This window comes from Cavia porcellus, unplaced genomic scaffold, assembly GCF_034190915.1.
Source record: "Cavia porcellus strain 051 isolate PalLab524CR breed Dunkin Hartley unplaced genomic scaffold, mCavPor4.1 scaffold_9, whole genome shotgun sequence".
NCBI lineage: Eukaryota > Metazoa > Chordata > Mammalia > Rodentia > Caviidae > Cavia > Cavia porcellus.
Genome location: NW_026947492.1, coordinates 10,159,971 through 10,273,949, shown reverse-complemented (window position 1 = coordinate 10,273,949; position 113,979 = coordinate 10,159,971). Strand labels below are relative to the sequence as shown.

General features: G+C 45.3%; 1 protein-coding gene, 1 long non-coding RNA gene and 1 pseudogene across 4 annotated transcripts; 2 read left to right on the top strand and 1 right to left on the bottom strand.

Annotated features, from left to right (window-relative positions):
• Nucleotides 1-14,656: 14,656 nt before the first annotated feature.
• On the bottom strand, nucleotides 14,657-54,948 carry Tmprss4 (transmembrane serine protease 4). 3 transcript variants are annotated; one of them, XM_013155680.3, is made up of 13 exons: nucleotides 54,656-54,947; nucleotides 35,075-35,108; nucleotides 31,141-31,254; nucleotides 27,956-28,108; nucleotides 26,740-26,869; nucleotides 24,549-24,650; nucleotides 23,597-23,637; nucleotides 22,132-22,291; nucleotides 20,904-21,070; nucleotides 19,164-19,262; nucleotides 18,748-18,890; nucleotides 17,479-17,628; nucleotides 14,657-17,046 (listed from the first exon to the last, which is right to left on the bottom strand). In XM_013155680.3, exons 1-13 carry the CDS (start codon nucleotides 54,656-54,658, stop codon nucleotides 17,038-17,040), a joined length of 1,305 nt encoding a protein of 434 aa, XP_013011134.1. In that variant the 5' UTR covers nucleotides 54,659-54,947; the 3' UTR covers nucleotides 14,657-17,037. The 3 variants fall into 3 exon arrangements, with proteins under 3 accessions (XP_013011134.1, XP_023421982.1, XP_013011135.1); XM_023566214.2 differs by lacking the exon at nucleotides 17,479-17,628 and having other exon boundaries at nucleotides 18,734-18,890; nucleotides 54,656-54,948; XM_013155681.3 differs by lacking the exon at nucleotides 17,479-17,628 and having other exon boundaries at nucleotides 16,909-17,046; nucleotides 54,656-54,948.
• A 27,946-nt stretch (nucleotides 54,949-82,894) lies between these two features.
• Nucleotides 82,895-113,485, top strand: LOC134477528 (uncharacterized). The gene is made up of 3 exons (XR_010049552.1): nucleotides 82,895-83,040; nucleotides 108,165-108,307; nucleotides 113,292-113,485. It is a non-coding gene; the product is annotated as an uncharacterized LOC134477528 (long non-coding RNA).
• LOC100729459 (probable global transcription activator SNF2L2) lies at nucleotides 97,405-98,171 on the top strand (annotated as a pseudogene).
• Nucleotides 113,486-113,979: the final 494 nt, after the last annotated feature.

Sequence of the window (113,979 nt, the reverse complement as noted above, 5' to 3'; positions counted from 1 at the left end):
GGTTTTAATTTGCATTTCTCTAATGACCAATGATGATGAGCATTTTTTCATGTATTTATTTGCCATTTGCATTTCTTTATCTGAGAATTGTGTATTCATCTCAGATGCCCATTTTTGGATTGGATCTTTGAATTTTGGAGGTCTGAGTTTCTTTAATTCTTTATATGTTTTAGACAAGAGGCCCTTGTCTGAGAGAGAGTTCACTAAAATCTTTTCCCAGTTTGTGGGTTTTCTTTTCACTATGCTGGAGATTTCTTTGACATGCAGAAACTTTTTAATAAGAAGTGGTCCCAGTTATTGATTCTGGGAAGTATTTCCCGTGCGGTTTGAGTCCTGTTAATGAATTCTCTACCTACTCCTATGTCTCCAAGGTTTCTACCTAATTTGTCTTCCAATAGATTTAGTGTTTCTGTTTTTTGGTTTTTTTTTTTTGTCTTTTTCGTTTTTATCGGTACTAGGGATCGAACTCACGACTGCCTGCTTACAAGGCAGGCGCTTATGCCGCTGAGCTAAATCCCCAGCCCCAGTGTTTCTGTTTTAATATTCAGATCTTTGACCCATTTAGATTTTAATTTAGTACATGGTGATAGACATGGGTCTAGCTTTAGTTTTCGGCAAATGGAGAGCCAGTTTTTCCAGCACCATTTATTAAAGAGACTGTCGTTCTTCCAGTGAACCTGCTTGGCTCCTTTATCAAAGATAAGGTGGTTGAGTGTGTTTGTAGTTGTGGTTGTATCTTCTAATCTATTCCACTGATCTTCGGCTCTGTTTTGATTCCAATACCATGTTGATTTTACTACTGTTGCTTTGTAGTATATTTTCAAGTCAGGGATTGTGATGCCTCCTGCTTTGTCTTTGCTGCTTGGACTTGCCTTTGCGGTTCTAGGTCTCTTCTGGTTCCAGATGAAATTTAGGAGTGATTTCTCTAGATCTATAAGGTATGTTGATGGTATTTCTATTGGGATTGCATTGAATCTGTATAAGAGTTTTGGGAGAATGGCCATTTTCACAATGTTTGTTCTTCCTATCCATGAGCAAGGGATGTCTTTCCATTTTCTGAGATCATCTTCAATTTCCTTTTTCAGTGTATTATAATTTTCACTGTATAAGTCTTTCACTTCTTTCGTAAGAGTAATTCCTAAATATTTCATTTTTTGCTTGCTAATGTGAATAGTCCAGTTTCTCTTATTTCCCTCTCTGTAATTTTGTTGTTCGTGTATAGGAATGCTATTGATTTCTGAGTATTGATTTTGTATCCAGCCACATTACTGAATTTATTTATTGTATCTAAGAGTCTTTCAATGGAGTTTAGGGCGTCTTCTATGTAGAGTATCATGTCATCTGCAAACAATGATAATTTAACTTCTTCTTTTCCTATCTTTACCCCTTTTATTTCTCTTTCTTGCCTAATTGCTCTGGCTAGTACTTCCAGTACTATATTAAATAGGAGTGGTGATAAAGGACATCCTTGTCTTGTGCCCGATTTTAAAGTAAAGGCTTTCAATTTTTGGCCATTTAGTATGATGCTGGCTGTTGGTTTGTCATAAATGGCCTTTATTATATTGAGGTAAAGACCATTTATTCCAATTTTCTGTAAAGTTCTTATCATGAATAAGTGTTGGACCTTATCGAAGGCTTTTTCTGCATCTATAGAAATGATCATGTGATTCTTATTTTTGGCTTTATTGATATGGTGGATTACATTTATTGATTTGCATATGTTGAACCATCCTTGCATTCCTGGGATGAATCCCACTTGGTCATGGTGTATAATCTTCTTGATGATTTGCTGGATCCTATTTGCCAATATTTTATTGAGGATTTTTGCATCTGTGTTCATTAGGGAGATCGGTCTATAGTTCTCTTTTATAGTTGGGTCTTTCTCAGGTTTTGGTACTAGAGTAATATTTGCTTCCAGGAATGACTTAGGAAGGATTGCTTCCTTTTCAATTTCATCGAATAGTTTGAGGAGTGTCGGCATTAGGTCTTCTTTATATTTCTTGTAGAATTCTGCAGTGAATCCATCTGGGCCTGGGCTCTTCTTGGTGGGTAAGGACTTAATTACATTTTCAATTTCATTAGCAGAGATTAGGTTATTCAACAGTTTTACATCCTCTTGATCTAGCTTTGGTACTTCATATGCTTCTAAGAATCTGTCTATTTCTTCTGTGTTATCAAACTTTTGAGAGTAGAGGTTTTCGAAATAGGTGTTGATGATCCTCTGTATTTCTATTGGGTCTGTAGTGATTTCTCCTTTTTCATTTCTTATTGCATGAATTTGAGCTTTTTCTTCCCTTTTAAAAATAAGGTTGGCTAGGGGCTTATTGATTTTATTTATTCTTTCAAAGAACCAACTCTTTGATTCGTTGATTCTTTGGATTGTTTTCTTAGTCTCTATTGCATTGATTTCTGCTCTGATTTTTATAATTTCCTCTCTTCTTTTGGCTTTGGGCTTGACTTGCTCTTCTTTTTCTAGCTGTTTGAGGTGTAGCATCAAGTTATTTATTTGTATTTGTTCTGTTTTCCTGATGTGGGAACTCAGTGCAATAAATTTTCCTCTCAGGACGGCTTTCATTGCATCCCACAGATTCCGGTAAGTTGTATCTGCATTTTCATTTTCTTTTAGGTATTGTTTAATTTCTTCTTTAATTTCTTCTGTGACCCACTGATTACTCAAGAGTGTGTCATTCAGTTTCCATGTGTTTGCAGAATTTTTGTAGTATCTTTTATCATTAATTTCTAATTTCAGAGTGCTATGATCCGATAATATGCAAGGGATGATTTCAACTCTTTTGCATTTGCTTAAATATGTTCTGTGAGCTAATATATGTTCTATTTTAGAAAATGATCCATGTACTGCTGAGAAGAATATGTATTCTGATGTTGTTGGGTGGAACATTCTGTATATGTCTATCAAACCCATTTGTTCACAGGTGTGATTCAGTTCTGTTATTTCTTTGCTCATTTTCTGTCTGGTTGATCTGTCCCTTGGTGTCAGTGGTGTATTAAGGTCTCCTGTTACAATTGTGTTACTGATAATTTGAGTTTTTATTTCTGTTAATAATTGTTTTATATAACTGGGTGCTCTGGAGTTTGGTGCGTATATATTTAAGATAGTTATCTCTTCCTCTTGGAGTTTTCCCCTTACGAGTATGTAGTGACCTTCTTTGTCCTTTATGGTCATTGTTGGTTTAAAGTTCACGTTGTCTGCAAACAGAATGGCTACTTCTGCCTTTTTTTGGATTCCTGCTGCATGAAGAATTGTTTTCCATCCTTTGACTTTCAGTCTGTGAGTATCCTTTTGGGTTAGATGGGTTTCCTGTAAACAGCATATGGTTGGATTTTGTTTCTTGATCCATTCTGCTAGTCTGTTTCTTTTGATTGGTGCATTGAGACCATTTACATTAATGGTTATTACTGTTAAATGCTGGTTAATTGTAGGAATGTTATCTCTCTGCTGTTGCATCTTTATCTTTCTGTTCTGTTTAATTATTTGCTTTGCTTAGTGGTTTTTTCCTTTGTGTATCTAAACTGTCTTTCAATATTTTTTGCAGGGTTGGTTTGGTGTTCATGAAGTTCTTCAGCTGTTCTTTGTCATGGAAGTATCGTATTGCACCATCTATTTTGAATGATAGTTTTGCAGGATATATCAGTCTTGGTTGGAAATCATTTTGCTTTAGGATCTGGAATACTTCACTCCATGCTCTTCTTGACTTTTATCGTTTGTGCTGAGAAGTCTGCTGTGATTTTGATAGGTTTTCCTTTATAAGTGATCTGTCTTTTCTCTCTGACAGCTTTTAATAATCTATTCTTGTGTTGGATTTCTGGGATGGTGATTATTATATGTCTGGGTGTAGTTTTATTTTGGTTATGACTGTTTGGAGTTCTATATGCTTCACTGATCCTGATGTCAGTTTCTGATCTCATGCTTGGGAAATTTTCAGCTATTACTTCTCTAAATATCCTCCTGACATCCTTCATGTTGTCTCCCTCTCTTTCATTAATCCCTATCATTTTTATGTTATTCTTCTTTGCATCGTCTTGCAGTTGTTGAATTGTTGTTTCCTGATTCCTTGTTATTTTCAAAAGATCTTTCCTTTCCTGTTCACTAGCTGCACTCCTGTCTTCAAGGTCTGAAATTCTATCTTCACTTTCATTAAGGCGGTTTTTACAACTTTCAGTGGAGTTTTTTATTTCCTGTATATCTCTGTGCATCTGCATTATGTATTCTGTTTGTTTCTTATATTGCTCGTCTAGGGATTCTATCTTTTTGTTTAGTTCCTCCAATTTTTTATCTGTGTTTTCTTTAGATATACTTAGAATCTCTTTCATTTCTTTTATCATTTCTTCTTTTATCTGGGAGATTATTTCAAGTTTGAATTTCTTTAAAGCTTCCTGGAGTTGCTTGTCAATTTCAGTAGCTATTGTGTCCGATATATGAGGTGGATGGGATATATTTTCTTCTATATACATCGCTCCTAGGGTTTCTTGAGATGGGCTGGAAGTTTGAGGTTGTAATTTGGTCTTTCGTTTTGTCATTTTCCTATATTTCTGTGTTTCAAGTGTTATTTGAAAGCTTCCTCAGGATCTGTTGAAAATCCCCTTCTATGTTTGGAGCTACTGAGACTCTGGCACCGCGCTACCCCAAGCCATTGGGCCTACAGAACCAGTGTCCCTCCTCTGCCTGCTCAGAACTCCGCAGTTCCAGACAAGCTGGGCCTCAGGGACACTGTGCGTCCACCTGCCCCTTGGAAGCTTCACAGTTCTTCAATTGCAGCCGGGTTTGGGTACTCACCACAGGCCGCGGTGCCTCAGGAACCTGTGGACCCTCCCTGCTTGCAGAGATATCCACAGTCCTCCAGACACATGGAGAGGCTGATGCAGGCACCCCAGATCCGCCCAGCTCCTCCTCTGTACACTGATGGCTAGGTGTGGCCACAAAACAGGCTGGGCTTGGCTGATAGTGTGGGCCGGCCCACCCGTCGGGAGCTCAGCAGTTCTCCAAGTGTAACCAGAATGGGGAGGCTGATGTGGAAGCCTCAAACCCACTTCTCCCCTTCACTGCACCTGGAAGCCTGGGGGGACTCCAGCAGTCTGGGCGGAGATATCCAGAGTCCTACAGACATGCAGAGAGGCCAGTGAGGGCACCCCAGATCTGCCCAGCTCCTCCTCTGCACACTGATGGCCAGGCGCGGCAGCTAAACAGGCTGGGCTAGGCTGATAGTGTGGGCCGGCCCACCCGTCGGGAGCTCAGCAGTTCTCCAAGTGTAACCGGAATGGGGAGGCTGATGTGGAATCCAGTTCTTCTTGACTTGATGGTTTGTGTTGAGAAGTCTGCCATTATTCTGATGGGCCTTCCTTTTTAGGTGATCTGTTTCTTGTCTCTAACAGCTTTTAAGATTCCGTTCTTATATTGAATTTCTGGGATCTTGCTTATTGTATGCCTGGGTGTAGCTCTGTTTTGGTTGTAGGTGGCTGGAGCTCTGTATGTCTCATACATTTGAATATCATTTCCTTTTCCTATGTTTGGGAAGTTTTCTTTAATTATTTCTGTAAATAACCTTTGTAGTCCTGTTGTTTGTACCACAGCTTCTTCATTCACATTGTTTATTCTCAAGTTATAGATCCTTTTGTTGTCTCCCAGCCTTTGTATTGTTACTGCTTGTTTCCTTGTTATTTTAAAAAAGTTTTTCCTTTCATAAATCCCACATTGCAAACCTCTCCTCCAGTTTGGATAATCTATCCTTAGTTTCTCTCAAGCTGATTTGCCATCTTTCGATAGAGTTTTTAATTTCCTGGTGATCTCTTTGAATCTGCTTCATGTATTCTATATTTTTTTATATTCTTCACCAAATGGTTCTCTCCTGTGTTTGAGTTCCTCCCTTCTTCCATCTGTGCCTGCTTGAGGGGTGCATAGCATCTCTTTTATTAATCTTATTATATCTTGCTTTATTTGGCTAAATATTTCACTTTTGAACTCATCTATGAGGTCCTGAATATATCTCTTTATGTCCACTGGTGCTGTGTCTGATATTGCATGTTTGCTGTCCTCATTCTCCTTTGTATTTACCTGTCCTGGGTCAATGTTCTCAGGGTTGGGGCCTGGGGACTTTTTGTGGTTGCTTCCTCTTCCCATCTTTTTTGCTTCTTCCAGGAGGCCCCAGTTTCTTTCTTTGTTGGTTACAATTCTTCTGAAGCATGCTGGCTAGGTGACCTTTCCCACAGCAGTGTGCTAGTGAGTTGCAAACAGGGGCAGCATATGCTGACCCCTCCCCTCCGGGTCAGTCAACCTGCTGAGGCCTTCACTGTGCTAGTGGGTGCTGCTGCCACAGGGAATTGATTTTGCATAGCCTATTGGGTCTCAGCCAGGTTGCATGACCCAGGCCAAGCTCACTCCACCAATCCTGTTTGAGAAGGGAGCAACCGACTGAAGTCACTGCTGCCCCTTGTTCCTGCCAGTCCTGCCCGTTTCCAGAATGTCATCTGTTGGAGCCACTTTTTCTGTGGAATGGTTTTATTCTTGCCACTCACCACAGGTCAATGCAGGCTCCCTGCTAGTTCAGCTCTCTGTTCAGCTTGCTGACCCCCAACCTCAGTATGACTGCATTTCCAGTGAGTCAAAGCAGAGGGATTTTGGGCTGCTCAGTAAGTCACCGCCGCACGAATTCAGGTGCTGGAGCAGGAGCTTTGAACCTTTAGCTGTTCCAATAATAGCACAGGGACTGTATATTTGGTTGGTTCTTCTCACCTTAGTTTCTTCTTAGGACAAGAGAATTCATCTCCCCTATGTTCAGGACTCCCCATGCTGTATTATGTTGAATTCTAAGTTGACTATCTCAGGGAGCCTCTGTAGCCTGCTGTTATGTATCTGCCATCTTTGTCTTTTTAAATCAGTCTTGGCTTGAGGTCCATTTTGTCTTCAAATAGAATAGCTACCCTTACTTTTTTCCAAGTTCCAGTCACAAGGAGTACTGTTTTCCATTCTTTGATTTTCAGTCTATGAATTTCTTTTTTTTTTCTCTTTTTATTGGTACCGGGGATCGAACTCACAACTCTCTGCTTGCAAGGCAGGTGCTTATGCCGCTGAGCTAAATCCTCAGATCCTATCAATTTCTTTTTGAATTAAATGTGGCATACGCAGCAAATTAGTGGAGCTTGTTTCTTGATCCACTCTTCCAGTCTGTTTCTTTTGACTGTGCATAGAGACAATTAACATTTTGGTTATAACACTGATGGATATGTATTGCTTTATTCTTGTTGTGTTATTTTTCTGCTGTTGACCCCCTTCCCCAGTTTAATTGCTTTCCTTGCCTGGTGGCTTCATTTTATTGGGATTCTTGGAGTGTTAGTCCTTCTTATCTCTTTCTAGAACGTCCTTCAGAACATTTTGAAGTGCTAGTTTGGTGTTCATGAATTTCTTCAGGTGTTCTTTGTCATGAAAGTGTATTTTTTCATCAATTTTGGAGGATAGTTTTGTAGGGTACATCATGCTGGGTTGGAGATTGTTTTCTTCTATGACATGAAATACTACATTCCAACCTCTCCTTGACTTGTGGCTTTGTGTTGAGAAGTCAGCAGTAATTCTTTTTTTTTTTTTAATTGTTACTGGAGATTGAACTTATGACCACGCACTTGCAAGGCAGAGATGCTTATGCTGCTGAGCTAAATCCCCAGCCCTGGTAGTGATTCTGATGGGCTTTCCTTTATAGGTGATTTGTTTCTTTTCTTTAAACTTTTAATATTCTTTTTTTCTTTTTTGTTTCTTTTTAACTTTGAAAGTATACCACAGAACAAGTCAGAATAAAGCCAACTAAAATCGTACAGTGAAATTGGTACAGAACGTCACAGCAGGTTACTGGGATAACAGTAATAGGTATCACAGTATATTTTGTTATCTTTATAATAGTTGTTCTTTCAGTCATGTATATCAAAATGAGATGAAATATAGAACACTAAAGAACTTATCAAAACAGAATATTGAATAGAGCAGTACCAATAATTAGAAAAGAGAAAAACAGTAATAAAAATATTTGCCTTCAAAGAAATGGTAGAAGGAAGTCCCCCTTATTTTCTACGGTCAACCTGCCAGGAGATGCTCAGATTTCTGGTTCCCATTGGCTAATGGGTGGGGTGGGGGAGGAGAAGGAGGATAGGGGAAGTGGATTATTTGACTCTAGGCTATGTAGCAGTAGGTTCACTATTGCTAAGCAGGGAGGCAGAATGGTCATTTGTTTTCACAGTGTTCTCAGTTCCAACATGGCGTGGATCTCAGGAGACACTGCTGGTTCTCCCCCTGGAAGGGCTGCAGTCAACTTTTAATATTCTGTTCCTATGATGAATTTGTGGAATTATGACTAACATATACCTTGGTGTAGATTTTTTTTTTATCACGGCCAATGGAGTTCTATATTCTTACTTATCTATATGTTCAATTCTTTTCCTTTATGATATCTATGAACAGATTTTTAAAATATATCATTTGTGCCATCTTCTGCTTTTCACTGACTCCATTCAATTTATATTCTTCTTTGTGTCATCTTGCAGCTGCTGGATTGATTTCTTATAGTTCCTTGCTATTTTAAAGAAATCTTTCCTTTCACGATTTTTAGCTCTAAGCCTGTATCCTGTATCTCAGGTTCTGCCCTCACATTTGTCTATTCTGCTGTGGATACTTTCAGTGACATTTTAAATCTCCTAGATATTTGCCTAAATCCATCAGCTGTGAAGATAATGAGACTCATTATAACACCCATTCTCGTTGACTTTTATCTACTTTTGAAGACCTACAATGTTTCCAATGTTTTGGTTTTGTCGGTTTTATTCTTTACTGTTTTGTTCAATTATATTATAACTAACGATATAGGCAATTCTATTAGAGATAGCGGGAGGCATTATGGTAACCATTGTTGATCACCTTGTATTATGTTTTCACATTATCTATTATGTCCACCCTTTTGACTTGACCGATTCTGTTCTGTTATGTCACATTTGGTTTTACTCTCTTCCAAAAAAGTAATAAGAACCGTGGGAGCAATGAAACCCAAATTGTACAAAAGATAGGAAAAGAAAGTGCTCTAAACTATATAACTGCATGTATATTTAAGTGTATAAGATAGAAAATGATATCACAGAGTTTTATTAGATCATTGAACAGAACTGTTTGCAGTATCATTGATGGAATGTCCACTTTACAAGCTTTAATTTTGTGACTTGAACAATTATTTCTAAGATGGCAATATGTAATCCACTAACTAGTGATTTCCTACTGTTCATTTTTTTTTCTGCAAATCTGTATAACTTGTACCCTTTCTCTGCTTTTTTTTCTTTTCTCCTTAAATAAAATAAAAAAAAAGATATTTGCCTAAATCTGTTCTATCATTTCCATTTCTTTCCTATATTGGGAATTCATGACTTCCTTCATTTTCATAAACTCCTTTATTTTTAAAAAATCTGCATTTACTCTAGAGTCACTAAGCATGTTTTGCATTGTGATCAACACCTCTATATTATCTAAGAGATTATTTCTGATTTGAATTTTTCTAGAGCTTTGCTCTATTGATACAACTTCAGAGAGGCCAGGTGGGTGGGTTTCAGATTGTCCCGCCTCAATGTCCCCTGGGTTTGCCTTTGGTGAGCTGGATGTCTGGGATTGCATCTTGTTTAAGTGCCTTCTCACTTTCTGTATTTTTAAAGTTCAGTTCCTGGGTTGATGCTTATAAATTGTCTATGGTGTGTAGCTTTATTGCTAATATTTAGAACCCTTAGGAAATGACTGCTTCTCAGAGGTGTCTTCCAGGTGCAACTGGATTTTGGGTTTTGAGTCTGTTGCAAGATCTTGCCTCTTCAATTTATTGGGGATGAGAGGTAGCTGCCTGCTTGGCCTGGCCTGTGGTTCTTTGGCACTGGCCTATAGTATTTTCTTTGACTCTTAGGCAATCTCAGTGTTATTATACCAGGAAGAACAGCTGGTTAGAACAATTATGTCACTTTGATTAAAGTGGTACAATCAACAAGAACGATAGCATCAAGCACAGGTAGCTAGTGCAGTCCACAGGGTCCATTGCTCTGCTGAACTGCTGCATCTCTCTGTGGAGAAGTCTGGGGTTGTCAATGGTCACTGTGTGTCTGAAGGTTGAACTGCTCACCCCATGCAGTGAGTCCCAATTCAAGGAGAAGGTACTTCCTAGAGTCATCTTGTTACCGGGAAATAGAGTCTTAAGGTGAAATAGAATGCTTATTATTTCTTCTTTTAAACATTGTTTCAGAGTTAGGACTTGGTGTGACATCCAACTCCAGCAGCAACAAAAAGACTGTGTGGTGTACATTCTTTCTCTTCTCTCTGTTTACAAGTTTTACTTACTAGGTCTTCCTGGTGAGTCCACCTTTTATGATTATGTAGGGTTAGGGTTATCCTAAAGTTAGTTTTGTCTTCTTGTACTAAAACCCCATTTAAAAATATTATATAGCTCTCCAAGTTTAAATTTGGTTATTTTCTGCTATCTTTACTTTTCTATATCTTTTTTTGGACTTTTTTGTTTCAATGGTTCTGATGTTTTAGGTATGTTTCACAGATAACGAGGTCTGAGTTTACATTCCTTTGGTACTTAGCTTACCTCCTTAAGGAACTCCCGACCCAGCAATGTGAGCTGGACACAGGCTTTCAACACAGGTGCCTTTTGTGGGTGTTCAAGGCCCAAATTATAGCAAGTTCATCTAATTTTGTTATCTTTCTATATTAATTTGTTAGTTTAACATTTGTTATGGCTTTTGATAATTTTTAAAAAAGCATCTCCTTTTGTAGATGCCATTTGTTTGACTTTTCTAGCTCTCTTTCTTCTTTTTCTTCTTCTTCTTTTGTTTTTGGAGATTGCTTGGCTTATGTTTGTTTTCCTTACTCTAGCTTTTATTTGTATTGTTTTGGAAGTGAAACATTTTATTGTCATTTCTTTGCTAGTTGATCTTTCAACTACTTAGAGTATAATATACACTTTATGTAATGTAACTTTAGTTAACATTTAACTTCTCTCCTGGTCAGCTTAAGGATGTTAGATTATTTTAACTATAACTACATTTTCTGACTTACATGTTATTATTATCCAATATTTAGATAGTTTAAAACATATCTACCTTATAATAGGTGTTATTGTTGCTTTATGTAGACAAGTAACAATATGGTTTATGTGCTTTTTTATTTTATTTTTTTTCAAATCCATTTTATTTTGAGGATAAAGGAAAAAAAGAAGAAGAAAACTACAACAAAATTTCAAAACATTCAATCAGGGTGTCATGGTTTATGTCTGTGTCCCCCAGGCCTCATGCCTTTGCATTATGCATCTGTGATTGGTTCATTGTCTAGTGCTTGGACTGATGGTGTCAGTGCTACACCCACATGGGGATGGAGCCAGGATGTAATGTAATGGCAGGAAGAAGGTGTGTCTTGCTCTTTAGCTGGTTTCTGCCTTGCTGTTTGCAGTCGCCATGAACAGCGGCCCCGCCATGCCACCCTGCCTTGGAGCCAACTGAGTATGGACTGAAACCTCCAAAACCTGCAAGCAATAAATCTTTCCTTTCCCAACTTTGGACTTCAGTTATTTTGTCTCAGTGACAAGTAAAAAGTAACTAAGACACAGGGGCAACAGTGCTACACATTTTGCACACTGTCATCCCCAAATCATTCACCCAGAGCACAAGACATTGTGTCTGAACAATACCAGCACAAATATTTCTCTTTAGTGAACTCAGAGAAATCAGTACTACAACTATCTTAAGTTTCTCATATACATGCATATGTTTTTTCCTTGCAGCTTCTCATACTAATGAAACAATATATTTACACACGTTTGTCTGATTTATTTTACTAATGAGTATGGTCTCAAGTTGCATCCATTTACCTATAAATCTCCAGTTTATCTTTCTTTATGGCTGAGTAGTATTCCATTGTATAAAATACCATATTTTTTTTATCCATTCTTCAGTCGATGGGCATTTAGGTTGTATTCAAGATCTGGCCATTACAAAGTGTGCTGCTATAAACATGGGTGCAGTTTTATGTACGTTTTATAGGTGCCTCTTGCACTGTTCCTTTTTGCTCTTTAGTTCTTTCTTTTAGGAATGATTTTTTTCTTGATTATGTGCTGTAGATATTTCTTTTTGGGAGGCTTATTGGTGGTAAACTCAAGTTTCGGTTTCCTGAACATGCTTTTATTCTTTAAAGACAGTTTTCCAGGGTTCACAACCCTTGAGTGATCATTAGCTATCTTTGGCAGCTTAAGGTATGACTCCATCGTCTGCCAGCGTCTTTTATTACTGGAAGGTGAGTCAGCTGCTAGTCTTTGCTGTGATGCCTTTGTGGTCCTGTGGTGGTCTAAGCTTTCTTTTTGGATGTTTCAAACTGTTTATCTTTGATGCCCTGCAGTTTTACTATAATGTGTTTAGGTATGGATTTTTTCCCTAATTTTCCACCTTAGTGGTATAAATTTACACTACGATGACAAATGCTTGTGTCTGTGGATTCATGCCTTATCAGCCCTGGAGCACTTCTAACCCTTATTCCTTTGGAATCACCTCTTTTTCAGTGTCTCTTTACTGTTCTTTCGGGGCCCCAGCCATGTTAGATTTTACCAGTGTAGACTTTATTGCTCCTTGCCTTGCTTTCATATTTTTCATTTGATCTTTCTTTTATAAATTTATTTTGTTTTATTTTTTTTTTTGGTATCAGGGATTGAACTGATGATCTCACGTTTGCCAGGCAGGCACTTGTGCCTCTGAGATAGATCCTTGGCCCTTTCTCTTATCAGTTTACTAACTTCTTCAATCTACCTCCTAGCTCATTCTTTCACTCTTAATCTTTGTCCTAAATGCTATTTATTTGAACCACTTGTTTGTTCAATATCATTATAGTTTTTATTTCTAAAAGCTCCATTTCATTCTTCTTAAAACCTTCCAGACATTTTCCCTTGGTTGTTAAAATGCACTTTTAATGGAAAATAACAAGTGTTGGTGAGGAGGTGGAGAAATTGGAAACTTGTGAACTGTTAATGTGTGTAAAAATCAATCTAAATGGTGCACACTCTATTGAAAACTATGGTGGTCTTAAAAATTAAAAACATATAATTACTATATGATACAGCTATTTCACTTCTGAGCACATAGAGTGTTAAAGAGATGCCTATAGGCTCAGGTCCATAGCAGCGTTATTCACAGTAGCCCAATGGTAGAAGTAACCCAAATGTTTGTTAGTGGATAAATGTATAAAATGTGACATAAATAATGGAACATTATTAAGTTTTAAAAAGGAAGGCCCTTCAAATATATGCTACAACATGAATGAACCTGAGGACATTATGCTAAATGCAATAAGCAAAGAACAAAAAGACAAATACTATGATTCCACTTATATGAACAGTCAAAGTCATGGACAAAAAGTAGAATGGTGGGCTGCGTATGGTGGCACATGCTTGTAATCCCAGTGGCTCAGGAATCTGAGAGTTTGTGTTTTACATGGGAAACTTAGTGAGACCCTATGTCAAAATAAAGACTGAAAAGACCAGGGGTAAGGCACAGTTTAAAGACCCTGTATTCAATCTCCAGTACTGTGAAAAAGAAAGAAAAAAAAGTAAGAAAGAAGAATTGTTGTTGTCAGGGAGAAATGAGAAGTAACTGCATACTGGATATATAGTTTAAATTTTACATAGGGAAAGCAGTTCTGTGGATGGATGGTGGTTCTGGTAGTACAATGATGTAAATGTATGAATTATTGGACTGTACCCTTAAGATAGTTAAGATGATAAGTTTTGTGGGCTGGGGATTTAGTTCAGTGGCATAAGTGCCTGCCTAGCAAATGCAAGGTCATGAGTTCAATCCCCAGTACTGCAAAAAAAAAAAAAGATAGTAAATTTTGTTATGTATATTTTTAATCACAATTAAAATTATTTATTTATTTAAATGTTTAATAAGTTGTCATGAGTCATGGGCTGGGAAGAGAACCAAGAAGTCAACTGCCCTCCTGGTATGTGGGCTGTGAGACAGGAAGAGGCACCCCCACTCCCAGCAACCAGCTGATTTGGAGGAACACAGGCTGGGATGATAGGAACAGAGGTACAAAATGCTTGTATTGATTGGTTGGCTTCACAGGCCTGAGGCCAAAAAAAAAAATCTATGGCATAAGATTAAGAATAACACCATCTTACAGGTTTGTGTCAATATTGCATGAATCAGTACACTTAGGACAATATCTGGCACGTAAGAATAGTCCAAGCAAATTAGTTGTTATCTGATTATTCTGACATCTGTAGTCTTTGGGATCCCAAACTAGTTGCTATTATGATTCCCAACTTTAAACTTCAATTTCAAGCTCATGTTTAAGGGGTCTGGGAATCCTGAGGCTCTAAAATTCAGGGCTGTTTCTCTCCAGAGAGTCTGCTATTTGGGATCTCTCATGTTTCTCAGATGTCTCTGCCTCATGGGAGCAGTAGGTTCAGCTGTCCCATCTGCAGGGATCCAGGCTTGGTTCTGATGTCAGCCTTCAGAGAGGTTTTCAGCCAATCCAAAATTTTAGTTTATTGCTTTTAGATCACCACTTTAGTTTCAACTCATGATTCTGACTGTCTTAGTTACTTTTTACTCATTGCTGAGACAAAATACCTAAAGCCCAAAGTTGGGAAAGACAAGGTTTATTTCTTACAGTTTTCAGAGGTTTCATTTCATACTCAGTTGGCTCCAAGGCTGGGTGGCATGGTGAGGCCGCAGTTCATGGTGGCTGCAAACAGCAAGGCAGAAACCGGCAAAAGAGCAAGACACACCTTCTTCCTGCCATTACATCACATCCTGGCGCCACCCCTTTGTGGGTGGAGCGCTGACACCATCAATCCAAGCACTAGACAGTGAACCATCACAAATGCACAATGCAAATGCACGAGGCCTGGGGGGGCACAAACATAAACCATGACACTGATGGTTTGTTAATTTTGTTTGTTTATTTATTTATTTTTGGACCTTTGTGGATTTCTGTTACTTAAGACCTTGACAGGTATCTTTTATATAGGCTCTTTATTTTTCTTTAGTACTGTGTATTGAATCAGGGAGCCATGAGCTAAATTCCTAGTCCTTTAAATTTTTAGAAACAGTCTAGCTAAGTTTCCCAGATTGACCTCAAACTGGTGATCTTCTTGCCTTAGTCTCTAAAGTAGATGGAATTAGAGGTGTATTTTTTACGCAGGATGTGACTCAGCTATACTAAGAGGGTCTTCATAAAATCGAAGTCTCCATTTAGCTGCCAGAGAAGACCATGTGGCTTAATTATCCAACCATTTTAAGTGCAGGAATTTATCATGATAATATCCCAGAACTTGGGAGACTGCCTTTTTCTTGGCAAGTAATATTTTGAAAATTCAAAGGAACCACACTGAGGGATTTCTGGGTAGAAGTCAGGACTCAAGAGGTTCAATATCTCTTTCTAGAAACTTGGGTAACCCTGCTGAATGTTACCTTTAAGTTCCTAAATCATTTCCCTGTCCTAGACACACAAGTCACTCCAGCAAATGTCTAATTGGCCACTGTAGGCTTAAAGCATGATCTAGTCCTGGATGATTTTATCCTGTGACCACCCTGCTGACTCTGCCCTATGACCTCAGATGACATTGCTCTAGTAGGCTTGAAGTTTTAACCAATCCTCAAGGTTGGACCTGAATGTGAATCCATCCCAGATGACTCTTTGAAACTTAAAACAATTCCTATATAAGCAGTGCCCCCCTCATACTCTTTGGGTTTGACAAGGAGGGCTCCCTCCAATGTGCTGAATTCTTGTGCTGTAGGTCCAAATAAGGCTTTATATCTGTGACGGCCCTGAGGATTCTTATCCTGTGTAGTATAGACAGAGCAGGTCATATTTAAAAGAGCTGTACACATTCTGAAGAGTTCTAAGACCAGTGGCAGAGACCAGGAGCAAAAGACAAAGTTCAGTGGAGATCCATGGCAGAGACCAGCAGTGACTTCTGGCAATAACTGGCATCAACTGGTGTCCGCTGGTGGCTGTGTAAGGCAGCAGATGACTGGTGTCAACTGGGAGTGGCCACTGGCAGCCACTGCCACTGTTTGGCAGAGATCTGCGGAGATCACCAGGAAGCACCAGAGCCACAGCAGAAGCTGCTGGGAGAGCTCCGGACAGCGGCCAAGGGTTAGCTTGGGCTGCTGAGGAGTGGATAGGAGTGCCAGAGAGCAGCAGAGCCGTAACACTGAAGGTCAAGGGTTGCTGGCACTTAACGCCAGGAGCTGCTAACTCAGCAGCGTTTTTGCCAGTTTGTAGTTTCCATCCAAACTGAGCAAAAGAACCCTCGACAGATTGGCAACAAAGAGAGAAGGCGTGCGTAGGGATGAGATTTGTCCACTCTGGCCTCCCCTGTTTGCAACACAATGTTGCCCTCACTGTGTCTCATTTTTCCTCTGCTTTTACTTTGAGGAATGCTTCCTCAAGACTCTTCATCTCCAGGTCAAAGAATAAAGGTTGGTTCTTATCCAGTCAGCCCCCAAACATTTCAGATAATGGCAGAGATTTCACACACCTGTTTAATGATAGCAGCCATACAAGTATCAATAATGACAGTGATATGTGTCAGTAGTCATTTCCACAGTAGGACGATATATTTTACGTTACATCTGGTTCCTCGTTTCAGTGGGCTTGGGGATGGCGGAGGGGAGGGCTGCTCAGACCCTTCCCTTTCCCCCTCCACGCAGCCTTCAGTTCTCTGAATTCCCATGGAAGATCTCCGCTTGGTAGAGGGAGGTTGCTTCTCTGTTCAGCAATGCCTCTGTCGCCTGGTCCTGTTCAGTGCACCATGTGATTCCTGGGGATGGCTGAGCTAAGGCAGCTGACTTTCTTCTGGTCCCTTTGGAGCATGAGGTCTCTTTCAGGAACGGAGGCCCTTTGTTGATCCAAGAAATCCCAAGACTGCAGGCAGAGAGCTGTGCCCAAGTTCTTGCTCTGAGTTTGATTTCTGGGAGATCTCCAAGTGGGGAGGGAGGGGAAAGCAGCTCAGCACCTCACAGGGACTAGATGGAAGAGAACAGCGAGGAGAAAGTCAAATGATTTAAAGCTGGGCAGAGTAGTGCTAAGTGCAAACTTAGCTTCCCTTGCCAAGGGAAGCCTTTGCACCTCTCTCTCTATTCTCCTGGGTCCAGGAAGCCTCATAAGCTCTTCCATTCTCTGCCTTACCAGAATCTCTCTGGAAAGGATCTGATAGTTGCTTTCTGTTAGAAAATAAAGAATGGGAGAGCTTGATGTGTTCCATACCTTAGATGCATGCACTTAACAGGAATCTCGGACCTAAGGATTTACAGCCTTAATGGGGGAATCTCAGGCTGACAGCTTGTTGGGAGAGAAGCTTGGGATGTAAAGTGTTGTCAGATCCACTGAAGTCAACTCTAAGGATGATCAGGGTGGAAGAAAAGAGGGAGGGCACCATGGGGGGCACAGGGGCTCACCTTCCGCACACTGTAGATCCAGTTGAGATAAGATGTAACCTTGGTGTATACTCCTGGGGTGCTTGGGCCCCCACAGCCATAGCCCCAGCTCACAATGCCTACCACCTGCCACTTCTCAGAGTGGTACATCAGGGGCCCACCGCTGTCACCCTGTGAGAGGTCAGAATTTGGGCTGCTGGGAGGGAAGGGCAGGGGCTGGCTTTCTTTCTCCTCTCCTTAAACTGGCCCCTCTGTTCACTCGTGCTCTGCTCCTCCACCCTCCCCACAATCATGCTTCCACATCTCAAATGCTGTTCTCTCCCGGGGCACAGGGAGCCCGCCTGGGGTCAGGTAAGTTGTGAGTTGGCTGCTGTCATTGCCCAGAAAGTTACAGCTCACCTAGCAAAATGAGGGCCTTTCCTTCTAAGGAAGCTTGGTTATCTCTGTTTTACTGGGTAGTTCCTAAGTTGGTCTAACAACACTTACAGAGTGCATGATATTTGGTATCATGTACGGTTTGGGAAACTGGGGTTCAAGTAATGAAGAAAAGCACCCCAAAGATCTCTTCCCTCAGGAAGCTTGGAGTCAAATGGGATGACAGTGCATGTAAGCAAGCGAATAACAAAAGTAAATGTCAGATAGTGAGAAATGCACTCCTCTGAGACCTGCCTGTCAGCTTCCATCAACACCCACAACCCAGCTGCCTGTGTGTGCATGCCCCCCACCATCGCTGGGCGGGTCCCCGAGGGCAGATGCTGTCCTCTGCATCCCAGATGTTCACAGCACACAGAGATGGCCAAGTGATGTCTCTTGAAGGATTGTAATGACTAGGGTGGGAGTAGGAGTAGAGTTAGAGGTTTTAAAGAAATTGGTCCTGACGATCCTCAGGGAAGTACGGCTGTCAGGATTGCTAAGCTCTCCTGATGGCCAGGAAGGTTGAGGAAAGGGGACATGCATCAGGTTTTCCAGCCCAAGAGGCTTTTTTTCTAGGAAAGTTTAGCATCTTAGGACAGTCACAGAGAAAAGGAACCTGGCATCCCTGTCCTCAAGGGTTCATAATACTGTAGAGGATGAAAACTAAGTGTGGATGGGGAGGGTGATAATGCCATCTTTGTACGAAACAAGACATTGGAAATCTACCTGCTTGTTCGGATCCATTTATTCATCTATCTACTCACTCATTCTTTATCTGAGTAGGAAAGTTTCATGTGAGGTTTTCAGTGTCTGGGTTTTTTGTCTGGGACCTACATCCCCAGCCATGGAGCTCCCCACAAACCTTGGAGGCCCCACCTGGCAGGTGTCCACACCACCACCCGGGACGCCTGCGCACAGCATCTTCTCGGTGACTTCTCCCTGGTACGCATCCTCTGCGTTGCACCGGGTGCTGTCAATGACCTGGACAGAAGCCTGCATCAGGGTGTCAGACATCTCCCCTGGGAGGTTGAAAACACACGTCCTCATTCTGATCTTCTATGTCTAGCCCAGGTTAATTTCTGGGTCACTAACGCTCTTTGCTTTACGTCAAGAGCCTGGGGACTTGGTCTTCTAGAATGGGCTTTTCCGAAAATTAATTCCCTTTCCTATTGTCTGTGGGAACTTCTTCCTCATACAAGGACACCTCCTGCCTTGCAGGATTTTTTTATTTTTTAGTAAAGTTTAGCAACTTAGGGACAGACACAGAGAAAAGAGACCCGGCTAGGACTTACCTCCGTTCTGCTCTGTAAAGCCCCATCCAACAATCCAGAGTCGGGTGGCTGGAGCGAGCTCCTCATCAAAGAAGGGCAGGCAGATGGGTCTGACTGTGCCTACCAGGAGCAGAAGAGGGAGATGCTGTATTAATGATATTTTAAAAATTGTCTGTATTTTGTGTAGCTTTGACATATTGGGGAGCTTACTGGTCTGGAAGAGAGTTGATTAGCTAATTCCTAGAGATAATAAACCACTGGGCTGTGGGCATACTTTTAACATGCAAACCACCCAATCCAAAGCCTATACCCTGGCCACGTCCTTTATCTAACTCACACACAAAGTCAGTATTTTCTTTGTTTTTGTGGTACTGGGGATTGAACTCAGGGCCTTGTGCATGCTAGGCTAACTCTGTACCTCTGAGCTATATCCCCAGCCCAAAGCCAGTATCGTCTTCTTCCATACATCACCCCAGTGCCAGGACCGTGACAACTAAAGACAAGCCTAGAGAATTATTCTCACTGTCCCCTCCCCAGCGTGCTCAGATTCACCTACCTGACCTTGTGGTGCCTTTCCCTGGAAACCGTCAGGGCTCCGGGCTGTGCCCAGCTCCCTGTCCTGACCTGCACTGACCTGGAGCTTCCCCACAGGGCCCCGCACGCCCCTTCTTTCAGGAGCTGTAGGCAATAAGCTCTCCTTTCAAAGGCTGCTGTCTGTGTGTCTGTCACCTTACCAAGGCTGATTAATGCAAACACCAAGTCAAAAAATTTGTAAGAGAGACAGAGTTCAGGATACTGTGGCAGCTAAGCCCTCTGAGAGGAACCCACCACTTGTGTGGGATGCTAAGAGAAATAATATGAAAAAGAAAAAGACTCTGTGGTCAAATAAGTCTAAAAAGTGTGGACTCCAATCAGACATGGTGGCTCATGCCTGTGATTCCAACATTCTGAGAGGCAGAGGCAGAAAGACTGTGACTGAAAGTTGGGGACCAACCTGGGAAATTTAGAGACTTGGCAAAACCCATCTCAGGAACCAACCAATAAACAAAAACCAAACAAGCCAAAAGGAGACATAGCTAAGTGTGAAGACCTTGGGTTTCTCCCTCAGTAACACCCCCCCAAAGTGGATTTCATGCAAGAGAAGAGGTCCTTTAAAACACTTTTCATACCTCTAGTAAGCTAATACACTCCAAGAATGAAATTACGCTAAATGAAGTTATTTGACAAGGAAACTTTCCCCCTGGGTGCCTTTATCCTGTGGTCCCTTCAGGGATGAAAGTACAAATCTAAAAATTACTCTGTACAAGCATGCGGCAGCTAACGGAACTGTTCAAAGTCTGTGTGGGCTGCCTCAGAAGTAACCAGTTCCCCCTCGTGCGGTGGCAAGTGATGCACCACCAGTAGGGAGGCCAGATAAGCTTTTGGGCACTGCCAGGATGTGGGTAACGGGCCAGGCGACCCTTTACAAGGGTCCTTCTAACTCCCAAATTCTGTGACTGTGATTCTCATTTGTGCTCCAAATGGAGAAAAGAGACCTTGGAGGCCCCTGTGGCAGGGGATGGGGGCTGACAACTGGCAGCTTCAGGGGGAGGTGACCATGTGGTGTTGGTGACGCTGGGTTGATGCATTAGTCAGAAACAAATGGGAAAGCTGGGGTCTGGAGACGGGATGAGTGCACCCAAGGGCACTAAGTGGTGTAGAGGCAGAGCGTGTGCAGACCCAGCGGAGGGCTTGGTCTCTGTCCCCAACCGCGCCACTCACCTGAGAATGTAAGAGGGAGCTGTAGCCTTATGAGGGCAATGTCATTCTCTTTGGAGTAGGAGTCATTCTGCTCAGTGATGAAGATACTGGCCACCGGCAGGGATGGGAAGTTGCCCAGTGTGTCGAAGCCAGCCCTCACCCTCCAGTTGTACAGATCTAGATATTTCCTGTGCGAAGAGACAGCTGGCTTTAGGCGTGAGCCAGACCCAAGGAGGTGTGGGTAAGGTCTGGCTTCCTGAGGTCCTGTGGATGATGCTACCTAACATGACGATGGGAATGTGGGGGTCTGGGGGTACATCAGGGCAGTCAGAGGATTTACCAAACAGGCACTATGTTCAAAGGAGATTTGATTCCTTTTTCTTTGGTGAGACTTGCCCAGGGAGACTTTTGCCTGGAGTGTTGGAGACGTGGCTGTCCTGTGGCCTAACCCTGGGGTCCTGATACTCTTTCTTCTTAACCTTGTTCTTTTTTGAGAAAGGTTCTCACCATCCATGCGGTGCAGGCTGGCCCTGAACTTACTGTGTAGGCAAGGTGGCCTCAAACTTGTGATCCTCCTGCCTCAGCTTCCCAAGGGCTAGCCTCCCATTTTTGTTCTGGTCTTTTACTCATGTGGCACTCATATTGAGGTCAGTCATATACGCGATGTCTGTCCCCCCTGCCCCAGACACTGTGTAGTGTGCAGTTCTTCTAGGAGAGGATTTATAGCTCTTGCCAGATTCTCAGAAAGGCTAAGAACCCCTGACCTGGACTGGGAGTGACTTGAAGGCAGTGCTGGGGTTTGTCTGCTGCACCTGGGTTTGGTGAAAGTCCAGAGGGCATGGGTGTGGCCCTCCCCAGAGGTATGGCCAGGTCCATCTCTGCTGGACCCAATGGGAGACTATCCCTGTTTAAATTTCTGTATAAAATGAGGAATAACAGTGATTCTAGTCTTGGAGACACTTCCTGGAAGACTGGCAGGGAGAGAGTTTTCAGGACCCCAGGGAGGATGGATGAGTTTTTGTGGAGTGAAAGGGGATGGGGCTGGGCTGTGGTGCGAAGGATCCTGGGTATCTGATGGTTTTCTACCCAGCAGAGGTCAAGCTTGGTGGGCAGCACCCTCTGCTGTCTGAGCAGTCTCCAGCAGAGGGCATCACAGCTGTCCACCCTAGCAGTGGTCTCCATGGAGAGGGGGTAGGCATAGGAAGTAAGTCAGACGGGCCCTTCGTGGCCTTGATACCCAGGTCCTTACTTGAAGCAGTGGGCTGCCGTGAGGATCCAGTAGGGGTCCAGGATGCTCCCGCCACAGATGTGCTGCTTGTTGTACTGGATGCTCACTTGCCAGGGCCAAGACTCCACAGACGCCTGCTCACCGCCCAGCACGCGAGAGGCCTTAGCACTGCTCCCGCAGGCTGAGCTCAGCATCGAGGAGGCGGAAGAGGAAGTTAGGCCACAGGATGGGGCTGTGGCCTGAGAACGCACACCATTTTCTTTTCAGGACTGGTGCGGGAGGTGGGGAGGACGGACCAGGTTTGAATGGAAGAGGGGAGTTGTGATGCTGGGAGTTTATGTCCTTGCAAGTGAACAAGGATGCAGAATGACAGAAACCCTGTGCAGGCAGCGTCCTGGGCCACTCCTGCTGAGCAACACTAAACAAATGTCCAAAAGCTACTTTGGACTCAGGAAATGAGAAGGGAAGTCCCAGAAACGGGGTCTTTCCATCCCCAAATCATCTTTCTCCAAGGTCCTTCTTCTCGTGTCTGCCCCCCTGCCTTCCCCCTCTCCTGCACGTGTTTTCACATCCAGCCCTTGGCCCCCGTTGCGTCCTCCAATCCCACTTTCCCATTTGTGCTTTGCCCCTCTGGCCCTTCTGGCCGCCCTGCCATGGTGCTCCTTACCAAGGCCGGAGGCTGCCACCCTTTCGCTATGTGCCTAGCACTGTGTCTATTTTTGGAGGTGATGGAATTGAACCTGGGCCTTGTACATGCCCGGCGAATGTTGTACCACTGCCCCTGGCTACATTCCCAGCCTGCCATTGTCCTGATGTAAAGTTTCCTTTGAGCCAGGTCAGTTTTTTTGTAGCCCCCCGCTGTGGTTGGTTATGGTTTAAATATGTTCCCTGAAGCTTCATGTCTGAGCCCTTTGTCTACAGTGGTGGGGTTGAGGTGATGGTATCTTCCATAGTGGGTCCTGGCCACCCTTGGGTCACTGAGGAACTGTCCTTAGAACAGATTGAGTTCTCGTGGGATCTCGGAGTGCTTATGACAGTGAGTGGTGATAAGAACCAGCCTGAGCCCTGCGTCACTCTGTCTTTCTATTCTGTGATGTATTTCTCACTCTTGTATGTACTCCTGCCATGATCCATTCATTGTCTGACGTTAAGCCCTCACTAGAGGGCAAATCAATGGGGCTACTTGATCTTGCCCTTAAGCTTCCAAAACTCTTCTCTTTATGAATTTACCCTGCCTCGGGTATTTCATTACAGTCATGAGAAATTAGTACTGTACAGCACACCGAGGCCGTGGGTTGCGATCAGATGATAGAACTGAGTTCTTAATTCAGCCACTTGAAGGAGAACTAACCCACAAGTCCAAAGGCAGAAGTTGGGCCAAAGTAGAGTGAAACTTGGTTTCTGGGATATTTAGGAATGAGGACAAAGGCCTTCCCCCGCTCATTGTGGGCTCAGCCCCAAATCTGCAGAGACAAGGCATACTCACCAAGGCACTGCAGGGAGACCAGGGAGTCTGAGTCACAGGGTCTGCAAGAGAACACAGGGCCCTGTGGGTGCCACTCTCCCTTGGCTGGGAGGAGGGGACTCGGGCCCGAGCCCCTTCCCAGTACCTGGGAAATCTGAAACCTGCACGATGGGGACTTTATAGAAACCGCATTTACACTCATGCAATTTGATTTGATCCAACACCCCCATTAATGAGCATCAATTATGTGCAGGACTCTGCCCAGTGCAGGCTCCTGGCAGCCTGAACAGGAAAAGAACACTGCGCAGAACAGAGTCTGTTGTGTTGCAGACTTTCCAAATGGAAGAATAGGATTTTAATGGCACTCAAGGCAAACGGTCATTCTACTACTGATCCTGACTGTTCAGGATTCACTCTGATGAATACTCAGCCCTCAGAAACAACTTTGAATGCTGAGGAGCCAGCATCCCCTCCAAAGCACCCTGCCTCAGTGGGACAGAGTTAATTTGGATGCTGGTTCTAACGCAGGGCAGTGAGGAGAGAGTCCAGGGTCTTTTCTCTGGAACACTGGGAATACAGGGAAGTCCTGCTTTGACTTGGGTAAGTGGTGGAGAAGGACAAAGTGACTTTTGCAAAGTGGCTTATTGGGCAATTTATTAGGAAACACAAGGCAGTAGCAAGAGGCTTTTGGTTTTATATTCAGATGGATAGAAAGGCCAGTTTATTCGCCCTTTTGCCTTTGGGTAGGACAGAACACTTTGTCCAACTGTCCATCGTATTAAAAAAAAGTCAACACAGAAAACCTCCCAGAAATGTGATGCCATAGCGGCACTTAGTGATCTGTAGCTCTGGTGAAGAGTTCTTGTTATCTGGCTTATGTTCCCTTTGCTGCTGGTCTCTTTAGGCTCAGCTGGCTACAGCCCTCGAAGCCCCACGCATGGTCTTTGCACGTCAGAAGAGACCCATCACTTACCCACTTGGGTTTTGCACCTGAAGTTCTTGGCCGTTTCCTATGACTTCAACAACATCCAGTTTCTGGTCCCAGCTGATCTTCACAGCTTGGAAAGTGGGTTGGCTGTCGGAGGGGGTAAGAGCTGTGAGCTGGGGGGAGGCGAGAGCAAGATGGTAGGAGCAGCCTGCTCTTGCAGGAGAGGGGGTGGCAGAGAGTGGTGGTGGGGACAATGGGGAAGTGGAGGTGGTCTCGGTCAGTGGACGGGACTTGTTTTGCTGTGCAGTAAGGACTTCCCCTTGGCACCCTGGACTCATCCCTGGGCACAGTGTTCATGCACCCTTGCTTTCTTGGGTGGAGACTCCTACTCTGGAACCCAGAGCTCTGGAGATGTGTCCAGCTCTGTCCCTGGCTCAAATGTCCCAGCATACTTTGTGGTTTGCAGCACGGGGAACAAAGACTCTTGGGGAGCTCGCATTCCTTTTCTGTCTCTCTGAGCCTCAGTTTTCTCCTTGGTAACATTTTGGATGGACTAGATGACCCCTAGGGTCACACCTATGGCTTTGTGGTCCTAGGACAAGAAGTGATTCTGATCCAGGCAGAGGAAAGCAAGAAAAATCTGAGTAGAGAAATCTACCCAAAGAGAGAGAATGTTGGAAATGCACATTCCCGTGAAAGTTACCTTCTGTTCATCAGTTATAGCCTGATGAATAATTCTAAAGAAATTTGATTTCATGAGTCTAAGAGCTAGGTTGTTTGGTGTCTTAGTGATCTCCAGAAGGACAGAAATGCCTGCAGCCTATCATCTTGGGGACCCTAGGAGATACCCAGGTTTTGTAATCCAGCCTCAGTCTGCTGAGCCTACAGCTGACGCTGCAGTTGGCAGGACTGCAGTGGGAGGAGGGGCTGGCTGCAGCCATGCCAGGTCAGGGCAGCTGCAGGAGGAGTGGACCTTAACAGGGGCCAGACATGCCTTCCCGTCGCCTTGAAAATGAAAGTGCATGGTGTCCCTCTCGAGGATACTGGGAGTTGCACCCATAGAGGGTGGAAAGGCACAGAAGCCTGATAGCTAGAGAGCAGAGTACATATAGGCCAGGTCGATTTGTAAAGGCTGTCTGGAGCATTTATTGAAAAGGACCTTGAAGCTGCTTGAGGGATCCATGGAGCAGAGATCTGTGATTGATTGTTGATGTCTGCTTAGTAGTTATCATCTCATCTTTGGGCCCAGTTTCTCAAAATCCTGAAGTTTCGTGCTCATGCCTGCTAGGTAGAGACTGTCCTATCCTACAAATGCTCTTTCTTATCTTCTCCAGGCTGGCTCTCTGAGTGATCAACGGTCTCAGGTTCCCTTCCTTATACATGAAGCCATGCAAGAAGAGAGAATCTCCTGATATGCAAACCCAAGACCTGACCCCTCCACCCCCAACTGGGGCATTTTGGGTATAGATGCTAGTTCTCTACCTCCAACCTCCTACCTAACTAAGTTACTTTCTCTGAGCCTATTTATAATATAGATATATTAATAGCTATGTTTTTGGTTTTCTGCCAAGAGCAAGTGAATATAAATATATATGATGCTAATTACCATTTCTATAATCAAGTTCTTTCCATCCACTCCTGATTTGGAACTGCTTTTGGAATTTGTTGAGAGACTGCCGTGATTGCTGTGATGGGGCCCCCATGAAATCAAGATCATTTCAATTCAATTTTAACCAATGGGACTTTGATAATAAATTAGATGTTGGTTTTATTGGACAGGGAAAAAGAGGACTGCAGAAGACCTGGAACTCTGTGTGTATATGGTGTGTGTCAGAGTATGTACAAGTGTGTGTGTGTACATATATATGCTGTGTGTCGGTGTATGTGGGAGCGTACACACGTGTGGATGTATGCGTGAGTGGATGTAAGTTGGCAGGGGATGCATACATTCTCTTGTTGGCACCCCATACCCATCCTGTGAGGTTGGTAATACTTCCCCTGATTAACTCCTGAGGAGACTGAGGCCAGGAGCTTTCTCTTCATATTTCCCACAAGTGCAAGTGCTGGGAATCAAAAGCAGTTCTAGCTGACGCGATTATTTATATTTTGAAGGCAGAAGGAGGCAGGAACAGGGAAGAGAGGGAGAGGAAGCAAAGAGGAAGGAGGGAAGGAAGGAAGGAAGGAGAGAGGAGACTTCAGGGGCAAAGCCACAGCCTCTGAAGGCACAGGCGGGTACCTGTTGTAGCCCATCTGCCCGCAGGCTGTCTTGGCCAGAGCTTCTGTGAAGTTGTCATAACAGGCAGAGGCCCAGTTCCCCGTGCCTGGGTTCAGCACCTGCAGGGTGGATCGGTCCTTGGAGAGGCGGACTGGGAGGGGAGGAGCCTGGGTCAGCGGGATGGAGGGGCCCTCTGGCCCAGCCCCTCAGGACTCATTCTGAGACCAACTCAGTGTTCCCCAACCCAGAACTGGGGACCTCACGAGCCCTGACTCTTGTAACATCGACTTTGTCTAGGCTTTGTTTTGACAGTAGCTAAAGCACGTGGATGCTCTGGTATCAATTTCCATTTGGCCTCTTGCCTTGGCACAGTGAGTAACATCACTTCCTTTTGCCCCCATAGATACCAGTTTTAATGAACTGTTGTGTGGTCACTCTATGGTCACACAGCTCGCTTAGCCTGGGGAAACTGCTCAGCCGGAGACCTGTGTGCTTCTCCATATAAGGTCAGGGTAGAAGTCCAGTGAGAAGGTCTGTTGGGAGGATGATTGCGGGTGCTCGGAGGCACGTGGATTTAATTAAAAAAGAGCAAATTACACAGGAAGTCCCTGAGCTCGGGCCTATCACCCATCTCTTTGGCTTTTCCTCTTCAGAGTCTAATTGCCAGACAGATCAAGAAGTAACATGGCTGTTATCATCCGTGTTGCTCACGCTCTTCTGAAGGGCCGGTTACACAGCTCGTTACAGTAAACACTAATCAACCTAGGGTCACTAGCTGAGTGGACGGTCTGGCGCTCTCTTTTCTAGTCTTCTTGAAATCAGGGATTTCATGGGAAGGAGAAACTCCCAGGTCAACCAAGTTAGTGCCTTTTCTCAAAACCAAGCAGGTATAGCAGGAGTGATACAGGTTTGGTTACAATTTCCTGTCCCCTCCATCCAACCTTTACTGAGTGCCTGCTTTTTGTTACGTTCTGAGATCTAGAGACAGACATGGCAGGGTCCTGCTCTGGCGAACCCTATTCAACACATCAGTCATAGACATGTCCTTTTTTGGTGTGTGTGGGGGGGGACCTGGGGATCGAACTCACAACCTCACACTTGCCAGGCAGACGCTTGTGCTGCTGAGCTAAATCCCCGGCCTTAGACAAGATAGTCAGCTGACGCTCAGACCCAGGGGGCCTGAGCAGACTTCCTGCTGGCTGCACCCCTCTCATACTCTGTCCCCACGTGGACTCACCTGTCACAGCAGGCTGCTCGGGGAAGCTCTTGACACAGGGCTCCTCATCCTCCCCTGCGGCACAATCACGGTGGCCGTCACACATCTGTCCCTTTGGGATGAAGTGCAGAGGGTTCTGGCAGATGAAGTAGTATTTGTCCAGAATCACCTTGACTGGAAGGCAAGTGCAAAGAGGGCGGAGAGAGCTGAGGGCCATGCAGGCAGCTGGGACAGGGAGAGCTGCGTTTTCCTGAAAGTTAATGCTGGGCTTGGAAACAGTCGAATCTGGCTCCATCCTCTGCTTACTAGATCTACCTGGTCATGAGCCTCAGCTTCCTTGTCGGAAAAGTGGAGATCATAACACAGGCCCATCTATAAGATGGCAGAAGATTCCAGAGTGAGAATGTGTGTGGGGGAAGCTGAGAAATGGGTCTGCTGGTCTTTTACTTAGAGCTCTGGCTCTAAGTAACGATGCAGGAGACAGATGGGAAACTCGCGGTCCTGAGACTTAGTTCTGGCTCTGTTTCTCACTGTGTGCGTTCCCAGCTAGGAAGCCCAGCTAGGAATAAGTTTCTCCCTTTGTACGATGCAATGCTAGTACTCATCTCACAGGCTGGTGAGAAGAACGGTAAGCTGGGAGTTGTGCAAATGTCTTGTAACTCCTAAGGATAGTTCTAGACACAGGTGTTTTTATCTGGAATTGAAAGACTCATGAGGAGAATGATGTTTTGTTTTCTGCCTTCTGTCTTAAGATTCTGCCAGCTGCAGTCAATTCTGTTGCTTTTTCTCTTAGGCAGACAGCAATGCATTTAGTGTAATCAGCCCCTTAGGGAACAGTTATTTCCAGAAGTTTCTTTGGTGATGACACAGTCAGACACACCCTCTCTCCTAAATGAATTCTTTCCAGGTTAGCATCAGTCTCAGCTTGTGCCAAGAGTGGTGGCAGTGGGTCTATGATGGCTCCCCCTGGCCAGTCTGCTGGCAAATTTCCATCCTGTTCCCATGCATCCTGGCCACAGCCTCAGGAGGGAGGTGTCACTCTGATTTATAGAACTGATAAGGAGCCCGAGGAGGGAAGGGTTAGGGCTTATTTCCCAAAGCCTCACAGTGTTCATGTCACAAAGCCAGCATCTGTTTACCTCCCAGAAGGATCTGAGGATGGGATCTACTGGCCCTGATGCTCCTTTCTTGAGTGATGTAAAGAAGGAGCAGGCCAGGATATTCTTAGATCTTTCAAGTTTGGTTGGTTCATGATCAGGAGCCAGAGTAAGCGAGACCATCCCAGCCTTCTGGGACAAAGCCAGGAGACAGGGTCAACAGTTGATAACCCAGGAGCCAAAGTTATTGAGACAGCCTAGCTCAGGGTGAAGGAGTTGTTTGCCACCTCTGATTCCAGGATTGGGAGAAACCAAGTCATGGAAACCATTCAGGGCCTTCTGGGATAGCAAGAGCCCAACTCTAGATTATGATTCTGGGCCTTTATGGCTTCCTTTGGATATATTTGGCCTCTTATCTTTCCATTGTGGCAAAACACAGGCTCAGAGAAAGTAAGCCTGTTTTAATATTAGTCTGAATAAAACAAGGTGGCAGATCTGGGGGATGCTATAGACCACTGCTGTGATTTGGACCTGGGATGTCCCCCAGAGGCCCAAACCCCAGGAAAGTGTTATCGGGAGGTGGTGGCTTTTCAGGATGGGGCCTAGTGAGAGGTCTTTAGGGTGCCAAGCGTATTCCTTCTAAGGGGATTATGGCACTGCAGCCTCTTCCACTGCCTCCCACCTCCTGACTCCTGATGTAAAGAGATTTGCTCTGATTTATCATCCTGCTGTGATGTGCTACCTTGGCATGGGCCCAAAAGCAGTGGGAGCAAACATGAGCAGGAACCTCCAAAACACTGAGCCAAAGCAACTTTTTTCTCTTCATAAGCTGATTATCTCAGGTATTTTGTGATAGTAGTAGAAAGCTGACTAACACAGTCACTGTCATGTCAGGTCAGCCAAGGTCAAGAAGGAGTGATTTGGATTTGTTTGCGTCTCACACACCCATCCATGGCTCTTAGGGATTTAGGTGGTGCGTATGGTGTGGGTCTGCATATCTCCTGCCTTGGGATGGAACTGGACCTGCTTAGTCAAATGCCTGGGACCCTCTTGTAGCTTTATCCTTGTTTCTGCACCTCCTTTTGAGCCTCAGTGGTCCATTAAAAAGTGAGGGGTTAGACTAGGAGATCCCCAAGTATCTTCTGACAAGCTTGGTCCCTGCTGCTGGTGCAGAGGCCACCTTAGTTTCAAAGCAAATGGCTTCCAAAGAGCTAGCCCTTCCCAGGGTGCCCAAATAGTCCTGCCTGATTAGTAAACGCACAGCCTGGGTCACATCTCAGCAGGCAGTACGATGGCACACACTTTTATGCAACTTGGTTTTTTTTTTCACAGTATCTCCAGGGTCCTCGTGACATTGCTCGGTGAAAGACAGGACATTTTACAGGTGAAGAGTTTAGGGTAAGAGAGACGGAGGGCCCATTTATGGTTGCACAGCAGCAAAGGGGCAGAGCCAAGGTTTCTGTCCCCAGTGTCCTGATGCCTAGCCTGGTCTCCTGAGCCTCAGCTCCTGCTGTGCTCAGTAACCTGCTGTGACTGTGAGATGCACTCAGGTGCAGGGTGTGGGAGCTGGACCAGGTGGTGGGAATCACTGCTCACATAGCTGAATCTTATGTGTCACAGAGTGGGCTTCTCAGGGTCACACTAGGGCTCAGACGTTCAAATGATGAAGACAGAGCTGAATTGGGGAGGGGGTGCCACCTTCCCCGATGACTCCTGTGTATCTCACTGGCAGAAATGCTTCCTGTCCTGGCAGTCCCAAGGTCTGCTGAGACCCACACAGCTGTCAATCTGCAGGGAACGGGAAGGAGGAGGCAGGAGTGGTGCCCTGCCATTGCCTGTGTGGGTTTGTGACGCATGTCATGAGTGAAGGAGAAATCTGGGAGAGGTGAGGAGAGACGGATGAGAGCTGAGTTCATCTTCTCCTTTCACTCTTGGAAGAAGGTTCCTTTCAAAGCAGGGGTGGATGCACTTTTCTTTTCTGTTTTCTTAGGGCTTTATGCTGATCACCCACCTCTGGCTGTGGGGGTGCAGGAGGTAGGCAAAGCTGCCACTAACAGCTCTGGGTAAAGGAGGGAGGGTCCTAGCACCTACCCAGGGGCTGTAACTTACTGAGGATGGCCACGACGACGATGATCATCAGGCTCAGAAGCGCCACGATGATGGGGATCCCCACCTTTCTGAAGGTCTCCTTTCGAGTCCGGGGCTTGCGTACAGGGGTGGCATCTGCAGGATGTTTGAGGCAGAGAGAAGGAGCGTGTGGTCAGCGCTTGGAGCCTCCCCGTCTATAGCAGAACTGGAAAATCTTGGCTTATGCTGGGGGATTCTTCCTAAGGACAAGGCCAGCCTGTCTCCTTCCCTTCCTCAGGTTTATCCACCTCTCACAGCCCTCCAAACTGCCATGCTCCTGTCTCCCCAGCCCAGTGATGGTGAACCTTTCAGAGACCCAGTGACCAAGCTGCAACCCCAAACCCACTTATCATAAAGGACCAACACTGTCACTAAACCACAATGTTGAGGTTTTAGTTCAGAAAAAATCAACTCATCCATTAACATCTTTTGTTTTAAAAGAAAACATAATAACATGGGTTTCATAGGTTCTCCATCACAGCCCTCTCCTGTCCTAGGATGTGTCCCCTGGTCAGTCCACACTGAGCCTGCCCTGGGACTGGCCAAGTCCTGCATGAACATGAATGGTATTCATTGTGCTATCCTTTATTCTTTCCTGACATATTTTTAAATATCTTTTAATTTTTAATTGATAGTAATTATACATGTTTGTGAGCTACAGTAGGACATTTCAATGCAGATATACAGTGTGTGACGATCCCGTCAGGTTAATTGGTATAGTATTATCCTGGTCACTTGTGACTTCATTGTGTTGGGAATATTCAGAAACTCCTAAAATATAATTGCTAAATACAGTTCCTCACTGTGCTATTGAACATTAGATGTATTCCTCTTATCTCTGACTTATCTTTTGATTAAACTATAAGCTCAGGAAGGTAGAGCCCTCCAGCCCAGTGAGAGCTGAGAGCAGAGGCTTAATAATACTTATAGATGGTTGCAACTGGATGGCTGCCATCTCTGTCAGTCAACAAACAGTAAGTCCTCGCATTTTTCTTGTCTTTGTGTGTGTGTGTGTGTGTTGTATGTGTTTCTAGTGGTTGAACCTAGGGTGCTTGTGTTGAACTACATTTACAACCCTCTTTATAGTTTTGATTTTGAGATAGGGTCTTTCTAGGTTGCCCCGGCTGGGTTTGAATGTGGAATCCTCCTGTCTCACAATCCCAGAGTGTGGGATTGTACGTACATACTATCACATCTGGCTGCTCTTGTCTTTAAGGAAATTATAATCTGGAGAAGGGCAAACAGGGACACGGATGAAAGTGTGGAAGGTGGCGTGTGTTACCGAGAGGCACCATCAAAGGCAGGCTGAGGACAGCTTGTTGAGTGGGTAGCACTCAGGTATAGGTGGAGTCGTGGGACCAGCCCAGGACAACGTGAAGTGGGAACTTGAGTGCCCGTGACCCACAATCTGAGGTGGGCCAAAGCATGTTAGGAAGCAGCAAAACAAACTCAGCTTGTGGAGACGTTTGAAAGCCATGCTAAACACTGGACTTTGTCCTGAAGACAGTGTGGAGTTGTCAAAAGTTTTTGGGCAGTAGAGTTTTGTCTGTGCATAACATGATCAAATAATATTTAGAAAGAGGAATCATTCATCAGGGAGGAGGTGGACTGGATCAAAAGAGGATTAGGGAGGTGAGGTAGCACCTCATTGTGGCCTAAAATGGGTAATAATTACATGTGCACCTCACTCCGATGGCCGTTCAAGGAGCTGGGTCATGGGAATGGCTGTGAACAGTTAGGTTCTCAATAAGGGGCAGAGGTGGTTCTTTCCAGTCTCCTCTCCTTGCAGACAAATAAGCTGTGGAGGTGCCTGGAGGACCTCTCCTTCAGGAAGAGCTAGGACCTAAGCGAGCAATAGGCTGGTCCTCTGGAGGGTGCATATTTTACCTGTTTTGCATGTCTCCTGTCTCTCCCTTTCCTGAAATGAAGACCGCATGAAGGCAGGACTTTGTGCATTCCTGAGTCCCCAGTGCCTGCAACAGTGCCTGCCCTGCAGGAGACATTCACCAAGTGTGTGTTGAATGAATATGCTCCTAAGCACACCCCTTCCATCTGTCTTCAGATCTCTTTTTATCCTGCTTTGCATGATATCTAGACACCTGTCTAGTTCTGTCCTTTTCCTGTACTCTTCAAAAGCAGAGAATGACACCCTGCCAGAATCTGGCACTCTAGAAATGCTGATTTTAATGAAAACTTCATGTTTTCTTAAAAGAGAGTTTTAACCTTGGACACAGGGGCCAGGTGCTGGGGATGAGGACTGTCTGTGCTTTGCCTGTAAATTGTGAGGGCCTGGCACAAAACAGGTTACCAGTAACGTCAGCTCTTTCACATTTTAGCAGCCAGTTTTCAAAACTACCCTCTCTCCTGTGAATGTGGTGCCATTTAGTTCATTCATGCATTCATGGTTTACTTAGTGGGAGCACCTACCCCTGGGGACATTTTCTATGTTTGTTTTCTTGGAGGGTGAATGATCTGCTGGGGGCCACGAGTCCCCGGGTCCAGGCCCAAGCTCTCTACCTCACAGATGATCTCAGGGTCCTCCGGCTTCTCCTAGCAGGAAGGGAAGGAGCTTCATACTTCCTTTAATTTCTTGAACCCTCTGAGCTATGAATAGCCTGCCACCGATCTTTCCTCCAGTCCGTCTGCCCACTGCTTCTGGACAGCTTCCTGAAAGATGGTGTTTTATTTTCCCTGGCTCCTTGTGACCGCCACAGCTGGACTGTACTCTCCCCTGTGCTTTCAAAGTCAGTAATTAGCCGAATGGACTTCCACAGCCAGTCCTCACCAGAGCCCAGCTCTGCACTGGCAGCTTTGCTTCTGGCCCAGAACAACCTGCTAATCTTCACCTCTGCGCCTGCAGGCTTGGGCTCTTCCTTTCTCCCTGGAGACTTCCTCTCTTCCTTCTGTGCTGACATTTGACTCATCTTGTACGGCCTGGCCCCTGGGGCCATCCCTGACCACTTGAGTAGCTCGAAGGGTTCACTCCCTGCACTCGAGGCATGTGAGGTACAATCATCTCATTTTCTAGTCTGGTGGTTTTCAGGCTTACTCACTGGGTGGAGCCCTAGGGAGCCCAGTGTTCTTTGGGGGTCACCATGGTTCAGTGATCTATTAAATTCCAAAGCATAAAAAGTTACCATTTTTACTTGCTGAAGATTCCATTGTTTGTGTTCGTTATTAACTCATGACCCTCAACTGAGAAATAAACTGTCAAGGTAAGCAGGATCAGGCACTTTCTTATTGATCTGTCCATATTAATTGATGCGTTGTTTGTTTTGCTTGTCCAGTAAGCCAAGTCAAGAATAGATATCAATGGTTTAAGAAAACGTAACATATGCTATTTGTGGGCATGTAAATTCATACAAATACCTTGGAAAATGGTTTGGTTAAATCTATTAGGGCAAAATATGTGATTATTCTATGATTTATTTACCCAACAACTCTGATCCAGGATACAGCCAAATGTAACATTTAAAATTGGGAATATTCTATGTGTTAGATTATTTTTCTGCAGCAAAACAGGCAAACACTGCCATTTTCTTTCCAACCAGTGAAAACATGGGCCAGCATGTTTCTCGACAGCCTGGGTGGCCTGTAAACTCCACGAGGGCTCATCGTGGCTAATAAATCCCAGCATCCAGCAGCAGCCCAGGCCCTGGCATGGTGATGGAACTGGGGAATCTCTGCTCCTGGAGCTTTAAGCTTATTAACCCTGTTTCCCCAGAGACTAGGCCTCCTCCTTCTAGAATAAATCCTGGAATTTACAATTACTTAACATTTATTGACTGTTGGATTGATAGGAGCTGGATGTCTCCTGCACCATTTGGCATGCGGTAATGAGGGCCATGTGAGACTAGCTCGATTCTGCTTGGTAACTGGAGCTCAGAGGCTGAAGGAGACAAAGGACCGAGCTTACCGAGGCTGTTCAGGGGATGGTCACTGTTGGGATCCTGTAATGAAGGAAAAAACAGTGAGTTGGGTGAGGGAACCTCTAAGGTGGGGCTAGCTGGCCGCAGCAGACCCTTGATTCTTGTGTGTGTTCCTTCACTGTGCTAAATCTAAGTGGGGATCTCTGTGAGCTCTATAATCGGTTCAAGATAAAAATTTCAGTCATGTACCTATTTGACCTGGCCTAACTCGTTTACTCACTGTAACAATTAGCAATTATTGAAATGACTAGTTGCTAACGTTATGTATATTGCTGAATTCTGCCTTATCTGTTTTCATCAATAGTTTGCCTAGTTTCACAGATAGCATATTTCTGCAAAAGCTTGAATAGATACTTTACAAGTGGCTAATAAATCCCACACTCAAGAGGCTGAGACAGGAGGATTGCTGAGAGTTTGAGGCCAGCCTGGGCTACAAAGTGAGTTCAAGGCCAGCGTGAACTGTACAGTGAAACTCTGTCTCAAAAAAAAAAAAAAAGTGACTAATAAGTACTAAAAGATGTTCAGTGCGTTTACATCTGAGGCAAATGCAAATTTAAACTACAGTGAAATATCTCTACATAAACATCAGAATAGCTAAACTTAAAAAAGCTGACAATATTTGGTGCTGATGAGGATGTGGAGCATCCACTGTTTGTGGAGTGTAAATTTATCCTCATACTTCGGAAAATGGTTTGGTTAAATCTACTAATGCAAAATATATGACTATTCTCTGATTTGTTGACCCAATAATTCTGACCCAGGATAAAGCCAAAAGAAATACACATATCTAGCAAAAACTTAGAGATGAATGTTCATAGTAGCTTCCTTAGTAATAGCTAACCATCAGAAGAAACCCCATTGCTGATTAAGAGCAGGGTAGATAAAATGTAGTCTACATAATTTATAGAATTACAGCACTAGACTAGAGTATAATAGTACTAAATACGGTGATCTGGGTGAAATTCATAGACAAGATGGAGGAAAGAAACCAGACACAAAAGTATACACTGCATGAGGTTTAAGAGGTGAAGTCAAAGTTTAAGAGGTGATAACAGTCAGGGTAATAGTCATAACTAGGGAGGGAGGGGTGGTTATTGGAAGGAACACAATACAGCATTCTGGAATGTTGAGAAACTTCTAGATCTTGTTCTGGGTGTTGGCTACTTGTATGTTTATATGGGTAAAACCTCATTGAGAGGTTTACTTTTGATTTGAGTGTTTTACTTAAGGGATGTTACACCCAATGAAAGAGCAAACACAAGAACTATCAGAATATACAGTGGCATTTCTGACCGGAGAGCCCCAGAGAGTTTGAGGATCTTGCCCAAAGCACACAGCTAATAGTATGCAGCGCTTGTATTCCAATTCAGCTCTGCAGACAGCAGCAACTGTCTGGATACTACGTCAGCCAGCCATGACCTCATGCACGGAGCATGTATGGAAATGTACAGGGCCCTGCCTTGTCCCTGCCAACACTGGGGTACCATGACCTCTGCACAAAGGGTCAGGCAAATCCCCTGCATGGACACTTAGACCTCAACAGAGCCGAGGGATTCCACACCCTCAACCGGACTGGGAAAGAGAAGAGAGGGAGGAAATCTTGTAGGAGAGAGAAACGGAAGGGCTCAGAGGGCAGGAATCTGAGTGTCTGGTCCGGGAGAAAAAGAGACACGCATACTTTACGTGTGAACCTGCATGTGAGCGTGTGCTCAGTGCACCTATAAAGTGGTGTGAACAAGTGCAAGAGGTGCCTGCCCTTGCATTTGTGTACAGGTGTTGGTGATAACCTAAGACCACGCTCTCAGAAATGCCATTCAGTGGCTTGAGTGAATGGATACTCCACTCTGCCCATCGGCTCTACGCTGTGGCTCTCCTCTCCTCTGTCATTGCTGGAGCTGGATGCAGGGAAAATTTTCAGGATAAAGATGAAGACACATTGGGTAAGCCTGCCTTGTTGTGGCTAGAGAGTCAGGTAATGATAATGCAGACGGTGATTTGCTTACAATTGGCATGTAATAGTTTACAAAATCCTTTTATCTAACTCAGCCAACTCAAGGGTAAAAAGGATTGATATGGGGTGTCTGGTTACCAGCATGAGTAGCATTAAATATTTACCAAACTAAATAGAAGTTGGTGAGGGGGTCATCTTGGACCAGGTCTCCAGGGGGCACTCTGAGTAAGGGTGGCTGGGGGGCATCTCCCGGGGAGGTGGTGTCTTAGCAGCAGAAAGAACCAAGTGGGCAGAAACAAGCTTGGGGCACTGACGACCCTGCATAGAGACTGGCCTGGCTAGAGGGAGGTGAGGACAGGAGAGGGACAGAGGAGGGCGGTGTAGAGAAGACTCCACAAGCATCTGGAAGCAAAGGCAATGAATGGGCCTTGCCAGTGGGGATGCCCTGGGTTTTGGATAAGCAGGTGAGGATGTTTGCTGAGATGCGGGAGGTTGGCAGAAGGACTGGCAGGATACTAAGAGCATCCATCGAGTCCCCTTAACCATCGATTCCTCCTTTTCCACTGAGTTCACCTGTGCACGCATGCCTGCCTGCACTGGTTTGCGAATGCAGGGCAGATTGCTTTTGTTTATCATTCATTCATTAGACACTGACTATGTCCTTTGCTGGATGAGGATTTGCAGCAGAAGCTGAGACACAGAGGGAAATGCTTACAGTCTGCTCCCTGCCTGGCCTCGGCTCCTCATCTTGAGCTGAACTGAAGCAACCCAAGGCCCACCATGGCTAATGCTTCCAACTGCTGTCCCTGAGTGGTGGTTAAAGCAAATGGTTCATCCCCATTTGCAAACAAAAGGGAAAAAGAAAAAGTGTGAACCAAATTCATGCGCTAAGTTGAAACTGCCATTAATCACGGCATCCCTGATACCTCCCACAATGTCCCACATGTAGTAGGTAATGAATAAATATTTATTGATGTCAGTGTTTGTTGAGTCTTTCAGAAGCTGCCTGTGGCATACAGTGTTCACAGTGAAATGCTGAGCTTCAGTTACAAGAAATGAACTACAGTGACATAAAATAAGATGGTGGCATTAGTGATTGGATATCAACAATAAAAGAAGTTCCCAGCAGACGACACACAGTTCAGAAGCATTTTCAGAAGAGCAAAGGAGCAGTGAACACTGGGCACAGAGTGATGCCAGCTTTGGTAGAGTGTGGCTGGCATGGCTGCTACCCTATAAGAGATATACAGTCATTAGCAGCTAAGTTAAAAAGTGGAAGAGGCCTTCCCTCCTACCTCACTGGGGCACGGATGGGCATGTGAGAGAGGAAGAGGGATCTTGTGAATAGATGGAGGTCGTTATTGAAGCCCTAGGATTTGTTGGGGTGTATGAAGTTAAACTCACTGCTGCTAGAGTTTCAAATGGGCCCCGCATGGGCCAAGAGTGAAAACCGCCCTCGTTAAAGGCCATGCTTTATCCAGCGCTGTACACCCAGGGTTAAGACAGAAAAGAAGAAGCCAGTGGCTGTGGAGTGGTCAGTGGAGGTCACCCTAGGCCCTCTACTGCTTTCTCTGACTATCATGAAGCCTAGGTTCTTCCACTGAGTAGAGCATTCCTTGGGTTTTCTTGAAGTTCATGGGTAAACATCACTGACACAGAGAGATCACAGAGGATCTCTGGGAAAAGGAGTGCTGTGGGTCACGGGTATCAGGGCTAAAGACCAAGGAGGTAGGTACGGTTTAGGCCTGTGAGTGGCGTTTGGGGACAATCAATGCCCTCTTGATCCACATAGAGCCAGGAACTTATAGCCAGTCCCATCCCCTCTCAGCCAAGAATAAATTCTGGGCTGAGGAGAAGAGAGATTTGGGCTGAGACAAGTGGACACCAGATGAGAATAGAGAGCCGGTCACCAGGCCACTCCCACCGAGGCCAAACAGAAGTGTCTTGTGATGGCATTGACAGAGGGAAGAGAGGTTGAGAAGTCAGCAAAGACCACCTGAGACTCTTCTGTCTTTCTAGAAACATCTTTTCAACTTGAACCTAGGTCCCGGCCCCAGCCCACCTCCAGTGAAGGCACTGACATTTTCCTTTCTGTCCAGGCTGCTGGGAGGCTGGGACTGTCCACTCTGCTGATTCAGTCTGCTGCAGAGCCCTGACTCACAGGTGTAGTCTAGTCAGTGTCCTCCTGCTCTGTGGAGGACAGTAGAAGAGCAGGAATGCCCAGGCCTGGGGCGCAGGAGGGCCCAGGCTGGAGAAGGCCGGTGGTGAGGGGGAGTTAGAGCTGGGTGGGAAGTTGACGGCTGAAGAGTGTCTGCCTTGTCTGATTAGCTCAGACTCTCCCTCCCTCCCTCCCTTCCTATTTTCCTATCTTCCTTCCTTTCTTTTAAGTTGGTCATTGGCAGCTGAAAGGCATCACTCCAGAACCCAGATGTGGAGGTCGAACAATTAACCATTGCAGCTGAATATTGCTATACAATAGTCTTCTTTCATAAATGATGTCCTTGGGATGACCTTGAGAAATTATCCCCATTTACAGAGGAAGAAGCCAAGGCTCATATTTGTTAAGTAGCTGCTACACAGCAAATAAGAGACCAGCCCTTGGGGGTAGGCTTCTGGGGGCGTGGGGACTGTTGTTTTCAGTTCCTTGAAATTTCAGAAACCCATTAGGCGAGTGACAGTAGCTGGTACTGGGTCCTTCTGAGTCTCCACCTCCCCACGATGGAGTCTTACTGCCGCGCTGGGCAGGAGGGAGGGTGTTTATTGGTGCTGGCATCTCTTCTTCCCTCTTCCATGACCTTTCTTATCTAAATGCCCCCCCCCCCATTATGTTTTTAGATCTTGGGGCTCCTGGGCTCCTTGAAGTGGCTTCCCACACTCTGAACCCTGACCTGCGTCCCACCCCACCCCGACTGCCCCCAGTGGTGCCCTGTTTGCTAGCTTGGATGAGAGGCAGTCTGATGCCTTTTCCAGGCTGCAAATGGCAAACAGACCTCTTAGAATCCTGATTCCCTTTCAGTTCAGAGATGACGGGAGCCCCTGCTCATAGGGGATAGGAGGTTTAGGATAGAAGGTTTAGGATGCTACACAAACGCCACAAAGAACCAGCATCTTCTGACTTCCTGTTAGCCGTGGTTATACGTCTCCGGACCTCAGGTCCCTGCCAGGTAACTGGAAATTGTCTTTCAGACATGATAGCAGATAAAGAGTGAATAACCTCACAGTGAAACAAGCTAGTATTCCGGCAGGCTAATAATGAGGTGAAGAGGTGACAGCTCACGGAGGCCAAGGAAACAGAGGAAACAGTTCCTCTGTCTGCTGTCCTTGCGGAGCGGCCTGCCTCGGGGCCTTGGGCCTCACTTCCTCCCTGCAGTGCTGACTCTGGAGAGAAGTCGGTCAGGGCAGAGCTGGAATAACTGGGGTGTGGACAAAGGGGAAAAATGAGGGGTGCCTTAAAGAGGGCTTTCTAGCCCTCCCACGGCCTTAGCAGCTTCCAGCTCCTGTGGGGAGACAAACCCTGGCTTTCCATGATCTCAGAGGGAAAACCAAGAGCCAGAGATGCTGCTGTTGCTAGGTGATGAGATAACCAGGTCCTCTGAGGCTCTGGCAGGTGGCAGCTAGGTTGCTGAGACCAGTGGCAAAGCAGTGGGGGGAGCCCAAGGGACGGGGTGGGGAACGTCCTCTGGGTGAGCCAAGAGACCCACGGCTGCTCACAGTGAGCTCGGAGTGGGGCTGGGGCGCAGCTGGCGTGGGCACGCAGGGGCTTCTCTGGGTGGCCTCGTAATCTCTGAGCCCCGACCTACATCCCACCCCGACCCGCCCGGAGCAGTGTCCTGTCCACCAGCCTCAGTGGTAGGGAGTCTGACGCCTTTGCCAGGCGGCACGCAGGATCCTGTCTCTTGGGTGCCTCAGTCATGACAGGTAAGGTATCGGGAGGAGGACGTGGAGGGCCGTGTGATCAGGATGGGGAAGGGGCTGCATTTCCCAGGCCTGGCTGTGAGGCAGCAGAGCAGAGTGGTGGGGAAGGTTCTCAGAGGTGACAACCACGCTGACTTCTAAGGAGCCTCTGACTTGTGACCTTGTCTGCAGGCAGGTCCCTGGCTCCACACAAGGAACCTTTGGAAGCATTCTTGCAAATTCTGCCCCAAACTCTGGCTGTAATGTCCTTACTTACAGCCACATATTTTCCCTTACGTCTAGTGTCAGCCTTCGGTGCTACATTAGAAACCATTTTGTCTTGTTCAAAGCCACATAGGTGCTGACCTGTTGGCAACTTGAGCCAGGGACCTCAGCCCCCCTCCCAGGGTACAATAGCTCCAGGGCAGAGCCTGGGGCAGGCGAGAGGTGTCAGGTGACCTGTATTGTCCTGCTGCCAGTCAGCTACTCAGCTCTGTCATTTAAGAATTAGCCTTTGTGTTTGGGCACGGCTCTTAACTCTAGGCAGAGCCCTGGAAGATGGCAGAGAGGTGATTATTCTGTCTCCCAAATGGAGAATCTGAGGCTCTGGTGTGATGATTTTTCTTCTCAAGTCAAATGGCAGGACAGGGAGTGAGACATCAGTACGGGCCCAGTGGGTGGAACCGACCTGCAGACAGCCCAGGGACCCCATCAGGCACACTTTCTCCCTGGTGGGGAGATGCTAAGTATCCCCTAGGAGTCCATGAGATCAAGAGCTTCTGTTGGTCCCTGTCCCGGGGGAAGCAGTTCCTTCTCCCCACCCTTCTAAGTTCTCTACTGTCCTGCTTTGTTCAGTTTTTCTCTTCCCGAGGTGGTGGAAGCCCACCATCTGAGTCCACTTTGCATTGCCATCAGGATCTGATGGGAAGGAAGCTGATTCTCCCTCTGCGTATCTAAGGATTATTTCTAACCAGAGAAGGAAAGGGACTCTGGAGAGCCACCAGGGGTCACACAGTGTTTTGGGAAGTGCTGATGAAGCTTAAAACTTAGCAGAATTCTCCAAACAGTGTGATTTACCTTCCATCTGAGATGCTGCCTGAGGTTTATAAAATAGTTCTGTAGAGTTTATGCTTAAGCTTTGATGGTGAGAAGGAAGATGGGGAGAGGGGACAGAGTGTGGTGGTCGAGGGTCTGCTTCTGTATTGCTTTGCTGAGCATCCTGGCGCAGTCTTTGTTTCTGAGGTTGAGTCTCCCCAGCTCTGCAGTGTGGGTGTGATAAATCTGACCTCAGGAGATGACAGTAGTGAGCAGTGATTGTGTAAGCTGTGCCACACGCTGGGTACAAGTGTGCCTTTTCAAGCCCTCCTGAAACTCCTCTGGTACTTTGATGGTCTCCCAGGCTAGTGTGTGGTGCCCCTTGCTTAGTCTTTGTGGTTTGATGGGTCTCAGCACCCCTGGGCTTTGGGTGGAGCACCCCTCGGCCCAAAGTGCTGGGAGGTGGAGGCAGTGCAGGGGTGGGGGTGACAGTCTTCTAATCCCTGTGGCTCCATTGGGGGATCAGAAGGGGATGCTCCTTGTGCCCTCTCTTGAGCAGATACACTGACCCAAATCCAGCTCTGCCTTTTTCTTTCTTTCTTTCTTTCTTTCTTTCTTTCTTTCTTTCTTTCTTTCTATCTTTCCTTCCTTCCTTCCTTTTTGGTTCCAGGGATTGAACTCACGAGCTCATGCTTGCCAGGCAGACACTTACACTGTTGAGCTAAACCCCTGGCCCAAGCCCTGCCTTTCTCAGTCATGCCTGTCTTTTGTAAGTTTGTAAAGTTTTCTCAGTCTCAGTTTATTAGTCTGTCAAATGGGAAGAATACTTTGAAAGGTCATTGGTGGAGATTAAGATTATGCATCTGATGGTCTTGGCTTGGTGCTTGAAATGGAGTTTAATAAGTGGACAATGGTTCCATCTGCTCCCATCACCCTGGTGACTGGGAGCAGACTGTACTCAGCATCACGGAGGGTCAGCGCTGGAGTTGCATCTGAGGGCAGGCGTGGGCGGGATGCTCTGATGATAACCACCTGGCTTGGCTGCTGCAGCGTGTGCCCACAAAGGTCTCAGCTAATCTAGATCGCTCTCCTGGGAGCCTGAATTCATGATCTTATAAATAGAGCTGCAGTGGTGCTTCCGGGACTTCTCTGCATTATTACTGTGAGGTTGCATAACCTGAAGTTCCTTTCCCATTTTTCTGCCCACTCATGTAACTCTGCGAATGCCTCATGGAGTTTTTCCTCACTGGAATGCCATTTGCTAGGATGTTTGGGGGTGTTAGATGGCGGATAGAACTCAGGCTCTGAAATCCCACCTCCTGGGTCTGAATCCTTCCTCTGTTGGTCACTGGCCTGAGGCTTTAGGTGAGTTACTAACCACTGAGGACCTTGATTTCATGAGAGAGAGAGAGAGAGAGACAGAGAGAGACAGAGAGACAGAGAGAGACAGAGAGAGAGGCAGAGACAGAGAGAGACAGAGAGTCAGAGAGACAGAGAAACAGAGAGAGACTTTCACTGTCTTCTTCCTAATGGGTACCAAGTAGTGCATTGCCTGGTATAGGAACTATCAGCTGTAACAATAACAATAATAATAATAATAATAATAATAATACTTTATTCATTGAGTGAGGGGCTGTGGTGGTAGCCTGGAGACACAGCAGTGGACAAGAGGCAATGACCTCATCTCCATGGAGCAGATAATATTTTATTGCTCTTAATAATTAATAACAATATTACAATAGAACCTGGTAAGTGCTTGACATAGTAGATACTCAAGCACTATTCATTATTAATGGGAAAGAGTTTTGTAGAGAGCCTGGCATGTAGGTGACAGGGCTGAACGGATGGTAGCTATTTTGGTGGTTTTGTAGGCCAACAGGCCTGACAGCAAGAGGGCAAACTGTGGACTAAATGCACTTCAGGAAAGTGGCCAGGACATTTAGGGGGACCCTGAAGTGATGTCATCTGACCTATGTGAATGCTCTCTGAAGAGAGGGCAGAAGATGCAGGACAGAAAGCAAAGACCAACGGAGGGGCAAGGGTAAACACGGTCCTTTAAACCGTCTCTCCTAGGAGAGGCGCATGTGCAGAAGCTGTACTGTGAAGGATATTCTGACAGCAGGCAGAGCGGGCCTAGGTGTGGTCTCTGGCACCCTTGGGCTTTGGACAGACCCTCTCCCCAGGGCGAGAGGTGGGGACAGTGCAGGAGTGGGTGGGGCCGCAGCCCTCCAATCCCGGGGCTTCGTATGGAGAGCTGCGTGAGATTTCAGTGGGGCATGAGACCAGACTCACTGGGTGCAGCCACTGAGCTATGTGACTCTACGATTCTTCTCCAGGGTCTGGCTCAAAAGAGCCAGCCGCTAGCCTGGGCCTTCTGTTTCCTCTGCCCAGTAAGACTCATCTCCATTCACTCAAAAATTTCTCTCTCTAAATTGGTTTTCTACCCTTTACGATCTCATGGCAATTTAGGTGTTTTTCCTGGGCAGCCTTAGCTATGAAACTTTGCTGTATTTTTCTTGAAAGTTTGTTTCAGTTTGCCCATAATTTTCCTTTCTTCGTGATCCTTAGTAGATCAGTGAAGGAGTCTCCTTGTAAAATCACCTTGTCTTCCCTGCACACTGGCCAGTGCAAAGGCTTCACTCCAAAGCACAATTTGCTGGAAAATTTACAGCTGTGAGACAGTGAAATGGAACTCTACAATTGGCTCTATGATTACTCCACAATTGCTCAGGCAACTTGGGTTTGGCCTCCTGGGTCTTCATCTTGGAAAGAATGAGGGAATTCCAGGGTTCGGAGTGCCCGCTCTGTCCCTTTTAGACTGAGGGCACCTTTCTGAGTTACTTCCGATCTTTGTGCTTCCATTCCTGTCTGCAGAATGAAGATGTCAGCATCTGAGGGTGTTGGTGTCTTTCTAACTCAATGCCATGTGAAAGTGCTTCTCAAAACACAAAGCGCTGTTCTTGTTGCACTAGGCTGAGGGCAAAACAGGGCTGCTGCTGTGATTATTCTCTGTAAGACCACCGACAGCCCCTGCTCCTCAGGAGAGCTCCTCCCAGCAGCAACTGGACTGGAGATGTGATTGTGGGTGTTGTTCCCACTGTCAGGGCAGCAGCGGGATGAAGTGGGGTGACTGGCCTCAGCTATAGCTGCACCCTTTTTTTGTTGGTATGCATTAGTGAATGTGGGCTCTGACTCTGCCTGGGAAACTGTTTTACTTGCGCCATCTCTGAAGATCAAAACTGGGGCTGATTGTGCATATTCATCTCTGAATCTCACAGTGTTTTGCCAGTACCTACTCTATGGTGACTCAGGGATCCATGCTGAATGAATGAATGAATGAACAAATGCTAGCTTAAGATGAAAACAATTGAGATTGCAAACGTGCCCGAAACAGTCCTGGTGATCAGTTCGGCCCTACCGCTGCGCAAAGTCTGATGCTGGATATCTTAGGACAGAAGACGGCGCTGCCGCCCCGGTACCGGGGCTGCCTCAGCCTCTCACCCTCTTCCTGTAGTGCTCTTTTTGGCTGCTGTGTACGGGAGTTTCTAGTTGTGTGTGGATTACATTAGGAAGCCGGGAGCAAGGGGTGGGGAAGGGTGTTGCAGCTCTGAGCCTCGTTACCAACATCCTTGCTGCGGGAGGGAGAAGGAGGCTCAGGGTAGAGCCTCACATGTCACAGGGGGATTGGTACAGTGGCTCTTCTTTCCTGTCTCTGGGGTTTCGAGGCAGGCTTAGGTTGTCCCTCACTCACCTTCAGCCCCTGATCTCTGAGATGGAAACAGTTTGGTCACCTCTCTGACGGGGTTGGGCGTGGCTTTTTGGTCGGACTTGGGAAGCCTTCTTTTCTGTAGATCTGAAGCTAGGGGATTCAGTTTCGAATCATTTGTCATTCATTCACACACAGTGACCAAGTGCCTCAGCCTTGCTAGGTCTGCGCTGTTTGGAGCTAAAAGACTTAGATCTTTCCCCAAGAAGCTTAGAGTCTATAAGAAATGACATTTTAAGTTTGAGGAACTCATGGCTTGGGAACTTGAAGTGTCTGATTAGAACTGATGTTTTCATCTGAAGAGGTAACTGAGAAATCTGACTTTCAGGCCTGGAAGCATTTGATTGCTGCTGTGCTAGGCTTGTTCTGGGGCTTTGGGAAGCTGTCTTAAGCCCTGTTTGTGATGTGTTTTTCTCATTTCTCTCCCATAAATCTTCTTCTCATCTTCTGAATGCAGTGCCCCCACCAGCTCACCTTCCGTCTCCCCCCTCTCTGACCCCCACAAGGCTAGGGCCTGTGCTCCCCGTCTCGTATGCTAGCACACATCTCAGCTGCTGGTTAGACCAGTATTGTGTGAGAAGCATCTGTCCCTCCCTCCCTGCCACCCCTCCAGCCCCTGCACCTAGGAGAGCAGGACCCAGGTGGGTTTTCTTTCATTCCTGTGTGCATCTTGAGTGCCTGGCACAGATGGGCATGGCACTCTCCTGTGCGGTGAATGAACAGAACTGGGCTTATCTTCTCCTGTCTGGTGAGGAGACGACCTCAGCCAGATTCTGGGGGTGATGCAGCATGGTAGCTGCTACCGTATTTCCCCCAGAGTGGTGCTGCCGTGCTCCAGGGCACAGTGGGGACCTTGAACTTGGACTTGAGGGAGGGGCTTGTGTGACACCACAGTTCTCAGCCTGTGGCCTCATCTGTTCCCTGGGTACTTTGTTCCGCATGGCAGGATGCCCCTTGTCCCCACACTGCCACTCTGCCTTGTGATCCCACACAGTTCCCTCTGTCTGGAACACCCTTCCCACCTTTTCTACTTGGACAGAGCTGGCTCATCCTTCAAGGTCCAGTGCAGGGATTTTTCTCTCGGGGGACAACTTCCCAACCACGCTGGGGAGAATCTGCCTTTTCAGTGCTGGAGGTCACTTGAGGTCACCTCTGGATTCTATTTGTCACACTCTGTTTTAAGCACATCAAAGGTAGAACCTAGACCAGGGATGGCGAATCTTTCAGTAACAAACATCACACTGTGGCACGCGTGCCATAGTTTCTCCAGCACTGACTTCGACCCACCCTGCCCCATTAAGAGCCTGCTAATGGCAGGCACTGATTAAATAAATGGTGATAGGGACTGGAGCTCTTTGGAGTCACAATGACATCAGGTTCCTGCAGGCAGGTAGAGAGGGCACACTGACTTGCCTCCTCTTTAAACCCCAGTGAAACCCAAGCAAATCCTTCGCTTACACCAGTGAGCAAGAGAAGGAAGAGGCGGTGGGGAGGAATCCCTTCAGGGCAGCTAGAAAGGTGGGGATTGACCTCTGATGTCACCAAGGTATTAACCCTCTTTGCTGAGCCTCTGACATGGTCAGGGCCTCCTGGGCAGTAATGAGTTAAGGCCAGGGTGGGTGGGTACTGAAAGTTTTGGCCCAGGCCGGACACTGTAGCTGGAAAAGCCTCAGCTGGAACCAAGGAGCCACGATCTCCCCCACCCCTAGGAGTTTACCTATGGCGCCAAAAGAATACCAATGGGCTACTTGTGCATCCCTAATGCCCCTCAGGCACCACCCCAACCTAAGCTACATGTGTGCCCCCACTCCACGTGTTCCACAGAGAAATCGCCGACCCTGGGGGGGGCATACCACACCCCAGGGGATTGGAGGTGTCTCTCCCCGCATTCTCAAAATAAAGGTCATTTATATTTCATACTTCTTATCTTTTCAGCCACTGCCAGTCCCCCACAGTTCTATCATATGGTTCCCTGACCTGGAACAGCAGAAGAGGGACTCCTGGGGCTTTTTCCCAGTTTGAGTCCCCTGCCGTTCAGGACCAGGACCAGATTGCATCCTGCATTAATTCCTCACTTCTACACTCGGGAGCTGTAAACTTGTCGATGCTCGCTCCCAAACAGCGACACAATTTACCAAGGTGAGCAACCCCCCGGAGATTGCCGCTGGGCCAGGCCCCAGGCAGGTTTTCTCCCCCTTTCCGTGGGTTCCAGTAAAGCTCTCACATCCTTAGGTAGCCCAAGGCAGGGCCTTTCTGGGCAACTTGTGTCCACACTGAAGGACTCTCATGTCCTTTGGGTTCGGATAGCCCAAGGCAGAGCTTTCCTGGGCCAGCCCACACTGAGAGACTCTCACGTCCTTCAGAGCTTTTTAGGTTCTCACGGGCAGAGTTGTTACTGAACCCACATGAAATCCACTTGTATATATTGGTGACGGCCAATTATTACAAAGTTTTGGAACCATATAATAACTGATTGGTCTAGAGTAAAAAGTGATGACTTTAAACTTGACAGACCACGGTCCGTTGTCTCATCTGGCTATAACTCCATGGGCTTAGACCCCACACCAGATTTTATCTTGGGAACCATTTCCTGTCCCCCCCCACCAAAAAAAACCCCATACCTATCTATGGCTTATCACACTGACGACAAGTTTACAAAACTCTCTATCTTTAAGCCTTTGTTTTGGGAATGTGTCCTTTCCCACCAGTGTCCCCGTCCCTTTTGTTTCCTCGCTGCTTCCTTCCCCCGTCCTGCCATGCACGCCGACCCATTCCATGCCGAGATGGAAAACGAGCCCAGTGTTGAGAGATATGCACAGGACTGCGTTAAGCTGCCTTAAGCTTTCACGCCGCACCCCAACTCTGCATGGTATCTCAGCTCTCATGTGGCGGACCTGCATGGGGTTCGGTTCTAATGCCATGCCCTAATCCGCGTGCCCCATGAGCAGTTTCAGCTCCATGTGGCGGCTCAGCTCCACATCGGTGGGCTACTGGTCATGCCTCTGGGAGCAGTCCCAGCTTCACGAGAGTCCCAACTCTGCCTCCCAGCTCTGCCCCCCCCCCCCCGTGTGCCACACGCCCACCACTGCTGCCTTGCATGTTTCCAGGGCAGTCCCAGCCCTGCCCTGCGTGCTACGTCTGGATGCTCACCCCGCCTACACTCTGCGTGTGCCACCCCCAACCTGGTGCACAGCCTGCCCTAAACACCCTGTGTGTTCTACCTACGTGCTGCATGCCAGAGAGATCCCAGCCCCTGCCCCAAGCGCAGGTATGGCTCTGTCTGCAGGCACGGCTCTGGCTGCCAGCACAGAGACAAACACAGCAAGTCACAACAGACAGTTCATCTTACTGATCTGATACTGTGTTCCCATTTTCAGATATAAAGTTCAGATTGTTTCTGCTGCCTTTTTTTTTTTGTTCCAGCCAAGACAAATGCCCCCACCCTGGGCACACCCCACCCGGCCTCAGACTTCCATCCTGCCTTAGGCACTGCACATCTCCCAGCCAGGCACATTTTCCAGGCAGGCTTCTCCCAAACACAGGCGCCGCTTTAAACATAAACACATAAACAGCAGCTTGGTGGCTCTGCTCAGAGATGCTTTTTTTTTTTTTTTTTTTTTTTACAAATTTCAAACAAGTTAATCAAGGTTGAATAAGCTGGCAATAAATAAGACTTTGGCTGATAAACACGGGACAGTGGCTGCCTGGTAATTTTACCAGCCTTGTTTATCAATCGAAGCCTTCAATAACCTCCTGTTTAATGACTAAAATTAAGAGATATTTATCAATTCCTTTTGCTATAAACCACCAATAATGTTCTATGTTAAGCTTACTGCCTATATTACACAGTATTGTCATTTGTCAATTCCTTTTGCTATAAACCACCAGTGGTGTTCTGTGTTGGGCTTATTGCCTGTATTGTACTATGTTGTCGTGGATCTCCTGTTTAACAACTAAAATTAAAAATAATTATAAATTACTTTTGCTGGGAACCACTAGCTCTTTTCCAAAACAAGGAAGGTGGTGAAAACACATGAAATGATTCAATATATTTTAAACTACTGAAAAAAATCACTTCAAGGGTTTTGTTGAAAGTTTTAATGTTGTCTGAGAAGTGAGAGGAAAGGTAATTGACTGCTAATAAGTAAAAAAAAAAGAGGGACAAGAAAGTGGTTTTGTCTTTAAGTAAAAATGTCTGGCTGTGCCAGAATGTGAAAGAAGATAGGAAAAGCTCAACTTGAGGGTATATAGTAAGTTGTAGAAAGCTCGAGAGGATGTGAATTTTATTTGTCTTGGTGTCTTAGTTACTTTTTAACTCATCGCTGAGACAAAATACCTGAGGCCCAAAGTTGGGAAAGGAAAGGTTTATTTCTTACAGTTTTTGGAGGTTTCACTCCACACTCAGTTGGCTCCAAGACAGGTGGGCATGGCTGGACCACAGTTCATGGCAGCCACTGACAGCAAGCTCAGAACCAGCAAAGAGAAAGACACACCTTCTTCCCGCCATTACATCACATCCTGGCTCCACCCCTATGTAGGTTGAGCACTGACACCATCAATCCAAGCACCAGACAATAAACCAATCACAAGTACACAATGCAAACTCATGAGGCCTGGGGGACACAGACATAAACCATGAGACTTGGTTTATAGTACTGCAAATAATAGGTTTGAAAAGAAGTAAATGTGTTCAGAATTTGACAGTATTAGATCAGTTTTGGTAGATTTATTCATAAGATTGGTGAACCTTTACTGCAAAATGTTTCCATTAAAATGAGATTATACTCCAAAAGGGGGAGGGCAGACTGAAGCCTTTTTTGTTAAGTATGTAATTTCAGTAAAATGATGGCCTGCTATGTGACACCCTGGAAAAAAGCGATGTGCCATCCCGATGAAGCTTGCTCTCTGCTCTGGAATGCCAAAACCATGTTTACATTACAGGCCGCTCAGAAAGGGCAGCAGGGCCAGCACTGTGGCAGAAGCCAAACTTAAACCTTTTTGCAGCCTATCTGTATTGCTAAACTCATAAATACCTTGTTGATTATATTTGACTCCTTCATACTTGCTCAATTCTACAGATACCTTCTACTATAGTCCAGATCCCACAACAAAAAGGCAAAATTTGACCTTCAAACCTCATAGAGATCCTAATATGGCTTTTCATGTTTTCAACAACAGAAACAACACTTGTGACACTTGGAGTTCTGAGACAGGTAAACCGACACAAGGTGGAGCTGCCTGGCCCTCCCCATGGATCATGCCTTAAATGCAGCAGAAGACATTGGGCAAGAGAGTGCCCCATCCTGGTGTTCTTTGAGACCTTACCCCAGGGCTACTGGACTGTCCTAGCCACCAGAGAGTGGGTAAGCCTAACTTCCAGCCCTCACAGGAAATGTCAACACTGCCAGATTCATCGCCAACAGATCTGCTTAAACTTGCTGCTAAAGACTGACAGGGCTCAGGGCCAACAGCAGCCCCCTTTATGGGTGTTCATCTCAGAGTCCAAGTTCCACTAAAAGTCTCAGGTAAGACATTCTCTATACTTGTGGACATAGAGGCCAAATGTACAGAGTTCTTCCTGAGTTTTCAGGCTGCTATATTAAGTCCTCAAATCTCTAGGAGGTATTAAAGGTCAACCTGTACCATTTACAATCAGGGCCTATTTCGTGCAGGTCCCAGTCCTAAATCTTAAAATGCCTTTTATTCCCTTGTGTTTATACAGGTTGACCCAGACACTGAGGTCTCAACAAGCTTCCACCTATCATCACTAGTAAACCTCTCCTCAGTGATATAAGACCACCTCCTTCCTTTCTTATTCACCAATTTCTCAGGCAACCCTGGTCAAGGCTGACAGATACATTTTGTCTTCTCACTTGGTTTACACTTTTTCAGGATACATGGAAGCCTTTCCCACAACCAGGGAAACTGCTGATATACTTGCCAAAGTCCTGTTACAGCAAATCATTCCAAGGACTACAACCAGGTTACAGCGACCCATACCTACCTGATATTCTTGGCAAACTGAACAATGATCAAAGTTCCTAGACTGCCATTCTGGTTTCACATCACTCAGGCCCCAGATCTAACCATCCTGTTGCCTGCTCATCTCTGCCTTACCAAGACCTCACAGCCATGACTCTTAGGCTGTCATGTTTTGTTATCCACTTTGGTTCCTAATTTCTTACTTTCTATTAATGATCATTCTTACAGCAGGACTCTTGACAGTCTTTCCTAAAGACTCCCACATCATACGTAAGATTATCCTCATAATGTTCTATGTGATGACTGTCTTAGTTCTTTCTACCCTCAGCTGTTTGGTTAAACGTGACATCCCTGAAAGCCTAGGCCCTTACCTTCCCTATACTGGTACAACTACCACCTTCCCTGCTCCCCCTATTTTTTTCCAGTTCAACTCCTGGACCAGAAACAAGTTTTGCCCACCTACCCTCTTAACTTTTATGCTTTCAGATGGGGAGTGATCACTTCTCATAACTTCATTCCTCCTAACCCCACGTTTAATTTTCAGAATTCTGCCTTACCGTGGAAATGTTTCTACCTCAACATCATACTGTTATAATGACATGTCTAAATCAAAAGCACCTTTCCTTTTACCTCACTTGGGTCCTTAAATATGACAGTGCCATGTCTCCTTATAACATCTTATTTCTTTGTTTTTCCAGTCTAACATACATGCATTCACCAGTGAAGTTGTCCTGGCTAAAACACCTGGCACCAGCTTCTGCATAGGCATCAACTGTCATCCTGTCAACTCCCCTAGACCCCAGTACAGCGCCCTCTGCCAGCAGGAAGCAGTTAAAGAGAGAAATATTCACCACTTTTCATAATAATAATAATCATAAGATGGGATATGAAAGAGTTTTGGCCCAGGACAGACACTGTAGCTCGAAAAGCCTCAGCTGGAACCAAGGAGTCCTTATCTCCCCAATCCCTAGGAGTTTACCTATGGCTCTATCTTCTGCACCCCTAGGAATTTACCTATGGCACCAAAAAAAATACCAATGGGCTACTTGTGCATCCCTAATGCCCCTCAGGCACCACCCCTAACCTAAGCTACATATATGCCCCCACTCCACATGTTCCACGGAGATATCGCCGACCCCAGGGGAGATGCCATGCCCCAGGGGATCGGGGGTGTCTCTCCCCGCATTCTCAAAATAAAGGTCATTTATATTTCATACTTCTTATCTTTTCAGCCACTGCCAGTCCCCCACAGTTTTATCAGGGACCATTTCCTCTCCAGGCATCAGCTACAGAGCAAACTTGACCTTTCCCTTAGGACTGGATACTGGGCTCTGACCTCTGCTCAGGACACATTCATAGCTCCAGGCTTCCATGAGAATACCCAGGTTCAAGGACTGTTAAGAGGCAGCTCAGGGCAGGACTTGGACTGTGTACCAGGGAGGGGCCTGCATGTAAGGGAGGAGGCAGAGAGGGACTGGCAGACAGAGCCTGGCCCTGAATTACCTGGCCATGAATTACCCCATCCACTCCTCAGGGCTGGGAGCCGTGAGTATCCCGGCCTCTTAGCGGGAACCCTGGCCTCGTTAAGCAGGACCACACAGGCTTATCAGACACAGGTGGAGTAGTGGCTGCTCGGGGCCAGCAGCTCCCTCAATCCTCTTCCCAGCACTGGCCAGGCTGCTGTCTTGCTTCAGGGGCCCCATGTCTGATCCCTCCACTGTGGGGTGCCCCGTGCCTCCTCTCTCCCTACAGCACCGCAGGGCCCCTTCCTCATATGACAAAGGGTCAGGGTTAGAGGTGACACTAGCCTGTTATTTCCTGGAGTAGATTCCTCTAGAGTCACAAGGGCTTTCATTTTATAGTTTCCTGGTTTACAAAGTTTATAGTTTCCTGGTTCACATATACCAGCCCACTCAGCACCTCCACTCTCCCTCTCTGTGCCTGGGGGACTGCATTATGCTTTCATTTTACAGAGGAGTGAAGTCTCAAGGCAGCACAGCTAGCCTGTGGGCTTTTTCTTAAGGTTTGTGTTCCTGAAATCTGTCCCAGAAACTGTTCCATTGTCTGCTGCTTCCTCATAAGGGACACAGGTGTCCTCAGTACCACCCAGTAACCGCTCTGGTGGGCACTTCTGTTCTCACCAGGAGCCGCAGAGCAGCTGGTGCTTTGGTCCAGCAGAAAGCAAGATGCCCCTCCCTTGACCTGCCCTTGCCAGACTTTATTTCATTATAGTAGGGTGATGGGCGGTGCCTGGGCAGAGGCTCAGAAGAGGGTCACACGCGGGCCCAGCAGTTCACATCCTTCGCCCCAACAGCTCCTTCTTTCCCCTCCTCCTCTCCCTCTTTTGCTTCCCTTCTTTTCTGGTTTCATTTTGGGCAAGTGCTTCAACTCGGTCAGGAAGAAAGATAAAGCTCTCGGTCTCACTTCAGACCCAGCCGTGTCTCTTCTCCTCCCTGGGCCTCACTTGTCTTGCTTGAAAAATGGAGTTCATTCGCTGTGCCCTGAAATAGCGAAGATGCTCTAGGTACTCAGAGGAGGAGGACAAGAGAGGGGGAGAATAAAAAATGATCTAGCAGATATCCAAAGACACCGTAGGCCATTTTGGAGATCTCTGCAGTTCTCTTAAAAAAAAGAAGAGGACTCATTTTCCCTAGTGGGTAGCAGACACCCAAGCAGCCCCTGCCCTTGAAACAATAGTGCCAACCTCTAGCCAAGAGACCAGGAGACCTGTGCACACAATGAACAGGCAGGATATGGAGAGAATCCTCAGAAGGGGCGGCCCTGGCTTCTGCAACCGGCTTCTTTGGTGGGCGATGGAGGGAAAGAGGAGGCCAGACGCGACAGGGACTGAGAAGCAGCCAGCCCCTCAGCCTGCTTGCAGGTCCCTTTATAGGGAGCGCACACTCCCCTAGCCTTGGCAGCTGGGGTGCCCACACTCACCATGCTGGTTCTGTGGCGGTCCAGTTTTCCCACAGCCTGGAGCTGAGATCTTCAACCGAAGGCCGGAGGAGGCCTCCTGGGATGGGCCCTGCTAGCCAGCAGGGCAGCACAGGCTGGAAACCTAAGTGTGGGGCCAGCCTCAGTCCCTCATGGCCAGCAGCATCCTGTCTCCCAGCAAGCAGCCACTCTGTTGCTGTATTCCAGGAGTGATTTGAGGACTGTAGGGCTGGTCATTAAAACAATCCTACAGGTGAAGTTGCCAAACTGGAATGATTATGTATCTTGTAACCTGACACCATCTTAGGGGCAGGAACACCTGGAGTCATTCATAAGCCCTTTGGCCTCCTCGGAACAGGTGACACACCTAGAACGGCTGCCACCCAGCTGGCCGGGTGTTGATGGAAGACTCTCTCCTGGTTGCGTGACTTCTCATCGTGTGGGTGATTTTGTTCGGGGTTGCAGAAAGTTGGAGGAGTCTGGGGTTGGGATGGCAGAATTTGCTGCTCCCTAGAATGGGACTGTTGCCACGTGTGGAAGAACAGAATTGGAAAATTCATGGAGAAGGAGTGGATTTCTTCCCTCAGGGGTGCTCTAGTCCCTTCCCGGGACTCCAAAAGCCCAGCTGCCCAGGACAAGACTATTATACAGTATACCGGCCAGTGTCTCCTCCAACGGCCTCATTGGCTTGTTATGCTTTTTGAAAATTGCTGTTCATGTTGTGCTAGAGCCCAGATCGCTCCTTTACAAACTTCTGATTTTGTCCCACTACGTCCTGATGGCCGCAGCTGCCCATACCTGAGGGATGTGCAAGATGAAACCTGGGAACTGTAAGACCGTAGGATCCACTGCCATCTCTCCATTCCGTGGGCAGTGAAACTGAATTTTAGAGACGCAAAGCCCAAGGTCACAGAGTAACCTAATGTCTGATTCTGAACAAACCCAGATCTCTCATTTCTTGGCCCTGCATGTCCTGAGAAACTAGCTTAGATTAGACATGTGCATCAGCCCACCTGTTGAAAATGTGCGTCTGTATCTCCTCTCTCATCCTCACAATATCCCTGTGAGGGGGAGCACTTGCTTCCACTTGAGAGTTGAGGAAGCCACACCTCACGGAGAGGAAGAGGTTCCTGGCAGAACTGGGATTGAGGTCTGGGTTTCCTCTCACTGGCAGCCTGGGTGTATGGTCCATGGCCCATAGTGGACCCCAGGGGCATCTGAGCAGGAGGAAGAATTCCTTGTAGATGTAATTGATTGTGCCTGATCTCAGCCAACCAAGGCCAGATGTTTAGGCTCCTGATTATACGTGGCCACAGCTCTTCCCCCAGGGCAGTGGGCATTATTGCAAGTGGAGGGCAGTGCTGAGAGCCCGTGAGGTCAGAAGAGATGACTTCAGAGCACAGGCTCCGAGAAGCCCCATCCTTTTAAGGATGACTTTGCCAGTGAGCCACCCAGGGCAGGCTTTCCCTTACCTTGGCTCCTCTAGGTGCCAGAACAAACACGTGGCCCACAGGTTTCCATTTCCTCATCTGGTGCTCAGGCGAACAGGGAAATAGGCAGCTGCCTGGGCAGGATGGCTGCTGGGCGGGGCTGGTTGAAAGACGATTTCCCGGCTGCCTTCCCTCCAGTTCTGGCCCCAGACCCAGGTTGAGTCCAGGAAAGGTAGCATATGGGCAGTTTGGGCAGGCTGCTGGATACCCAGAGGAAGAGACTGAAGGTGACGGGTCAGGAGGCTGTGAGGGCAGAGAGCAGAGGCCAGCTTCTCCCGGGTGCCAGGGGCGAGCAGCTAGGCCAGAGCCACGTTCGCTACGAGGAAGAGTCTCTCTTTTCCTTTTGTCTTCCTTTTCCCAACAACTTTTCCTCTGCCTTCCTTCTGTTTCCAGCAAGTGGTCAGAGTCAGGGGCAGAGTTACCATGAACCTCGAGCTTTAGAACCCCTCCTCGGCATGCAATAGGAAAGGTCCCAGCAGTAGATTCTCATGGGTGTATGTTTTTGTAACTTTTGCAGAAGTTTTCAGTATACTTTTTGTAGAAAGGTTCCTCAAAATATATAAGCTTCAAGCCTCACACAACCTGGATCACCCTTGGTAAGAGCATGGGTTCTGGTAGCCATGAAGTCTTTTTTTTTTTTTTTTTTTGGTACTGGTGATCGAATTCACAACCTTGCACTTGTCACACAGGTACTTGTGCTGCTGAGCTAAATCCCTGGCCCTAGCCTGAAGCCCTGGCTCCTAACTGATAGAACTGTGGGGGACTGGCGGTGACTGAAAAGATAAGAAGTATAAAATATAAATGACCTTTATTTTGAGAATGCGGGGAGACACACCCCCGATCCCCTGGGGTGTGGCATCTCCTCTGGGGTCGGTGATCTCTCCGAGGAACACGTGGAGGGAGGCACATAAGTAGCCTCGGTTTGGGGTGGAACCTAAGGGGGAATTAGGGATGCACAGGTAGCCCATTGGTCTTTGTTTGGTGCCATAGGTAAATTCCTAGGGGTGGGGGAGATAGGAGCTCCTTGGTTCTGGCTGAAGCTTTTCCAGCTACAGTGTCCAGCCTGGGCCAAAACTCTTTCATATCCCATCTTATGATTATTATTATGAAAAGGGGCAAAGATTTCTCTCTTTAACTGCTTCCTGCTGGCAGAGGGCACTGTACTGGAGCCTAGGGGAGTCACGGGATGATGGTTGATGCCCATGTAGAAGCTAGTGCCAGGTGTTTTAGCCAGGACAACTTCACTGGTGAATGCACGTATGTTAGATTGGAAAAACAAAGAGACAAGATGTTATGAGGAGGTATGGCACTATCATATTTAAGGATCCAGGTGAGGTAGAAGGAAAGGTGCTTTTGATTTAGACGTGTCATTATATCAGGATAATGTTGAAGTAGAAACATTTCCATGGTAAGGCAGAATTCTGAAAATTAAACATGGGGTTAGGAGGAATGAAGTTATGAGAGGTGATTACTCCCCCATCTGAAACGGTAAAAGTTAAAAGGGTAGGTAGGTAAGGCTTATCTCTGGTATGCATAACATTGGAGTCCTTGGAAATATGGTTAAGAGTCCTGCTGTAAAAAGAATAAGAAATTAGAAACCAAATTGGATAACAAAACATGACTTAGCCTGAGAGTCGTGGCTGTGAGGCCTTGGTAAGGCAGAGCTGAGTAGGCAACAGGATGGTTAGATCTAGGGCCTGAGTGACGCAAAACCAGAATGACAGTCTAGCAATGTTGATCACTGTTGAGGTTGCCAAGAATATCAGGTATGGGTGGCTGTAACCTGGTTGTAGTCCTTGGAATGATTTGCTGTAACAGGACTTTAGCAAGTATATCAGCAGTTTCCCTGGTTGTGGGAAAGGCTTTTCTGTATCTTGAAAAAACAAAATGAGAAGACAAAATGTATCTGTCAGCCTTGACCAGGGTTGCCTGAGAAATTGGTGAATAAGAAAGGAAGGAGGTGGTCTTATATCACTGAGGAGAGGTTTACTAGTGATAACAGGTGGAAGCTGTTGAGGCCTTACTGTGTCCAAGTTAGCCTGTATAAACACAAGGGAATAAAAGCATTTTAAGATTTAGGACTGGGACCTGCACGAAATAGGCCCTGTTTATAAATGGCATAGGTTGACCTTTAATACCTCCTAGAGATTTGAGGACTTAATATAGCAGCCTGAAAACTCAGGAAGAACTCTGTACATATGGCCTCTATGTCCACAAATACAGAGAATGTCTTACTTGAGACTTTAGTGGAACTTGGACTCTGAGACGGACACCAATAAAGGGGGCTGCTTTTGGCCCTGAGCCCCGTCAGTCTTTAGCAGCAAGTTTAAGCAGATCTGTTGGCGATGAATCTGGCAGTGTTGACATTTCCTGTGAGGGATGGAAGTTAGGATGGCTTATCCACTCTCTGGTGGCTAGGACAGTCCAGTAGCCCTGGGGTAAGGTCTCAAAGAACGCCAGGATGGGGCACTCTCTTGCCCAATGTCTTCTGCTGCATTTGAGCATGGTCCATGGTGGGGCCTGGGCAGCTCCACCTTGTGTCGGTTTACCTGTCTCAGGACTCCAAGTGTCACAAGTGTTGTTTCTGTTGTTGAAAACACAAAAAGCCATATTAAGATCTCTATGAAGTTTGAAGGTCAAATTTTGCCTTTTTGTTGTGGGATCTGGACTACAGTAGAAGGTATCTGTACAATTAAGTAAGTATACAGGAGTTAAATATAATCAACAGGGTATTTATGAGTTTAGCAATGCAGATAGGTTGGGAAAAGGTTTAAGTTTGGCTTCTGCCGCAGTGCTGGCCCTGCTGCCCTCTTTGAGCGGCCTGTAATGTAAACATGGTTTTGGCATTCCAGATCAGAGAGCAGGCTTCATCGGGATGGCACACTGCTTTTTTTCCAGGGTGCCGTGTGGCAGGCCATTGTTTTACTGAAATTACATACTTAACAAAAAAGGCTTCAGTCTGCCCTCCCCCTTTTGGAGTATAATCTCATTTTAATGGAAACATTGTGCAGTAAAGATTCACCAATCTTATGAATAAATCTACCAAAACTGATCTAATACTGTCAAATTCTGAACACATTTACTTCTTTTCAAACCTCTTATTTGCAGTACTATAAACCAAGACAAATAAAATTCACATCCTCTCGAGCTTTCTACAACTTACTATATACCCTCAAGTTGAGCTTTTCCTCTTGCTTTTCAGACAACATTAAATCTTTCTACAAAACCCTTGAAGTAATTTTCTTTCAGTAGTCTAAAATATGTTTAATCATTTCATGTGTTTTTACCACCTTCCTTGTTTTAGAAAAGAGCTAGTGGTTCCCAGCAAAAGGAATTCATAACATAGAACATCACCAAAAGGAATTTACAGCAAAAGGAATTTATACCTCTTAATTGTAGTACAGTATAGAACATTACTGGTGGTTTATAGCAAAAAGGAGTTGAAAAATACCAGGAAACACCTCTTAGTTTTAGTTGTTAAACATTTAGGACATTACTGAGGTCTTTAATTGATACACAAGGCTGGTAAAATTACCAGGTGGCCACTGTCCCACGTTTATCAGCCACAGTCTTGTTTAATGCCAACTTATTTAACCTTGATTAAATTGGTTTAAGAATTTAAAAAAAATAACATCTCTGAGTGGAGCCGCCGAGCTGCTGTTTATGTGTTTGTGTTTAAAGTGGGCCTGTGTTTGGGAGGAGCCTGCCTGGGAAAGGCGCCTGCCTGGGAGATGCGCAGTGCCCAAGGCACGATGGAAGCCTGAGGTCAGGCGGGGTGAGCCCAGGGTGCGGGCATTTGTCATGGCTGGGACACACACAAAAAAGGCAGCAGAAACAATCTGAACTTCATATCTGAAAACACGAATACATCATCAGATCAGTAAGATGAACTCTCTGTTGTGACTTGCTGTGTTTGTCTCTGTGCTGGCCCCCAGAGCCTGCAGACAGAGCTGTACCTGTGCTTGGGGGCGGGGGCTGGGATCTCTCTGGCATTCGGGGCATAGGTGGAACATGCAGAGTGGGCAGCGTGCTTAGGATAGGCAGGGCACCAGGGTGGGGCGGCGCAGGCAGAGTGAGGGTGGGGCAAGCACTGGGAAGTAGTGTGCAGGGCAGGGCTGGGACTGCCCCCGGAAATGTGCAAGGTGGAGGCAGTGCCAGCAGTGGTGGTGGGCTCACAGCAGCAGCGGGCCCACGGTGCATGGGGGCAGAGCTGGGAGGCAGAGTTGGGATGACACCATGTGAAGCTGGGGCCTTACATGCTGGGGGACCAACGGACCAACACAGAGCTGTGCCGCCACGTGGAGCTTGAACTGCTCATGGGGCACCTAGATTAGAGTACGGCATTAAAGCCAAACCCACACGTGGATGTGGAGCATGGCTAATGAGCCGAGATACCACACGCGGAGTTGGGGGCCGTGTGAAAGCCCAAAGCAGCTATATCTCTCAACACTGTTTGGGCTGGAGCGCTGGAGAGCCCAAAGTAGCCACGAATATCTCTCAGCACTGTTTGGGCTCATTTCCCATCTTGGTGGGGAAAGGGTCTGCATGCACGGCGGGGGGCAGGAAGCGGGAGGAGGCAGCGAGGAAACAAAAGGGATGGGGACACTGGCGGGAAAGGACACATTCCCAAAACAAAGGCTTAAAGATAGAGAGTTTTGTAAACTTGTCGTCAGTGTGATAATCCACAGATAGGTATGGTTTTTTTTGGCGGGGGGACAGGAAGTGGTCCCCAAGATAAAATCTGGTGTGGAGTCTAAGCCCACGGAGCTACAGCCAGATGAGGCAACGGACTGTGGTCTGCCAAGTTCAAAGTTGTCACTTTCCACTCCAGACCGATTGGTCACTGTATGGTTCCAAAACTTCGCCATAATTGGCTGTCACCAATATATATGAGTGGATTTCACGTAGGTTCAGTAACAACTCTGCTGGTGAGAACCTAAAAAGCTTTGAAGGATGTGAGAGTCTCTCAGTGTGGGCTGGTCCAGCAAAACTTTGCCTTGGGCTATCTGAACCCAAAGGACGTGAGAGTTTCTGGGTGTGGACACAGGTTGGCCCAGAAAGACCCTGCCTTGGGCTATCTAAGGACATGAGAGTGTCACAGGAACCCACAGAAAGGGGGAGAAAACCCACCTGGGGCCTGGCCCAGTGGCAATCTCGGGGGGTTGCTCACCTGTAGTAAATTGGATCAGTGTTGTTTGCAAACTGTCAGCGACAAGTTTACAGCTCCCGAGTGTAGAAGTGAGGAATTAATGCAGGATGCAGTCCAGTCCTGGTCCTGAACAGCAAGGGACTCAAACTGGAAAGCCCCAGGTGTCTCTCTCCTGCGGTTCCCTGTCAGGGAACCATATGATAGAACTGTGAGGGACCGGCAGCAACTGAAAAGATAAGAAGTATGAAATATAAATGACCTTTATTTTGAGAATTTGGGGAGACACACCCCTGATCCTCTGGGGCACAGCATCTCCCCCTGGGGTCAGTAATCTCTCCATGGAACATGTGGAGTGAGGCACATAAGTAGCCTTGGTTTGGGATGGAACCTCGGTTTGGGATGGAACCTAAGGGGGCATTAGGGATGCACAGGCAGCCCATTGGTCTTTGTTTGGCGCCATAGGTAAATTCCTAGGGGTGGGAAGATGGAGTCACAGGTAAATTCCTAGGGGTGGGGGAGATAGGAGCTCCATGGTTCTGGCCGAGGCTTTTCCAGCTACAGTGTCTGGCCTGGGCTCAAACTCTTTCACTAATCTCAACTACTAATTATTTGTATGACTGTGGACATTTTATTTAATTCTCCTGAGCTCCATATTTCTCATTTCCAAAGAACATAATAATAGTAATGACCCAGTAAATTGTTATGGAAGTTAAATGAGCTAATCTGTGTGATGTGTTGGCACCTAAAAGAGATTTTGTGAATGGAGCTGTTATTCCTGTTCATAATGTGCGTTTATCCAGTTCATGATATGGCCCACTTTTGTGCTAAGTTCTGGGGAGAGGGAGAGAAAGGACATGGACCCTGAGAACACAGGCCTCGAAGTCTGCTGGAGGAGATGGGACACAGCCATGAGTCACCCTAAATTTTCATCTTTTACTCATTCTGCCTCCCGTCCTCCTTCCCTGTCTTCCTACCTTCTTTTTGCTTTCATTTTTACCTTAGGATGTTTTTACTTAGATATGTGATTTATAGGACTGCATATTAATTGCCAGTTGTTTCCGATCATGCACTTGACATTTGTTTTAAGACAGAATCTTGTTACATTCCGTAATGAGTTTGGCTGGCCTCTAACTTGCTAAGTAGGCCCAGGTTGGCCTTGAATTCATGATCCTCCTGCCTCTGGTTTCCAGGAGGCTGGGCTTACTGGTATGTACCACAATAACCAATTTAAACTTAATGTCAGATGTCACCCACCTTCCCATTCATGTATATCTGCCCACTTATCCATCTATCCACCCATCCATCCACCCACCCACCCATCAGCCCAATAGATATTTCTACAGTGTTATCAGACAATGTGCTCAGACACTGGTTGGAGAAAATGAAAATCTCCTGCCTTCAATCTGCCCCTGTACTGTACTTCCCCTGAACCCGATCTGGTACAGCAAGCCTTCTAGGTCCTCCTGCTCAAGGTGTGTCCAAAGCCTGTCATCTGGGAGCTGTTAGAAATGCAATCTCAGCTCCCCCACAATCCACAATTGAAATCTGCATGACAGGATCTCTAGGCAAGGAGGCACATGCCCCTTAACGCTTGAGAATTCTGCTCCAGGTCTCTTCCCACGCTCAGGAGTGGGTAGAGGCTGTCATTTTTGAGCTGAATTCAGAGTGGAAGTTTAACATAGGTGAACCCATTCGGAACTTTCCAGCCAGTAGAGCCTATGGTTCCTCTTTTTGATCCCAGGTATAGTAACTTGAGATCCAGTTCAGAGACAGGCTTCAGAGATCCAGTTCAGATCCAGTTCAGAGACTCGGATTCAAGGGATTAGGTAGACAGAGGGCAAGGGGTGGGCAGGAGCTGGCAGTGCCAGGATCTCCCGTGCTGAGCAACTCCAGAAAGCAGTGTACAGAGCACAGTGCCTGTCCCGCGGGGACAACAAACAGTACTCCATGTCTTGGAAGGGGTGCATGTGTAGCTGTCAGCTCCCCAGTTTTCAGGAGAGGATCATCCCAGCGAGAGACTCTTCTCCCAGGACTTAAGGCTGGAGATGAGGACGGGGGAGTCAGGGGTGAGTGTGATGGAATGAGGGCACATTCACTTCAAATACACTGTAAACAGTCAGCAGTAGCTCACAAGTTACGTGTTTATGTAGGCCAGGCTCTGTGGCCTGTGTAAAGATGTCACACTGATTTATTCTATCCTCCCAGCCACTTGGTATGTGGGTGCTGCAGTTACCTCTGTTTCTCAAAGGAGGAAACTGAGGCTCAGGCAGGGTCGGGATCTGGGTCTAGGTATCCTTGGGTTCCCAGGCCTTTCCCCACTGCGTCAGGCACAGGTGAAGAGGGTCTCCAATGGCTTTGATAATCCTCCAGGGACTTCTAAGATAACACCCCGGAGCCCCAGGCCCCTGTAGGCCTGCCTGAGTCCCAGGGGATGGTTTCCATCTTGTTGTATAACTCAGTAGCAGTCTTGGTGAGTGTCGATGTCCGCTCCTGGCCGGCGGAAGGACACACGACACAGTCTGGTAGTGGACAACCTTTTCTTTTTATTCTTCTTCTCCGTACAGCCTGCCCTGGGTTCTCCCAGCTGAAGCCTCCTTTGGTCCGCTCTCCGCGGCTCCTCTTGTGCTTCAGTCTGCCCCGAAGCCTCTATCGGTCCGCTCTCTGCGGCTCCTTCTGGGCTTCTACTTCCGGGCTTCTACCTGGCTTCTACTTCCTCCCAGGGGTGGCACCGGTATATATACGGATACAGTGTCCAATCATGTTAAAGTAAGCAAGGCAAGCTGATTGGCTAACATCATCAGTTGCTAGGCAGACTATATTGTTGAGCGGGTTGTTTACGCGGTAAGCAGGAAACTAACATATTCGATGGGAGGGGTAATCTACCTCAGGCTTCACTCTTTACTACAGGCCGCACGTCCGCCAAGTAAGGCGAACTATCACAGACGCGGCTCCCAACATCTCCCCCTATTTTATTTTTTATGAATGTGCGCATCGTAGCCCTTCCTGGACTGGGTGCAGAGGCTTATGCCCTATGCGTAGGCCCACCGTAGGTCCTTGGCTTAGACCCTGGTTGGCCATGCCATGGTCTGCCAAGGCCCTGAGGCCCTCGTCCTTTTTCTAGGGCCAGGCACAAACTGGACGGAACCTGGATGCACACAAGCTTGCACTCATTTCCTCTCCGTAAAGAAATCCCCTTGGAGAGAAATTTAGACCTGGGCAGCATCTAACAGTCCAGCGGCTTACGTGCAGGATGGGGTAGGGCCTGGCTTAGGTCGAGTCGTGCTGGGGAGGCACGCTCTTACCCGTCATTGACTCATCTACCCTGCTGTGTATTGTCACCTTATGGAGGAGAATGAAGGATGCCCGCCATATCTAGACTCGGTCGTGGGCCAATCGAGCAAGCCATGCATATGCCTGAGGATCTTTTTGTCCATTTCGGGCTACCGCTATTTCTATTCATCTTGTTGGTTGGTCTGTGATGGATCTCCGGTAGGGCAGGTCTGATCTTCAGTCGAGGGCTTTGTTGCCCGTGTCAGTCTCTCCGGTATCCACAGTGGTTCTCGTCCCGGTTCCTGTGGGAAAACACAAATCGCGCCTCGGTTCCAGCTGACCACTGGATCCGGGCCCATCCACTGTCCTGTCAGGACATCTTTCCACTTCACCCACCCTTTATGGTTGGGGGAAGGGTTGCAGTGCTCCACAGCTGGGGAGCGATTATCATTATTTAAATTTAAAAAATTGTGTGTGAATAGTGCCATGGATAATCGTGCCTTTGGGGCCAGGCCTTGGCCTACTCCCCCTTTTTGTTTTTGTAAAATTTCTTTGAGGCTTCTATGAGCCCTCTCAATGATTCCTTGACCTTGGGGATTGTATGGGATACCATGTTTTAATTGAACCTCCATCATTTTGCAGAACTCATTGAAGGCTTTGCCTATATAGGCTGGTCCATTATCAGTTTTTAATATTTTTGGTTTGCCCCATGCGGCCCAAGCCGCCAGGCAATGATTGATCACATTAGACACTTTTTCACCTGTTTCTGCTGTTGCAAATATGACGTGAGAACAGGTGTCTGTGGAAACATGAACATATTTAAGAGTCCCAAACTCCTGTATATGTGTGATGTCCATCTGCCAAACATCACCAGGGATCAAACCTCGAGGGTTTACTCCCCCTTTTTGTTTTTTATTTTTTATTTTTATCTTTTTCGTTTTTTTTTTTTTTTTTTTTTTTTTTTTTTTTTTATTGGTACCAGGGATCGAACTAACAACTGCACACTTGCAAGGCAGGCGCTTAAGCCGCTGAGCTAAATCCCCAGCCCCTTTTTCCTCGACCGGCGTTTTTCTCAGCCTGCTCGGCAGAGTAGCCGCCCATGAAAATACCGTCTGCCCAGCGGCGCGACGTCATAAGACTGCGGTCGCGACAGAGTGAAACGGGGCGTCACTTCCTGTGCCGGCTGAGGGAAGGGAGGGTTTCCTGTGGCGGCCTCTCGGCGGGGAGCCGCTTTTAGAAAAGAGCTCCAGGGCGGAGCGGATGGCTCTCTATCTCCTCCCCGCCAGAGAGCGCCGGGGAACCGAGTCTGACCATCAGCGCGCCGACCCTCTCCCACAAGCATTCTCTTGTTCCACCCCCGGTCTCCCCGATTGGCGTTTCTCTCAGCCTGCTCTGCAGAGGACTCTGCATACCAGGCTCGCCAATCCAGGTAACCACCCGAGGGCAGACACGCCTTTGCTAGCTGAATCCAGTCCGCGGGGGTGAGGGGCCCAGAAGACAGATTCTCCAGCATGGCAATGGTGTAAGGCGCAGTCGGCCCAAAGGTTGTAACTGCATTTTTAAGTTCTCTAATCTGCTTTATCTCAAAAGGCTCCCGTACATTGCGTCCCTGGCCTATAGCCACTTGTACAGGAAATATCCCATAGGGGTCACTATCCATCCCAGGTGGTGGATGTACCTCATGAAACAAGCGTCTCCCCTGCCAAAGCCACCTGTGAAAATACCGATCCGCCGGCGGCGGAGCATAAAACGGCGGCCGTGATTGGGCGGAGAATGGGGGCCCGTGCATCACTTCCTGTTCTGACGAAAGGGGGGGGGGCTCCCAGGCGGCCGCCTCGTGGCGAGGGATCGCCTCCGGAAACGGCCCCCAAGGTGGGGCGGAAGGCTTCGCCTCCCTCTCGCGCCGGGGAGCGCTCAGGAGCTCTCTACTCTTCCGCAGACCCGACTCCTTATGGAGCGACTTAGGCTCCTGACAGCTAGTCTCTTTGGCCTCCCTGCCATTCAACTTTCCCTCGTCCTCGGAGTCAGACAACTCCGAGGCTAGAGCCCCGTCCTTCTCCTTAGCATCCTTGTTCCCCTTGACAGACACCTCTCGGGAGCTCCCTGACTGGGCCTGCTCAGATACCCTGCATACTTTTGTAAGCTCTTGAGAGCTTTCTCCACAACCACCCTCGCTCTTAGTGCCGCTACCTAGCATGTTTCCCATTTTTTAATATGTTACTCACCGCGTGAGGCCCAAAAATCCGCCACTTACGCGTGAGCCTGAGGGGAGTCTAAAAGCCCTGTAGGTGCGCGCCACCCAGAGCCCAGGCTTATCCCCAACTCACCTGTCTCGCAGCTCTGTACTGGAGCGTTGTCCACTGTCACGTCTCGGGGGTGATCAGTCCCCGGGCGGGCCTCCAAATGTCGATGTCCGCTCCTGGCCGGCGGAAGGACACACGACACAGTCTGGTAGTGGACAACCTTTTCTTTTTATTCTTCTTCTCCGTACAGCCTGCCCTGGGTTCTCCCAGCTGAAGCCTCCTTTGGTCCGCTCTCCGCGGCTCCTCTTGTGCTTCAGTCTGCCCCGAAGCCTCTATCGGTCCGCTCTCTGCGGCTCCTTCTGGGCTTCTACTTCCGGGCTTCTACCTGGCTTCTACTTCCTCCCAGGGGTGGCACCGGTATATATACGGATACAGTGTCCAATCATGTTAAAGTAAGCAAGGCAAGCTGATTGGCTAACATCATCAGTTGCTAGGCAGACTATATTGTTGAGCGGGTTGTTTACGCGGTAAGCAGGAAACTAACATATTCGATGGGAGGGGTAATCTACCTCAGGCTTCACTCTTTACTACAGGCCGCACGTCCGCCAAGTAAGGCGAACTATCACAGACGCGGCTCCCAACAGGTGAGAAGCTTTTTATTAACTCTCTTCCCCCAATTTAGGTAAGGAACAAATTTCAGCTAATTTCTGAGTGCAGTCTCTCTCTCTCCGTGTCTCTGATGGTGGTGGTAGGCCTTGAACCCAGGGTTCCATGCATGCTGGGTGTGCACTCTACCACACTGAGCTCCAGCTCCAGCCTCAGCCTCTTTCTTTTTAATTTGTCTGTCCAGAATATTATTAATTTTACCCCTAGCAACTCCATCGCAAAGGCAATGTCACTGTGAGAGCCTACTTTAATCACGACTGTGCTGCAGATTTGAGATGATAAACAAATAGCACTTTGGTCATTTTTTAAAAAAAGAACATGGCTAGAAAGTAAACAGTATAAACTTGCTATATTACATTCATTTTCTCATGATCCAATAATAAGCAACATATATGTGGAATAACCCTCATATGCATCTTAAACGTAGAGTATCACTGCTCTGTCACCTGCTAGCTGTCTCACTTTGGGCACATTATTCTGTGTCTCATTTTCCTCATCTGTAATACCTAAAGAACTTACAGAAGTCACACACACACACACACACACACACACACACACACACACACACACGCAGAGTCTTAGTTATACTTGTTGTCACTGAGACAAATACCTGACACCCACAGCTCTAAGCAGGAACCATTTATTTTGGCTCACAATCGGTAGAGGTTTCAGTCCATAGTCAGCTGGCTCCAAGGCAGGGTGGCACAACTCAGGGGCCTGACAGAGGAGAACCAGCTCATGGCAGGCGGCAGGAGGCAGAGAGTGATCAAGAGATGAGGGAGGGAGAGACTCAGGTCACCCTCAGCGAAGGACCCACTTCCTCCACATTTAGCTATAAACTGATAAGCATCACACCCCCATGATCCGATTCCTCCCCCCAGCCCTACCTCTGAGCCTATAGGGCTGTGGGGGGACATCTAGATATAAAGCACAATACCCAGACACTCACAATTGGTAAAGTAAAAATGATTGTTATTTCACTTAAAGGTTAAAAGAATTATTGTCAAGAATTATTATGTAGTACTACTATATTCTGTACCCATCATTAATTCTCTGCTTCATCAAGCTCATGCTTCTATTTAAAGTGTAAATCCCTCTGCCAACTCTGGCGGGGCAGGACCCTCTTCCTTTGACTGCGGTTACCTGCTCGGTTAATAGCTACACTTCCTGCCCTGGTGCCGGGTTGTGCAATATGCGGTAGCCTCACTGGGGTAGAGAGAGGGGAGTGCTGTTCTGGGCCTTGGCCGAATGCCCGTGCATTGTCAGGTAAGGAGCTAGCTTCACTCAGGCCCGTGACTTGGGAGCACGGAGAAGGTCCAGATGTGGCCCACCCCTACTCTGGGTGGGGCTACACCCTCAGGAGAGTAGGCTGCTGCCCTTTGGGTTCTCAGGCCTGCTCGGGGCTGTTTGGTTCAGTTGTGTGTGTGGCTCGTTAGGCATAGAGGTCCAGCCTTGAACCCCACTGGGCAGTTTGCTTTTGCATCTCTCTGGGGATCAGTCTGTGGTTTCATTTCTGAGGCTGACTGGGTGCTGACCAGGGTAGGGTGTTTCGGACTGCGGCCTGAGAAGACAGCACCCCAGGTTCCCCCCAACCCTGCCATTTTTGGCTGCCTTTGGGAAGTCCTGAACCATAAAATAATTGAGCTTTGCCTTTCTGCAGGGTGCTTTGGTAATATTGGATAAGATTAAGGCAACTTCTAGTCTTATCCAAGAAGCTAACAAATCTTTGGTGAGAGGTACCACTCAGGAATATACTCTTGCAGTGTTGCGGTGGACAAAAGACAGAAGGATTTATTACATCAGGTGATGCAGAGGAAGAAAGTGCTCCTGCTGGTGAAGGAACACCTTGTGGGTCTCTGCACTGTGCATTTCAGTAGACATGTTCATTTCAGAAAGAAAGTAGACATGCATTTCAGAAACCACTTTTCCTCATTTGACTTCCAAACCAACCCTGTATAATCCATGAGAGAACTGAGGCCCAGAGAAGCTGAGAGCCCTGTTCAGGCTGTCATGGCTGTCTAGTCATCCACCTGAAACTGGCCCGGGCCAGAGCCCCTTCATGCAGGACTGCATTCTGCCCTTGATCGGCAGTTTAGCCTATGTCCTTCTGCTATGGTGTAGGTGCATGCTCTGGGTTGTATAGTGCAGCCTACCAATTCATGTCTATGCAGAACTCAGAACGCAGTCTTATTTGGAAGCGGGGCACTAAAGCTACTGTATTATTAGTTAAGATTAGGTCCAACTGGGGTAGGATGAACCCTTCATCTGGTACAGATGGTTTCCCTATAAGAAAAGGAGGAGGGGTGCAGAGACTTGAGACACACCCGAGAGAAGAAGATGTAGACATGCACGAGGAAGACAGCCAGGTAGAGACAGAGGCAGCGGGTGCAGTGATGCCGGCAAATACCAGGGAGAGCTGTGGCTGCCAGAAGCTGACAGAGGCCAGGAAACCTCCTTCCTCCCAAAGTTCATGCGACAGGAGACTGATCCGCAGTGCAATCCTGCTGCGAGGCTCCAATGTGCTGATACTGATATTGCAGGAATGGTTAAATATTATGGGAGTGAACCCTTAAACAAAGCATGTGGGTGGGGCTGACCTCTGTCCTCTCACTGTCTGTCCTGGACATTTGCTTGCCTTTCTGCCATGTGGCGCCACGCTCTTGGACTTGAGACATTTCCTTCCTTTGTAAAGAACACCCACTGCTGTGGTTTGGACAAGCATCCTCCCTAAGAGATATGAATGAACCTTACTGTGCAGTCTGTGGCTGTGGAAGATGCTGGAACCTTTACGAAGTGGGGCCTAACGGGAGGTGTTCCAGGTCATGGGGAAGTGTGCCCTGGAAGGGGATCGTGGGGCCCCAGCCCCTCCTCTTTCCCTTTCTTTGCTTCCTGGCCACCATGAAGCAGCAGTTTTACGCCATCATTCTCTTCTGCCACGAGGTGCTGCCTTGCCAAAATCACAAAGCAGAGGGGTCAATCAACTGTGAAGTGCGACCTCTGAACCCATGAACCAAAACAAATCTTTTAAATTGGTTATCTCAGGCATTTTGTCACAGTGATGGAAAGCGGACTGACATACCCAGTTTCAGGCTTTCTATAACAGCAACCCAACATGAATTAAGACTGATCCACCCTGCGGATGCCTTGGTGTCAGATTTCTGACCTCCAGAACTATGGGACAATGTATTTCTGTTGTTTTAAACTCTCCAGTTGTGGTATGTTGCTCTCCTACCTCTCAGAAATGAATGCAGTGCCCCTGAATGCAGTGCCCTTGTTTCCTGGTTTTGTCATGTGTATTTCTTTTTCAACACGCGTACACACAGAACAACCAAATTCTAGTGGCCCGTGGTCTGTGCTGACAAGGCTTTCAGTCCTTGGCCTAGATTATACTTACTGTAGCAGAGCCTCTTGTCTAGTCTTATTTGCCTGCGGTCTTTATTTAGTATGTCTCCAGCCGCCTCAGCTGAATCACCACTGTGCCTGTGTGCATGAGTGTGAGGAAGGGAAGAGACCACATGGCTCGAGCCCATCCACTGGGGACCGGTGGCCCCCGGCTGTGGACAAAGGGTTATTCTGAATCCAGCTCGTGGTTTTCAAATGCAGGCTTGATCAGCATTTCCTGAAGAAGCTGGGCATGGGCTTGGGGCTGTGGGATTTCATAGCAGGAAGATGCTGCGTTTTCTGCTTTTGGGCAGACACCTCTTAGAGGAGGATCTGCTCTGGCTCAGTCTGCCACCTACAGGCAAAGTCGGAGCACAGGGAAGCAGCCCTGAGCCCAATCTTGCCAGATCCATTTCACTGGACGTTTGAACACGCGGGTCATAAACCCTGCCTGTTTGCTGTTTCCGTTACTGTCCCCAGACAGTCTTTTAGTTCTGGGTCTCTCTGCTTCTTGTCCTGTGCTGAAGAGGGTGGAGGTGTGTGTGGGGCAGGTGGGTGATGAGTGGAAACGGAAGTGTGAATTGGAAAGAACATGGGTTCAGTTCAAGTCCCTGTGCAGTGACCAAGTCCCTTTCGAGCTGCTGTATGTGAAGGTTTGAGACTGGTCATTATAATGAACAGAAATGAACCGGCTTCTGGAGGAACAAGACCGAAGGGCTGGCAAGTATCTGAGAGAGCCTTTTAGCTACCTCATTCCACAGTGAAAGGGCAGTGGTAGTAGAACCTTCTTTGTATGCGAAGATCCTCTTAGAAGGAGCCCTCATTCCCAGCAACAATGGCATTAGTTCATTCTCCCTGACCTTGTGGCCTAGTTACCTCACTAGGCCACACCTCCCAACAAAGTTTTATCCTGTTCAGCATGTACTTAATGTGGGGAACATCTACCTAAGTGGGGGACACGTTCACACCACAACAGCCATGTGGCCACACCAGTCTCATGTGTTTGTGGAGCTCTGTGCTTGTCCCCCTGGGAGAAACCTTCATCTTCTGATCTGCACAGCAGCCCGGTGCCTGGCACACAAAAGGTGCTTAAATGTTGGCTGCTTACATTTAAGACAAAACCCCTGCCAGAGAGGAAGATAATTCAGGAACGTAAGACTGGGTAAGAGGCAGTTGCTCAGGGGAAAGATGGAGAAGGTATAAGTTAAGGCATGGCCCACAGAGAAGAAGGGAAATATTGTTTAATCTCATTCCATTCGGTTGTGACCTGAGCCACTTTCCGTGTGTGACATGTCTAATGCTGCCCTTGCAAACGAGTTCTTGATGTTCCCATTTTACAGATGGGGGCACTGAGGGAACGGAGACAACACATAACCTGTGCTTGGCAGGCAGACCAGAGCCTCGGCTTGGTGGAGAATGCTAGGCTGCTGGAATGCAGACACATTGGTGTGGCACGAATGGCGGTGACTCAGGTTTCTGTATGGGTGATGGACTTGGTGGTGGGCCATGAACAAATGAGTCCTCGAGGTTGAGCTCTTTAGGAGAGAGAATGCTTTCAGATAGTCTGTGCTCAGGCCCTGGCACATCCCGAGAGTGATAATTTACTGATAATGCTTGTGTCCCTGACAGACTGAGTGCTTTTGGCCGTGAGTGATGCCTGGGGAGAGGCTGCTGGCTCCTGGATGCCACTTGTGGTTGGTAGAGTTGCCAGGGAAGAAGACAAAGTGCTGGCAGATGGCAGAAGCCCATTCCCCACCCCTCACCCAGGGGCTGTATTTTTCCGAAGAGACTTCACCTCCTACCTCAAAGGCCCTCAGCAAGGTGCCTGTGTGAGGTCTGACACACAGAGCTCCCCTGGGCACCCTTCGTACCCTGTGCTTTCTTCCTCATCCTCTCCCTGCCCATCATCTAGCATGCCTGCAGAACAGTGGGTCCAAGGCAGGAATCAAAGTTCTTGAACCTGAAGTCTTCAGGCCCAGACGTCCCTCAACCTCATCCTGGTATCTGGGAGAGTCTCACTGAGTCTCTCAAGGAAGCCTGTGCCTGGCACCCACAGAGTGCTGGCCACTGAGGACACGGAGATGAGGATGCCTTCCCTGCCCATGGACTCCCCAGCAGGGTGGGGAGGCGGCTTGACACAGACGTGGTGACACCACTGTTAATCGATAAGACAAGGGCAAACAGAGGCAGAAAGTTCAGGGCAGCTGGCCAAGGAGGCCACATTGGGTACCGGGGATCGAACTCAAGACCTTGTGCTTGCCAGGCAGGCACTTAGGCCACTGAGCTAAATCCGTGGCCCACGAGGCAACACTGGAACTGAGCTCAGGAGGATGAATAGGACTTTGTCAGGTGGGCTACTGGGGGAACAGAGAAGGGGCAGCATTTCCAGCCCAGGTGGGAAGCTGTGTGTTTGGGGAAACAGCACCTAATTTCGGAAATACTTACTGACACTGTGCTAAAATTGGGAAGATGAATAATGTGTGGCCCTGATAAAGAGTCTCTCACAAAAGTGGACTTCCTTGAAAGACTTGGACACATCCAAAGAATTTGCACATGGACCTTTCATGTAGACCAGAAAGCTCCAAACTACTATGGGTTTCGAATTCAGGGATTATGCAGGATGATGCCTTGGGATAGGAGAAAAATACTACAACTTCTACTTATGTTATTTCTTAACCAAAGACCAAGAAAAGATTTCAGCTCTTCAGTGTTTAACGTGAGAGTTGGCCTTGGGGCGTGGGCACATGCTGGTGTCTGAGGCTCACCTATTGCAAGCAAGATCTGAGAAAGGGAAGTCATGACAGTTCCATGACACAGGGCCAGAGGGGTCTTTGCTGTTTGGGTCACTTTCAGCATATTGTGACAGAGTTTCCTGGTCGGCCAGGTGGACTTATTTGTGATCTTATCTAGATTTAAGTGGTTTAATCCTCAAACAATAGATAATGCGCTTAGCAAAATTCCTGACAAGATCCTGGGATCAAGGGAAGGTCAGTAGCCCAGCAATGATCAAAGAACAAGAAATGGCCAGGCCGAGGCTGCTCCCCACCCCAGATGGGTTCTTCATTATCCGTGCATCTTGAATTAAAACTTGTAGCAATAGAAGTTGGCCAAAAAATTCTGTATTACCAAAATAATTATAGAGTCACATCTTTTGACATCAGTAATCCTGTACTTGCATAAAGTTTTACTGTGCCTTCAGATATTGGCTAATGAAAATGCATGTGAACATAATTTAAAAATGCATATATATTGGAGATGTACATTAGGGTTTTTTTCAATTGGCAGGGATTAAAGAAATCTGGGGCCCTCCGCTGCAGGCACTGAGGAGCTTGTAGGAGTTGTGTAAGCAGGAGGAGACATGCTCATTTCTCTTTTGTTTGCTTTGAAAGAGCACCTGGCACCATGTGGAGCAAGAGACACCGAGTAGAGAGTTGCAGGGGCCAGTGCAGAAGTTTAGGTGAGAGAAGATGAGTCCAGCGGGTTAAGGAACCAAGACAGCGGACAGAAGTTTGCACTTGAGCTGGACTTGGGGACTAACTAGATTTGGCAAACAAGGGAGGACGATCCACGGTGATTTTTTGTCTTCTGAATGGCAGGGCAAATTGTGGTACCATTTTATTTACCAAGATGGCAAACAGAAGGAGGAGTGGCTTTGGGCCAGAGATGCCAGGAGGAACCCTGCCTGCTTCCTCAGCCTCTAAGGGTCAGTGGGTTTTCAGGGCAGGGCCTGGGCATTGGTGATGGCAGCTCTTGAAGGAAATTGCAGGAGTAAAGGAGCAGTAACTCCATCTCTGTCTAGATCTCCTGATTCCAGCTAGGCACTAGTGCTGTGTCTCCACGATCACACTCTGACCTCTTCCTGCATTTCTGGGAAACACCCTAAGTATGGGGCCCCTCTGTCTGCCTTCTCTTCTGAGCCATCTTGAATAGGAGCAGACTATTTATCTTCCATGCTCCAGGCCAAAGCCACTGGGACCGATTGGTTGGGGAATGTCCTTGCTGTCAGTCATCAGAGCCCAGATAAGCCAGTGAGAGGCAGAGGGACAGAGGTGGGGCAGGGTGGAGCCTGGGAGCTGTGGGGCTGCCGAAGGGGGCCGGACAGGCTCTTCACCAAGCACAAGGGGTTTAGAACACAAGTGTCCCTGCTGGCCTGGCCTGATTCACCGCAGGATGTTCTGGACTGAGAGCATACCTGGGGCTTGGCGTGGAGGATGCAGCATTTAATATCAGTGGTGACTCTGAGGTTGACAGCTGGAGGCAGCAACTGGACCCTCTGGGAGGATTTGGGGATCTATGCATACAGGGACAAGGTTATAAAATCAGTGCAAGCTTGGTGATGATTTTATTCTTCATTCAAAAGTTTTCTTTAGGAAGAGAAGGAGTGATACGGATAGGCAAAATGCTTCAAAATTAGAGGAAATAAAAATATGCAGATGGAGATGGGAGAGAAAGACAGAGAAGGAGGAAGAGGACAGAAGGGAGAGGAGAAACATGTGTAAAGAGTGACCAGCCGGAAGAACCATAAAGAAGAATGGAATTAAGACACAGAGGAATCAGAAAGGGAGGGAGATGGGCAAAGCATGCGTATACACACACAAAACAAAACAAAACAAAAGTGGCTGCAAGTGGATGAAGAAGCATACACAAAGAGGCAGAGCCACAGGCTGAGGTGTAGGAATGTGGAGGCGGAGCTGGAAGAGGTCAGCTTGGATGGATGAGGCCCGTGTCCTTCTTTCCTGTTCATCAATGTGGCTCCCAATTGCAAATCAAAAGAACGCAGCCTGAGTGAATGACCTGTGTCCACTGCTGACCATCCAGCTGGGCTGTGGGATGTAGTCAGCTGGTGTTTGTCACCTTGCTTGGGCCAGAGAGGGATCTACTGCCGCTAGACTGGCGTGTAGTGGGGTAGGGAGGGGCCCTGGGAGTGTCCAGGAGGCCTGAATTAATGTGTCTGCTCTGGGGTGCCTCTCTTGACCTGCTTTTCTTTTTGGGTGGAATAAATTTGGAAGTCCATTTGGTGGGAGTTCAAGCCCCTTCCAATTCTGAGGAGCAGAAGACTGAGTTGTGATACACTGGGACTGAGGCTGTGGGTGGGTGGGCCGTGTACACCGAGTGGCATTGTTATTTGCACATCAACTGCCAGGGAACCCCCTGCAACAGCGGGAACCCCCTGGGCACAGACAGCTGGTGGAGTGGAGTCACCTCATAGTGGGAGTTGATACAGAGGCTCAGGAGTCTCTTACACTTTTACACATCTAGACACAGCAAATGTCAGCAAAAGGAGGCCCCGGGTGCAAAGGAAATTGGACTTCATAGATCCCAGTGAGTCAGTGTCCAGCAGCCCAGGTCAGGAGGCGTGGGGAACAGGGGCATATCAAACCTGGTGTGCCAACCTGGGGTGCTAAGGTCGGGGCTTCCCCCCAGCTCAGGAAACATTCTCCTCCCCCTCCCATCTCTTTCTATCTGGTCGCTGTTCCCCTGGTAACCCCGTTACTCACTCGGCTTCCCTGAAACACTGATGCCAAGAAAAAGACAACCTGACGTGGGGACTTGTCAATCTCTGGAAAAGTTTACTATTGAAAAGACACAGTCTGTTCCTATAACACAGCAAAAATGCCACTGCTGGGTTGGGCACATACCAAATGCTTTTTGAGCAGAGGTTATCCAGTCTTTAATGGTCTTGTGAAGTGGGCATGCTTCCCTGGGTTCTACAGGCAGGAAGGTGAGTCCAGAGCTGGGTTGGAAGCAAGGTCTCTCTGACGCCAGCACCTTCTTGCAAGAGGCAGGGTCGAAGGGAGCGCTGAGCTTTGAGCCTTGGCTTATCTGTGCCACTCCGTCATCGCCACCGTGGGGGGCATGTGCCTGTTTTTGAGAGGCTGGTGCAACAAGTCCCATGTGTGGACAAGCAGGGCTGGGAGCAGGTGTTGGAGCAGGGGACTTGGCAGAAGTTGTGGTCTGGGCAGCCCCAACGGCCTGGGGTCTCCCGTGCACAGTGCTGAAGGCCACTGCGGTGGGAGAACCCAGGGCCGGAGGAGCAGGTCGGGGGCACTCTCTCTGTTTCTTGCTTCTAGGTCCATAAAGGAAAATGAGACGGGACAGGATGGGTATCTGCCTTCAGGGCGGGCTGAAGGAGGTGGGAGGCCAGACTGGACCCAGTCCGCCAGGGGTGCTAGAGCTGACTGCGATGAGAGGAATCGAAGGGAAGGGAAGAGCTAGGGATTCAGAGAGAACCATCCCCCACTAAAGTCCGGCTCTGCGAAGCGGTTCCGGGTGGCCAAGGGCAGCTCCTTCCCTGTCTTCCTTCCCCCAGAGACCCAGAGGCATGCAGGACACTAAGCCTGGAAGAGAAAGTAGCCAAGGACAGTCCCCCAGGGGGACAAGACATCATGTCTGAGTTTTTACTTGAGTGCTTTCCACGGATGTGAAGCAAACTGGCTACGGCACTGGCTGAAGCAAGCCGACAAGCAGCAGAGTCCTGACTCACACCTTCTGGCCAAGAGATCTTATTTTGGTATCATCCAGCTCTTTCATTAGCACCAAAGGTTGCTTGTGAGAGGGCTGAACAGGAGTTAGGAGAGGGTGTATACACCCAGAGCGTGGAAATGGGGCCGGGGCTCTTGCTGGTAGAGAAAGGCTCCATCTCCTGCATTGACTCTGCTGACCAGGGAGAGGCAGCTTGTCTGGGCTCTGGGTGGAGACTGCATAGACCACCAGGGACGGGGGCCATCTTGGGACAAAAAGCGTGCTAGTGGATGTGGTCTGAGAGAGTTCTAGAGTGTGGGAATTGGGTTGCTGACTGGAGGTCTGGGCTCAGACAGAGCTGGCTGCCTCCTAGTGCCCCACCCAGCCCTGCACCCCAGCTCTCTTTGTTCCCCATAGGTGGGTCTACAGGTTTATCCACCAGGCCTGCAGAGCCTCCACTGGCTCCCAGCAGATGCCCAAGCTCAGGGCCAGGAGATAAGATGCTAATCAGATTCTTCTTTGCCTGTAGGTGCTTAGCGTTAGTCAGCATTTACTTTCTACCAAAGAGGGAGCTGAAGTTGATTGTAGGGCCCCAGCGGGTCCTGCTGCCCGGGGTGCATTTCCTAACTGTAAGTCTCTCCTGCAGTGCTGAGAGCCTCAACTCGTGTCTACATCTGGGAGTTGCTAACAGCATTGCAGTGCATTATCAGGGTGCTAAGTGGGGGAGCGCTTGGGGAATCTTGGGGAATCTTTTCCAGGTCAGGGAAGAACAGAGGCATCACACTGGAGGGCCGTCTGAGACAGAGGGATTTCCAAGGCACCCAGAGGCTCACTGTTTTCTTGTCTTGGCACTGGAGCCCCCATTCCCTGGCTTCTGCTGGGCACTGGTGGCCACCATCTGGGCAGCGTGCTGCAGCTGGAGGTGTCCTTTCCTGTGAGTTAGACTTTAACTACTCCGGGGCAGGGTTTAAAAGGCGGCTCGCTGTTCCAGATGAGAGAGGTGAGCCCTGGTAAGTGGCAGAGGCAGGGCCCACCAGGCCTGCGGGCTGCCTAGTGGAGACCCACCTTCGTGCATCCCAGGCTGCACAGGCAACGGTGTTCTTTACACTCCTGGTCTTGTCTTCCCACTTCTCCATCAGTTCAGTGCGATGTGATGATATCTATGGTGAATGAGAAGCCTGACACATTTCCTGGCTATAGCTGCTCCATGGTGCACCCAGCTGTCATGGGATCCACCCCGCCTTCCCGCCCCAGTACTGGAGATTGAACTCAGGGCCCTCACGTTGAGTTTCATCCTCCGCCTCTTTTTGAGACAGGGTCTCATTCAGTCACTAAGTTGTCCAATTTGGGCTTGAATGTGTGGCCCTCCTGCTTCAGCCTCCCAGAGTGTCGTGGATGGTTTTTAATTGTCCACCTAGGTTCCTATAGATCTGTGCATTGGACCGTGTAGGTCTGATAAGTGCCTGGTGATTTCAACTGAGGCTGTGCCAGAGATACCAGCCTGGGCAAGCCCGAGCGTGGAGGAACAGGGAGGCCCCTCTCCAGATAAGACCGCGGCCTGGAGAGGCCTCACCCAGCCCAGTCACAGCTGGTTCTGTCCTGTTTGTAACGTCCCATTTTGTCCTTTGTTGACCTCACTTCTGCTTCCCTACTGTTCTTTTATTTGTTTGTTTTTTGGTTTTTTTTTGAGGTACCAGGGATCAAACTCAGGACCTTGTGCTTGCCAGGCAGGCGCTTACACCACTGAGCTAAATCCCCAGCCCTTTCCCTACCATTCTCACCAGTGCCTCAGGAGCTGTGCTCTCTTTGGGGCCAGGCAGCGGGAGAGACCCTGAAATTCCTGCCTCACCTTTCCCCAGGTACCCAGGTCTGCATAAGAGCCCAGCGCGGGACAGTCGGGCCTGTAGGCAGGACACAGGTGGCGACCCAGCTCTAAAGTCAGAGTACATCCCGGTGACACTAGGCCAGGCACTGGGCTCTCAGCTCCTCATCTGGGCTACCCCTACTTTAGGGGAGACGCACCTAGCCCCAAGTTCCTAAAAGTTCTGAGCTTTCTCATGTTCTCACAAGCATGTCTCTAGTTGATCCCTACTCCAAGCCACCCATCCTGAACGCCCTCCTGAGCGCTGTCACTTTCTGGGTGCCCATGCTGTGGCTGCCTGGGTCCGTTTTTGGATGAAACAATAGTTTCATCCCCCCCATCCAGGCCTTGGGGGGACACTGACCCTGAGTTTGGAGTGAGAAGAAGGAAGCTGCAGTGGAAAGAGGGACAGACACTGAAAAGGGGACAGAGGATCACTTATCACCGGGGAGGGGGACACAGACCCGAGGTGAGAAGCCCTCAACATGTGTTGGGAGGGTGACTCCCTCTGCCAGCAGGGTGACTAGCCATAGGTACTTGGGAGGTGTTTTTTTTTCACAATGACAAATCTTGCTTGAATTAGGTAGGACAACCAATCAACTGCCCTAATTAGTTGACCTATAGGACTGAGGGTCCATAGTCTCCAGACTGTGTTACCTTGTCCCCAGCTCCAGGTATCAAATTACAGGCTTGGATGAACTGCAGGTGAATGTAATTTTTCATGTTTAAGCTGTTTGTGCTTAATTTCACAAATATTGCCTCTTGACACGGTAAAGCTCAGTGTCTAGTGCACAGTCCCTGGTCACACTCTCCGGCCTACTGGCTTTCTGCTCCCTTTCCGTACACCTGCCCTTCCTCCCCGCAGACCTGTAGCTCGTTACCTTTCAGTCCCTCCCATCAGCCTCTTCCTGGCTTTGCTGTCAGCCTTCTCCACCCAGCCCCAGGCGAACCCTTCAACCTGCCTTCCCTTTGCAAAACCCCCGCCCTGCTGTTCACGGCACCTGGTCAGATAGCGTTCACCCACGCCTGCCCTGCACCTGGATGCTAAACACCCTGCAGCCACAGGACAGGACCACAGCCACAGCGTAGTTGCCACAACCCCCAAATCTGGGTTCCTGGCTGTGCTCCCAGAACTGTGCTTACCCCCAGTAGTACGCCCATCCCGGAAGAGCAGCCTGACTCCAAGCCCCCGCCCCAAGTCTGGGTTGCTGCTCTCGGGTCTATGTGCCTTGCCTGTGGCAAAACAGCAGCGCATCATTATGTGTTAAATAAATAAATGACCAAGCAAGCCTTCCTAGAAGAGGACCTTATTAAGTGGTATTTTGTAGGCAGTCATGAAATGGCGTGGGAAGGAGGCGATGAAGGAATTGTTTAGACTGGGGGTTTCAGCACGAATTTCTTCAGAATCCAGGGGAGATGAAGGGAAATGACTAGGCGTGTGTCATGGACAGTGGGAGACACCTGCAGAAGGCACGTCCTGTGAAGGGCAAGACCTTCGAGCATGAATACAGCATTGTCCAGCTCTAACAAAGCACAAAGCCCTGTGCCCAACCGGAGGTGGTGGGCTGGCGTGATGACGGTAATATATGACACAAAGTGAGCAAGACTATTGAAATAGAGTCATCGATGGGTCCTTAATGAGGCGTGGCTTTGCTACACTGATCCCTGCAGGATCCAGTCTCCACAGCTCGTCCTCCTTGACACAGGCCCAGGTACTTAGAGGCCCTGGGATTCGAGGGCCTTACTTAGAGACTCCAGAATGTCTTGGAAGCCACAGCATGAATGTCATGCAAGAGACACAGGAAGTGGAAATTGTCTTTGTTTTTCTTCTATAATATCCTGAAGGCAGGTATGGGAACCACCATCACTGGGGAACAGGGCTTAGGGAGGGGTGTTTGGAACCATGAATGAGTCCTCATAGCCCCATCTGGGACAAGAAATGACATACTTTGTAACATATTTCCAAGTGAATAAGACCCCCATGAACATGTTGGAGAGGGTGGTGAGCTTGGGAGGGGTCTAGGAACTCTACAGCAGGTTCAAGGATGCCCGGTCCTGCCTGTTGCCTAGTTCTTGGGGGAAGGAGCCATTTCAGCCACCAGAGGGCGCACAGGCCCCGGGAACGGTTTCTCAGGGATGTGTCAAGAGAAAAAGAGGCAGGTGGGAAACCAGTACCACGCTCTGACCTTTTGAATCACTCTGGCTTTCCCTCCGCACTAGAGCCTTTCAGCGCTTCCTGTATTTGCCCTGCACCCAGGAGGGGAGGCCTGGCCTAGCAGGCTTTGGGGATGCAGACTGTCAGGACCCTGGAGGGTCCACAGCCTGGGTAGCAGTTACATCCCCGAAGCTGCAGATCTGAGTGGGGTCCCTCTGATGGAGGGACACACAGAGCCCAGCAAAGAACCTAGGGCGGAGTGCTGGTCCTGCCTAGGACTTTAAGGAACCTCAGAGCGTGGTGCTGGTTTCACATCCACTTGGCTTTCTCTCTAACCAGCCTTCCTAGATGCCTCACAGTATTTGCTGAGGCTCTTGAAGCCTGAGTGGTTAACCAGGCTGAAAAGTCAGGGGAAAGGCACACAGGAGAACACCCCAAGCCAAGGCCAGGGGGCAGGCACCTTCTTGCTCTGCTCAGGTTTGGCTAGACGGGAAAATACTCAGGCAGGACTCGTAGGCTGAGGCTGGCGGATGGCAGTGTTGGATACTGTGCTGGGGGAGAAATGGGAGCTTATCTTGCAGAAGAGACGCGCCTCCTTGGAAGCTGAAGAAGACTGAGATTTGGTGGAGCCCAAGGTTCTTACAGTCTTAGAGGCTTTCTTAGAACAAGAATATAAAATTAAGTTGGGGGGGCTTGAAGGATCAATGCAAGTCAAGGGCCTGAGGCTTGGTTTATTTGTTTCGTGGTGAACCCTCCTCTGTGCACGAGGCACAGCTTTCATAATCCCTCTACTTCCTTTTAGGGCTCTGGGGTGCCCTTAGCAGCTCCCTGCAAATCTTCTTTTGCTCCTGTCCATCTCTCTTCTAAGTCCCCCAGAGCCTGAGTCCGCCACAGGAACTTGGATTCAGGAAGTCTGGGGTTTTGTTCAGGAGAAAGGAGGGGGAGGGCACAGCTGGGTGTGGGAGGGGGTCCCCCGAGGGATCCCCCTTCATACAAAGTTTTGTTCCCAGTCCTTCAGGGGGTGGGGTGGAGGTGGGGGCTTGAATCAAACCTGTTAACTTTTAAGTGACACATGTGGAGGATTTCTCATCTGCATGACTTTTACACCTGCGTGTCCTCCTCCCCCATCCCCGGAGGGAGTTCAAAACCATTCCCTGCAGCAGGCTCAAGACTGGTTTGTCCTGCGGACACCTGGTGGGCGAGACCTCACACACACCTGTTGCATTACTCTCTGCTTGGACACCTGCAGTCAAACGTGGTACCCTCGAGGTGAAACCACAGACACCGGGCTTTGGGTTTCCCCCTTCCTGCAGTGTGTTTTGATGGTAATGGTGCACAGGTGGGCGGGGCCGCAGCCCTGGCAACCCAGTTGGTCTATGTGTAGGGTAGTGAGATAGAGTTCTTACTCTGCCCCTTTGTGCGTGGTTGGGGGAACTCTCACCTGGTAAAACCTCAGTTTCAGGCTGTGCCATGTAACAGATGTCTGAAACTCAGCACTGGTTTGCAAGATCTTCTGGGTGTTCAACCTGGGGGGGGTCTCGTCCGGGGCAGGGGGACATGGGGTGTTCACTAGTACAATAGTGAGTGCTGTGTTAGTCTGGGAGGACAGAGCTGAATCAAGTGTGGCCTTGTCCTCAAGACTCACTTCAACATCCAGGAGCGAGTCCTGGGTGTCAGGGACTGAGCTGGCTGGTGGGAGATCTGGAGCCGGGTGAGTGAGCTGTGAGCCCAAGCATGAGGAGCCCCAGTCTCTACGGGGTGGGAATCTCCCCTCTGCATCCAGAGACCAAAACAAGGCAGAGGGCAGCCTGCAGGGTTGGGTGGGACGCTTCGTTGTCTTCTGGTGCCACAGCGGGGACGAATGGATGCCTCTGACCTCTGCTGGTCCCTTCTTGGCCCTGATGCAGACGGAGATGACCTGCCTCTCCCTTGCTCATGCGTCCCCATGAAGGCTCCGAGCAAAACCCTTCTTCTTCTGCTTCCCTAAGTCTCGCGGAATCAAAATGGGAGGATGAAATAAATTGAAGTACCCTCCATCCCCAGAGAGGGTGTCTAGGGGGAACTTAAGGGAAACAGGCGGCCTGGGGTGCAGTATCCATTGAGGGAACAGGAAGGAGAGAGATGGAGCTATCCAAAGATCGAGGTGTTTCTAGAGCTTCATAGACAGATGCAGAAACCTCAAAGCCTCTGAACTTGCAACCATGCAGAACAGCCTAAGTTTATCCTGCTTTCTGCAGTGTACCCGAGCCAGCCTGGCTTATGGTGAGGACACAGAGGTGGGGCCGGAGGAGTTTGGGTGAAAGCATCTGGGCAGCAGGAGGAGCCTGGGGTATCCAAATGGGCGTTCACTGCCGTGTGCCTGTCGGCTCTTTCCACTGCCACCCTCCGCCCCAAGTCCTGACGGAAGAGACAGAGTGGAAGCACCCTGGCCTCTGAACTTCCCCAGGAGAGTCAGGTGCCTGCTGATGGCCGGGGCAGCTGATGGCTGGTGCAGCTGGCTGGGTAGGGCATTCAGCTCACCTGCGCTCTGTGTCCACCTGCACAGAAGCATGGCTTTGTCTAGGAAGGCCCCCCAGCATGGGTTCACCCAGCTAACAGGCCTCTTGGCAGAACTTTGGATTTCACCCCTTGCTTGACAGAGGAGTCACCCCTTGCTTGGGAGGCTGCCTCTGTGGAGAAAGGTGTTTAATGATCCCCCAAAGCCTTTTTGTCTTCCATTACCTCAGGTGAGCCTTGTCACAATGTCATGAGGCACAGCTGACTCATGTTATAGAAGATGAACCTGAAGATCAGAGTGACTTGCCCAAGATAGACGGCAGCGATGCAGGCTGGGATTGGGGCTCTCCTCTGAAGAAAGCCCTGTGCTCCCTGTTCTGGACATTTCACAGAAATGGGATCATATAGTATGTGGGCTTTTGGGACTGGCTTCTTTCATTTTAGCATAATGATCATCCAAATTGTACCATATATCAGAAATATATTCATTTCTGATATATATCAGAAATATATTCATTTCTTTTTGTTTTTGGTACCGGGGATTGAACTCACAGCCTCATGCTTGCCAGGCAGGTGCTTAAGCTGCTGAGCTAAATCCCCGGGATTCATTCATTTTTTATGGCCAAATAACATCCCATTGTATAAATATTTCACATTTTTGTTTAGTCATTCATCAATCAATTCCTTAACATTTTCTGTACATAAGATTATGTCATCTGTAAACAGAAATAGTTTCATTTCTTTTTTTCTAATGATGCCTTTTATTTTACTTTTTCCTATTGCCTTGGTTAGAATCTCCATTACAACGCTGAGTAGAAGTGCTGAGGGCAGACATCTTTATTTTTCCTGATTTTAGAAGGAATTTCTCTTGCCATCTCTGGGTTTCTCCTGAAGCTCCCTGAGCAGATTGAGGAAGCTCTCTTAATTCTTAGTTTATTGAGTGTTTTCAGCGGGCTTTGTTGAGTGCTTTTTCTGCACCAGTTGGGATGTTCATATGAGTTTTTAAGTCTATTGATACGCTGTATTATATTATTTAAACTGTTGAGCCACACACACTCCTGGAAGAAAAACTTGGTTAGAGCCTAGAGTTCTTTTTAGATATTGCTGAGTTTGATGTGTTATAATTTTTTTGAGGATTTTGGTATCTACATTTGTAAGAGATATTTGTCTTGTGATTTTTTTGGTTGGTTTTGGTATCATAGAAATAGTCTGACACACTGAGTTGAGAAGTGTTTCCTTCTCTCCTTTTTTTTTTTTCTGGTACTGGGGATCGAACTCATGACCACCTGCTTGCAAGGCAGGCGCTTATGCCACTGAGCTAAATCCCCAGCCCCGTTTCTTTCTCTTCTATTGCTTAGAATAGTTTGTACAGAATTTTTATTAAGTCCTTAAATGTTTGGAAAAATTCAGTAGGAAAGATATTTGGGTTTATTTTTCTTTGTGGTTAGCTTTTTAATTACTAATCCAATCTCTTCCCTTGGTATGTGTATTCAGATTGTCTATTTCTTCTTGAGTCACTTTTGATAGTTTATGTTTCTAGAAATCTGTCCGTTTCCCTAAGTTATCTATTTTGGTATGCCTAGTATGTTCCTAGTATTCCTTTATAATCCTTTTAAAAAACTTTCCGTGGGGTCAATGGCATTTTCCTCTGTTTAATAACTGAGTCTAATAATTTGAGATCTCTGTCTCTGTCTCTCTACGTTAATCTAGTTAAAGACTTATTAATATTGTTAATAATTTCAAAGAACAAATTTTTATTTCACCCATGTTTCCCATTGTTTTAAATTTTATTAACTTCTTCTGTGCTCTTTATTATTCTTTTCCTTCTGCTTGCTCTAGATTTAGTTTGTCCTTTTTCTAGTGTCTTAGAGAGGAAGAGTAGGCCATTGATTTCAGATTTTTCTTCTTTATTAAAGCAGGCACTTAACAGACATAAATTTCCTTCGAATCACAACTTTGACTGATCATATGAGTTTTGGCGTGGAATGTCTTCATTTTGATTCATCTCAAAGTATTTTTAATTCACTTTTTTTATGTTCCTACTTAAGAGTGTGTTGTTTCATTTCCGCCTATTTGTGAGTTTCACGTTTTTCCTGATGTTTATTTCTAATTTCTTTTGACCATGGCTGGAGAATGTGCTTACTGTCATTGCTGCCCTTTAAATTTTATTAGGTTTGGTTCATGCGCTGGCAGATGGGTTATATGAAGATGTTTTATGTGCATCTGAGAAGGATGCGTGTTTTGTTATTAAGTGTGATGTTCTACAGCCTACAGCCTGCTAGGCAAGAGTTGGGGCTGTGTAAGTATCATTCAATCTTCTATTTCTTTGTTGTTTTAGTTTAATTTCTCTACCCAGCATTGAAAACAGAATTATGAAATGTTCGACTATTGTATTTGGTTTGTTCTTTCTTTCTTTCCTGTAGTTTTTGCTTCATGTATTTTGGCACTCTGTTGTTAAGGGCATATTTGTTTGACCATATTATCACTATGAGATGTCTGTCTGTGTTTAGTAAGTTTTTTTCTTTTTCTACTTAGTCTGGTAGTAGTAAAGTGACTGTAGCTTTCTTGTGGTTTTTGCTTACATGAGTTGTTTTTCCATTCTTTGAATCTAAATTGAGTTTCCTATGAGAGCATAGAACTGATCATATTTTTCTTTTCTCTTTCTCTGTCTCCTTTTTCTCGTTTGCAGCACTGAGGATTAACCTCAGGCCTGTGTGTGTAGAAGGTACTCTACCACTGAGCCGCATCCCAGCCCATGTGTTTTTTTTCTTTACTAAGTCTGATGATCTCTTTTAACTGGATTTGGTTATTCATGTTTAGCGCTATTAATGGCCAGTCAGGTTTACATCTGTCACTGTAATTTCTGTTTTTTATGTCTCATGTTTTGGGTTTTATTCCTTCTTTACTGCTTCCTTTATTATACTTATTGTTTTATCAACTGTAGTCATTTCTTTAGCTCTATGAATCTTTGGCCTTATTCACCTCCTTTGTGGTATCATTGACAAATATAATTCTCTACATTGTAGGTCCCACATTGCACTGTATACATTTACTTATGAGGAGAAAAATATGCACTTATAAGTTTTAAAAATAATGATTTTTTTTTTACTGGCCTCTCTCTTTCCCTCTTTCCTACTTAAGAGTGTGGCTTTCTCTGTGTATACGAATGCATTAAAATTATTTTCCAGGGTTACTTGTTTTCAGTCTATGGGTGAGTTGAGATCACGTACACTGATAGATGTAACTGATATGCACTAACTTATGGTGTGTTATCTTTCTGTTGTTGGCTTTTTACTGTTTTCTGCTTGTTTACCCTGCTTAGTGGTTTCCTTCTGCCACTGTTCTTGGCATTGTAGTTATCTTTATCTCTTTCTAGAGTGTCTTTCACTCTAGAAAGTGTTGGTTTGGTGGTCATGAGTTTCTTCTGTTGTTCTTTGTCATGGAAGTGTCTTATTTCTCCATTAATTTACAAAGATAGTTTTGCAGGGTACGTCAAGCTGGGTTGGAAGTTGTTTTCTTTCAGGACTTGAAGTACTTCACTCCAAACTCTTCTTGACTTGAAGCTTTGTGCTGAGAAGTCTGCTTCTGATAGATTTTCCTTCATAAGTGATCTGCTTCTTTTGTCTGACAGCTTTTAGTATTTTGTTCTTGTGCTGAATGTCTGGTATCCTAATTCTTAGATGCCTGCATGAAGATTTATTTTGGTTATGGCTGATTGGGGCTCTATATGCCTCATTATCTGTGTATCAGATTCTCTTCCCATGTTTGGAAAATTTCCTGCATTATTTCTGTAAATAGTCTTCTTGTGTCATTTGTGTTGACCCTGCTTTTTCACTGACACCTATCAATCTTGTATTGTTTCTCTTCGCATTGTCTTGCAGCTGTTTAATTGTTGTTTTTGGTTCCTTGTTATTGTTGAGATCTTTTCTTTCATGATCATAAGCTTCCATTCCATCTTGAAGGTCTAATAGTCTATTGTTAGCTTAATTCAAGTGGTTTTGCCAGCTTTCAGTGGAATTTTTAATTTCCTGAATAACACTTTGGTTTTTTTGAGGGTTGCTGGGCATTCCCCTGATGGATTGCACTGGGCTGCTGGGCTGGGCAGAGCTCAGATCCTCTGTGAGCAAGCAGGATGTACCCCCAATGTGTGGTGCCAGGGCCTTGCTCCTGGCTGAGCAGAGTTCAGACCTCTGGGACCTGCTGGGCTAGCTGAGATGCATCCCTGAACTATGACACTGGGACCTTGTATTGTGATGGGCAGAGCTCAAAATCTCCAGGGCCCAGGGCTAGGCTGGTCGCTCCCTGATGGATGGCTCTGGGGCTCTGGGCTGGGCAGATTTCGAATCTTCCATGCAGCTTGTGGGGGCACATCCCTGGAATATGGTGCCGGGGACTTGTTCTTTTCAGTCTGAAGAATGTCCTTTGGTTTCTCCTGCAAGGTGGGCCTGCTAGCAACAAATTCTCTCACCCTTTGTTTATCTGGGGAAGTCTTTATGTTGTCTTTTGAAACAATTTTTTTGAAAGATCACTTTATTAAATACAGGATTTGGGGTTGACAGTATTCATCATTGAGCGCTACTATTTGTGATTTCCATTATTTCTTCTGGGACACCAGCTTGTAAACTTCTCGGGCTCCTTTGTAAGTGACAGAATTGTTTTTCTTTTGCTGCCTGCATTTTCTGTTTGTCATTGACTTTCGGTACTTTTTGCTATCATATGGCTATTTGCAAATCTCCTTGAGTTTATTCTACTTGAAGATCACTATGCTTCTGAGTGTGTACGTTATCACTTTCTGATAAATTTAAGAGGCTTTTTGCTATTTAATTTGTTTGTTTGTCTTGAGACAGGGTCTTACTGTGTACCCAGGCCATCCTTTAACGCACAGCATTTTTACTGCTTCGGCCTCCTGAGGGCTGCGGTTACAGGCATGTACCCAATGCCTGCTTGACAAGTGTGTTTCTCACCTGTCATTCCAGCCCTGCTATTACACATATGTGGGGGCATAATGTCCTGGTTTCTCTGGCTATTCACTTACCTGTTTGTTTTCTGTTTTAGCTTGGTTCAAGTTCTTTATTTACTTTTTCTGCTAGTTTACATACACTGTTGAGTTGCTCTAGTGAATTATTTTATTAAATTAGAATTTTCAACTCCAGAATTTCCATTTGGTTCTTATTATGGTTTTTTTTTTTTTTTGTCTTTTTCATTTTTATCGGTACCGGGGATCGAACTCACAACTGCCTGCTTGCAAGGCAGGCACTTATGCCACTGAGCTAAATCCCCAGCCCCTTTCCATTTGGTTCTTAAAAAAAAAAAAACAAAAAAACAAAAAACGATCTCTATCTCTTCACCGATTCTCTACGGGACGTGTGACTTGTTACTGTACCTCTTTCTATTTTTTAAATCATATTTTCCTTTAGTTCAATATATGTACTTACTAGGGCTATTTTTCTGTTAAATCTAATTTTTGCAGGTGATTTGTGTTGCTTAATACTTGTATGTATACTGGTTATATTCTCTTGTCCCTTTGTTGCCTCTTTTTGTTACAAGAAACTAAACATTTTAGATAATATATCACAACACTTTGGGGTCCTGATTCTTTCCCTTTCTTCTGTTATGGGGTGAAGGGTACTGTTCTTGGCTGAGCGGTCTGGAGTATAGTGCCCTACTTTGCTGAACTGAGAGGAAGACAGGAGATTCTTATCTTTTTAAGTAAACATTAATAAATATTATCAAATCGTAAACAAATATTTATAGTTTTTTATAGGCTACTTGCCTGTAAGACTTTAAAAAAAAAGCCAGGTCTCACCTGGGTCACTGGAGTACAAAGGTTCATGGATTTTCTCATGTCAGAATTTTCTTTCTCTGTTCTTTTTAGTCCTGAATAAACCCAAAGAGACTGTTAGAGATCCCTGGTCAAGATTTAAAAAAAAAAATCTGTTTTGGTCCAATTTGATTACCTGACTGTGATTTTTAATGTCACATTATAGCCATTCAGCTAGGGATCCTTTAGTTGATTCAGATGGAAATCATGCATTGACGAAATGCAACCATGCTGGCAGTCCTGGGCTGCTGGTCACTGCCGCCGCTGTCTCGGTCACCAGTCTTTGCTGGCTGCTAATCTCTGGGGCTTTTTGGTATTGATAGCTGAGTGTTCTTTATTTTTGTCTTTTATATTTCTCTGGAAACAACAGCTCTGTCCACACTACTCAGGATAAAAATCCCAAATAGGCTTACAGACACTTTGGAGCCCACACTACCAGAGAAATAAATCATGAACAGGTTTACAGGAACAGACAGGGCCTGTACTGCAGCTCACGGTGGGAAGATGCTTCACAGAGAGGAATCCTCATGGACTAAAACCCAAAGAGCACCTTGGAAGTGCCATTTATGCAGCAACTTACAGACCTGTTTCAGTGCGGGTGAGGGTTAACATTAGTGAATCTTCTGGAATGCTGCTATGAATGTTGGGTATGCAAATAAGGGGCCTAGATGCCTCCCCTCTTGATTTTAACCATTCCAAAGTGCTTTCTCTGATCTTCAAAAATGCAACAATATCATCTGGAGTGGCTGAATTGGGGTAGGGGCCCCACACTCCCTGGCTCTACATGTCAGTGTGGAAAATGGTGATTTGAAAGCCAGGGAGGACACCGCTAAATGCCCAGGGAGGACGCTGAAACACACTGCCCCAGTCTATTAAAATGTAAACAGGAGCAATGGAAGCAAGAGGGGAGGCAGACAGCCGCTGGCTAAGCCACACTCCCTCTCCAGCAGGCAGGGGAAGATGAGCCAGATGCTTCTCTTCTGCCTCAGTTTCCCTCCTACAAAGCTACCTGCGCAGATAGCAGGATGTTTGGCACACTTGCCATGCAGTTTATGGCAAAACAATAATTACTCGAAGTCAGCTCAACGCATCTTGCCTCCCAACTATTCTTTCCTTTATGTTTTCTGCTGTAATTTATTCTATGGACGGCAGCCAGAGTGGTTTTAAGAAAGGACACAGGTAGCTCTCACATCACACTGCTTAAATGCTTGGGTGGTTTCCTATGGTTATTGTAATAAATCATAACATGCTTAACATGGGCTACAATGCCTGTTCATCTCTTTGTGCCCTGCCCTCTTGTGCTCCATTCCCTGGTCTCTCTCCACTCCCTGACCCATGCCAATGTGAACTCCAGCCTTGCAGATACCTTTCAAACTTTTGTTGTCTGTATCTTACATTCTCCTCTACTTCTGGGCCTGTACACATGTAGTTTTCTTGGCCTAAAATACCTTTGTAAACTTATTTTTTAATTCCTATCATTCTTCAGGTATTGCTTAAATGTCAAGCTCAGGAACCTCCTATTTTTTAGGAGGTTTTCCTATAATGGTTTTCCTGGCACTCTGATCCCTCATGCTTCTTCCTAGCACGTGTTTTTAGCAATCAATTAGCAGGGTGATGCTGTATGCAGCATATTTCCCTATGGAGCATAGCTTCATGGCAACAAGACTACTCTGTCTTGGCTACTCTATGCCCATTGTGGACTGGACACAGGGCCCTGCACATAATAAGAACTTCATACATAATTTTTCAGTGTGGGAATGAATACTTCTGCAGGCCTGATGAAAGAAGAGGTGCTTTGGGGCTTTACTTAGGGCTGATATGAAACTAGAAGAAAAGTTATATACATTTTAGGAAAAAACTCCTTACCTTCTCTTCAAACTTCTCAACTCCTTCAAAATTACAGCTTGGTCTCACTAACTGAAAGTTAAATGGACTCATATTCCATGAGCTGTTTCACTGATTGCTCCTGAACTGTTGCAATCAGTTAAGGGTTCTTTTGTTCAATTTGGATGGAAATCATGAACTGCAAAGAGCAGCTCTGCTAGCAGTTCTGTTTTTTGAGGTTCAATGGCCCCAACCTCTCAACCCTTAGTGTTATAACTCTGGGCCCCAAAGCTATCAGTTGACACTGGTTAATGTTAAATGCCATTGCTCAGCTCTGTCAGTTGCTGGCCTTGGTCAATGATCTTCATTGGCTGGTGGTCTCTGGGACTTTTCAGGGTTAATAACGCTAATAATATAGCTTTTTTTTTTTAGCGTCTTGCTATGCAGTTTAGGCTGGTCCTGAACTCAATGTGTATCCCAGGCCACCCTCTAACTCATGGTGAGCCTTTTGCCTCAGCCACCTGCGTTCTGGGATCACTGATGTATGCCAGCATACCTGGTTTATAGCTTTTTTAAAGCAACCATTCTGTTTGCAGTATTTGGACAAGAATTCCAAATAGATTTATAGGCTAATCTGAGTAACATCACCCAAGAAATAAATCATGAGTAAGTTTATAGGGCCACTGGTTTTATTTGAACAAGGTCTTTTGCTACAAAACAGGGAGGTCTGTGCGTTAGAGGAAGATCTTCTTGATTACCCCCAAAGCTGTGAGAACACTGATGCTTATATATCAGTAAAAGGCCTGTGATTGATCCAAATTCTAGCCTAATAACTGGTCCAAATTCAAGCCTGCTGATTGGTCCAAATTGGAGCCTGCGAGTTGGTTCAAATTGGTCTAACCTCAATCCTTCTAATTCAGGTTTACTGATTGGTCCAAATTCAATTCTAATGCTTAGTTTAGTTCAAATCTGCTATTTTTCAGGGCAGACATCTCTTGAAATGGGTTCAGGGCATTTAGGATAGTTGCAACCATCATCTGGGCAGCTGGGTTCCCCCCGACCCCAGCAAAAATAGCCAGGCTAAAACTGGGAAATCTAGTTGTGTTATTCATAGCTTATAAGAGCTTGAGGATATTGGGCTGTTAACAATTGTCTCCGATATTTGTTAATATTTGCCACATTGGGGGAAGTTTCCTGTTGCTTCTTGCATGGAGCAGCATGGGTAAGTGTGGAGCACTGCAGTTGGCAGCCAAGACTTACCTCCTATTAGGGTGGCCTGGAGAGTGGCTGTGGAGTAACCTGGGAGGACATGGAAGCCAACTGTCTTAGTCCCTCTTCAGGGGATGAAGGGTGACAGGAGGAAGCAAGGGGGAGGATTGTCACAGCTGCCAGCCAATCACACTCTTTTCCATTCCCTCTTCAGTGATCGCAGGGGAAAGGGAGGACAGGCACTGCTCCTCTGTCCCAGGGCTGTGCTGCAGGAAGGTGGTCCACTCCTCTGCCATTCTTGTGACGAATGTCTTGGTTACTACAGAAGGAGTCATTTCTTGCTTGTACCCTTGCCTTTGTGATTCCTGACCCTGTTTCAACTCATGATTGTAATTATGAGATTAGGAACATAAATTTAGATAGTTACAACTTTTTTAAAAATGAAGAATCAATAACAACAACTAATATTTGTTTCCTTTGTGGTTGATATGGATGATTTCAAATAAATCAATTTCAGGTGGTAGGTACTTCTCCTTCTCTGTTCAAGAATTTAATGTCTTATTCAAGAACACACTGCAAGTACTTGGTAAAGCTGAGATCAAAGTCTCATCTGTCAAGCACCAGCACCCAAACACTTAACCTCTGTTTTATATTGCCAGGAAATTCTAGCATTTTGTAAGTGATTTCTTGCTGTCTGACCGTCTTTTGAACTTTTAAACCTTCATCTGAAGAGTACTGAGAGAGTCAAACGCTTCCCTTTTCATTTTATCAAGAGATCATTAACCAAAATTTGTGTTAAGCACTCCGTGTTTGAGTGGCTGTGAGTGCTGGTCTAGACGTTCTTGATTTTACGAGGACATTGTCAGGAAGCCAGAGATCACCCCCACCACACCACCAGAAAACCCTCAATTAGACTAAGAAGGCAGTACGTAAAAAAGCATAGAAGAAACCACAGAGAGGCGTCTCACATGAACCTGTTTAAACATTATCTCCTAAAACTTTAAATTAAGAAAATACATGTCAAAGGACTTTAACCCAAACTGGAAGGTAGGTTTTAAAATACCTTCCATAGTGTCTATGTCTTTTAGAATCCTAGCTAATTTGTAGCCAAGAATAATACCTTTAGATTAAGTCTGATTTACAGAAAACAGATGAAGACTTTCTGTCACTAAAATTTTTGAGAGTTGGGTCTGGTGGTGCACACCTGTAATTCCAGCAGGTGGGTAACCGTGAGTCTGAGCCCAGCCTGTGCATAGTGAGTCCAAAGCCAGCCTGAACTGCATAGTGAGAGCCTGTCTCAAAAACTAATAACTTAAAATAAAGTAGTTGAAAACTTTAATTTGTGAGAGCTGATCCTTGTTATTTTTATAGAGAAAAAAATAAAAAATTTAATGTTTGTCCATGTAAATATTTAATATCATTTACTAGGTTTTTGCATGCATAAAAATAAGAAAAATTTAAAAAGCACATAATCCCAAATGCAAGAAAACTTATTTGTTTATTTGTTTTGTTGTTATTAAAGTTGTACCTGTGTCTGGTAATAAAACTTAAACCTTGCAGAGACACATAAAATAAAAAAAGCTCTTTTCTACTATTACTAAGTTCTTCTCCTAGATTATCATATTACTATTCTTCTGAATTTGCCCAGAAACATAACATACACCCATGCATATGACAAAATACATATGCTTTTAAAATAATTTTATGGTATCTACTTAAAGTTTGCTTTTAAGTACTGGGAACCAAACTCAGGACCTTGTGCTTGCTAGGCAGGCACTTATGCTAGGCACTTATGAGCTACATCCCCAGCCAAAGCTTGCTTTCTTAAGCCAGGTGTGGTGGTGCCTACCTGTAATCCTAGCACTTGGGAGACTGAGACAGAAAGATCACTTTGATTTCAAGGCCAGCCTGAATTGCATCGCAAAATCCTGTCTCCAATAGACAAAAAAGAAGTTTGTCTTTTTATATCAAAATCTTGGAGATTTTATAAACCTGGAAATAGAAAACAGTTGTGGGTATAGTAACTTTCTGTTACTCTAACAAATACCTGAGACAATCAGCTTATAAAGAGAGAAAGTTTATTTTGTCTCAAGGTTTTAGAGGTTTTCCTTTAGCACTGTCAGTGCTAATGAACTGGGGTCTTCTGACTCAGTGTCAGAAGAAATGAAAGTGGAGCCAGGGAGTACAATCTTAAGCAGGCAAAGCTTTTTATCAAAAAGGAGGAGAGAGAGGGGGTGGTACTTCAGTTTGAGAAGAAAAGCTGAAGGGAGAGTAACACTGATAGATAAGAATCAGGCTGATTGGCTGCACGCATATGGATCAAGCTTTTCACTGATAAGCAGGTCCTAGAGATAGGTTAACGCCTGGGAGTTTTTCACTGGTCTTTGGCAGTTTCAAATGTGTCTTCTCTCTTGTGCAAACACTGCGGCCTTAGAAGTGGGTGGTCAGTTTATCTCAGAACTGTTACCCCAATTTATCCCAGAATTTTCTATCATTGCCCCATAGTCTCAGGACCTGGTATAGGTAACACAGAACCAAGGTCCATTTACATATAAAAGGGAATGGCCAGCTGGCTATGGTGGCACACGCCTGTAATCGCAGCACTTGAGAGGCTGAGGCAGGAAAGTTGCTGTGAGTTTGAGGTCAGCTTATACTACATAGTGAGTTCAAGGCCATCCTGGATTACTCAGTGAAGCCTTGTTTCAAGAAAACTAAAAACAAACAGATAAAAAACAACAAAATAAAGTTTTCACTTATTAATTGGAATGGCTTTATTCTGGGCTGCTTGATATTATTGCCTGTGATGAAATGAACAGATATTTTGAAGAAAACAAGTCATCATGATAGCTAGTGCTGATTTACTATCATCTTGTTTTGAAGCCCCACCAAACTGTGGCTCTTCTGTCTCCATTAGTTTTATCATGATGCATCTTGCTGGATTTTATTATATGTGATAGTATAAACAAAAATTGGTATAGGCAAAGAGATAATATAGAAACCATTGTTCGTTTTCTGTTAGTTGGTTCTAAAAACCCTACAATGCTTTCATCCACTTGAATGGTTTTACACTGACTTGATATGTTTGAAACTATAGTATATGAAGTTATATTCAAATATTTCAAGGAAAAAGACACTATGGTAACTACTATTAAACCGGGTTATTTGGTGGTGAAGCACTAGGTTGCTGAAACTGTCATGCTTTGACCTGTACTTTTATGATGTCATGTCCTCTTTTATCTCAATCTCTTCCTTATTCATTAAAAAAATTATTTATTTTTTATGATTTTTTTAATTAAGGGGAAAAATAAAAAAATTAGCAGGATATATTATAGTAACTTATTTGATTTCCTGTTAACTTGAAGTCCTGTAATACTCCCACTATCCTGTTTTGACTGATTAGACTCTGTTCCGTTCTGTATGATAGTATCAATTTTGAGGGTATAGGCAACTACTTTGAAGGCAATAAGATTCACTATGATGCCCATTCTGGTTTGACTATTATCTCCTTTGGAAGTCCTGTAATGTTTACAAGGTTTAGGTTTTATTGGTCTTGTTCTCTACTGTTTTGTTCAACTTTATAATACCTAATGAATTAGACAATTGTCTAATGAATTAGACAATTCTTTTTAAGGAAGCAAGAGGCATTATGGTAACCATTGTCGATAACCTTGTACTCTGTTTTTACATCATGTGCTATGTCTATCCTTGGTTTTGACTGACAGCAGTGTTTTGCCATATTTGACTTTATTCTCTTCCAAAAAAATAAAAGTAATAAGAACTAAGGAGTAATAAAACCCAAAATGTGTAAATTTTGTTGTAAAAAAGAGAGGAAAAAAAAGTGCTCTAAAGTATACAACTGCAAGGGTGTTTAGGGGTGTTAAATAGATGCCCATATTAATGTTTTTGGTTGGATCATTAAACACAACTGTTTGCAGTCTCACTGTTTGAATGTCCACTTTGTATGCTTTGATACTGTGACTTGAGTAACTGTCTCTAGGATGATAATTGTAATCTATTAACTGGTGATTTCTTAGTGTTTTTTTTTTGTAGTTCTGTATTAATTGTACCCTTACACTGCTTTGTTTTGTTTTGTTTTTTTTCCTCTTTTTCCTTTTAAATAAAATTTAAAAAAACAACAAAAAAGACAAGCATAAACATTAGCAAAGTTTTGCGTTCTTTTATTTAAAGAAAAAAAGGCAAAACAGAAAAAAGGGTAAAATAATACAGAATTTCAAAAAAATTAACACTAAGAAATCACTAGTTGATAAATTACATATTGTCATCTTAGAAGTAGTTGCTCAAGTTATAAAATTAAAGCATAAGAACTGGACAATCAAACAGCGAGAGTGCAAACCATTCTGTTCAGTGAACCAACAAAAACTCAGTAATGTGGTTATCTTGATAACTTAAATATACATGCAGTTGTATCCTTTAGAGCACTTTCTTTCCCTTTTTTACAATAGCTAGTACACATTTTGAATCTTATTACCCCTACAATTTTTATTATTTTTGCACTAGAGAGATAATGTGATTTTAAAAATATGATTATTATTTATTTCACTTATGAGGATAGTCTCCAGTTTACCTATAAAGGCTTCAAGATTATTCTTTTTATAGCTGAGTAATATTCCATTGCATAAAAATACCATGTTTTTCATCCACTCTGTGGTTTATGGGCATTTTTGTTTCCAAGATTTAGCTGTTACAAATTGTGCTGCTATAAACATGGGTGCACGGGTGAGAGCAACTTAGTACAAGGAGACGCGTTCATGAACTATGTTAGAGACCACTGAAGACAGCTAAGAAATGGAAGAGGAAGAAATGTGGATAAAGATCCTGTGAAGGAAGATGTAGAAAAGCTAAGAAGAGGCCAGGCGGCCCTGCAGCTGAGAAACTGTCACCAAATTCCCCACACTGACAAAACAGATGAACGTACTGTGATCAACCACCAAAGTAGTTCAGGGCAGCAGCTCAGTGAAGTCCTCATTCAGTTACCTTCCAGGAAAGAGTTACCAGAATACTGGGAATTAATTAGGAAGCCAGGAAAGCATTCCTGGTTAAAGGAAAGCATTTGTCATCGTAGGTACCGGAGCCTGAGTGACCTGGAGAAAGACGTCCTGCTTCTCTGTCACAGTGCTCAGACGTTCAGCTTGGAGGGATCCCAGATCTTCGATGACTCCAACGTCTTACAGTCAGTCAGTGTGTAAGAGTGTGCGGCAGAAAATTGCCAAATAGAAGGAAAGGGAGCCGAGCAATGAGGAAGAGGAGGAGGAGGATCAAGAGGAGTCAGATCTGAGGCAAAATCTGTTAAGGTGAAAATCAAGCTCAATAAGAGAGATGAGAAAGGCCGGGACAAAGGAAAAGGCAAGAAGAGGCCACATCGAGGCAGAGCGAAGGCCGGAGTGAACGATTTTGACGGCGATGAAGAGCAGGATGAACAGGAACAGTCAGAAGCAAGTGGGGCTGATGGTGAGGGACCCCTGTGGAGCTGAGCTCCTCCTCCCTCTCATTTCCCCCAGTGAGTTCACTTTGTCATCTGGGCACTGGGTCCTTTCCATGTCCTCTTCCTCCTCCTCCTCATCCTATAAACTAGCTTTAGACAGACACATGATATCATGGTGTAAATAACACATTGTGACCAAATAGGCCTCAAAGATTCAAAGATTAAAACAAAACAAAAGCTTTTGATGGAAACTGTGGGTACATAATGTATTTCTATGGGTGGGTCTGATTTAGTAAAGGTTTGTGCCTGGTTTTATCACCTGTGTGGATGAGATTTTTGTCTTTTGTATCACTGGTATCCAGGAGAAGCCACTCAAAGCCACTGGTTATTTTATTTTTCATCAGGCAATTTTCAAGATTTTTATTTGTTTGATATTATTTTTTTTTACACTGTGGTACATATGAGCAACTTTAACAGGTGATAAATATAGGTAGTTAGATTTCACCTCCATATACATTTTTCCACGTTATGTGCTATGATCTGAAAAATGCTTTTCAAATTGTATAAGATTTACATTTACTGTAAACATTGCTTTTTTTGTGCTCTTGGTTTAAAAACAGTTTTGTTGAAAACGCTATTGAATACTGAGATCTACATAGTATACTGGATGGCTCCTTTGCCCGCCTGATTACCTATGTTACCAATGTGTATTGTCTCCTTCTCCCTAAAGTGTACTTAATCTTTGCTTTCTTTGCACAATGTCTTTGGTTGCAAGTCATAAGCCTGAGGCAAATAAAAATCCAGTAATTTTGAAAAAAAAAAAAACACATGGGTGCACATACATCGCTGTGACATGACCTTTTCAGTTTTTCTGGGAAAATACCCAGGAGGGGAATAGCTGGGTTCAATGGAACTTCCAATCTTAGTCTTCTGAGAAATCTCTGTACACTCCCACCAACAGTGGAGCAGTGTTCCTTTTTCCCTGCAGCCTCACCAACATTTGTTATCAGTTGACTTCTTCATGGCAGCCATTCTTTCTTGAGTGGACGAAATCTCAATGCTGTTTTAATTTGCATTTCTTGAATAACCAGTGATCATGGATATTTATTCATATATTCATTTGTCATTCGTGTATCTTCATTTGAGAACTGTGTGTTCATCTTAGATGCCCATTTTTGGAGAGGATCTATGAATTTGGGGGGCTTAATGTTTTTCAGTTCTTTATATGTTCTGGATATAAGTCCTTTGTCTGCGGGATTGCTGGCTAAAATTCTTTCCCATTCTGTGAGTTTTCTTTTCACTCTGTTGGTGATTTCTTTTGAAATGCAAAAACTTTTTAATAATATGAGATCCCAGTTGTTGTGTTTTCTTTGTAGTTTGCATTTGCTCATGAATTCTCTGCCTACCCCTGTGTCTTCAAAACTTTTGCTATAGATCTTTGACCCATTTTAGTTTAGTGCATGGTGATAGGCATGGGTCTACTTTCAGTCTTTGGCATTTGGAGAGCCAATATTTCCAACACCATTTATTAAAGAGGCTATCCTTCCAGTGATCATGTTTAGCCCCTTTGTCAAATATCAGGTAGCTAATTGTCTTTTTAGTTGTGTTTGCATCTTCCAATCTGTCCCACCGATCCTCAGGTCTGTTTCTTTGCCAGTACCATGCTGATTTTATCACTGTAGCTTTGTAGTATATTTTCAAGTCAGGAATTCAGATGCCTCCTGCCTTGCCTTTGTTGCTCAGAATTGCCTTTGCTATTCTTCTGTTTCCAAATAAAATTTAGGAGTGTTTTCTCTAGATTTTCAAGGTATATGTCAATGGTGTTTTGATTAGGGTTGCATTAAATCTGTATAACAGTACTGGGAGTATGGTCATTTTCACAATGTTGGTTATTCCAAGTGCAAGAAATATCCTTCTATTTTCTAATATCCTCTTCACTCTCCTTTTTTAGAGTAGTATAATTTTCAGCATATAGGCACATTCTTGGTTAGGTTGATACCTAAGTACCTCATTTTTAAAGATGCTATTGTGAAAGGTGATATCTCCATCATTTCTCTCTTGATAAGTTTTTTGTTTGTGTACAGGATTGCTATTAATTTATGACCATTGACTTTGTATCCAGCTACACTGCTGAATTTGTTTATTCTCTCTAGTATTTTTTAATGAAGTTTTTTGGGTCTTCTATATAGAGTATCGTGTCATCTGCAAATGGTGATGGTAATTCTTCCTTTCCTATCTTTATTCCTTTTATTTCTCTCACTTGTCTGATTGCTCTGCCTAATGTTTCTAGAACTATATTGAATAAGAGTAGTGATAGTGGACATCCTTGTCTTGTTTCTGATTTTACAGTGAAAGCTTTCAGTTTTTGTTCATTTAGTTTAATGCTGGCGGTTGGTTTGTCATAGATGGCCTTTATCAGATTGAGGTAGATATCATGTATTCCGAGTTTCTGAAGGGGTTTTATCATGAACAAGTGTTGGACTTTATCAAAAGCTCTTTCTGCATCTATTGAGATGGCTATGTGGTTTTTGTTTTTGGCTCTGTTGATGTGGTTATTACAATTACTGATTTGTTTATGTTAAAGTATCCCTGCATTCCTGGAATGAATCCCACGTGGTTGTAATGTATAATCTCCTTGATGATTTATTGCATTCTATTTGCCAGTATCTTAATGAGAATCTTTGCATCAATATTCATTAATGAGATTGGTTTATAGTTCTTCTTTTTGGTTGAGTCTTTCTCTGGTTTTGGTTTTAGAATAATAATTGCCTCCAGGAATGATTTAGGGAGGATTGCTTCCCTTTCAATTTCATCAGAGTTTAAGGAGTATTGGCATCAGCTCTTCTCTACATTTCTTGTAGAATTCAGCCAGGAATCTATCAGGCTCTGGGCTTTTCTTTGTTGGTAAGTTACAATTTCAATAGCTGATATTGGGTTATTCAAAATTGTGGGATCTTCTTAATTGAGCTTTGGTAGTTCATATGTTTCTAGAAATCTGTCCATTTCTTCTGTGTTTTCCACTCTATGTGACTAGAGATTTTCAAAGTAGGTATTTTGATCTTTTGAATTTCCATGGGATCTGTAGTAATGTCCCTCTCTTTAGTCGTTATTGTATGAATTTGGATTTTTCTTTCTTTTTCTTGGTAAGGTTAGCTAGAGGTTTGTCAATTTTGTGTGACTTTAAAAGTCCTCCATTTTTAAAAAATTTTTTTTAAAGAAAGAAAAAAAACCAAAACAGTAAAGGGGTATGAGTAATACAGAATTTCAAAAAAAAAAAAAAAATGAAAACAGTAAGAAATCACTAATTAATAGATTATATATTGTCATCTTAGAAATAGTTGTTCAAGTTACAAAATTAAAGCATACAAAGTGGTCATTCAAACAGTGAGACTGCAAACTGTTGTGTTCAATGATCCAACAAAATCTTAGTAATATGGTCATCTATCTATCTCACACACCTAAACACACTTGTAGTTTTTTAAAAAAATTTTAAAAAAAAATTTCCCTTGATAAAAAAATAATAAAAAAATAAATTTAAAAAAATGGGGGAGATTGAGATAAAAGAGGACATAACAACATAACAATACAGGTCAGAATAGAAAAATTTAAGCAACATAGTGTTCCACCACAAGATAACCCAACTTAATAGTAGTTACCATAGTGTCTCTTTCCTTGAAATACTTGAGTATAACTTGTATACTATAGCATCAAACAATTCAAGACAGTGTGAAACCATTCAAGAGGATGAAAGTGTTACAAGGTATTTAGAATCAGCTAACAGAAAATGAACAATGGTTTCTATATTATCTCTTTGCCTATAAAAATTTTGCTTATACTATCACATATAATAAAATCCAATAAGATACAACATGATAAAACCAATGGAGATAGAAGAACAACAGTTTGATGGAACTTCAAAACAAGATGATATTGAATCAGCACTAGCTATTATGATGTCTTGTTTTCTTCAAAATAGCTGTTCATATCATCACAGACAATAAAATCAAACAGCCCAGAATAAAACAATTCCAATTAGTGAGTGAAAACTTTATAAGGCTTCAAGGCCATATAATGGGGAATCATGATTACCACATACTTTTATGTATTTATATCATTTCTTACACTAGGGAAACTATTCGATATTCATACATGTGAGTTTGATTTATTTCACTTATGAGTATGGTCTCAAGCTGTGACCACTTATTTATAAATATTTCAATGTGGTCCTTATTTATAGCTGATTAGTATTCCATTGTATAAAAATACCACCACTTTTTTTATCCATTCCTCAGTTGATGGACACTTAGGTTGTTTCCAAGATCTGGCTATTACAAACTGTGCTGCTATAAACATGGGTGCACATACATCACTGTGGTATGATGTTTTCAGTTCTTTTGGGCATATGCCTAGAAGAGGAATAGCTGGAATAAATGGGACTTCCAATCCCAGATTTTTGAGAAATCTCCAGACTGATCTCCACAATGGTTGTACCAGTCTACACTCCCACCAACAGTGCAGGAGAGTTCCTTTTTCCCCACAGTCTCTCCAGCATTTGTTGTTGGTAGTTTTCTTGATCCTGGCCATTCTTTCAGAAGTGAGATGGAATCTCAGTGTGGTTTTAATTTACATTTCTTTAATGAGTAATGATGATGAACATTTTTTCATGTATTTATTTGCCATTTTTATTTCTTCATCTGAGAAGTGTATATTCATCTCAGATGCCCATTATTGGATTGGGTCTTTGAATTTTGGGTCTGATTTTTTAAATTCTTTATATGTTTTAGACAGAAGTCCTTTGTCTGAGGGACAGTTCACTAAGATTTTTTCCTAGTTTTTGGTTTTTCTTTTCACTATGCTGGAGATTTCTTTTGACATGCAGAAACTTTTTAATAAGAAGTAATCCCAGTTATTGATTCTGGGAAGTATTTCCTACATGGTTTGATTCTTGTTTATGAATTCTCTACCTACTCCTATGTCTTCAAGGTTTTTACCCAATTTGTATTCCAATAGATTTAGTGTTTTGGCTTTAATATTCAGGTCTTTGATCCATTTAGATTTCAATTTCATACATGGTGATAGGCATGGGTCTAGTTTTAGTTTTCAGCATATGGAGAGCCAGTTTTTCCAACACCATTTATTAAAGAGACTGTCGTCTTCCAGTGAACATGTTTGGCCCCTTTATCAAAGATAAGGTGGTTGAGTGTGTTTGTGGTTGTGGTTGTATCTTCTAATCTATTCCATTGATCTTTGGCTCTGTTTTGATTCCAGTACCATGTTGATTTTATTATGGTTGCTTTGTGGTATAACTTCAAGTCAGGGATTGTGAGGCCTCCTGCCTTGCCTTTGCTCCTTAAAACTGTCTTTGCTATTCTAGGTCTCTTCTCACTCCAGATGAATTTTAGGAGTGATTTCTTGAGATCTATGAGGTATGTTGGTGGTATTTTTTATTGGGATTACATTGAATCTGTATAACAGTTTTGGGAGAATGGCCATTTTCATGATATTTATTCTTCCTCTCCATTAGCAAGTGATGTCTTTCCATTTTCTGAGATTGTCTTCAATTTGTTTTTTCAGTGTATTATAATTTTCCCTGTATAGGCCTTTCACTTCTTTTGTGAGGGTAATTCCTAAATATTTCATTTTTTTGGTTGCTAGTGTGAAAGGTGTGGCTTCTCTTATTTCTCTCATTTCTCAGTGATTTTGTTGTTAGTGTATAGGAATACTATTGATTTTTGAGTATTGATTTTGTAATCCAGCTACATTGCTGAATTTATTTATTATATCTAAGAATCTTTCAATGGAGTTTTGGGGGTCTTCTATGTAGAGTATCATGTCATGTGCACACAATGATAATTTAACTTCTTCTTTTCCTATCTTTATGCCTTTTATTTCTCTCTCTTGTCTAATTGCTCTGGCTAGTATTTCCAGTACTATATTAAATAGGAACGGTGATAAGGGACATTCTTGTCTTGTGCCTGATTTTAAAGTAAAGGCCTTCAATTTTTGGCCATTTAGTATGATACTGGCCATTGATTTGCCATAGATATCTTTTATTATATTGAGGTAAAGACCATCTATTCCAATTTTCTGTAAAGTTCTTATCATAAATGAATGTTGGGCCTTATCAAAAGCTTTTTTTCTACATCTATAGAAATGATCATGTGATTCTTACTTTTGGCTTTATTGATATGGTGGGTTACATTTATTGATTTACATATGTTGAACCATCCCTGCATGCCTGGGATGAATCCCACTTGGTCATGGTGTATAATCTTCTTGATGATTTGCTGTATCCTATTTGCCAATATTTTATTGAGGATTTTTGCATCTGTGTTCATTAGGGAGATTGGTCTGTAGTTCTCTTTTTTAGTTGGGTCTTTCTCAGGTTTTGGTACTAGAGTAATATTTGCTTCCAGGAATGACTTAGGAAGAATTGCTTCCCTTTCAATTTCATTGAAGAGTTTGAGGAGTGTTGTCATTAAGTCTTCTTTGTATTTCTTGTAGAATTTTGCAGTGAATCCGTCTGGGCCTGGGCTCTTCTTTGTAGGTAAGGACTTAATTACATTTTCAATTTCATTAATAGAAATTGGGTTATCCAGCAGTTTTACATCTTCTTGACCTAGCTTTGGTACTTCATATGTTTCTAGGAATCTGTCTATTTCTTCTGTGTTATCAAACCTTTGAGAGTAGAAGTTTTCAAAATAGGTGTTGATGAATCTTCTATATTTCTATAGAGTCTGTAGTGATTTCACCTTCTTCATTTCTTATTGCATGAATTTGAGCTTTTTCTTCCCTTTTTAAAATAAGGTTGGCTAGGGGCTTGTCAATTTTATTTATTCTTTCAAAGTACCAACTCTTTGATTCATTGATTCTTTGGATTATTTTCTTAGTCTCTATTGCATTGATTTCTGCTCTAATTTTTATAATTTTCTTCTTCTTTTGGCTTTGGGCTTGACTTGCTCTTCTTTTTCTAGATGTTTGTAAAATCAGGTTACTTATTTGTATTTGTTCTGTTTTCCTGATGTGGGAACTCAGTGCTATAAATTTTCCTCTGAGGATGGCTTTCATTGCATCTCACAGATTCCAGTAAGTTGTATTTGTATTTTTGCTTGCTTGTAGGTATTGTTTAATTTCTTCTTTAATTTCCCCTGTGACCAACTGATTATGCAAGAGTGTGTTATTCAGTTTCCATGTGTTTGTGGGATTTTGCAGTATCTCTTATCATTAATTTCTAATGCTATGATCCAATAACATGCATGGGATAATTTCAGCTCTTTGCATTTACTTAAATATGTTCTGTGAGCTAATATATGGTCTATTTTAGAGAATGATCCATACTGCTGATAAGAATGTGTATTCTGATGTTGTTGGATGGAACAACATGTATATGTCTATCAAGTCCATTTGTTCACAGGTGTGATTCAGTTCTGTTATTTCTTTGCTGATTTTCTGTCTGGTTGATCTGTCCCTTGGTGTCAATGGTGTGTTAAGGTCTCCTGTTACAATTGTGTTACTGATAATTTGATTTTTCATTTCTGTTAATACTTGTCTTATATAACTGGTGCCCTGGAATTTGGTGCATATATATTTAAGATTGTTATCTCTTCCTCTGGAAGTTTTCCCTTAACCAGTATGTAGTGAACCTCTTTATCTCTTCTGATCATTATTGGTTTAAAGTTCACATTGTCTGCAAACAGAATAGCTACTCCCACTTTTTTGGGGGTGGGGGGGTCCTGTTGCATGAAGTATTGTTTTCCATCCTTTGACTTTCAGTCTGTGAGTATCCTTTTGGGTTAGATGGGTTTCTTGTAGACAGCATATGATTGGATTTTGTTTCTTGATCCATTTTGCCAGTCTGTTTCTTTTAATTGGTGCATTGAGATCATTTACATTAATGGTTATAACTGTTATATGTTGGTTTATTGTTGACATGTTATCTTTCTGCTGTTGCATCTTTATCTTTCTGTTCTGTTTAACTGTCTGTTTTGCTTGTAGTTTCTTCCTAAGTGTATCTAAACTGTCTTTGAATATTCTTTGCAGGGTTGGCTTGGTGATCATGAAGTTCTTCAGCTGTCCTTTGTCATGGAAGTATCTTATTTTTCCATTGATTTTGAAGGACAGTTTTCATGGTACATCAGTCTAGGTTGGAAATCATTTTCCTTTAGGACTTGGAATACTTCACTCCATGCTTTTCTTGACTTTATTGTTTGTGCTGAGAAGTCTGCTGTGATTCTGATAGGTTTTCCTTTATAAGTGATCTGTCTTTTCTCTCTGATAGCTTTTTTTTTTTTTTTTTTTGGTCTTTTTCCTTTTTATCAGTACCGAGGATCGAACTCACGACTGCCTGCTTGCAAGGCAGGCGCTTATGCTGCTGAGCTAAATCTCCAGCCCCTTCTCTGACAGCTTTTAATATTCTATTCTTATGTTGGATTTCTGGGATGGTGATTATTATATGTCTGGGTGTAGTTTTATTTTGGTTATGACTATTTGGAGTTTTATATGCTTCACTGATCCTGATGTCAGTTTCCGATCTCATGTTTGGGAAATTTCCAGCTATTACTTCTCTAAATATCCTCTAGACATCCTTTATGTTGTCCCCTTCTTTTTATTTATCCCTATCAATTTTGTGTTGTTTTTCTTTGCATCATCTTGCAGTTGTTGAATTATTTCCTGATTCCTTTTTTTTTTTTTTTTTGGTCTTTTTCCTTTTTATCGGTACTGGGGATCGAACTCACGACCGCCTGCTTGCAAGGCAGGTGCTTATGCCGCTGAGCTAAATCTCCAGCCCTTCCTTGTTATTTTTAAAAGATCTTTCCTTTCCTGTTCACTAGCTGCAATCTTGTCTTTGAGGTCTGAAATTCTATCTTCACTTTCATTGAGGCAGTTTTTATAGCTTTCAATGGAATTTTTGATTTCCTGTATATCTCTTTGCATCTGCTCTATGTATTCTGTTTGTTTCTTATATTGCTCATCCAGGGATTCAATCTTTTTGTTTAGTTCCTCCATTTTTTAAACTGTGTCTTCTTTAGATATGTTCAGCATCTCCTTCATTTCTTTCATCATTTTGTCTTTTACCTGGGAGATTATTTCTAATTCAAATTCCTTTAAAGCTTCCCAGAGTTGCTTCTTTATTTCAGTTGCTATTATGTCTGATATTTCAGGTGTATGGCGTATATTTTCTTCTATGTACATAGCTCCTAAGGTTTCTTGGGATAGGCTGGAGGTTTGAGGTTGTAAGTTGGTCTTTTGTTTTGTCATTTTCTCATATTTCTGTGTTTCAAGTGTTATTCCAAGGCTTCCCCAGGGTCTGTTGGAAATCCTCTTCTATGCCCTCAGCTCCTGGGACTCTGGCCACCCAGTTCCCTGGATTGAGAGGGTCACTGGGGGTGGGGCAGGCCAGCTCAAGCCCAGTTTCTGGAACAAATGGCACCTGCCTGCTTGCTTAGAACTCCAAAGTCTGCCAAGCACAGCTGGGAGCAGGGAGGCTGTTGCAGTCCCACTCAGGACCCACCGTGCTGGCCCAGTGCACCCAGAAGCCATGAAGTTCCCTGTCCAGCGCTGAGTGAGGGTCACAAATTACCTGGACTTGGGGGAAAGTGCGGGACACTCACCCTGGGCTGCCCAGCCTCTCAAAAGTCCTCTATTTCAATGTCTCCTGTACTTGCTACTGATGGGCTAGATGTTTGAGATTGCATTTTGCTTTTTCATTTTGTCATTTTCACCTTTTGGGCTAATATTTGGTCTTTAAATCCCACTAGCCTCAAGTATTGGTAGTATGTATCTTAGGGTCCTACTGTGTGATTGATGTTTGTCCAATTGCTGGGTGCCACAATGAAGAGGTGAGCCAGTCACCTGAATTCCTCCTGCATGGCCTGTTGGCTGACTAGCCTAGGAGTATTGATGTAAATCAACCCTTAGTTCCTGCTGCTATTATGTCTTCAGGTCGCTCGAGTCACCAGATCTGCCTGTTTATAGTGTTTGTCTCGGTTGGGACCCTACTGTGTCACTGGGTGTCTCCATAAGCCCTTTTAACTTTCTCCAGGTTGGGAGAGGCCTTATTAGCATCCTCCTCAACCTACCGGATGTTCTCTATATGGAGGAAGGACTCACCCACACTCTTGCCAAGCTCACCGAGGTCCTACTTCTGGAGGGGGCTTCGCTTTTGCTCCTGTTTACCCACTGAAGGTACAAAACCCTATTCCTATTTTAGGGGCAAACTCACCACACTGATGGAAGCCTGCTGAGGTCTTCTGTTTGGATGAGGCATTACTAGGTCTCCCATCAACACATCATGGTTAATCCACTGTAGTCCAAGGTTCTGGGGGGAAAAGTGGGAGCTGAAGATCAACAACAATAGCAGGTCCAGGAGGTGGAGGGTCCCTGAGTGCAGAGGCAGGAAGGTGGAGGTGCAGAAGTGGCCGGCTCAGGGCCTGGCCCTGTGTGCTACTGAAGGTCCTGTGTCCCAAGGTCAAGTTTTGCATTTATTAACAGGAGGGAAAGAGACATGCTCAGTGAGTGAATTTGAGCGAAGTAAAAGAAGGTAACTATACTGCATAAAGTGAGAGTGGATCACTGCATGAGAGAGAACACAGTGCAAAAAACTTGAGGTGGATTGTCCATTTTGATCTCCCACTCCTCAGACTGACGTCAGGTCTAGCCCATCTTACTGAAAACTTGTTCACATGCTTGAAAGAAGTCCACAGGGCCTTGGAACTGATCTATGCATATATCCTGGGATGTTGTAATTAGCAGGTTGTGCCTACTTCCCCAGTCAGTCTTCGCCATGCTCTAATCTGCTTCATTTCCTCCTGAGAGATGTAAGTCCCCGTAATTCTTTATGGGGTCCTGAGGTAGTGAAGGTCTCCATCTTTATAGTGCTACTTCATGCTGAAAGGGGTTGTAAACCCTCTACTAGGGTCTATGTGCTCTCCAACTACCTTAAGATGTTATGGCTCCCTGGCTGGCTTGAAGAAATAGAAAATCTGTCAGAAAGAACATAATGAGAGGAGTACTAGTATTTATGAGCTGCCTATTCAATGGGAGAAATCATTGGATTTTGCAGAAAAGTAAATTTACTATTAGGTTAGGGATGTAGAACCTAAATACGAGAAGGAACAGGTCAGACTTCCTTGCTTCATATGGAAGTGAAAATATGGCAGGGAGGGATATTAGGTAAATTATCGAGCACTTGACAACCAGAGCCTTATAGTAAGATTACTCACATTACACATCTAATTAAAAACAGGAGCCTCAGTACAAGTGTTCATTTATTTATCTGTATTATTTATCTGTGTCTGGCACAGTATTGGAGTCTTGGTTTTTGAAGAGAAATTTCAGGTCTCCCAGAGGTTCATAGGAGTATCTTTCTTCCTAGTCCTGTGAAAATTCAAGTGACTACTTCTCATGTAGAATTTTTGTAGCTTTTCACTTAAAGGAAGAACCACTTTAATGGTTACTCAGGAACTAAGATGAAAGCTAAGGTCTTAATGGATTGTAAGGCTGCCCTTTTGGTCTATGAACCAGCCTTTTGATTTCTCAGAGAGACTTCAGATGTGTCGCTTTGGAATCCCTTGCCGTGAATGACGGTGACCTGCTTTGGAAGATAGACTACCTCTAAGAGTTGTAGAGTTTCCTATTTGTGTTTCCTATAGATGACTGCACATTGGTCAAACAGCTCCTTTCTTTCTAGATTTTGGCATGGGCCTATAGTGCCAGAAAGACATATTTGGAGTCTGTATAGATGTTTAGCATAATCTCAGTGCCTGGGTAAGAGTTACGAATTCTGCTGTTTGAGCAGAGGTCCCTTAGGGAAGGGGTTTGGCCTTAGTGACCTGTTGCAAACTGACAACTACATAACCTGCCATTTGATGCCCTTTTTGAACAAAGCTACTTCCATAAGCAAATCACATCTCAGGATATTGGAGGGGTGGGTCACTGATATTCAGCCTGCTTAGGTCTAGGAAATCATCTGTTCCCAAGAGTGTAATGCAAGTCTTCATGGTAACCTCAGGCATGTCTAGAGGCATGGCCCAGCATAGTCCCAATGGAGCAAATCCACTTTGGTTTTTGCCAGAATTAGAAAACTGCCTCTAATTTTGCTAGTAGGTATCTTCCTAGTGAGGAGTAGGACATTATGGGGGAATTAAAAACTCATGGTTAAGCATCCAACTTTTGAATTGACATGTTAAAGCAGGAGTAAGGAAGCTCTAACTAGGGTCCTTCTTGACTCCACTTATGGCTCTAGATTTAGAGGAGTGTCCTCCAGAGAAGGAAGTTAAAAAAGAATTGAAATTGCTTACCCATGACATCCAGGGTCATCCAGGGTTTCGTGCAGTAGACAAAGATGTCTGTGAACAGGGGCATTGCAAGTTGACTTGTACCTTTCCAGCCCTGCTTAGCAGAGCAGGGAGTTAGGATTTTGGCTGGCTTAGCTCTTCTCTGGAAGTGACTCCAGCGCCATGAGTCAGGCACGTTGGTGGCTTGGGATATCGTGTGCCCGGTGTCTGATTTTCTCACAGTCTTTAGCTGGCCCTGAGTTTTTCTTTGGATAACCTGGGTGTGCTTAAAGCATTGCCAATTGCAACAGCCATAATTTTGGCCTGTGTTTTTCTCAGCAGTTTTTGTTTTATCCTCATGTAGATCCCAATAATTGAACATAGAAAAGGCCATGTCTACCAATTGAGTCATAAGGTCCTGAGGCTCCAACTGCAAACCTCCCAGCATCTTTTGAAAATACTGGGTTTCTCTGGGGTGTTAGCCTCTGGAGGAAAAAAAAAATGGGAGAGGGGCTGGCTGGAGATTTAGCTCAGTGGCATAAGTACCTGCCTTGCAAGCAGGCAGTCGTGAGTTCGATCCCCGGTACTGATAAAAAAATGAAAAAAAGACAAAAAAAAAAAAAAAGACAAAAAAAAAAAAAAAAAAAAAAAAGGAAGAGACCTATATCCCCCTGAGAAATAGGGCAAGATCATCAAAGATTTAATTTTTTTCCTTTGGAGTCCTGTGTATGTACTTTGAGTCTATACACAGAGATAAAGAATCATAAAAGCCTGAACACAGGGGATTTCACACCTTTCTTTACCTCTTGCAAAAAAAAAAAAAAAAAAAAGATCTAACTGAAAAATTTAGGCTGCCATTCTCTACCTATCTTTTGTCTAGTTTCTGGACCCAAACAGTGTTCTAATAGTTACTACATCCAACAGCATTGCAATAATAAAGACAAGAGTGGAGCCCCTGGGACTCCAACTAGCTACCTACATGGGGCTTGTAGGGAGAGTGAGATTAGGTTTGGGGTCCTCCAGAGGGCATCCCCACCCACAGAAGAATGCAAAGCCATTGAACCCTGGGAGTATCCTCCATGAGACTCAATTGTATTACCAGATATTTCTGGCAAAGCAAGTGGCACTGGTGCCTTCTTATTTATTTATTTTTTCTTAGGATTCTCCATACCTCGTGACCCACTGTGACTCCTTTAGGGTAATGGCAAGGTTGCTGTGGTCTACTGACTCTTAGAGGGAATGGTGAAGAATGCTCAGAGGTTCCTTTGGGAACGGCCATTTGATCAGGCTGGCAGGTGGAGTCCCCTGGTCAGACAGTTCCTTAACCACTTGAGAACCAATGTAAGTGTTTTAATGCAGTAGAGATAGAAACTTCTGGGCTGGGGATTTAGCTCAGTGGCATAAGTGCCTGCCTGGCGAGCACAAGGTCGTGACCCCCCCAAAACCACAAGACCACACACACACACACACACAAAACCAAGAGAGATAGAAACTTCTTAAAAAACAAAAACAAACCTAAAGTGTTCTTAATAGGAACAAGGATGGCTCTATTTTTGCTCACAGACAGCTGGACTTTACCGCCCATCCTTTGTTCTGCTCAGGTCATTGGGCATTTTATTTTTAAATTTATCTGAATTTATGTTAGAAAAAACAGGGGAGGTACCTAACCCAATTCAAAAGGGAACAGAGAAAAAGGCCAATATGTTTGCTAAAATCAGCTTCGCTTCTATGTACAAGGGTGAGATTTCTCAGTGACCATGAAATCAGTAGAAAAAGAAAAAATAGTCGCAAACAAGCGTGGCACAACCGTGCGACTGACTCATGTGACTAAGTAAAATGGCTAACAGACAACCCACAGGGTGAACAAAACGGTTAGGTCACGTGACTAACACATGATGGACCAAATGGCTGCCAATCATGGCAGAAAAAAATTTACTGAGAAAGCATTTTACTAATGATACCTAGAGCTAAAAAGCCACCTAGGTAAAAGCACAGGTGGGACTTTGAGTACAAAAAAGGAGTAAACTGGGGTACGTAACTAGTCGTACAGGAGACCAGGTTACTAGTAACTATTTTTTGCAAAAGAGGGAGAAAGTTGAGTGAAGTATCATGGAAAACAGAAAGTGAGGTTAAAAAGGCATTCTAAATTCTAAGTTACACACAAAGAACCTGAACGATCTGTTTGATCTGGGTTAAAAACAGGTTCTCCGGCTGTTTTTTACTATAGTGAATGACGGAAAATGAGAAAGAGAAGAAAGACAGGGAGGCAACCCATGGCCTCCTACTGGCTGGGAAAGACACACAGGCTCTGTGTTCCCCGCCCCCTTCTACAGGGTGCAGCGCACTAGGAAGTTCCTCCTGGTGCTGTGACCAAGTTCCCCGAGTTCCGTTACTTTTTACACCCTCTGTCTGCCTTCCTCTCCCCAAACTAAAAAGGATTCAAGACCTCCCGAGGATGAAAGCCCATCCTGGAGGAAAAAGGATGAAAGAGCACTGAACTTTCCTAGGGGAGGGAGGGAGAAAGAAAAACACCTTCTCAGCCATAGATCTTAGAAAGAAAGAAACAAGCAAAAAATATGCCCACAGGGCCTTGTCTGCTCCTGGATAAGTGGTCAAATATGTTACTAGGTTTAGGGTGCTGACCTCTCCTAAAGGTCCTTTCTAGGTTCTTTTTGTCCTGAACAAAGAGTTGGCCGAGACTAACATAAATAGTAGCAAAGTTTTATGTTTATTAAAGATAGAAAAAGAAAGGCGCTCTGTGGTCTGAGTTTGAGCCAAATAAGAGTAAGAAAATAATTATATTCTGTAGGGTGAGAGTGGACCACCATGCAAAGGTGCACACAGCGGCAAAAAGCTCCAGGCTGATTCTCCTTTTCATGTCTCTCATTTTGCAGGCTGACACCAGTCCTAGATCATCCTGTCAAAAACCTCAAGTTTTCAGGAGAGTTCCCATGCAGGGCTTTGGGAACCGCTCTGCGGGTATCCTGGTTTTTTAACAAGCGATTCACACCTACCACCCCAGCCAGTCTTCACTATTCCCTAATCTGCCTCAGTTGCACTGTATATAAAGCAACAATAATAACAAAATAAACTCTACCAAAATAATTTTAGCCTGAGTGACTTGAGTACTTAACCGACCTGATACCGCATCACTTGTGTGTACTTTAAAATATATTTCCTACAAAGATTTTTCCCTATGTAACTGTGGCACAATGATCAAAATCAGAAAATTAATTTCAATGCACTACTTTTGTCTAATTTTCAGTTACTTAAGTTTTTCAGTTGTCCTGCTGATGGATCTGATAGAAAAAGCATTCGATTCGGAATTCCCACCAGAATTTGAGGAGCTTCCTGAAGCTAAAATGAGGATATTTAAGGCACCTCAAACACAGGATATTTGGAGGTTCTCTGACTCCCATCCACCACAGAAAAAGAATTTTTATGATGTATCTGAAAAACACAATGAAAGGGTTTATTAGACAGAAATTTTAGTAAACATTCAAGAGTGAAATGCAGGTACTCAGGAGAGGCATGCTACAATTTGGGAATGGGGTTCCATCACTGTTTATGGTCTTCGTTTAG

Bases quoted from the DNA above. Each gene is read 5' to 3' on its own strand.
- Tmprss4 (XM_013155680.3), bottom strand. The intron at 26,870-27,955 runs GTGAGTCCACGT...CTCCCCTCCCAG, and splicing joins CGAGCAGCCTGCTGTGACAG to TCCGCCTCTCCAAGGACCGA. The intron at 24,651-26,739 runs GTACCCGCCTGT...CCCCTCCGACAG, and splicing joins GGGCAGATGGGCTACAACAG to CCAACCCACTTTCCAAGCTG.